The sequence below is a fragment of the Emys orbicularis genome, chromosome 19 (assembly GCF_028017835.1).
Source record: "Emys orbicularis isolate rEmyOrb1 chromosome 19, rEmyOrb1.hap1, whole genome shotgun sequence".
NCBI classification, from domain to species: Eukaryota; Metazoa; Chordata; order Testudines; family Emydidae; genus Emys; species Emys orbicularis.
Window position 1 is genome coordinate 4,981,823 of NC_088701.1, and position 131,162 is coordinate 5,112,984.

Consider the following 131,162-nt stretch of genomic DNA (forward strand, 5'->3'; position numbering starts at 1 on the left):
AATCAAGATGGACGGTAACTTTACAGGGTAAATAAAAAGATTTAAAACACAGAGGATCCCCCTCTGGACTTAGCTTCACAGTTCTAAAAAATGGGAATAAAACTACTTCTTAGACTAGAGAAAATTCACAAGATGAAACAAAAGAGAATCTAACACATTTCCTTGCCTTACTTACATTTTTTTTGATATAAGATGAATCGTTTCAGGTATGTTTTTAGGAGATGTTTTACCTGCCTGGTCTCCCTCTCCGTCCGGAGAGGGAACAACAAAAAGAGCACAAACAAAACCTCCCCCACAGATTGAAAGTATCTTCTTTCCTTATTGGTCCTTTTGGTCAGGTGCCAACCAGGTTATTTGAGCTTCTTAACCCCTTACAGGTAAAGCAAATTAGTAAACCGTCCCAGGAGGGATTTTATGTTACCTATATCTCTATGTCTATGAGAGACCTTGAATAAAATTAATAGATTCTATGGCCAGACCACTGTGATCATGTGGTCCGGCCTCCTGAATAACTCAGGCCAGAGAACTCCACCGAAATGTGTCACTTCCCCCTTCTCTGCCTCAGTTTCCCTTCCCCCACATCTGTCTTATCATTTAGATTGTGCTGGTAGGGGCAGGGCCTGTCCCTCACTCTGTAGCTGTGCCCAATCGGACCCCAGTCTCGGTGGAAGCCTCTTCGGGTAGCACTAATATCAATGATAATCCCTGCACCAGGCTGCTGATGTTCAGTGAATGTCACGTTAACCTTTTGTTCTTGTAGCTGCTGGCTCAGCATGGAGAAGGGGTTCATCTGGAGTTTCCTGGGGCCGGTGTGTGTCATCATCGGGGTACGTATCCATTGCGGCTTGACCCTGCTGCCTACCTCAGCACGGTGATGTCTGGAGCTCTGCCTGGCTTCCCTTGTCTATTGCTAAGCACTGTGGGCCCAATACATCCCCTGGTGTAATGCTACTGACCTCGAAGGACTATATGCCAAGGAGGATTTTGGCCCAGTCGGGGAATGGGATGATAAGACCCACCAGATCATTCCTGTGAAAGCCAGTTTGTGGCATCACGTTGGGACTTCAGATCATGGGGCCAGATCCTCACCGGGTGTAAATCAGTATTGCTCGGTTGATTTCAGTGGAGCAATGCTGATTTGCACTAGCTGGGGATCTGGCCGAATAATCATACCAGACAGCAAGACACTTGCTCTGGACGGTGACAATTTCTGCTTCTGCTCATGTCGAGACCCCCCAGCTGCCCGTCATATCCCTTCCCCGGAACCTGAGGCAAATCAGGATTAGTGACATAAGAACATAAAAACATAAGAACCGCCACACTGGATCAGATCAAAGGTCCATCTAACCCAGTATCCTCTCTTCCGACAGTGGTCAGTGGCAGGTGCCTCAGAGGGTAATCATCAAGTGATCCATTCCTGTCTCCCATTCCCAGCTTCTGGCAAATAGAGGTTAGAGACACCATCCCTGCCCATCCTGGCTAATAGCCCTTGATAGACCTATCCTCCATGAATTTATCTAGTTCTTTTTTGATCTCTGCTATAGTCTTGGCCTTCACAACATCCTCTATCAAGGAGTTCCACAGATTGACTGTGCGTTGTGTGAAAAAGTACTTCCTTTTGTTTGTTTTTAACCTGCTGCCTATTAATTTCACTTGGTGACCCCCTAGTTCTTGTGTTATGAGAAAGAGTAAAAAACACTTCCTTATTTACTTTCTCCACATCAGTCATGATTTTATAGACCTCTATCATATCCCCACTTAATCGTCTCTTTTCCGAGCTGAAAAGTCCCAGTTTTATTAATCTATCCTCATATGGCAGCCGTTCCATCCCCCTAATCATTTTTGTTGCCGTTTTCTGAACCTTTTCCAATTCCAATATATATTTTTTGAAATGGGGCGACCACATCTGCATGCAGTATTCAAGATGTGGGCGCACCATAGATTTATACAGAGGCAATATGATATTTTCTCTCTTATTATCATCCCTTTCTCAATGATTCCCAACATTCTCTTTGCTTTTTTGACTGCCCCTGCACATTGAGTGGATGTTTTCAGAGAACTATCCACAATGACTCCAAGATCTTTCTTGAGTGGTAACAGCCAATTTTGATCCATTGTTTGTGTCCCTCAGCCATGGAGTGGCCTCAATTGTCAGGTACCGCCCAGGGCCCTTCGTCCCCTGATGGACTCAGCGGACCCCCTGCCAGCAGAGAGCAGGGTGGGTTAACGCCGCTTTACTGAGCATGCTGGGCAAGTTACCCCCAGCTTTCCCCCCAGGGTTCCCACAGTAACAGAGCAATGGAGCAGCCCCTTGTTTAGAGAGGCTAAAGCACTAGCTTAGCACCTGGCCACAATTCCATGCTGTGCTGTCGACTCCTTGGGCAAGTCACTTCGCCTCTCAGTTCCCTGGAGAACTTCCCTAAAATAATCAGTCTGGCACCCAAAGGGCTGTTAAAGTCGAGGGAAAACGCCTCCTGAGAATCCCTTGCATGCTTATCTCCTATAAAGGCTCTGCCTCCAATGCAGGGGGTGGATTGGGTGGAAGGCTAGAGTACACTGCACTATGGGTGTTCTCTGAGGCCACAGGAAGCAGTGTTAGAGCAGCCCTGAGGCTGCTCTAACTTGTACCAAGGCATGGAGGAGGAGGAGCATAAATAGCTATAAGTCTCCGCATGGATAACAGCGAATGAGCCCCAATGACTGCATGAGGGGCTCAGGTCCCTTTTATCAGTCAGGATGAGATGCGGCTCTTATTCATTTGCATAACGCCCAGATGCTGAGGTGCTGGGCACATTAGAAATGGAGATAAGGCATAAAGAGAAGAGATCTTTGATAGCGGTGCGGCACCACTGACTGTCTCTGCATCTCCAGGTGTGGGAGGAGTAAAAGAGATGGTTCACCTGTAAACCCAAGTCCTATGTTTTTGACATCTCTGTGTCTACTTTCACCACAAGCAGCAAAACGGTAAGAGAGCCAATGACCCTGCCATCTTCGCTGAACCATCACCAGATGCATCCAGAATTCAGGCTAGATCTGGGCAGGGTTACAGCCCTGGACTGGGAGTCAGGACTCCTGGGTTTTATTCTGGGCTCTGGAAGTGGGGTGGGTCTAGTGGTTAGAGCAAAGGGGGCTGGGAGTCAGGACTCCCCAGTGAAGGGCAGACGTGGTGTTTGGACTGATGTAGTTAAATTAGTACAAAAGCTGAGTGCAGACCAGCCCTCGGGGACCTAGGGGCACTGAGGGAAGCTCCAGTGACTGCACTAGACATGTCGGTGTCTCTCATTCCTTGCAGGGCTGACGTTCTGGCCAGGAGGCAGGAGACGCCATCGCGCCACATGAAAAGGAAGAGGTTATCGCAGAACTTGAATCCACCTTCGTTAAAGTGCTTGTAGGATCCCAACTTCGAAACCAACCTCCCAGCTGGAGTGTGATCCCGGGGTTAAATCAGCGGGCCGGGAAGGGGATTGGGGTGTGAGGATTAGAGCTGGGGGTGCTGGCAGTCAGGACTCCTGGGTTCTTCTATCCCTGGCCGTGGGGTCTAGTGGTTAGAAAACGTTACACTCCCTAAGCATGGGCCAGTAGCACCTATAGCTTAATCCAGCCCTGGTCCGCTGCTGCTTTTCTGAGATTCCCTTTCTCATTATTTATTGTTTTTTTCTTTCCAGTCCTGCAGACCTCTGAAATCTGAGTAGGTTTTGCATGTCTGTGGCATTTCGATACTGTAAAATGAGTTTGATTTTGAATGCATGACTTTGTGGTCTCTTTTAAAATGCCTTCTCGTGTGGTTTTGTTTCTACACCCTAAAATATACAGTCTAAATTGTTTCTTCCTCTAGCAGCTGGAAATGGGGTACAAGCCACCACGTCCCGAATCCCTACAATGCTCAGTTTAAATGCAGTTCCTAGTGCTCCCTGACAGCAAGGGGGCGCTGTCGAGCATGCCCAGTAGTGCTGTCCTATGAATTCAGTGTAGCCTGCACTCTGCTCCATGACTGCTTAATACAAACCAGGATTTGGAGAGACACCTAGTGGTGACATCAGGAAGTACAGTCTGGGAGCTAGAGTGCCTGAGGGAACCAGTGGGTCTGTATCCAGCAGCCTCAATACAGGACCCCCCTTTATAGGCATCCGCGTAGAGTCCTGTCTCTGCTCTGCTCTGCTAGGGAATGAACAGAACAGGGCAATTAGTCAGTGATCCATCCCCTGTCATCCAGTCCCAGCTTCTGGCTGTCGGAGGCTGAGCTGTCTTGGCTAACAGCCAGCGATGGCCCTGTCCTCCAGGAACCCAGTTATACCTTCTCCGGCCTGGGGTGGATTATGGTGCCTGCTACTAGCAAGCTGTTGAACTGGGCAGCAGGGGGCCCTCTAAGCGCTTTGAGATCTACTGATGAAAAGAACTTGTGACGTTATTGATATAATCTGGGACCATATAGATCATTGTTGCAACCAAGGTCCTGTAGTGGCACGCAAATCTTGTATGAAGGGGGTCAAATGGGGTGTCTAAGACAAGGTTATGGTTTACTGGTTATGATTAGGCTGTCTATATGTGTGTATCAATTTTGTAGTTGAAGTTATGAATATTGGCTCTATACTGTCTGTATTTCAAACTTATGCTATGCTGCTGGGTGACATCCCAGACAAGCTGGTGTTAGCTCTGCCTAGCCTGCTTGATGGCCCATTAAGGACCATCAGCTATACAATGGACCCATTGAGAGAAGGCAAATATGCCTTGAGACTCAGCAAAGTATGCAGGGACTGGCCCATGTGACTCCAGGCTCCATTTTGCTGTAATTTTCCACAGTAAGAACAAAGAGGTGTTCTTACACCTGGAAAAGACTATATAAGGCTGATGCCTCATCTCCATCTTGTCTTCAATCCTGCTTCATACCTCTGGAGGAACTTTGCTACAAGCTGAAGCTTTGAACAAAGGACTGAGGACCCATCCCAGCGGGGGATGTATTCCAGAGACTTGATTTGAACCTGCAGTTTATTCTATCGCTGCTGCAAGCCTGAACCAAGAACTTTGCCATTATTGTATGTAACTGATTCCATTTAACCAATTCTAACTCTCATCTCTATCTTTTTCCTTTTATGAATAAACCTTTAGATTTTAGATTCTAAAGGATTGGCAACAGCGTGATTTGTGGGTAAGATCTGATTTGTATATTGACCTGGGTCTGGGGCATGGTCCTTTGGGATCAGGAGAACCTTTTTCTTTTACTGGGGTCTTGGTTTTCATAACCATTTGTCCCCATAACGAGTGGTACTGGTGGTGATACTGGGAAACTGGAGTGTCTAAGGAGATTGCTTGTGAGACTTGCGGTTAGCCAGTGGGGTGAGACCGAAGTCCTCTTAGTCTGGCTGGTTTGGTTTGCCTTAGAGGTGGAAAAACCCCAGCCTTGGGCTGTAACTGCCCCGTTTGAGCAATTTGTCCTGAGTTGGCACTCTCAGTTGGGTTCCGCCAGAACCGCATTGTCACAGAACTGTATAAGTGTGAAGTATTATTAGTTCTGCCTGGGTCCTTTCCCTCTAGCTTAGGGACCCAGCAGTGGTCCTGGTACATTACAGTCCAATGGGCGAGGGGATGTGGGACTGCAGCACGGGCAGACATACAGCAGCGAGCTTTGTCTAGCTAGCTCGAGGAGCAGGTGGCCGCCTGCTGCTTGCCCAGGACTGAGGGTACATGTTTGAGCAGCCACTGCCCATGCTGCTGGGACTTCACTGCTATTAATACTTGAGCTAGCCATGATCTAGCTAGATAAACCTAGCTCAGATCAGGGAGTGATGCGCTGGAATGCAAGTACTGAAAGTATCGCAAGATGCCACGGAAGTGCCGGAACGATGTGCCGGAGGGTTCGGGCGCGACTCGATCCGTCGGCTCAGACATGTTTAGAAGTGCAGCGGTCACACCTTCTGCTTGCAATGTAGATATACCCTTAGCCTCCGGGTGTTTCTTGGTTCTCATGCATGGGCCTGCCGGGTAGCTCTTGGCACCCTGGCTTGTGGCTTCAACGGGGAAGTTTCTTTCACAAGAAGTGTCACCATCCTGTACCAGGGCGATAAGAAGAGGCTGCTGCAAGAAACCAAGGAGGGGAACTGAGGTCTGGCAGGGAGATAAGGCAGCAGAGAGCTGCAGAGATAAAGCAGAGAGATTGGTGCTGAATGCTGTGTTAACCCTTGCAGTGCTGGGTGGATGGGGATTCATAGTATGTGGCCTCTTCTCTCCCCCCCCACAACTCCCCATTGTTCTCCCCGGCAGGGTTCTTGGTCTCCACGGCTGTCCCCTAGCAGCAGAGCACAAGATCCGCTGTGATGCGTTACCTCAGGTCCTCTGAGGGATAGTGTTGCAAACACAGTGCCTAGGTCAGTGCCAGGAACGCTGGCAGTCAGGTGCTAGAGCCCTGTCCGGCTGGCCCTGTTGTGCCCCATGACCTCTACTTCAGACATATCCAGAAGTGAGAGCCATTCCATAGCAGAGGAGGGCTTGTAGGGAGAGACCCTACAGCAGCTAAGTCAGAAGAAATATTGTGTTCCCTCTATTCTGGGGCCATTCAGAACTCTGCCCAGCCCTCCGTGTAAGTTAGAGCAGCATTGAGGCTGTTCTAACTTACTCTGCAACCTATAGCCTCCTGGGGAGCAGGGAAGAGCTGTAGTGCAATGTACTCTGGTCATGCCCCTGATTTGCCCTCCACTCCGGGAGCAGGGGGATGCAGGACCCGTACTCCAGCTAGCGAGGCCCCCTGCCCATGGGATGTTTACAAACGGTGGCCATTTCTGCCAACTTTACAACCTAAAAGGGCTGGCATGAAATCGAGACGGGGCACAGAGTCTGTGTTTCCTTTTCTATAAGCTGTACAGTCAGCCCCAAGCCCCAGAACAACTTCCTACTCCAGCAGGAAAGGCGAAAGTGATAGGCAAAAAGGTCAGAGTTAGTTACCAAAACAAAAGAAAATATAAGCCCACAGTCTGAACTCTTGACCCTATTAGACTGGGCAACATCTAGATTAAGCAGTTTTTCTCACCCCGCTGGATATTGCAGTTCATAGGCCAGTCCCCTCAGTTGGAGTCTTCAGAGTGTCCTTGTTGCTTGCAGCATAGGTGGGTGAAGGAGAAAGGCCCAGCACGTGGCCACTGGGTTCCGTTTTATACCCTCCGTCCCATGTGCTTGGGGAGCACAAGTCCAGGCATGTCTGGGGGGCATTGCTGAGTCTCCAGGCAGGGTTGAGCAGTTCCCCTGGTGTGGCCTCATGCAGGTGAGTCATTGCATTGTAGCTCCCTTGCTGGACAATGGCTGTTGATGGGCTGTTTGACACCCCGCCCGGGTGTTGGTTACTTTCCTTGCTGTTGACTCTGGGCAGCGAATATCTGGCTGATTCCCCAACTTACAGCATGTTTTAGTGACAGCCATACACACAATTCTCATAACTTCATATGCATTAATAATATACATATATGGATAGAGAAATGACTTTCAGCTACAACATCACCGGTTCATTCACCTGCACGTCCACCAATGTTATATATGCCATCATGTGCCAGCAATGCCCCTCTGCTATCTACATTGGCCAAACTGGACAGTCACTACGGAAAAGGATAAATGGACACAAGTCAGATATCAGGAATGGCAATATACAAAAACCTGTAGGAGAACACTTCAACCTCCCTGGCCACACAATAGCAGATGTAAAGGTAACCATCTTACAGCAAAAAAACGTCAGGACCAGACTCCAAAGAGAAACTGCTGAGCTTCAGTTCATTTGCAAATTTGACACCATCAGCTCAGGATTAAACAAAGACTGTGAATGGCTATCCAACTACAGAAGCAGTTTCTCCTCCCTTGGTGTTCACACTTCAACTACTAGCAGAGGACCTCACCCTCCCTGATTGGACTAACCTCGTTATCTCCAGACTGATTCTTCCCAGCATATTTATACCTGCCCCTGGAAATTTCCATTACATGCATCCGACGAAGTGGGCATTCACCCACGAAAGCTTATGCTCCAACACATCTGTTAGTCTTAAAGGTGCCACAGGACTCTCTGTTGCTTTTTACAGATCCAGACTAACACGGCTACCCCTCTGATACTTTCAGCAGATTGTAACCTTTCCCCTAATACCTTACAAGGCATGCTTTCTGGCCTGCACAACATACGGCCCCCGCGTGGGGATGAGGAGGCGAGCGGGGGGGCAGGTGAGCCGGAGGGGGGGCTGAGGAGGCGAGCGGGGGGCAGGTGAGCCAGAGAGGGGGCTGAGACGGCGAGCGGGAGGCAGTTGAGCTGGAGTGGGGGGCTGAGGAGGCAAGCGGGGGCACAGGTGAGCCGGCGGCAGGGGAGGGGGGGCTGAGGAGGCGAGCAGGGGGGCAGGTGAGCCGGAGGGGGGGCTGAGGACGTGAGCAGGGGACAGGTGAGCTGGAGGGGGGGCTGAGGAGGCGAGCGGGGGGGGCAGGTGAGCCGGCGGCAGGGGAGGGGGGCTGAGGAGGCGAGTGGGCGAGAGGGGAGACCTAGAGCCAGAGTGTGGGGGTATTGCCAGGGGGCAGCACTCCAGATCAAAGGGCACCGGGGTCTGGGAGGGACACAGGGGCAGCGGGACACCGGCCTGCAGAGGGCGCTCCAATGGCTGGATGAGCGAATTCCCGAGAAGACCAGCAGGAGGCGCCGCCAGGGTGCGTCCTGCTTGCTTACACGGGTGCTGGGGGTGGTGGTGTTTCAGTGGGGCTGGGCTGCACTGGGGGGGGTGTTTCAGCGGGGCCAGGGGGTTTCTGCCCTCAGCTATTTTCTTTGGAGTAATATGGCCCTCACCGCTTTACGTGTTGTGCAGGCCTGCTTTATATGTAAGATCATTATTATATAAAAATGAGGACTATGGGGGTTACAGGACGTTCCCCCAAGCTATAGAATGTCACATATGGTTCCCAGGAACCATCCATGAGGTTATTTAAAGCCTTCAAATCCCACTATTATTATTAGCCAGTTTCAGTTCCCGAAAGGCAAGGAGCGCAGTTTCCCCTTTTACTTTCCTTCCTGTAGATTGCTGGGAGGTAGGCAAGGGAGCTGGAACAATTTTTATAGTGGGAGGTGGGGTGCTGCTGATGGAAACCATGTATTTGGTAAAAAGAACGAGGAGTACTTGTGGCACCTTAGAGACTAACAAATTTATTTGAGCATAAGTTTTCATGGGCTAAAGCCCACTTCATCAGATGCATGCAGTGGAAAATACAGTAGGAAGATATATATATATAGAGAGAGAACATGAAAAAATGGGTGTTGCCATACCAACTCTAATGAGACTAATTGATTAAGGTGGGCTATTATCAGCAAGAGAATGTAACCTTTTGTAGTGATAATCAGGGTGGCCCATTTCAAATAGTTGACAAGAAGGTGTGAGTAACAGTAGGGGGAAAATTAACATGGGGAAATAGTTTTTAGTTTGTGTAATGACTCATCCACTCCCAGTCTTTATTCAAGCCCAATTTAATGGTGTCCAGTTTGCAAATTAATCCTAGTTCTCCAGTTTCTTGTTGGAGTCTGTTTTTGAAGGTTTTTTTGTTGAATAATTGTGACTTTTTGGTCTGTAATTGAGATTGAAGTGTTCTCCGACTGGTTTTTGAATGTTATAATTCTTGACGTCTGATTTGTGTCCATTTATTCTTTTGCGTAGAAGTTGTCCGGTTTGGCCAATGGAGTGGATGAGTCATTATGAAACATGTATCTGGTGTTTGTTATTACTACTTCAACCTGAGGGGCATGGCAGCACCCCTAGATCCAGCACCACTGGAGGTAGGTTTACCCTCATAACAAACATTAGCTAGATGCTTAGAGGCCATCGTGGGCAGGGGAGGTGTATCTGTCCCAAGAGAGACACAGTTGAGATAAGGAACTGTGATAAAAAGCCCCAGTAAAAACTGTGTCACTCAGCAAACTTCCCCTGAGAAAAATCACAAGAGGACCAAGTAGATGCGGTATTCTTGTCTTGTTGCAGAAGGCAGTGGCCACCATGAAGCAGCTCATCTCCCACCTTCTGGGTAAGTTTGAAAGGAATTGGGTTATTTTCTTCCAACGGGGGCTTGGCAAAAAAGAACCTTAGCTTAAGCTCTCTGGGGCAGGAAACCTCTCTTTGTTCTCTGTTTGAACAGCGCCTAGCACAAGGGTCCATGACCGTCTGCTGCCGTAATAATTGTGTTGGGATCTGTGTAGGGCCCTTCACTGATGGGCATTCAGCCCAGATCTGTGACTCTTGAAATGAACACTCGTTTGATCAATGACCTGGAAGAACACATAAAATCATCACCGATAAAGTTAAAAAACCACAGATTCTAAGGCCAGACAGGACTAGTGTGAGCATCTAGTCTGACGTCCTGTCTACATAGACCAGAGAACTACCCCCAAAATAATTCCTAGGGCCGATCTTTTAGAAACACATCCAATCTTGATTTTAAAATTGTCAGGGATGGGAATTCGACCATGAACCTTGGTAAATTGTTCTAATGCAGTGGCTCCCAAACTTGTTCCGCCGCTTGTGCAGGGAAAGCCCCAGGCGGGCCGGGCTGGTTTGTTTACCTGCCGCGTCCGCAGGTTCAACCGATCGCGGCTCCCAGTGGCTGCGGTTCACTGCTCCAGGCCAATGGGAGATGCTGGAAGCGGCGTGGGCCAGGGGCTTACCTTGCACAAGCGGCGGAACAAGTTTGGGAACCACTGTTCTAATGGTTAATTACCCTCGCTGTCAAAAATGTACGCCTTCTTTCCAGTCTGAATTTGTCTAGTTTCAACTTCCGGCCATTGGATTGTGTTACACCTTTCTCTGCTAGATTATAAAGCCCAATATTAAATATTTGTGTAGATGTTTATAAACAGTAATCAAGTCACCCTTAACTTTCTCTTCCTTAAGCTAAATAGCTCGAGCTCTTTGAATATTTCACCTACACATGTGCCCCAATCCTCTAATTCTCCTGGCTTTTTTTGACCCCTCTCCCATTTATCACCACCCTTCTCGAACTGTGGGCACCGGGACTGGAGACAGAATTCCAGCAGCGGTTCACCAATGCCAGGTACCCAGGTAAAATAACCTCTCTGCTCCTACTCGAGATTCCCCTGTTCATGCATCCCTGGATTGCATTAGCTCTTTCGGCCACAGTGTCACACTGGGAGCTCATGTTCAGCGGTTTGTAGAAGACCCACAGAGTGGGGGAGCAGTAAATAATAAAGAGGACAGGTTACTGATACAGAGCGAGCTGCATCCTTAGGTGAGCTAGATGCAATCAAACAGTCGGTGCCTCAGTATGGCCAAATGTTAAGTCTAGGATGTATTTACAGGTGGGGGACTCTCTCCTGGGAAGCAGTGACTCTGAAGAATACTTGAAGTCATGGTGGATAATGAGCTGAACACGAGCTCCCAGGGGAATCCTATAGTCAACCGGGGCTAACGTGATCCTTCGATGTATAAACAGGGGGATATGGAGTAGGAGCAGAGAGGTTATTTTACCTCTGTATTTGGTCCTTGTGCAACAGCAGCTGGAATCCTGTGTCCAGTCCTGGTGCCCACAGTTCAAGGAGGATGTCGATAAAAGGAAACGGTTCAGAGAAGAACTATGAAAATGGTTAGAGGACTGGAAAATGTCCCGTACAGTGAGAGACCCCAGTAGCTTATCAAAGAGCAGGTTAAGGGGTGACCTGATCACAGTCTAGAAACACCTTCCCGGGGAACAGCAAGTTGATAATAGAGGGCTCTTCAATCTAGCTGACAAAGGCTTAAGACCCAATGGCTGGAAGTTGAACCTAAACAACTTCAGACTGGACAATGTCCATTTTTTTTTAACAGTCAGGGTCTTTAACCATTGTAACAACTTTCCAAGGGTTGTGGTGGATTCTTCATCGCTGGATGTTTTTCTAAACTGGGTTCTAGCTCAGCCACAGCTGTTGGAGTTGAAGCAGGAATTAATTCAGGGAAGCTCTGTGGCCCATGTTATGCAGGAGGTAAGACTAGATCAGGGGTAGGCAATCTATGGCACGGGTGTCGAATGCGGCACACGAGCTGATTTTCAGTGGCACTCACACTGCCGGGGTCCTGGCTACCGGTCCGGGGGCTCTGCATTTTAATTTAATTTTAAATGAAGCTTCTTAAACATTTTAAAAACCTTATTTACTTTACATACAAAATAGTTTAGTTATATATTATAGACTTATAGAAAGAGACCTTCTAAAAACATTAAAATGTATTACCGGCATGCAAAACCTTAAATTAGAGTGAATAAATGAAGACTTGGCACACCACTTTGAAAGGTTGCTGATCCCTGGACTAGATGATCAGTGATCTCTTCTGGCCTCTAAATCTATGAATACGCTGGTGGCTAGGACTGGTGTAGATTTATTATTAGTCATTACTAGCTAATAAGTAAGTCCATGTGCTACCGATCACACTGAATCCTTTGCGATTTATTGTTCCTTGTCGATTATGAATTCATTGTTATGGCTTGTGAATCAATACGTTACTGATGTTCTTACAGCTGCTCCTGGCAGATCAGAGCCCCATTGTACTAGGTGCTGTAAAGCTAAATAGCAAAAGACAATTCCCGCCCCAAAGGGATTATGCTCTTTTTGGCCCCGATTCTGCAAGGAGCCCCCTATGGAGTCTGATTGACTTTAACGGGCGTAGGGATCTCCTCATATGGTGATCATCACAGGATCAGGGCCTTAGCTAGAGAGAAGGAGGGTAAAGAGCAGAGGTGGAGTGGGAGGACAGAATAAGAGGGACACAAGCAGGCTGAGTTGACTGCGTGCTTGGAGAGTCTTGTCCCTGGGGGTACGCACAGGTTTTCCAGGGGGTACATCAACTCATTTAGATATTTGCCTAGTTTTACAACAGGCGAGATAAAAAGCACCAGCGAAGTCAGTACAAACTAAAATTTCATACAGACAATGACTTGTTTATACTGCTCTATGTACTATTCACTAATGTAAGTACAGTCTTTATATTCCAAATGATTTATTTTATAATGATATCATAACAATGAGAAAGTCAGAAATTTTTCAGTAACAGCGTGCTATGACACTTTTGTATTTTTATGTCTGATTTTGTTAGCAAGTAGTTTTTAAGCGTGGTGAACTTGGGGGTATGCAAGACAAATCAGATTCCTGAAAGGGTGCAGTAGTCTGGCAAGTTTGAGAACCGCTGTGTAACTCATGATGCAACTCAGAGAAGCCATATAACAAATGGTGGATTTAGTCAGTAAAACTTCCTTAGGACATGGGACCATCTCGGTCATTGAGTCCAGGCACCTGCTGTTGTACACAGTCCCATCATATAACACAGGCCTGCACAACATACGGCCCGCGGGCCACAGGCGGCCCACGTGGACTCACTGTGCGGCCCGCGGGGGGGTGAGTAGGTGGGCTCCCTGTGCGGCCCGCCGGGGGGTGAGTAGGCAAGCCAACGGCCGGCTGACTGGCTGGCCGGCCGGTTGGCTGGCCGGCGGGTGGGCAGGGTGGTGAAGGGGCCAATGTCAGGCTGGACTCTGGAGAGTGAGGGTGAGCCAATGGCAGGAGGTGGGGGCAGCGGCAGAAGATAAAAGGCCAGGCAAGTGAGCTGGCGGTGGGGGAGGAGGGGTGAGGAGGCGAGCGGGAGGCAGGTGAGCCGGGGGCCGGGGGGGGGGGTGCTGAGGAGGCAAGCGGAGGGGCAGGTGAGCCGGCAGCGGGGGAGGGGGGGCCTGAGGATGCGAGCGGGGGGCATGTGAGCCGGAGGTTGAGCTGAGGAGGCGAGCAGGGGGCAGGTGAGCTGGAGGGGGGGCTGAGGAGGCGAGGGGGGGGTGGGTGAGCTGGCGGCAGGGGAGGGGGGGCTGAGGAGGTGAGCGGGGGGGGTGAGCGGGAGGAGGGGGCTGAGGACGCGAGCTGGGGGGGCAGGTGAGCTGGAGGGGGGGGCTGAGGAGGCGAGGAGGGGGCGGGTGAGCCGGCGGCAGGGGAGGGGGGGCTGAGGAGGTGAGCGGGGGGGGGGTGAGCGGGAGGAGGGGGGCTGAGGACGCGAGCTGGGGGGGCAGGTGAGCCGGAGGGGGGGCTGAGGAGGCGGGCGAGGGGGCAGGTGAGCCGGCGGCGGTGTAGGGGGGGCTGAGGAGGTGAGCGGGGGGTTGAGCCAGAGGAGGGGGCTGAGGACGCGAGCTGGGGGGGCAGGTGAGCCGGCGGCGGGGGAGGGGTGGCTGAGGAGACGAGCGGGGGCGCAGGTGAGCCGATGGCGGGGGAGGGGTGGCTGAGGAGGCGAGCGGGGGGCGCAGGTGAGCCGACGGCGGGGGAGGGGTGGCTGAGGAGGCGAGCGGGGGCGCAGGTGAGCCGACGGCGGGGGAGGGGTGGCTGAGGAGGCGAGCGGGGGCGCAGGTGAGCCGACGGCAGGGGAGGGGTGGCTGAGGAGGCGAGTGGGTGGGGGGACAGTGGTGGGGGGGCAATTGGGAGAGGGAGGTTTTTCTGTTGTTACACGGGCAGCTGAAGAGGCGAGCGGGGGGGGGGGGCAGGTGAGCCGGCGGCGGGGGAGGGGTGGCTGAGGAGGCAAGCGGGCGAGAGGGGAGACCTAGAGCCAGAGTGTGGGGGTATTGCCAGGGGGCAACACTCCAGATCAAAGGGCACCGGGGTCTGGGAGGGACACGGGGCCAGCGGCAGTGGGACACCGGCCTGCAGAGGGCGCTCCAATGGCTGTATGAGCTAATTCCCAAGAAGACCAGCAGGAGGCGCTGCCGGGGGTGCGTCCTGCTTGCTTACACGGGTGCTGGGGGGGGTGTTTCGGCGGGGGTGGGTGGCGCTGTGGGGGCGGTGTTTCAGCAGGGCCGGGGGGGTTCGGCCCTCAGCTATTTTCTTTGGAGTAATATGGCCCTCGCCTTTTTACGAGTTGTGCAGGCCTGATTAACAGAATTATATGAATGGGGTGAATTCCATCTTCAGACTAGTCGGGTTATTTCCCACCACTAGTCCTATTGGAGAACTGTCCCAGATCCTCCTTCCTCTAATGTCCAGCCATCTCGGATCCACAAGGGAAAGTACCTCGTGTAATGGGCTGCAAAGTGCTGGATCCCAAACACAAAGCGGTGAGAGTTGGGAAAAGCCCACTGCCAAGGGTTGTGAGCTCCTCTGCTTCTACTGTGCCTGGCATGACCTGTTGTTCTATTGTAAACTGCTGAATCCGTAGGGGGTAAAATAAGCTGAAAATATTTTTGATCCCAAAAGGTTTGGTCCCTTTGTTTTTAAATCATCACCATGTGCCTCGGCATTTCTTAGTTCCAGCTGAGTGTGGGAGAGGAAGCATCAAGTAGCCATTCTCCAGGGCTGCTGCAGTGCAGAGAACAGAAGTAAACTTCTGAGATTTCCTCCTGCGTTCCCAGCTCCAGAGGGGTTTTTGCTGAGTAGTTCGGCTTCTGATGGTGGCATCCAAAGCACGTTTCTGAGGCTGAGCTGTCAATGAAGGTAGCAGAGGGTCAGTTGATTCACAGCAGTACTGCGGCAGCAGATTACAAAGAAATGGCTTTGAAACCATGTTCTGAGATGATCTGATAAATGTGCAGTGGGGACATTGGGTAATAGGAGAAGTGAGTCACTCTCTTACAGTGTAGGTGTGGGAACGAGACAAACCTGAGTGTCCTCACTCAGTGTTTACACAGACAAAACTCCCTTTGGGTTTAACGACTGAGGCCAGCTCATCAGTCGCTCTAGCTCTGCTAAAGTCAATGGAGCCACACTGGTTTGTAGGCTAAGCACAACTTGATTTTTTTTTTTTTAATTTCAATTAAAATTTTCTTGGTTTGTGGGAAACTATGGAGGGGTCAGGCCATGGGGGAAGTCAGCCAATATTTGTTTAAAGACAGTAAACCTTGAGATTCACAAAGTTAAAGCTCTGTAATTGTTAAAACAGAAATTGTCAATATCAAGTCACAATATATAAAGTAAAGATCATTAAATCAAACCGTAATAAGTTCTCAAGCAGTATTTTTCGTATTTTTCCTATCAGTCAATTTCAATAGTTATTGATGGAAATGTTTTTTCATGGGTTTCGGTGTGTATGGCGAAATTGACGTTTACCAACATCTACCAATAAAAATTGAATCCTTCCAACCCTATTGTTTTACAGGTCCCCATCCTCCCCATGAGGACGGTTTGGCCCACTGAAAATCCCCCAAAATTGTTTTTATTATCTATAGACTATATTCAAGACATGCTTGGGGGTTTCCACTGGTATCAAGGCATTTCTGTGCTAGGCACTGTAGGGACACAGTGCTCGACTTGAACTTACAGTCTAAATAGAAAAGATGGACCAAGGGAAAACCGACAGGGGTAAGGACTTGTCCAAGGTCAAGTGGCAGGTCAGTGACTGAGCCAGGATTAACACCCTGATCTCCCAGCCTACTGCTCTATCCACTAGGCCACACAGCCTCCTACAGGGTAACAGCACTAAAACCCAGTGCAGTAAGAGCATCCTTGGTTGTTTCTCCTCTTTCAGGCTTTTGCTGGCTCGTCTGCTTCAAGGGGACTCAATGTTTCACCAGTGATGGTAAGTTGATGCCAAGAAACAGGGACAAAATACTCCAGATCCGAACCCGGGTGTATCCTTCCAGCCTTGGCTCCCCAGAAATGTGCGTCTTATACTCCTCAGTAGACTCTTGGACAGTATAAGCTCATAGATAGTCTGACTTTCCAACAAAGGGTAATGTTTATGCACCAGCCTTTGTTATCTCAAGTAGAGGTTTCCCAAACACTTCAATGAAACAAAATGGTTTAAATAAAACAATAAAACAGTATTAATGAGAGAGAGAGAGAGAGAGAGAGAGAGAGAGAGAATGATTTTAAGTGGTAAGGCACCAAAGTCAGAACTGGTTACAAAAGAAATAAAAAGATAAAATTTCAAGCTAACTTCTAAACCCGAGCAAGCTAAATAAGATTTGAAGCCAACATCCCTCTCACCACACCAGGCAGTTCTCAGTTCACAGGCTGGATTTCCTTTCATTCTAGGACCACTCCCCTTAGTTCAGTGTTTTTCAAGGATTCATTGATGTTATAAGCAGAGAGAGATAAGGTAGACAGGAGAGGTGGTTACATGCATTTTTGTCCCCCTCTTTACACCCCAATCCTTGTGTGCTGGAAATACACTTGCTGGGTCCTGTGGGTAGGCAGTATTTGAGCACTAAACTGTCTTTCAGCTGATTTGTACATTTCCTGTTGAGAACTCCCCAGTTGGTGAATCTCCGATTAACCAGGAGATTTCTCTTTAGCATGTTTCTGGCATGCGAGTCTGTCCTTGTCTCTGAGGAACTTGCTTATGAGTACTACCCAGGAATTACAACATATTTTAGTAATAATCATACAGCAAAATCTCATAATTTCACATGTAGTGTTTGTTACACACATTTCAACAGGATAATAACATTAATCAGATTATGAGTTTCCAAATGATACCACACGAGGCATACTTTGTACAAAATAGATCATAGCTGTATAAAAGTGGTGAACATGGGGTAGAGGGTGTCACAGCTACCCTTCCTATGTCCTCCTGTTTTCCCTAGCTTCAGGGGAGAGGGATGGAGGCCTTTTCTTGATCCTTTGCCTGATGTGTTGAGAAGAGTAGCCAGCTGCCTGGGTCTTCCCAACTCAGCCACCTGCTCTGTTAGGTCCACACTTTCTCCCTCGCTGCATGATTAACTAGGTTAATGAATGAACATGAACCACACTGAGGAAGTCAAACAAAAGGTGCAAAAGGTTATCTGTTGCTCTCTTTAAATGAATGGTTCCTTCTTCCTTTCACAGCTGACATGTGTCAGTATTCGACTACTTGTCCTTCTTTTGCAACCTGTGAAAACATCACCACGGGCTACCACTGCACCTGCAAACCTGGGTTTATATCTAGTTCTTTGGAGGAACACTTCACTGATCCAACAGTGAAGTGCGTTGGTAAGTGTCGGCTCCGGAGCCCAGCTAAGTGATCGGGAGCTCTGTAATTGAGCGACTGTAATGTAGGTTGCTCTAATGCCATTGGGACCAGCTCTTGCATTTGCCAGAAAGTTATGGATCAGTGTACTCTACTGACTAGCGAGCATGCTACAGGGATTAAGGGTACGTCTACACTTACATCGAGCTAGCATGCTAACAATAGAGGGTAACCAAGCAGGTGCGAGTGGTGGGATGGAACTGGGACTGGCAACCAGTGTGTGGAAGTAGGGCGGGGAGACAGATCTGTCCAGGCAACAGGGTGCAGGGGGAAGCTGGTCTGGGGGAACAACAGTGAGATTGGACTAAGTATCTGGGGAGGGACACTGCAACTGGGACTCTGTGGGACTGGGGAATGTTGGGGGGCTGGCAGTGGGCACAGCTGGAAATGAAGAGGGGAGGAGAGAATCAAATGGAATGAGGAGCCGAGATGCAGGGGAACTGGGACTGGCTGGGAAAGGAGACCGGGACTGCGAGGGGAGGATTGGGTGCAGGGGAACTGGCTGAGAAAGGACACCAGGACTGGGATGAGACACCTGAGGCATTCCGATTAGGACAAGGACAAGAACCAGAGATGGGAAGAGACAGCACTGGGACAGGGACAAATTTGGGACGAGGATGAAGATGAAGGAGCCAAGCTTGGGTCTGAGAATACAGAAGAGTTTGTGCCCACTAGTGGACACTCCTCTCCAGGGCCTGGAATGGGAGCCAAGATTCCAGCTCTTCTGAGTCCCCACCCAGCGCCTGGCCAGGCTTGGTTCCCTTATTTCTGCATGACTCCCTAGGCGTGGATGAGTGTCTCAGCAGGAAATCTTGCCTTTGCCAGGCCACTCACACCATGACCTTTGGAGTTACTTTTATGCTTGCAACGACGGCCATGCATTGAGCTTTGGAGTCAAGATCTTTACTGACAGCAACGTAACCAGAACCCTTCAAAATTATTTCTTGCTGCTGCTGCTGGTAGACATGGATTTTAAGACAAAATGGTGACCCTATCGGGGGATTAGTCTCTTTCTGGACTAAAACTCACTGTAACCTGTCCACAGGATCAGAACCTCCCTTCCCCCAAATCCCATCCTTCAATCTTACTGTGACATTCCCCAGGGTGCAACCTGAACTGCTGTGTCCCCTTAACTCTCTAGCCTTGGGTTCCTTTTAGGCTACTTTACTGTCAGACCAGCCACTCCTGGCCTGCTCATGCACAGATACCAGCCTGCAAAATCACTCCCAGATGTTTACATGAATGCTGTCTCAGCCATCCATGAATAGATACAGGGAAACAGCCATATATCCCCATTCCCAGCCTTGGCTCCCCAGAAATGTGTGTCTTATACTGCTCAGTAGACCCCTGGACAGTATAAACTCATTGATAGTCCAACATTCCAATAAAGCTTAATATTTATGCACCAGCCTTTGTTATCTCAAGTAGAGGTTTCCCAAACACACTGGTGTAGATAAAACAATAAAACGTATTTATTAAAGAGGGAGAGAGAGAGAGAGAGAGAGAGAGAGAGAGATTTTAAGTGGTAAGGCACAAAAGTCAGAGATGGTTACAAATGAAATACAAATATAAAACCTCAAGCTAATTCCTAAACGTTACCAAGCTAAATAAGATTTGAAGCCAACATCCTTCTCACCACTCCAGATGCTACAGGCAGTTCTCAGTTCACAGGCTGGATTTCCTTCCATTCTGGGACCACTCCCCTTAGTTCAGTGTTTTTCAAGGATTCATTGATGTTATAAGCAGAGAGATATAAGGTAGACAGGAGCGGGGATACAGACATTTTTGTCCCGCTTCTTACCCCCCAATCCTTGTGTATTGGAAAAACCCTTGTTGGGTCATGTGGGTAGGCAGTATGTGAGCGCCAGACTGTCTTTCAGCTGATGTGTAAATTTCCTGCTTACGACTCCACAGTTGGTGAATCTCTGATTATCCAGGGGATTTCTCTTTAGCATGTTGCTGGCATGCCAGTGTGTCTTTGTCTCTGAGGAAGTGGTTTATGGGTACTACCGAGAATTACAACACATTTCAGTAACAATCAGACAGGAAAATCTCATAATTTCACATGTACTATTATTACATACATTTCAACAGGATAATAATATTCAGCAGATTATGAGTTTCCAAACGATACCACACAAGGCATACTTCGTACAAAATAGATCATAGCCATATAAAAGTGGTGAACATGGAGTAGCTTCAGGGGAGAGGGATGGAGGCCTTTTCTTGATCCTTTGCCTGATGTCTTGAGAAGAGAGGCCAGCTGCCTTCATCCTCCCACCTCAACCACCTGCTCTGTTAGGTCCACTCTTTCTCCCTTGCTGCATGACTAACAAGGTTAATGAATGAATGTGAACCACACTGAAGAAGTCAAACACAAGTTGCAAAGGGTTATCCATTGCTCTCTTTAAATGACATGGTTCCTTCTTCCTTTCACAGTTGACAGGTGTCAGAATTCGTCTACTTGTCCTGTTTTTGCAACCTGTAAAAACGTTCTTTGGGGCTACCACTGCACCTGCAAACGTGGGTTTGCATCTACTTCTGGGGAGCAAAACTTCACTGATCCAAAAGTGAAATGTGTCGGTGAGTATCAGCTCCAGAGCACTGCTAAACGAGCGGAAGCTCTGTAATGGGGCGAGAGTAATGGTGGTTGCTGTAATGCCATTGGGACCAGCTCTTGCACTTGCCAGAAAAGTTATGTATCAGTGTACTCCACTGACTAGTGAGCATGCTGCAGTGATTAAGGGTACGGCTACGCTTTCATCGAGCCTGAGGAATGTATTTTACCAATATAGGTCTGTATTGTAGAGCTGGCCTGAGACCATGATTTTTAGTGACTAGCAGAGTTATGAATTTAAGTTGCCATGCTCATCTTTTGAAGATGTTTGCTCCTTTGCAATGCACCTTCAAAAGACCAGCATGAAAACTGAAATGGACTTTCTGGTGTGATGAGCAATAATTCTATTGCTGTTGTATTGGCAGTGGATTCCATCCGAAGGACTCACAAGAACTCCTGGGGTGTTAACACAGTTGTTCTGCATATTCAGATATATGAGGCTATTGTGATAATATATAATCTGACCTCCTGTATATCACAGGCTAGAGAATTCCACCCAGCCATTCCTACCTTAAGCTCAAAAACCTGGTTGAATTAGAGCATATGGTTTATAAAGATAACGAGGCCTTTATTGTCCTTTACTTTAAGGCAGGGGCAGGCAAACTTTTTGGCTTGAGGGCCGCACCAGGTTTCCAAAATTGTGTGGAGGGCTGGTTAGGGGAGGCTGTGCCTCCCCAAACAGCCAGGCGTGGCCTGGCCCCCACCCCCTATCTGACCCCCCTGCTTCTCACCCCCTGATGCCCCCCACAGCATTCCTGTCCCATCCACCACTCCCTGTCCCCTGACAGACCTCCAGGACCCCTGCCCCATCCACCCCCTCTGCTCCCTGTCCCCTGACAGCTCCCAGAACCCCTGCCCCTGACTGCCCCCCATCGTGCCATCAAACCTCTCCTCTCATTTCTGACACTCCCACCCCAGGACCCCTGCCCCATCCAACCAGCCCTTCTCCCTGTCCCCTGACCACCCCCAGAACCCCTGCCCCTGACTCCCCCCTGCTGCCCCATTCAACCCCTCCTCTCCCTCCTGACTGCCCCGATCCCTATCCACACCCCCGCACCCCAACCACCACCCCAAACTCCTCTGCCCTCTACTCCTCTTCCCTCTATCCAACCCCGCCTGCTCCCTGCCCCCTTACCGCGCTGCCTGGAGCACCGGGTGAGGCCGAGGCTCTGCGGCTGTGCTGCCCCAGGAGCTCGCAGCCCCGCCTCCCAGAGCATTGTGCCGGCGGCACTGTGAGCTGAGGCTGCAGGGGAGGGGGAACAGCAGGGGAGGGGCCGGGGGCTAGCCTCCCGGGCCAGGAGCTCAGGGGCCGGGCAGGAGGGTCCCGCCTGCTGGATATGGCCTGCGGGCCGTAGTTTGCCCACCTCTGCTCCAAGGTCTCTCCAGGGCAGAGTCAAGGGACTATCAAAGAGTGTAACTGTAATTACCGTAGCATCGCAAACATAACATGGCATATCCATGCTTCCCCATGGCGACTGCACAATGATAGATTCTGTGTTTTCTGGTATAGACATTAATGAATAATTGTTTCCATTTTCTTCTGTTTAGATGTTAATGAATGTTCTCAGGACCCACCAGTCTGTGGCCCTCACAACAAATGCAACAACACCCGAGGGAGTTTCACCTGCCAATGTTCTCCAGGTTATTCTTCTGCCAGTGGGACCTCTTGGAAACCTGGTGACTCCCACACCTTGAACTGCACAGGTACCAGTCACTACAAGCCGCCTTGGGAAACCCAGGGAATATAATCAGGTCCTGATGGCCCCAAAGGCTCACAGCGGTCTGTGAGCCTTCTAGTAGCGCTCGTTGCTGTCTGTGGTTCAGAAGCTGCCCACAAACCAGTGCGTGTGTAGCTAGACCTTGCATGTTTGTGTATGTTTGTAGGAAGTAGCCAACTGCGCCCATGGAATTTCTTCATATTGTTGTTATGGGGAAAGTTGCATCTGGAGTGGTGCCACCTTCTTGGGCCCCATAAACCAATCCCTTTAGTTTTAGCATCAGCTCTTCTGTCGACTGGACTTTGCTGGGTTTCATTTCTGTGCCCGGAAGCGTAATGATGCTTTGATCCCGTCATAAAGAGTTTTGATCCTTATAAGAGAGGCCCCAATGTTGGCTCCCTCCTTCCTTCCCTAGAAAATCTCCTCAGCTGCCAGCCCAGGATTCTGCACGGAGATGATTTCAAAAGCCTGTGCGGCAACAGCACCCAGCACGTATGTGTCGAATGATTCTGAATTGGGTCATCTTTGTGTGCAGGGCAAGAGGGGAAAAGGGAGAGAATGGATGTGGGGGTTGTGTGTGTAGAGTTTGTGTAGTTCACTCAGACAGTGTGCGTGCTGCTTCTGGGTTGGGTAGTATGGATGGACAAAGATGGAGAGGGAGGATGAATGGACTAGAGCTGGTACCTAGAGAAGGGTAGAGGTGGAGAAGATGGGTGGATGGAGAAATAGCCAGAGGTAGATAGAGAGGATGGATAGAAAGATACGTGGGCTAAGAGGGACAGAACAGGTGGATGGACATGGACACCCATCTTCCACCCATGAGTGGGTAGATAGATATGTTACAGCATTAACTCCTTTTTCCATGATTCCCCTACAGGGAAACCAGCAAAGCAACCCATTGTGCACCTTCTTGAATCAGACCTCAAAGAGCCTGGAATCTGCATGTGGCAATGGAAACCAGTCAGTACCGCTGAAGGTCAGAGGCTGTGTGCCTGTATTTGCCAGTCCCTGCCCTCCAAGGCAAAGTCCCTCCTCTTCGTCCCCAGCTGCTGCAACCGGTTTCCAGATACTTCCTTCCAAAGATGAACCTGGGGGGGAGTCTTTAAAAGCAGCTGAAAACAAGGTTTAGTTGCCTCTACTCTAGAAGAGTAGACTGGAGCCAACAGCGAGTGGAATTTCAGCTGCCAGCCAAGAGTGGGTGATGAATGTCTTGGAGAAAGATAATGAGGCAGTATCTTGATGGGAGCTAGTACCTGGGTGGCATGGGAGCCATGTGGAGCAGAGGGCCAGACTATAAGAAGCATGTGGATGGGGAGGGGACCCTAAAAGCCTGCCTAACATCACCCATCCATGTAAGCAGTTGTAGCTGCCCTGGGATGTTCCGTGATGGTGAATGGGGAGGATAAATGGTGGATCCATGGGACCATCTCTCTGTTAACCAGTGGACCACTGTTTGACAGCCCCCGCTGTACCCAGAGTGTCTTCTGTTTAAACCCCAGGAAGTCTCCACCTCTATCGATTTGCTTTTCAATGCCACTGCCCAGCAGACTAATGGGAGCAAGAAGGACGTTGCATTGGTAGCCAAAATGTTTCTGCAGAGCGTAGAATCAGCCGCTTTGGTAGCTGCTCTGACAAGCCCCGGGAACGAGACGCAGACTATCACGGGAGACACGATGAGTAAGAAAAAGGAAAAATCCTTCCTGCTGTTTGGGGCAGGAGCGGTCTCTTGCTACATTTGCCTCTGGTGCCCAGCACAACGGGGCTCTGATCTCGGCTAGTAGCAGGATTGTGGTAGTGCCTATGAGCCGCAGTCATGATGGAGCAGGGCCCCATTGTGTTAGGTGCAAGGCAGAAAGGACATAAAGACAATCTGGGCTCCTAATTCTTCTCTTGGCTCTGCTGGTTTTACCGCAGCCTTGCTCCCTGTCGCCACGGGAGTGGGAGGAGAATCAGGCTCTGTGCTAAATGGAGGGTAGTTTTCAAAGCCACACAGTGAAGAACTTGTCCTTCCACCCCCAGCCATCGCAGCCCTGCGGGTTACGGATAACTGCAGTCGGGCAGGGAAGATGATCGAACTGAACGCTGACAACGAGTTGATGAGCATTGACTGCACGACAGTGGTTGGCGCCAGCGAAGCAGGTACCATCCGGGAGTTGGCTGGACAGGCAACGGAAGGAATCCAACCTCTCAAACCCATTCCACAGCTCCAGCGCTGAGGCCAGATCTTCCAGTGCTGCAGAGGGACCTTAAAGCAGCCCTGACACACTCCCCAGGGGGTCTTGGGTTGCTTTACACCAACCCTCTGTGCAGTGCTTAATCTGTAATGAAAGTGGGGTCGGGACTCAAGTAATTAGGTGCCAGGACTCGAGCAACATTTTTACTTTCATAACGGATGCAGGAAACCTGGAGGTGCCGGGGCTATGAACTGCCAAGCCTAGAGGTATTGGGGCTCTGGCCCTGGCACAAATTAAGTGCTGCCCTTGTGGCTTCCCTTGTGCAGAGGGCACGTCAGGGCTGGAGGATTTGGACAGAGCAGGACGGGGGTGGATTTTCCGGGATTAACGGCAGCAGAGCTGGAGTGCAACATGCTCTGCTGAGTCCTGGTTGGCCGATGGGCCCCTAGGAGGAAGTGTTATTTATTGGCCAGTGCAAGGAGTAAGGAGTCCTGGGGTCTAGTCCCAATTTTGCCACTGACACTCTGCACGAACGTGGGGAAGCCGTTCCATCTCTCCGTACCTGTGTCCTTCTCATCGCTGGTTCGGCTGCGCCCCCCAGCCAAGAGCTCTTCCAGCTCATTGCGGTGTGACACAGGACACAGGCTGTTCTGGTGTCACCTCTTGCATCTTTGCTCCTGCAGGCTCCGGAGTCGTTGCCTTCATATCGTATGCCACTCTCGAGTCCATCCTGAACAATAACTTTATTGACCAGAAAAACCTGACAGGGGATGACAACCTGGTTAGCATTACGCTGAATTCCAAGGTAGTGAGTGGGACCATTGGGAAACCCGGACCCCTCTCCAAACCTTTCTACGTCACCCTGGAGCATAAACAGGTGATTGGCAATCATGTCCCTGCTTGAAATGGAAGGGGTCCCCCTCTTGGCCAGGAGCTTTTCTCAACTGTCCTCTCTCTGTGCTTCTGTTGTCAACACTGCCATCCTCTTTCAGTTGGCCTCACTAACGAGGGTCATCTTCAACTCCTTCTGGTTCCTCCCCTACCCCCAAGATGAGTTCAAATCTTGATGCTGCATCTTCCCCAAAAATCTGGCTTTTCCTCTCTGCCCTCGCCATGGTTCTGGTCACCTTCCACCTTTCTACTGCAGCCTCCTCTCTGGGACCTCCAGTACCCATAATGCCCCCCTTCAGTCCTTCTAAAATGATCTTCCTTGCCCATCAGTACCACAGATGCCCTACAATTTGAATCTTTCCACTGGCTCTTCCTTCTCCACCACATCAAGTTTAAATGAGGAGGCAATTCAACTTAAAATTGAAAATGGCTGAATGCTAAGGGTCCCCCAATACCCACCCTAAAGCCTTCAAAAAGCATTGAAATTCCCAGGTGAACTTGTAAACCTCAATACCTTGTACCAGTGGGGCATTGGCTTGGATGCCTGACTCTGCTCTCGTTTACCCCAGTCCAGATCAATGGACTTATACTGGTGTGAAACCAATATCCATTATTATAGTGCACGTAAAGGCACACTGAGATAAGAGTCTGATTGTACCAGGCACTGCACAAACACATGGGCCCTGTCCCAAAGAAGAGAGACAAAGGGTAGGAGGGTAAACAGAGGCACAGAGACTTCTCAAGAGATTGCACATCAGGTCAATGGCAGAGCTAGGAATACAATCCCAGTCCCCTGAGTCCCAACCCAGTGCTCTGTCTGTCAAGCTCTGGCTCCTCTTTGGTTTAGTTTGGGCTAAACTAGCCCTTGGCTCCATAAAGGAGGAGGCTGACGCTGGTGCTGCAATGTCTGTTTCCAGAGAAAGGAAATGGAAGACAAGATTATCTGTGTTTTCTGGAAGCTCACTGGCACCTGGTCTACTGAGGGCTGCACTCTTCTCCATGCGAACAGCACTCACACCACCTGCACCTGTAATCACCTGTCCAGCTTTGCCATCCTGATGGCTTCACATGCTATCAAGGTATTTCAGCCGTCCGCTTAAGCTCATGGTCCATGTGTAACAAACTAGGGTTGCATTCGCACAGACGCTGCGGCTGTTTGCAAGAACAAACCTGAGCCCTTCGACACCCAAAACGCAGGCGTCCACCACTTACACGAAAGGAGTAATGCCTTTGGCTGTAAATATAGTTAAAATGGCTGGAGCCAGCCAGTAGAAAAGTCATGATCAGGTGCACTTGGTCAGCATGTTAGATGTCAGACAGGTGGCACGAGGCATGAGTCAGCCGGGTATTTGTTCCAATTAGTTTACAGTCATTACGAGATCCAGAGATCATCTCGGGGCTGCAAACTCAACACACGTTTTGCTCCTCTGAGTTACCGAGTGAAAGGGGGGAGGGATAGCTCAGTGGTTTCAGCATTGGCCTGCTAAACCCAGGGTTGTGAGTTTAATCCTTGAGGGGGCCACTTAGGAACTTGTGGCAAAATCAATACTTGGTCCTGCTAGTGAAGGCAGGGGGTTGGACTCGATGACCTTTCAAGGCCCCTTCCAGGTCTAGGAGATAGGATATCTCCATTAATTTATTTATTTTATTTTTATTTAAAGGGGCAGGGAGGAGATGGGTCCTCCATGTTCTCCAACAACGGAGCTAGAGATCTGATTGCCCTGGGAAATTATTCAGTTATTTCAAAGCCCCTGTTTCTCCAGCGTGATTTCCAAACTTTACACTTCCTTTAATTTTTCCTTTTGCAGGAGAGTTACCCACTGACCATCATCACCTACGTGGGACTGACCCTCTCCCTGCTGTGCCTCTTCCTCGCCATCCTCACCTTCCTCCTGTGCCGCTCCATCCGCAACGTCAGCACCTCCCTCCACCTGCAGCTCTGTCTCTGCCTCTTCCTGGCCGACCTGCTCTTCCTCACCGCGGTGGACAGTGTCACCAATAAGGTAGAGAAATCATCCAAAATCCCCCCCCCCCTTATCTATCCTGTCTATTTAGATCGTAAGTTCTTCAAAGCTAGGTCTCCACTGCAGCTGGGGCGGGGGCGGCTCCCAGAGTGGACAGACAGACACATGCTAGCTCCACTTGAGCTAACGCACTCAAAATAGCAGTGCGGCCCCAGCAGCTTGGGCCAGCTGCCTGAGTAAGTATCCAGAGGGTCGGACGGGATTGTACTTGGGTGGCTAGCCTGGGCTGCTGCCTGGGGACGCATGCTCCCAGCTGCAGTGTAGACACGCTTTTACTGGGTGTTTGTACAGCGCTGAGCACGACGGGTCCTTGAACTTGTTTGGGGCCCCTAAGTGATCCTGTAGTGAAATAATGAGGGGGAATGGGGCACATATGGAGCCCTTGACATGGGGGGAAGAGGAAGCAAGTGGGGGGCCCACACAGAGACCTACCAGGGGAGGATGGGGGGGACAGCGAATAAGGGACGATGGCATGTGGAGAGAAGACTGTGGGAGGGGGGTGGGACACAGCCCCTGGCATGGGGGGAAGAGGAATCATAGGGGGACCTCACAGAGACCCTACCAAGGGATGATGTAGGGGAGGACAGTGAATAAGGGACAATGGTATGTGGAGAGATGACAGTGGTGGGGTGGGGGTTGGTGGGATCAAAGCCCCTGGCATGAGTCCAGGCATGTGGGGACTTGCAGGGGGTCCTTGAAGAAGAGAATGGGATGATGGCACAGACAGCTTGTGGAGGGAGAGATGGAGGAATACAAGGAACATGCATGCAATGCATACACACTGCAAGCCGCGACCTGTGTGATGCACTAATAATCAAGGTGGGTTGGTTTTGCCCTTGGGCCCCTTCACATGCCTGGTATCACGATGACCAGAATAAATTCAGTGGTCCGGATTCTGAACTTGCTCACACTGCTTTGACACCACTGGCCTCAATGGAGGTACCCCAGATTTACACCAGCATCAGTAAAATCAGTATCGGACACCAGAGTTTAATTGTCCCTTGGCCTCAGCTCCCCAGCCATAGGAGGGACCCTGGACTGAGCAACTTAGGGTAGCAACTTCACAACCACAAACAGCTGAAGATGCACATTTGGGCCGATGCATCTTTCCCAAGATTAAAAAATGCCCTTTGCCCACATGTGGAATACATATAGCTGTGAATATGAGCTGGCTCAGAGAGTGAGGACAATGCATATGTTTCAGTCTGTGTGTTTCCTTGGTTTACTCCTCACCCTGAGTTCTTGCCAGAAAAAAAAAAATATTCTGACCTAGTATCTGGTGTGAGTGAAACAGCGGTGCCCTCTATTGGATGGGGTCAGAACTGCCTCAACTATTATAGTCGTTTATTTGCATTATAGTAGCCAATGAGACCCAACTGAAATCAGAGCTCCATTGTGCTGGTCACTGCACATAGAGGAAGAGACATTTGCTACCCTGAAGAGCTTATGGTCTAAGCAGATGAGACAATGGGTGGGGGACAGAATTCCATTATCCCCATTTTACAGATGGGGATCTGAGGCACAGGGAGATGAATTGACTTGCCCAAGGTCACATGTGAAGTCGGTGGCAGGGTTGGGAACTGAACTCAGAGCAGCCTGTCTCAATACGTGTCATAAGCCCTATATTGTTAACCACTAATGGAGATTCTCTTTTAGTTTATGAGGTAGGAGCTAGTGCTTTTGGACCAGGAGGATCTGAGTTCTACCCCTCGTGCTGTGATGAAGTTGAATGGCCACAGTATGCAGTGTGTAGTCCCAGATGTCCTAGGGGTTTGTTAAATATTTCATGGATGCCATTTTCTCCCCAGTTTGGAGGGGACACATCAAATAACTAACGTTTCCCCTATCTCAGAGAGCTAGATGTTCAGTGTCCCTGAGCTCTTTGTCTCCTCCAGGTGGCGTGTGCTGTCATTGCTGGCCTCCTACACTTCCTCTTCCTGGCCTGTTTCACCTGGATGTTCCTAGAAGGGCTGCACCTCTTCCTCACCGTCAGGAACCTGAAGGTCGTGAATTACACCAGCGCCGGCCAGTTCAAGAAGAGATTCATGTACCCGTTCGGCTACGGATTCCCAGGCCTGGTGGTGGCTATTTCTGCAGCGGTGAATCACAAAGGCTACGGAACTTCCGAACAGTACGTGCAGAACCCATCCCAGAGGGAGAACAGATATCTCATTGCCCACTCAACTTATTGGCTGAATTACAGAGAGACAATATATTCTACAATCCCCATTGCTTCATATGTTTCACACAACGCACAGTCAACCTGTGGAAGTCCTTGCCAGAGGATGTTGTGAAGGTCACGACTATAACAGGGTTAAAAAAAGAACTAGATAAATTCATGGAGGATAGGTCCATCGATGGCTATTAGCCAGGATGGGCAGGGATGGTGTCCCTAGCGTCTGTTTGCCAGAAGCTGGTAATGGGCCACAGAGGATGGATCACTTGATGATTCCCTGTTCTGTTCATTCCCTCTGGGGCACCTGGCATTGCCCACTGTCGGAAGACAGGATACTGGGCTAGATGGACTTTTGGTCTGACCCAGTATGGCCATTGTTATGTTCTTATAAGACTAGTTTCTGCAATCTACATCCATGAGACTGTCATAAAGGGAAGCAGGCAGCGTTCACCCTGCATCTCCCACCCCACCCAGATATCAACTCTGACAACCAAAAGGAGAGAATTCACTTCATTTTAATGCCAGGGATAATTTGTTACCCTTTTTTCTTCTTGCCTTTTAGCTGCTGGCTCACAATAGAGGGAGGCTTTGTCTGGAGTTTCCTTGGACCGGTCTGCCTTATTATTGTGGTGGGTATATTTAGGATGAATTATGTGTATGCCGCAGGGAAAGGACTTTGATAGTGAGATGAGTCAGACATTGGAACGTTTGCTTAAGGAGTGAGTTGTGGCCTAGCTACCGTGGATTTACTCTCTGGAAAGTGACAAGGTAACAATGTCACCTTCTTTATTTGTATTACAGTAAATTCATAAATAATTAATAAATCACACACAATTTGTTTCCAATGGAGTGGAACGAATTTATACCAAATGCTGGGATTTGTCAGAGTTCAGCACCTCCTTAGCTCCAAAGTTATCCAGAAGAGAAGACGGAAATATCTGGGCTGGGTGTTACAAATGAAACCAGAGCTTCGGCTATGGGAAGTGTGAAACTGGGCAGCCGGAGGAACATGGAGAAGAGGGCAGCTGAAAGAATCCTTCCATGATCCAACAATACGTAGAGAGGGAAAGTTTATGGAACGTAACACAGAGGACAGACAGAGCAGCTCAGAAGAGAGAGGGATGGTGGAGCCTTATCTGTGCCCTAAGTGATGTCTTGTGGTGCAGGAAGGATTCAGATAACAATCGCAGCTGGGGGCTCCCATCTGGGGGTCAAAGTACCATTGTGCTAGGCCCTGTGAATACATGAAGAATTTTAACAAGATTCAAAAAGAGATTGGGCATTTATATGGGTAGCAAGAATAATATCCAGAGTTGTTCTAATCAGGGCTAACAAAAGTTCTGGAAGGGATATTAAACCCCAGGCTTCAGGATTTAAATCAAGCTGTAGCTACCAAAGAGCAAGGAGAACTAATATAGGGGGCAGATTATCCATGCCTCTGAAGCACTTGGTACTGGCCACGGTCAGAGGCAGAATACTGGACTAGATGGACCTGGGGTCTGATCCACTCGAGTTGTTGTGTTGTTTCCACAGATGAATTTAGCATTTTTTATCACAACCCTCTGGCTCCTGAGAGACAAAATCTCCTCCCTCAATACAGATGTCTCCACCCTCAAAAACACAAGGTAGGAAAGCACTAAACCTGCCTGAGAGGTCCAGTTAGTCTTCTGCAGGGGGGGTTGCTACCGGTGCTCTTGGCTCAATTAAACTGAGGAAATACCAGCGTGATACAGACTTGGTATCAGAAAGTCATGGAGAACAGAACACTGAATACCTGGTCCTGCAAGCAGCTGAGAATCTTCAGTGCCTATTGACTTAGGTCAGAGATGAGGGTACGCAGCACCTTTTAGGAGGTGCTGAGCACCTCATGGGATTGGGCCCCTATTTTGTATGCTGGCTTTTATGGAGCACTTTTCACCCACAGATCTCAGAGCGCTTCACGATCTTTAATGCATTGATCCTCCAACACCCCTGTGAGGCGGGACAGGGCTCTTATCCCCATTATACAGATGGGGAATTGAGGCACATAGAGGCTAAATGACTTGCCCAAGGTCACACACAAAATCTGTGGCAGAGCATAGAATTGAACCTGGGTCTCCCAAGTACTAGATTAGGGCACTAACCACTACATCATCCTTCCTCTAAAATCAAGGGAATTTTCAATGTAATTAACAAACTGGGGGAATCCTTGTTCTGCATAACTGAAGTATGGATAATCAAGACTGCCTTGTACAGAGTTTTCTGTTAGATCCTCCTGCATCTTCTCTTTTGGCTAGTGTAAGAACTCTTAGTCCTTTCAGTCAAGCAGAAAGTTATAGATATCAGGAATGGAGAAGATGTGTTAGATCATCCAGTCCCATTTTCCTCATTCAGTGCGGGATTCTCTCCTCCAGGAAGGATGCTTTTTCTAGTGTTTTGTTCAGCCTAGTTTGATGCCTTTTGCTATGCACAGCTGAGACAGCATGAGGAAAACTGCACAGTGATTTCTTGGTATCTAATTGCTAAAGCCGTGTTTTCTGGAAGAGCTGGACATGTGGCCATGGTCGCTGGGATTTGTAACTGACAATGGTGAGAAGAGACCTAATTTGAGGAGAGTGGGCACAGCAATAAAAACACTTGCACTTAGCGAAGACATTCTGTAACTGTCAACGTTTTATTATCACAATGACTAGTTTAAGTAAAGCAATTTAAACTAGTGAGATAGTATAACAGCGTGAGAGCGACCAGCCCCATTACCTGTATATACTACTTTATTTTGGGGGAGATTAAGGATTGAGACAGATTTTGGTTTTTGAGATGCTGATGAAGAATTTTAACGGCTGTTCCAGAGACTAGATGTTTTATAGGCCTTAGTATTTTTTATGCATATGTACACAGAACTTTTTTTTTAAACCAGATTTTAATGTATTTACCTTTAGATTGTTGGGGTGTTCTTATTCTATAGGTAAGTATATTAACTTGGTTAAGGTCATTAACATACGTTAATTGGATTACTGTGGTTACCTGTGGTTAGGCATTTGCTGATGTCCTCCTTTAAAAATACTTTAAAAACTGGTTTTTGTCTTTTTGCAGTTACCCATCAACAGTTTGCAACACACGTGATTATTACAAAAGAAGAAACAAAAAGCCTTTTGCCATTTTGTGACTTATGATAACTGTTAGTTTACTGACTTATGCTAACGTATTGAGCACCTACTTCTACTTAGGCTGTAAGGCTTTGCACTTATGCTAACTGCTAAAGCTATTTTATAGGTGTTGGTCAACAGGTATTTTGTGTTTTTGCTACTCATTCCCTAGCCCTTTATTCTTACTATGTAACTATTATTACTGCACGGTTATATACTCACTGCCTGTGCTACAAAACGGATGTGAGGGGAAACAGAGGAAAATTGACGTGGTCAGTGTTACACCACAGGCCAGTGACAGAGCTAGGAACAGAACATAGGTTTAAGTCAGATGTTACAATGCTGGGTGCTATACAAATATCTATACGTGAATTAATCTTAGGTAAAATCTGTAACTCTGCTGAAACCAAGGAAGTTACAAAAAGGCTGAATCTGCCTGGTATGGCAAAAGGCCACTTTTGCTGTCAGCTGACTTTAGTATCTGGTTCCGTCAGTCTGCATTGTACTCTGACATGCTACAGCAATGGGCACACAACAATCCCTTCAATCATTTAGCGACCTATTCCATATCATGAGTGCGGTATAAGGACTGATGGACCAAATCTTTGATGGCAAGCCATGGTTTCTAGCGAATGTAGTGTTCTCCTTGAAGGGCTTTATTATAGCGGTTTCCAAATCAATCAGAACGGGAGAGAAAGGATGATTCAGTGCTTAGGGTGCTAGTCTGGGATGTGGGAGACCTGGGTTCAACTCCCTGATCCAACACAGCCTTCCTATGTGATGTTGGGCAAGATTCTTAATCTCGCTATGCCTTGGTTCTCCATCTGGAAAATGGGGATAAGGGCACCGTCCTACCTCACAGAGTGGTTCTGAAGGTAAATATCTTCAAGGTTGTAAGATGCTCTGATACTTCACCTGAAGTACCAGGAATAAAAGGGGGGGAGAAATACCTACCTGGAATTAGAGAACAGGTAAATCCTTCACTGGTCCAGCTCATTGAAATGACAACTGCCCCCAGATGTATGGTACTGATGTCTAGAGCCTGCTTGCAGCAAAATCAGGAAATGAACAAGATGCAGAAGGGGTGGCAAACTAGGGCCAGATCCAAACTCAGTGAAGTCAATGGCAGTCTCTCTCTGCGCTTTGGAGCAGGTCCATAGAGAGTGAAGGGGATGGTAGAAGCCATTCTAAGCTGGTTGGCATAGGGCCTGTTAGCAGAATCTCTATCTAGATGCATTACCCACCAGTGGTCCCTAGGGGAATTTTGCATAGTTGCTACTTGGAGGGCGTAAGCCATCCTGCTCAGAGCCCACTGACTTGGTCTCTCTGCATAGGGTTGTAATGGGCTCTCTCCATCTGCTTTACTCCAGGTTACTGACATTTAAAGCCATCGCCCAGCTCTTCATTCTGGGCTGCACATGGAGCCTTGGTCTCCTCCAAGTCGGCCCAGCAGGCACGGTCCTTGCATATTTATTCACCATCGTCAACAGCCTGCAGGGAGCCTTCATCTTCCTGGTGCACTGTCTCCTCAATCAGCAGGTAAAGCCAATGTCCTGTTACCTGTTCAGCTCCATTAATGTCCAGCCAGCAGAGCTTCTTTGTTCACATTTGTCTTGGTTTCACTCTTTTCAAGTCTTCCGTGCCTGTTGCTCCTTCCTCTATTTTCAGATTCAGCCTTTCTCCTCCAATCTCTTTTCTCCTGCAGCTTATATTGTGCTGTTTTCATAGAGTCCCAGATTTTTTTAAGGCCAGGAGGGACCATGTCTATATAACACAAACAGCCCCTGGTGGGTGCGATCGAACCTGGGACCTCAGAAGCTAAATGCATGAGCCTCTACTACATGGGCTAAAAGCCACATGCTCTTAGTTAAGGCTGTAGCAGACTCATTAATCTCTAGCTGAACTAGCTGCCACTAGAGGGGGCAGAGCACCACACCAAGCAGGCAAGGGTTACATCTACACTAGAGACCTTAGAGTGGCACAGCTGTACCTATGCAGTTGCGCTGCTATAAGATCTCTCCTGTAGCCCCTATATGCCGATGGGAGAGAGCTCTCCTGTCGACGGAATTAAACCACCCCCAACAAGCGGCAGTGGTTCATAGGATCATAGAATCATAAAATAACAGGGTTGGAAGGGACCTCAGGAGGTATCTAGTCCAACCCCCTGCTCAAAGCAGGACCAACCCCCAACTAAATCATCCCAGCCAGGCCTTTGTCAAGCCTGACCTTAAAAACTTCTAAGGAAGGAGATTCCACCACCTCCCTAGGTAACCAATTCCAGTGCTTCACCACCCTCCTAGTGAAATAGTGTTTTTCCAAATATCCAACCTAAACCTTCCCCACAGCAACTTGAGACCATTACTCCTTGTTCTGTCATCTGGTACCACTGAGAACAGTCTAGATCCATCCTCTTTGGAACCGCCTTTCAGGTAGTTGAAAGCAGCTATCAAATCCCCCCTCATTCTTCTCTTCTGCAGACTAAATAATCCCAGTTCCCTCAGCCTCTCCTCATAAATCATGTGCTCCAGCCCCCTAATCATTTTTGTTGCCCTCCGCTGGACTCTTTCCAATTTTTCCACATCCTTCTTGTAGTGTGGGGCCCAAAACTGGACACAGTACTCCAGATGAGGCCTCACCAATGCCGAATAGAGGTGAATGATCACGTCCCTCGATCTGCTGGCAATGCGCCTACTTACACAGCGCAAAATGCTGTTAGCCTTCTTGGAAACAAGAGCAAACCGTTGACTCATATCCAGCTTCTCGTCCACTGTAACCCTTAGGTCCTTTTCTGCAGAACTGCTGCCTAGCTGCTTGGTCCCTAGTCTGTAGCGGTGCATGGGATTCTTCCGTCCTAAGTGCAGGACTCTGCACTTGTTCTTGTTGAACCTCATCAGATTTCTTTTGGCCCAATCCTCTAATTTGTCTAGGTCCCTCTGTATCCTATCCCTACCCTCCAGCGTATCTACCACTCCTCCCAGTTTAATGTCATCTGCAAACTTGCTAAAGTCAAGGAAAACACGTCCACTGCTTTCCCCTCATCCACAGATCCAGTTATCTCATCATAGAAGGCAATTAGGTTAGTCAGGCATGACTTGCCCTTGGTGAATCCATGCTGACTGTTCCTAATCACTTTCTTCTCCTCGAAGTGCTTCAAAATTGATTCCTTGAGGACCTGCTCCATGATTTTTCCAGGGACTGAGGTGAGGCTGACTGGCCTTTAGTTCCCCGGATCCTCCTCCTTCCCTTTTTTAAAGATGGGTACTACATTAGCCTTTTTCCAGTCATCCGGGACCACCCCCGATCTCTATGAGTTTTCAAAGATAGTGGCCAATGGCTCTGCAATCATATCCGCCAACTCCTTTAGCACCCTCGGATGTAGTGCCTCCGGCCCCATGGACTTGTGCTTGTCCAGCTTTTCTAAATAGGCCTGAACCACATTTTTCTCCACAGAAGGCTGGTCACCTCCTCCCCATGCTGTGCTGCCCAGTGCAGTAGTCTGGGAACTGACCTTGTTCGTGAAGACAGAGGCAAAAAAAGTATTGAGTACATTAGCTTTTTCCACATCCTCTATCACTAGGTTGCCTCCCCCATTCAGTAAGGGGCCCACACTTTCCCTGACCTTCTTCTTGTTGCTAACATACCTGTAGAAATCCTTCTTGTTACTCTTAACATCCCTTGCTAGCTGCAACTCCAGTTGTGATTTGTCTTTCCTGATTTCACTCCTGCATGCCTGAGCAATATTTATATACTCCTCCCTGGTCATTTGTCCAAGCTTCCACTTCTTGTAAGCTTCTTTTAGTTATGTTGGTGAGAGAAGCTCTCCCACCGACAGAGTGTTGTGCACACTGCCGCTTATACCAGTGAAATTATGTCATTCAGGCGTGTGTTTTTTCTACACCCCTGAGTGACATAAATGTTGCTGACCATAAGTGATAGTGTAGACATGGCCTAACCCAGGGGTCTCAAACACGCGGGCTGCGGGCCGCATGCAGCCCGTGGGGCTCTTGCGTGTGGCCCGCCAAGGTCCCCGCGCCCCCCCCCCCCGCCCGCCTACCTGCGGGATTGCCCCCTGTGGCACTGCGAGCCCCGTGCCACTCTCTGAAGCGGCTGGCAGCACACCCCTTTGGGCCGGGGTGGAGGGGGAAGGAGGCAAAGGGCTCCTGCATTGCCTCCTTCCAGGCACCGCCCCCCGCAGCTCCCATTGGCCAGGAACAGGGAACCACGGCCAATGGGAGCTTCGGGGGAGGTACCTGGAGGAGCGGCAAGAGCAGCACACGCAGGGAACCCTGAGCCCCTACCCTCCCCCAGGGGCTGCAGGGACACGGTTCCAGCTGCTTCCTGGAACGGAGTGGCGCGGGGCCGGGGGTCAGGGCAGGCAGGCAGGGAGCCTGCCCTGGCCCCGGTGCATGCCGCTGCCACCCCGGAGCCGCTCTAGGTAAGCAGCGCCGGGCTGGAGCTCGCACCCTGAACCCCTCCTGCACCCCAACTCTCTGCCCTGAGCCCCCTGCCACATCCCACACCCCTCCTGCACCCCAACCCCCTGCCCTGAGCCCCCTGCCACATCCCACACCCCTCCTGAACCCCAACTCCCTGCCCTGAGCCACATGCTGCACCCTGCACCCGACCCCCTGCCACACCCCTCACCCTCTTGCACCCCACACATCAACTCCCTGCCCTGAGCCCCCTGCCGCACCCTGCACACCTCCTGCACCTCAACTCCCTGCCCTGAGCCCCCGCCACACCCTGTACCCTTTCTGCACCCCCTGGGGGCAGCGTTGGTGTGGGGACTTTGGGGAAGGGGTTGGAATGGGGCAGGGAAGGGGTGGGCAGAGGTGGGGCAGGGGCGGGTCCTAATGGAAGGGGTGGAGTTGGGGCGGGGCCAGAGGCAGCGAGGAGGGGTGTCAGTGATGCGGCCTTGGGTCAATGCACTAGTCCTCATGTGGCCCTCGTGGTCATTTGAGTTTGAGACCCATGGCCTAACCTGTGTAACGAAGGTCATAGAATTTCCCCAGGTTAATCCTGCAGCAAGCCCATTAACATGTCGTTTGGTGGGAGCTCATCAACTTGCATTTCCTAGGCTAAATTTCTGTTCAGACTTTGCAACCTGATGAAGTCAGTGATGTTGCCTGGGTGTGACTGGAGTCAGAATATAGCTCATTGCAACTAAGGGATGGAGGGCCGCTCCTCCCGCTTCCCTTTACGTGTTGGAATTCACAGTGGGGAATATGGTCACAAGAATTTCAGTTCTTTTGCTCTGTTCAGATTTAGGACCGAGTGGTGTAAAACTGTCCGAGCTTCTCATGGGGCATTGGTTACATGAGCCAATGAGCATGTTCCATATTTTTCTAGGTGAGAGAGGAGTACAAGAGATGGATCAGAAGGATTGAAAAAACCAGAACCAAGTCTCAGACTTCCGGGCTATCTATGTCAGCTGTCCCCACGACCACCGGAACTGTAAGTGGTGCTGATCTCTTCTCCAATGCCGGCCTTGGGGACACATCCATCAAACAGGGTCTAGTTTTAGCAGCCTCACTGCTATGTAGTTATCTACTGTATCGAATGGCCAAAATTGTTATAGGCCAACCCAATAATATCTACTTACTCTATATCTATCTCCATCTACTCTAGTGATAATAAACAGATGCCTGCTGTGTCTTCTGTATCTATTGGCTGTATATGAGAGAAGGTTGGCGGGACTGAGGGATCAAAGCTGGTTCTGTGGAAAAACTGGGTTATTTTTAATTTTCCTTCTGTCTGGTTATCTTTAGGCTGCTGGATTTATACTACTGGATTGTGGTTAGTGATTAAGGCATCTTGAGAATAGAATAGGTGCTCTTTTATTTTGTATAAATTAGAATAATTATAACAATAATTCCTAGCTCTTTTACAGCGCTTTTTATTTGTAGATCTCAAAGCTGGTCAGTGTAATTATTCCCATTTTACATAAGGGAAACTGAGGCACATGGAGGCGCGACTCGTTGGTGGTCACCCACCAAACCGGTTGCAGAGAGGGGAATTGAACAAGCCCAGGTCTCGAGTCCCAGGCCAGTGCCCTATTCACGAGGCAACACTGTCTCCCCTTAAATATCTAGATCTATCTACTAATAAATATCTTTCTACTTTTTCCAATGATGCTTTTCTAGTGGGCCTATCATTATAGTATATAGCTTGCTTTGTCCCCCAAGTGACTGGCACCTTACAATAGAATCATAGAATATCAGGGTTGGAAGGGACCTCAGGAGATCATCTACCAGGGGTCTCAAACACGTGGCCTGTGGGGCTATTTCTTGCGGCCCGCCAAGCGGCCCGCGCACGCCCACCCGCCTGGCCTACCTCCAGGCCAGGGGTGGGCAAACTACAGTTGCAGGATTGCCCCCCTCGAGCCCCGCGCTGCTCCCTGAAGCGGCTGGCATCACGTCCCCGCAGCCGGGGAGGGGGGAGAAGCAGAGGGCTCCGTCCGTGTGTTGCCCTGGCTTCCAGGCACTGCCCCCCCACAGCTCCCAATGGCCGGGAACGGGGAACCACAGCCAATGGGAGCTTCGGGGGAGGTACCTGGAGGCGTGGCAAGCAGCGTGCAGAGCCCTGCGTCTCCCTCCCCCAGGGGCCACAGGGACATGGTTCCAGTTACTTCCTGGAGCAGAGCGGAGTGGGGCCGGGGCCAGGGCCGGGGCCGGCAGCCTGCCCTGGTCCCGATGTGCGCCGATGCAACCCCGGAGCCCGAAGCCCTCCTGCACCCCACCCCCTAACCCCCTGCCCTGAGCCCCCTGCTGCACCCCAACCCCCTGCCCTGAGCCTCCTGCTGCACCCCACACCCCAACTCCCTGCCCTGAGCCCCCTGCTGCACCCCACACCCCAATCCCCTGCCCTGAGCCCCCTGCTGCACCCCACACCCCAATCCCCTGCCCTGAGCCCCCTGCTGCATCCCACACCCCTTCTGCACCCTGAGCCCCCTGACTGCACCCCAACCCCCTGCTGCACCTCAACTCCCTTCCCTGAGCCCCCGCCACACCCCTCATGAACCCTCTGGGGGCAGGGAGTGGGCGGAGTTGGGGTGGGGACTTCAGGGAAGGAGTTGGAATGGGGGCAGGGAAGGGGTGGGAAGAGGTGGGGCCTAATGGAAGGGGTGGAGTGGGGGCAGGGCCGGGGGCAGTGAGGAGGGGGTGCCAGTGATGTGGCCCTCGGGCCAATGAACTAGCCCTCATGTGGCCCTCGTGGTCATTTGAGTTTGAGACCCCTGATCTAGTCCAACCCCCTGCTCAAGCAGGACCAATCCCCAACGAAATCATCCCAGCCAGGGCTTTGTCAAGCCTGACCTTAAAAACCTCTAAGGAAGGAGATTCCACCACCTCCCTAGGTCACCCATTCCAGTGCTTCAACACCCACCTAGTGAAAAAGTTTTTTCTAATATCCAACCTAAACCTCCCCCACTGCAACTCGAGACCATTACTCCTTGTTCTGTCATCTGCTACCACTGAGAACAGTCTAGACCCATCCTCTTTGGAACCCCCTTTCAGGTAGTTGAAAGCAGCTATCAAATCCCCCCTCATTCTTCTCTTCTGCAGACTAAATAATCCCAGTTCTTTATAAGTCATGTGCTCCAGCCCCCTAAACATTTTTGATGCCCTCCGCTGGACTCTTTCCAATTTTTCCACATCCTTCTTGTAGTGTCGGGCCCAAAACTGGACACAGTACTCCAGATGAGGCCTCACCAATGCTGAATAGAAGGGAATGATCACGTCCCTTGATCTGCTGGCAATGCTCCTACTTATACAGCTCAAAATGCTGTTAGCCTTCTTGGCAACAAGGGCACACTGTTGTAGTCCAGCTGAGAACAGCATTGGGAGTATTAGCTCCTGGGTGTTTGTTACATCCAGACCTGGGGGAATCTTATGTGCCCACGGTTCCAGTTCTGACCAGCAGAGAAATCATTTTTAATAGCAACCTCCCTCCACATTTCCTTCCCTGGGTTCTCTTGTGAGTTCTGTGGATCTGTCAGCGTGGGGTGGGCAGACACTGGCTTTTGAAACATTGTGACCTAAATTACTGGAACAGGATTGTTTTCTGAGCAAGACGTGGACTGAAGCTTCATTTGTGCTGTCAGAGTTACCCCCACTCTGATCTCTGGGGTACAGATGTGGGGACCCACATGAAAGACTCCCTAAGCTTATATTCTACCAGCTTAGGTTAAAACTTCCCCAAGGCACAAATTCCTTTCCTTGTCCTTGGATGGTATTGCTGCCACCACCAAATGATTTACACAAAATATTCAGGGAAGGGACACTTGGAATCCCTATCCCCCCAAAATATCCCCCCCAAGCCTCTTCACCCCCTTTCCTGGGGAGGCTTGAGAATAAAGAATCAACCAGTTGCCTTAGCAATGTGAGCACAGACCAGACCCTTTGTCTTCAGGACACTGAAATCAATCAGGTTCTTAAAAGAAGAACTTTATTTAAAAGAAAAAAAGTAAAAGAATCACACCTGCAAAATCAGGATAGGAGGTAACTTTACTGGGTAATAAAAAGATTTAAAACACTGAGGAGTCACCTCTGGGCTCAGATTCATAGTTACAAAAACAGGAATAAAACTCCCTCTGTAGCATAGGAAAATTCATACAAGCCACAACAAAAGATAACCTAACGCATTTCCTTGCCCTACTCACAGTTTCTGTGGTTGTAGATGGATTATTCAGGAATATTTTCAGGAGATGTTGTACCTGCTTGGCTTCTCCCTTTGTCTGGAGAGGGAACAACAAAAGAGGACAAAAGAACAAATCCCCCCCCCCCCAGATATGAAAGTATTTTGTTTCCTCATTGGTCCTTCTGGTCAGGTGCCAACTAGGTTATTTGAACTGCTTAATCCCTTACAGGTAAGGCAATCCAGTACAACTGCCAAGGAGGGATTTTATGCCACTGCATACATAAAGGTTGCTACCCTTCCCCCGATTCATGACAAGTGCAGATGGTCTGCCCCCCAGTGTGGAGACAACATTGCAAGGAATTTCTAGTGGTTCCTTCACCCCAGAGGGAAAGAATCCAGGAACTTTGTCTACTGCCTTCCAGAGAGAGTCCCCCTTTTCAACATTAAACACTCAGGTGGCCTTGGCCATGACATCACATTTTTGCTTTCTTTCCAGGAATGGGAAAAGTCCTCCTGAAAAAGTGGAGACTACTACTGCATGTGGGGGAAAATAAAGCCCAGCTTCATTCCCAGCACCAGAAGTCCCCTTTTTTACAAAGAAGAGGAAGCTTATCTCCAATATCCTCTGATAGCTGCTACTCTATGGCTTATCCTTGTATGGGGTAGGGGAAGGCTGTGTTTCACGTGTTTAATTATTTTACTACCTTTGACTTCACCCAAGTGGTTGCAGTCTCCACACCAAAGTCTTGAATGAGGGCCTGATTCTGCTCCAGTTGAAGTCAACTGGAGTTTTCCCATTGACTTCAGTGGGAGTGGGATTGGGAGCAGAGCACCAAAGAATTGGCAAATCTATCCTGTTAATAAAAGGTGGAAAAATGATTTCATTTTGCTGTCCTTCCCCCAAACCCTAAGGCTTGGCATTTCCCAGCCTGGGAGAACTTGGGCCAGCTTCTCATCTCAGTTTCGACTGACAGAAATCCAGAATTACTGAAGTAAATGGAGTTACTCCAGATTCACACCAGGATAGCTGCAAACAGAATCTGTCCCTTCTCCTTCTTTCTTTCTATTGTGCTTGATGTGCAATCGAAAACTGTGAGGTTGGCGTACCTGTACCTGTGCAGCATTAATAGCGAGGCGAGACCCTCAACCAATATGGAACTGCTCAGCATCTGCCTAGGATTTAGCCAGTGTTGTAACGAGGCCATGCCTTTTCTCAAATTACTGCCAGCTGGATGGAGACTTGTGCAGATGAACTCTGCGAGGATGCAAAATACAGAAACAAACCTGCGTTAGAGAGTCAAAATCCATCTCCATTTCAGTGTAAAAGCTCACCCGTGCTCCCTGCATGTGACAGCTCCTTATAAACATCCGATCTTATTAGAGCTGAGTGGAGAATGTACAGCCAGTCATTTGCTCTTTACATTTTGCCTCTGTTTCTGTTTGTGAAAAATTATATTTGTATTACTTGTTAAGCTTTGGAAAAGTGCAGGAGGAGTCAGAGGTGAAATGAGGTGGTTGCTGTGGGGAATATTGAAGGGCTGTGACTTACACCCCATAATGCTTTATAAAAATATGCTTATGTGTCTCAATATGACATAACTGGAATATGTTTTATACTAGATATGCCATGTAACATATCTCTGCTAAGGTTATGAGCTACGAAATATATTCATCCTATTTGTATGCATGTATCATTTTTATATCTGAAGTTATGAGCATTGGCTCTATGCTTGTATTTAAAGTGTTTGCTGTAGGAAGCAAATAAGGCAGATTTGGTTAACATAGTGCGAAGGGGTCATTCAAGTAATTGGGAGTATTTAACTAGCAATGGACTTCAGGAGATGCCAATCCATCTCTGAGCTTTCCTTGGAATGGTCAAACTAACATGTAAACAATGGCGTCGGCCTGCAAAAAGCTGAATCATTCGTAGTCATGTGACTTGCCCAGGTGGCTACAGACTCCATTTTGTTGCTGTGATTTTGCACAGGAGAACAAAGGGGTTTCCGCCCGCAAGAGAAAGAATATAAAAGGCCCTGGAAACTCCTCCATTTTGTCTTCAGCTGGCTCAAAAGATAGCCTCTCCACCCCAAAGAGATGCCTGAAAGAAACTGAAACAAAGGAAAGTAACTACAAGGGTGTGAGTGATTGCTGGACCCAGACTAGGAAGGAGTCTAGTCTATTAAAGAAGCTTATTGGAACATCTCTGAGGGTGAGATTTACCTGCATTTTGTTTCCTATTGTATTAGGCTTAGATTTGTGTGTTTTTGTTTTATTTTGCTTGGTAATTTACTTTGTTCTGTCTGTTATTACTTGGAACCACTTAAATCCTACTTTTTATACTTAATAAAATCACTTTTTGCTTATTAATTGACCCAGAGTTAGTAATTAATTCCCCAGGGAGCAAACAGCTGTGCATATCTCTCTATCAATGTTATAGAGGGGAAACAATTTATGAGTTTACCCTGTATAAGCTTTATACAGAGTAAAACAGATTTATTTGGGGTTTGGATCCCATTGGGAACTATGTTTCTGGGTGCTAGAAACACCTGTTTTCAGTTAAATCTACAGCTTGTGGGGTACATGGTTCAGACCTGGGTCTATGTTTGCAGCAGGCTAGCATGTCTAGCTCAACAAGACAGGGTACTGAAGTCCCAAACTGTCAGGAAAAATGGGCTCAGAGGTAGTATTAGCACATCAGGTGGCAGTCCTAAGGTGGTCTCTCTGACCCAACCCATCAGAGGGGTATAAAGGGGTGTTGCAGGTGAAGGATACTATGGAGGAACTGTTTGTGTGGGTAAAGTTCCATGGGGGGGGGAATATGTTGTGTTGTAGGGGTGGTGTGGGGTGTGGGGGGATAATTGGGCCTACAAATGTACCCTTATTGTCAGCTCAGTGTGAAAAGTGAGGGAAAGGTCATAAAGTCTCACAATATCCTGTGACAACAAAGTTTAAAACAGGGTGACAGACTGAATTAGTCCAAACAAAAAGACCTCCTATTGTAACTCCAGGATTGTGCCTTGTTTACCAAGAATGATCTTAACTGAGCGTTAGCGAACAGGGGCTGCTAACAGGGAGTTTCGCAAGGGAGTTTGGAAGGGGAGTGGGAAGGGGCGAGGGTCCCTTGCCGGTTCTATCTGTTTTCCCTTTATTCCCCTTAAAGCCTAAAACTTCTTGCTTAAACAACCCTTTCAGCGGACAGGGGGCTGCAGACGGGAGTTTGACAGAGGGAGGCTTACGATGGTTAGGAAGACCCGCAACACCTGTGCCAGCACTGCTTCTGTCTCCTCCACCTGCGCCTGTAGCCAGACAGAGCGCCTGAGCATGGATGCTTCTACCCAGATCCTGGTGTGGTTTTGCAGAGACTGTAACTTGCAATTTCCACTTACTGATATCCAGGCTGGGGGGACCATCCAATGTGAAAGGTGCCTACTGGTGGAATCTCTCAGGCAGCAGGTGGGAGAGCTACAGGAGGAGGTGGCTAGGTTGAGGAGCATCCGAATCCACGAACAATTCCTGGACAGTGTCCATGTGGAGACAGCTGAGGTAGCTGTCCCAGTACACAGGACTGATACACCACTGGTGGAGGAGGAGATGGCTCAGGGTGGACACTGGCAGCTGGTTACTTCTGGCAGCTGGTTACTTCTGGCAGCAGGCAGTGCTCCACCCCTGCTCCGAACCCTCCCGCCGTGGTAATAGGTAACCGTTATGCTCTTCTTGATACAGGAAAGAAGGAATCACCCCCTACAGTAAAGGAGGAGAAGCCTCGTACCCCTAAGGCTGGGAGGTCTGCTGCCACCACTGCGAATAGGAAACGTAGGGTAGTGGTGGTCGGAGACTCTTTTCTGAGGGGGATGGAGGCGCCCATCTGTCGCCCTGACATTTCATCTCGGGAGGTATGCTGCCTGCCGGGAGCCCGTATCCGAGACATTACGGAGGCATTGTCGAGGATTATCCAGCCCTCTGACTACTACCCCATGCTTCTCATCCATGTGGGCACAAATGATACTGCGCGGTGTGACACTGAGCGGATCAAGAGTGACTACAGGGCTCTGGGAGTACGGGTGAAGGAGTTTGCAGTGCAGGTGGTATTCTCTTCAATTCTTCCTGTCAAAGGTAGGGGCCCAGGCAGAGACAGATGCATCATTGAGGTGAATGCCTGGCTGCAAAGATGGTGTCGCCAGGAGGGCTTTGGCTTCCTAGACCACGGGATGCTATTTGAGGAAGGACTGCTAGGCAGAGATGGCGTTCACCTTTTGAGGAGGGGAAAGACCCTATTTGGACACAGACTGGCTAACCTAGTGAGGAGGGCTTTAAACTAGGTTCGACGGGGACAGGTGAGCAAAGCCCGCAGGTAAGTGGGGAACATGGAGACCTGGGAGATGGGTCGGAAACGAGAGGGAGTGTGGGCTATATTGGCAGAGAGAAAGGAGGGTCAGGACAAAACTGGGAGGAAAGATCAGACCAGTATCTTAGATGCCTATATACAAATGCGAGAAGTATGGGTAATAAGCAGGAAGAACTGGAAGTGCTAATAAATAAATACAACTATGACATTGTTGGCATCACCGAAACTTGGTGGGATAATACACATGATTGGAATGTTGGTGTGGATGGATACAGCTTGCTCAGGAAGGATAGACAGGGGAAAAAGGGAGGAGGTGTTGCCTTATATATTAAAAATGTACACACTTGGACTGAGGTAGAGATGGACATAGGAGATGGAAGTGTTGAGAGTCTCTGGGTTAGGCTAAAAGGGGTAAAAAACAAGGGTGATGTCATGCTAGGAGTCTACTACAGGCCACCTAACCAGGTGGATGAGGCTTTTTTTAAACAGCTAACAAAATCATCCAAAGCCCAAGATTTAGTGGTGATGGGGGACTTCAACTATCCAGATATATGTTGGGAAAATAACACAGCGGGGCACAGACTATCCAACAAATTCTTGGACTGCATTGCAGACAACTTTTTATTTCAGAAGGTTGAAAAAGCTACTGGGGGGAAGCTGTTCTAGACTTGATTTTAACAAATAGGGAGGAACTCGTTGAGAATTGGAAAGTAGAAGGCAGCTTGGGTGAAAGTGATCATGAAATCATAGAGTTTGCAATTCTAAGGAAGGGTAGAAGGGAGAACAGCAAAATAGAGACAATGGATTTCAGGAAGGCGGATTTTGGTAAGCTCAGAGAGCTGATAGGTAAGGTCCCATGGGAATCAAGACTGAGGGGAAAAACAACTGAGGAGAGTTGGCAGTTTTTCAAAGGGACACTATTAAGGGCCCAAAAGCAAGCTATTCCGCTGGTTAGGAAAGATAGAAAATGTGGCAAAAGACCACCTTGGCTTAACCACGAGATCTTGCATGATCTAAAAAATAAAAAGGAGTCATATAAAAAATGGAAACTAGGACAGATTACAAAGGATGAATATAGGCAAACAACACAGGAATGCAGGGGCAAGATTAGAAAGGCAAAGGCACAAAATGAGCTCAAAATAGCTACGGGAATAAAGGGGAACAAGAAGACTTTTTATCAATACATTAGAAGCAAGAGGAAGACCAAAGACAGGGTAGGCCCACTGCTTAGTGAAGAGGGAGAAACAGTAACAGGAAACTTGGAAATGGCAGAGATGCTTAATGACTTCTTTGTTTCGGTCTTCACCGAGAAGTCTGAAGGAATGCCTAACATAGTGAATGCTAATGGGAAGGGGGTAGGTTTAGCAGATAAAATAAAAAAAGAACAAGTTAAAAATCACTTAGAAAAGTTAGATGCCTGCAAGTCACCAGGGCCTGATGAAATGCCTCCTAGAATACTCAAGGAGCTAATAGAGGAGGTATCTGAGCCTCTAGCTATTATCTTTGGAAAATCATGGGAGACGGGAGAGATTCCAGAAGACTGGAAAAGGGCAAATATAGTGCCCATCTATAAAAAGGGAAATAAAAACAACCCAGGAAACTACAGACCAGTTAGTTTAACTTCTGTACCAGGGAAGATAATAGAGCAAGTAATTAAGGAAATCATCTGCAAACACTTGGAAGGTGGTAAGGTGATAGGGAATAGCCAGCATGGATTTGTAAAGAACAAATCATGACAGACCAATCTGATAGCTTTCTTTGATAGGATAACGAGTCTTGTAGATAAGGGAGAAGCGGTGGATGTGGTATAGCTAGACTTTAGTAAGGCATTTTATACGGTCTTGCGTGATATTCTTATAAATAAACTAGGCAAATACAACTTAGATGGGGCTACTATAAGGTGGGTGCATAACTGGCTGGATAACCATACTCAGAGAGTTGTTATTAATGGTTCCCAATCCTGCTGGAAAGGTATAACAAGTGGGGTTCCGCAGGGGTCTGTTTTGGGACCGGCTCTGTTCAATATCCTCATCAACGACTTAATAGTTGGCATAGAAAGTACGCTTAAGTTTGCGGATGATACCAAACTGGGAGGGATTGCAACTGCTTTGGAGGACAGGGTCATAATTCAAAATGATCTGGACAAATTGGAGAAATGGTCTGAGTTAAACAGGATGAAGTTTGGGTTGTAGCCCACGAAAGCTTATGCTCTAATAAATTTGTTAGTCTCTAAGGTGCCACAAATACTCCTGTTCTTTTTGCGGATACAGACTAACACGGCTGCTACTCTGAAACTTGGTAAACTAGGTGCAAGAAAACAATATGCATTTTAATATGATAAACTCAAAGAGGTCAATCTCTTTAGCTTAACAAAGAGAGGATTAAAGGGTGACTCAATCGCAGTCTATAAAGTACCTAAATAGAGAACAAATATTTAATAAGTGGGCTCTTTAGTCTAGCAAAAAAAAGTATAACACAATCCAATGGCTGAAAGCTGAGGCTAGACCAATTCAGACTGGAAATAAGGCATACATTTTTAATGGTGAGAGTAATTAATCATTGAAACAATTTACCAAGGGTTCTGGTGGATTCTCCATCACTGACCATTTTTAAATTAAGACAGGATGTTTTTCTGAAAGATCTGACCTAGTGCCAACAGAAATCAATTCAGGGCAATTCTCTGGCCTGTGTTATCCAGGAGGTCAGACTAGACGATGACAATGGACCCTTCTGGCCTTGGAATCCATTGGGCCTGTCACTGCACCTCTAGCTGGAGGGAGGGGAGGGAAGTTTGATGGAGATACAGTGTGTGAAGCTGCATGGGGCCTGAGCGCCAGCTGGGGCACGAGGTGGGAGGAGCTGTGAGATAAATCCTGCCTTTTGAGCCAAGGAAAAATTAGCTTCTTGATTGACTGGTAGGTGGAGCAAGGAGGTGGAGTGTCAGGAGGGTTAGCCAATGGGATTGGTAAGAATGAAGTGCCTTCCCCTCCTCCTTCACTCTATTGAGCCCTGCCCACTAATTATAGGAAGGATCATGACTGGAAGATAGTGAGACGGAGATGGGCAGGGGTCACAGCCTATGGGGTGTTGAGTAGGGGAAGGTGTGTTGCTGATGTGCTGTGGAAGGTGGGCCTTGCATCTTCACCCTGGGGGAATTGGAAGCCCGGGAGCGACTGGCTCCCCGGGCCCATCTTTTTAAAAATGAAGTGGGTGAGCCCCACACAAACAAAGAGGAAGCCGAAGGGAACTTGTCATAAATATAAAGGGAAGGGTAACAACTTTTATGTATGCAGTAACATAAAATCCCTCCTGGCCAGAGGTACAGAATCACTTTACCTGTAAGGGGTTAAGAAGCTCAAATAACCTGGTTGGCACCTGACCAAAAGGACCAATAAGGAAAGGAGATACTTTCAAAGCTGGGGGAGTAGGTTTTGGTTGTGCTCTTTGTTTGTTCCCTTTCTGGATGGAGAGAGAGACCAGGCAGGTAAAACATCTCCTGAAAACATACCTGAAATGATCCATCTAAGTTTACAAAATTTGTAAGTAACGGCAAGGAAATGCGTTAGATTAGTTTTTGTTTTAGCTTGTGAATTTTCCCTATGCTAAGAGGGAGTTTTATTCCTGTTATTTGTAACTGGGAAGCAGAGTCAGAGGGAGATCCTCTGTGTTTTAACTCTTTTTATTTACCCTGTAAAGTTACCTTCCATCCTGATTTTGCAGGTGTGATTCTCTTACTTTTTTATAAATAAAATTCTTCTTTTAAGAATCTGGTTGATTTTCAGTGTCCTAAAAACCAGGGGGTTTGGTTTGTGTTCACATTGTAACCAATTGGTTAGTATATTATTCTCAAGCCTCCCCAGAAAAGGGGATGAAGGAGCTTGGGGGAATAGGGACTCCAAGTGACCCTTTTACTGAATTTTTGTCTAAATCACTTGGTGGTGGCAGCAATACCGTCCAAGGACAAGGAAAGGATTTGTGCCTTGGGGAAGTTTTTAACTTAATCTGGTAGAAGTTAGTTTAGGGGGTCTTTCATGCATGTCCCCATATCTGTACCCCAGAGTTCAGAGTGGGGAGGGAACCTTGACAGAAGTTGTGTAGTGGCAGGAGCTATAAACCCTGCCTCCTTCCAGGGCATCCAATAGACTCACTGAAAAGACGTGATTGACAGCCAGAGTCACCTATGCAGTGTAGGGTGGTGGTGGAGTGGCAGGCGGATGGTCAATGGCAGTGACAGGCATGAGCTACCCTTTACAGCTCTACACCCCTCCCCCCCAGGCATGGAACTTTGAAGTGAATCCACCTTGGCAAGCTGTGGGGAAACCCTGATTGGCAGAGAGCAGGTGGTGCCCCTGTGATGTGTGGAGGGGAAGCAGTGCCGGGGGGGGGGGGGGCAGGGCCACAGGCCTGAGGGGTCTCTATTCTGCAGCGTGTAGAATCGGTGGCCTTGGCAGCTGCTCTGAAAAGCCCTGGGAACAAGCCCCAGACTGTCACAGCCCAGACGATGAGTAAGAAAAAGGAAAAACCTCCGCACAGCTCTGATTGCCACCCTAGCTGCTCTCTGAGAGGAAGGGTGGCCTCGGGGCTAAGGCACTGGGTTAAAGCATAAGAGAGCCGGGTGCCGTTCCTGCCTCTGCCACAGGTTCTCTGAGTGACCTTGGCAAATCGCTTGGTGCTTATGTTTCCCTGTCTGTAAAATGGGGATATGAACCCTTCCTGCTGTTTGGGGCAGGAGCGGTCTCTTGCTGCATTTGCCTATGGTGCCCAGCACAACGGGGCTCTGATCTCGGCTAGTAGCAGGATTGTGGTAGTGCCTATGAGCCGCAGTCATGATGGAGCAGGGCCCCATTGTGTTAGGTGCAAGCACAAAGGACATAAAGACAATCCGGGCTCCTAATTCTTCTCTCGGTTCTGCTGGTTACGGATAACTGGGTTGGATAACAGATAACTAGGTGGGTAGAGAAGATGATCAGACTGAATGCTCAAAGAGAGTCGATGAGCATTGACTGCACGACAGTGGTTGGCGCCAGGGAACCAGGTACCATCCGGGAGTTGGCTGGACAGGCAACGGAAGGAATCCAACCTCTCAAACCCATTCCACAGCTCCAGCGCTGAGGCCAGATCTTCCAGGGCTGCAGAGAAACCTTAAAGCAGCCCTGACAGACTCCCCAGGGGGTCTTGGGTTGCTTTACACCGACCCTCTGTGCAGTGCTTAATCTGTAATGAAAGTGGGGTCGGGACTCAAGCAATTAGGTGCCAGGACTCAAGCAACGTTTTTACTTTCATAACGGACGCAGCAAGCCCGGAGGTGCCGGGGCTCTGAACGGCCGGGCCCGGAGGTGCAGGGACTCAGCCCTGGCACAAATTAAGTGCTGCCCTTGTGGCTTCCCTTGTGCAGAGGGCACGTCAGGGCTGGAGGGTTCGGACAGAGCAGGACGGGGGTGGATTTTCCGGGATTAGCGGCAGCGGAGCTGGAGTGCAACATGCTCTGCTGAGTCCTGGCTGGCTGATGGACCCCTAGAGGAAGTGTTATTCGTTGGCCAGTGCAGGGACTAAGGAGTCCTGGGGTCTAGTCCCAATTTTGCCACTGACACGGTGTGTGAACGCGGGGAAGCCGTTCCATCTCTCCGTACCTGTGTCCTTCTCATCGCTGGTTCAGCTGGGGGTGTCATAGGGCTCCTGTTGCCTGATCCACACAGGATCTGAATCCGTCCCAGCCGCTCTTAGCGAGGTTTGGGTCTTTAGCGCAGGCTGTAGCAGCTTGTGTGTCTCCCTTTCGAAGTCTCTGGGTCAGCTGCTCTCACGCTTGTAGATGGAGCGTGGCTATCTGGAGGCATTCGCCATTTCGGCTCGGATCCCCCTGACTCAGCCGCCCTCCAGAGGGCTGTCATCATAGGATCTCTCCCTCTTCCTTTCTCCAGGCTACTGACATTTGAAGGCATCGCCCAAGTCTTCATTCTGGGCTGCACGTGGATTTTCGGTCTCCTTCAAGTTGGCCCAGCCGCCACAGTCATCTTCATCTTCCTCAATCGCCAGGTACCGCCCAGGGCCCTTCGTCCCCTGATGGACTCGGCAGACCCCCCCGGCCAGCGGAGAGGAGGGAGGGCTAACGATGCTTTAGAGAGCACCAGAAAATTAAATTCTGTGCACAATATTTTAAAATTCTGCAAAATTCCACAAATTTTATCAATAAATAAATGTGGAGGGTGCAGCATGGCAGGGGGGAGCACAGGCCACTGGATGCATGGAGGTGGGAGATCACCCTGCAGCCGTCCCACTCCCCTCCCCTTCCCTCCTAGGATAGGGACTTGGCCAGGGCCGGCTCCAGGCACCAGCCCACCAAGCATGTGCTTGGGGCGGCGCCTGGAGGGGGGTGGCGCGGCGGGGCGCTCCGGCCCGAGAGCGGGGCCGCGACTGGGCTCGCCGCCCTCCCCGCGGCGCTCCGGCCGCCGGGGAGAGCGGAGCCGCAGCGGGCTCACCGCCCTCCCCCCGGCGCTCCGGCCGGTCAGGGAGAGCGGAGGGCCCCGGCCGGGCTCGCCGCCCTCCCCCCGGCGCTCCAGCCGGTCGGGGATTGCTGGCCCGTGGCCGGGCTCTGGACTTGGCAGTGAGATACCTCTGGGTGCAGGTCAAAAGGCCACAGGGAAGCGTTTTCCATGATGGCTGGGATGTCACCATGACCCCAAATCCATTTGAATGACAAAAAAGAAATAGCTGATACCAATGGCTGAGTCCAGCCCCCATCCAGGCCCTTGCCTGACACTGCTTTGGGCCATCAACTCCCAAATGGCCTTTCATTCTCCCTAAAGTAGAGCATTTCCCTCTAATCCTGACAAGTAAAGAGGTGCTTGGGAGGTGCAGTTTAATAAGAAAAGGAATTATAGTCAGGCACCAGGCTTTTTTCTGCCCCGATTTATACACCTGGTTGCCACACAGGGCTCAGTGGGGATTGTACTGGGTATAACTCAGCACGCAGTTTCAACAGTGCTTCAAGAGTGGGGCTGGAGCCATAAGCAGCCCAGTCTCATGTGAACAGTGGCTCTTGTTTTGGATGATTTAAGGCTGTTTTCAAAGGTCTTTCCCACAGGGGAGGAAGAAGGTGCTGCGTTCTTGAAAGGACCATTCAAATCCCACTCAACTCTGCACTGTTTAGAACTCTCCCTGGTTCAAAATGCTGCCAGCTTGAGAGACAGCCCTGGAGATACTTGGATCCACAAGAAAAAAAAATCACGTCCCTGTCCCCTAAATAAAAGTTTCCAGCTACTCCGGCCTTGTCAAGTGTGAGTCCATCTTCCTCCCCAGCTAAGAGGTCGCTCGCTCCCTTCTGTTCTGCAGCCCTGATTGCCGCTTTTCTGCTCCAGGTACGTCCCCCTCCTCCCATTGGTTTAGGGTCAGTTTCCTCCTGTAGACACTGGAATATTGTAAATGGGCAGGAAAAGCAAACGCCCCCTGCTTTTATTTTCCTTTAACTTTCCCTCCTGCTCCGCCTGGTTGTGTGTGTGCCTCTCCCTCCTCCCAGCCCACGTCTGCTGCTGATCCCTGCTGGGGAAGGGAGGAGAGGAAAAGGTGATTGTCCAAAGGGGATCCTGTGGGTCTGGGCTTAAACTTCAGAGAAGAGGGAGGCGGCGTGAAGAGGCGACTAGGAGAGAGATTGCAGGGAGTGGGACATGGCATGTGGGCGGGAGAGGGGCAGGTACAGTGTGGGGATGCTCAGAACAGCTGCTCCCCCCCAGGGCCACCAGTCTGCTCCCCAGGAAGCCCTAGCGCGTTCCCTGCTTCCTTACTGAGCCAGACAAAGAAACCCCACCTGCTCCTTTCCCTTCCCAGCCCTGCTCCCCCCAGCAACCCCCAGCCCGGTTCCTCCTCCCCCCCCACTCCCTGAAGTCCCATGCCTGGCTTTACCCCCAGAGCTTGGCTCCCACTCCCTTCCCAATCCCAGCCTCTGGGTATCTTCCCCCCTCACTCTGTTCCCAGCCTTGCCTGGCCCCCCACTGCCTGGCCTGGCTCCTTCTGCTCACTCACATGCAAACTTTCATTCCTGGCCCCATGATGCCAAGCTAGCTCAGATCAGGGGGTGATGCAGCGCTCGAGCTGCGCTGGAATGCAAGTACTGGAAGTATCACAAGATGCCAGGGAAGTGCCGGAGCGTTCCAGTACGACTCGACCGTCGGCTCAGACATGTCTAGAAGTGCAGCGGTCACACCTCCTGGTTGCAATGTACGTACACCCTTAGCCCCCACGAGAGGCCCCCGGGTGTTTCTTGGTTCTGGGCCGTGGGCCTGCAGGGCAGCTCTTGGCACCCCGGCTTGTGGTTTCAAAGGGGAAGTTTCTTTCACAAGAAGTGTCACCATCCTGTACCAGGGCGATAAGAAGAGGCTGCTGCAAGAAACCAAGGAGGGGAACTGAGCTCTGGCAGGGAGATAAGGCAGCAGAAAGCTGCAGGGATAAAGCAGAGAGATTGGTGCTGCATGCTGTGTTAACCCTCACAGTGCTGGGTGGATGGGGATTCATAGTGTGTGACCTCTTCTCTTCCCCCACACAACTCCCCATTGTTCTCCCCGCCAGGGTTCATGGTCTCCACAGCTGTCCCCTAGCAGCAGAGCACGAGATCCGCTGTGATGCGTTACCTCAGGTCCTCTGAGGCGTAGTGCTGCGACCACAGTGCCTAGGGCAGTGCCAGGAACGCTGTCAGTCAGGTGCTAGAGCCCTGTCCGGCTGGCCCAGTTGGGCCCCATGACCTCTACTTCAGACATATCCAGAAGTGAGAGTCATTCCTTAGCAGAGGAGGCCTTGTAGGGAGAGACCCTGCAGCAGTTAAGTTAGAAGAAATGTTGTGTTCCCTCTATTCTGGGGCTATTCAGGGCTCTGCCCAGCCCTTGGTGTAAGTTAGAGCAGCCTCAAGTCTATTCTAAGTTACTCTGCAACCTATAGCCTCCTGGGGAGCAGGGAAGAGATGTAGTGCAGAGGACTCTGGTCATGCCCCTGATTTGCCCTCTACTCTGGGAGCAGGGGGATGCGGGGCCTCTATGCCAGCTAGCGAGGCCCCCTGCCCATGGGACGTTTACAAAGGGTGGCCATTTCTGCCCACTTTATGCTGCTAGAGTGGCCTAAAGGGGTGGCATGAAATCGAGATGGGGCACAGTCTGTGTTTCCCTTTCTATAAGCTGTACAGTCAGCCCCGAGCCCCAGAACAACTTCCTACTCCAGCAGGAAAGGCAAAAATGATAGGCAAAAAGGTCAGAGTTAGTTACCAAAACAAAATATAAGCCCACAGTCTGAACTCTTAACTCTATTAGACTAGGCAACATCTAGATTAAGCAGTTTTTCTCACCCCACTGGATATTGCAGTTCACAGTACACAGATAGGTGGATGAAGGAGAAAGGCCCAGCACGTGGCCACTGGGTTCCGTTTTATACCCTCCGTCCCATGTGCTTGGGGAGCACAAGTCCAGACATGTCTAGGGTGCATTGCTGAGTAGGGTTGCCATATTTAAGGTTTTAAAAAAGAGGACACTCCACGGGGCCCTGGCCCCGCCCCTTCCCCGCCCCTTCCACAAAGTCCCCGCCCTAACTCCGCCCCTTCCCCCGCCCCAACTCCGCCCCCTCCCCTGAGCGCCCCGCATTCCCCCTCCTCCCTCCGAGCCACGCGAAACAGCTGCCCGAGCGCTACCGGCTTCACGGTTTGCCGGGCAGCCCCCAGGCCTCCAGACCCTGCGCCCCCGGCCGGGCGCTTCCCAAGCGCAGCCGGAGCCCGGGAGAGGAAGCACCCGGCCGGGCGCACAGGATCTGGAGGTCTGGGGGCTGCCCGGCAAACCGTGAAGCCGGTAGCGCTCGGGCAGCTCGGCTCTTCAGCTGCACAGAGCTGAGGTGTCTGGGGGAGCAGCAGCCAGCACCGCCGCAGCGGGGAATCTGCCTGCAGCTCGCAGCCTGCCGGAGCCGCTCAGGTAAGCAGGGGACTGGGGCAGGGATGCCGGCATTTTCCCAGACATGTTTGCCTTTTTGGCAATTCCCCCCAGACGGGGATTTGAGGACCAAAAAGCCATACATGTCTGGGAAAATCCGGACGTATGGTAACCCTATTGCTGAGTCTCCAGGCAAGGTTGAGCAGTTCCCCTGGTGTGGCCTCATGCAGGTGAGTCATTGCATTGTAGCTCCCTTGCTGGACAATGGCTGTTCATAGAATCATAGAAGATTAGGGTTGGAAGAGACCTCAGGAGGTCATCTAGTCAAACCCCCAGATCAAAGCAGGACCAACACCAACTTTGGCTGTTGATGGGCTGTTTGACACCCCGCCTGGGTGTTGGTTACTTTCCTTGCTGTTGACTCTGGGGAGCTAATATCTGGCTGATTTTTTAACTTACAGCATGTTTTAGTGACAACCATACAACACAATTCTCATAACTTCATGTGCAGTAATGCTATACATATATGGATAGAGAAATGACTTTCAGCAGACCATAACCTTTACCCTCATATCTCACAAGGCCTGCTTTATATATAAGATCACGATTATATAAAAATGAGGACTATGGGGGTTACAGGATGCTCCCCCAAGCTGTAGAATGTCACATGTGGTTCCCAGGAACCATCCATGAGGTTATTTAAAGCAGTCACATGCCACTATTATTATTAGCCAGTTTCAGTTCCCGAAAGGCAAGGAGCACAGTTTCCCCTGCTACTTTCTTTCCTGTAGATTGCAGGGAGATAGTCAAGGGAGCTGGAACAATTTTTATAGTGGGAGTGGGGTGCTGCTGATGGAAACCTGGAATTTGGTGTTTGTTATTAGTGCTTCAACCTGTGGGGCATGGCAGCACCCCTAGTTCCAGCACCACTGGAGGTAGGTTTACCCTCATAAGAAACGTTAGCTAGATGCTTAGAGGCCATCGTGGGCAGGGGAGGTATATCTGTCCGAAGAGAGACACAGCTGAGATAAGGCACTGTGATAAAAAGCCCCAGTAAAAATTGTCATTCAGCAAACTTCCTCTGAGAAAGATCACAAGAGGATAAAGTAGGTACGGTTTTGTTGCCTTGTTGCAGAAGGCAGTGGCCACCATGAAGCAGCTCATCTCCCACCTTCTGGGTAAGTTTGAAAGGAATTGGATTAATTTCTTGGGGGGTTGGCCAAAAAAACAAACCTTAGCTTAAGCTCCCTGGGGCAGGAAACCTCTCTTTGTTCTCTGTTTGTACAGCTCCTAGCACAAGGGTCCATGACCGGCTGCTGCCGTAATAATTGTGTTGGGATCTGTGTAGGGCCCTTCACTGATGGGCATTCAGCCGAGATCTGTGCCTCTTGAAATGAACACTCATTTGATCAGTGACCTGGAAGAAAACATAAAATCATCACTGATAAAGTTAATTAACCACCAATTCCAAGACCAGACAGGACTAGTGTGAGCATCTAGTCTGACCTCCTGGCTACATAGACCAGAGAACTACCCCCAAAATAATTTCTAGAGCAGATCTTTTAGAAACACATCCAATCTTGATTTTAAAATCGTCAGGGATGGGAAATCGACCATGACCCTTGGTAAATTGTTCTAATGGTTAATTACCCTCACTGTCAAAATGTACGTCTTCTTTCCAGGCTGAATTTGTTTAGTTTCAACTTCCGGCCATTGGATTGTGTTACACCTTTCTCTGCTAGATTAAAAAGCCCAATATTAAATATTTGTGCAGATGTTTATAAACGGTAATCAAGTCACCCTTAACTTTCTCTTCGTTAAGCTAAATAGATCGAGCTCTTTGAATATTTCACCTACATATGTGCCCCAATCCTCTAATTCTCCTGGCTTTTTTTGACCCCTCTCCCATTTATCACCACCCTTCTCGAACTGTGGGCACCGGGACTGGACACAGAATTCTAGGAGCAGTTCACCACAAGTACCCAGGTAAAATAACCTCTCTGCTCCTACTCGAGATTCCCCTGTTCATGCATCCCTGAATTGCATTAGCTCTTTCAGCCACAGTGTCACACTGGGAGCTCATGTTCAGCAGTTTGTAGAAGACCCACAGAGTGGGGGAGCAGTAAATAATGAAGAGGACAGATTACTGATACAGAGCGAGCTGGATCGTTAGGTGAGCTAGATTCAGTCAAACACTCTGTGCCTCAGTATGGCCAAATGTTAAGTCTAGGATGTATTTACAGGTGGGGGACTCTCTCCTGGGAAGCAGTGACTCTGAAGAAGACTTGAAGTCATGGTGGATAATGAGCTGAACACGAGCTCCCAGGGGAATCCTATAAGTCAACCAGGGCTGACGTGATCCTTCTTGTATAAACAGGGGGATATGGAGTAGGAGCAGAAAGGTTATTTTACCTCTGTATTTGGTCCTTGTGCAACAGCAGCTGGAATCCTGTGTCCAGTCCTGGTGCCCACAGTTCAAGGAGGATGTCGATAAAAGGAAACGGTTCAGAGAAGAGCTGTGAGAAAGGTTAGAGGACTGGAAAACGTCCCGTACAGTGAGAGACCCCAGTAGCTTATCAAAGAGCAGGTTAAGGGGTGACCTGATCACAGTCTAGAAACACCTTCCTGGGGAACAGCAAGTTGATAATAGAGGGCTCTTCAATCTAGCTGACAAAGGCTTAAGAAAACCCAATGGCTGGAAGTTGAAGACAAATGTCCAGGTTTTTTTTTTAACAGTCAGGGTCTTTAACCATTGGAACAACTTGCCAAGGATTGTAGTGGATTCTCCATCACTGGATGTTTTTCTAAACTGGGTTTTAGCTCAGCCCCAGCTGTTGGAGTTGAAGCAGGAATTAATTCAGGGAAGCTCTCTGGCCCGTGTTATGCAGGAGGTAAGACTAGATGATCAGTGATCTCTTCTGGCCTCTAAATCTGTGAATATGCTGGTGGCTAGGACTGGTGTACATTTATTATTTGTCATTATTGGCTAATAAGCGAGTCCATGTGCTACCTATCATACTGAATCCTTTGCTATTTATTGTTCCGTGTCGATTATGAATTCTTCGTTATGGCTTGTGAATCAATACGTTACTGATGTTCTTACAGCTGCTCCTGGCAGATCAGAGCCCCATTGTACTAGGTGCTGTAAAGCTAAATAGCAAAAGACAATTCCCGCCCCAAAGGGATTATGCTCTTTTTGGCCCCGATTCTGTAAGGAGCCCCCTACGGAGTCCGTTTGACTTTAACGGGCGTAGGGATCTCCTCATATGGTGATCATCGCAGGATCGGGGCCTTAGCTAGAGAGAAGGAGGGTAAAGAGAAGCGGTGGGGCGGGAGGACAGGATAAGAGGAACACAAACAGGCTGAGCTGTGTGCATGCTTGGAGAGTCTTGTCCCTGTGGGTACACACAGGTTTCCCAGGGGTACATCAACTCATTTAGATATTTGCCTAGTTTTACAACAGGCAACATACAAAGCACTAGCGAAGTCAGTACAAACTAAAATTTCCTACGGACAATGACTTGTTTATACTGCTCTATGTACTATTCACTAATGTAAGTACAGTATTTATATTCCAATTGATTTATTTTATAATGATATCATAACAATGAGAAAGTCAGCAATTTTTCAGTAACAGCGTGCTATGACACTTTTGTATTTTTATGTCTGATTTTGTTAGCAAGTCGTTTTTAAGCGAGGTGAACTTGGGGGTATGCAAGACAAATCAGAGGCCTGAAAGGGTGCAGTTGTCTGGCAAGTTTGAGAACCGCTGTGTAACTCATGATGCAACTCAGAGAAGCCATATAACAAATGGAGCATTTAGTCAGTAAAACTTCCTTAGGACATGGGACCATCTGGGTCATTGAGTCCAGGCACCTGCTGTTGTACACAGTCCCATCATAGAACAGAATTATATGAATGGGGTGAATTCCATCTTCAGACTAGTTGGGTTATTTCCCACCACTAGTCCTATTGGAAAACTGTTCCAGATCCTCCTTCCTCTAACGTCCAGCCATCTCGGATCCACAAGGGAAAGTACCTCATGTAATGGGCTGCAAAGTGCTGGATCCCAAACACAAAGCGGTGCGAGTTGGGAAAAGCCCACTGCCAAGGGTTGTGAGCTCCTCTGCTTCTACTGTGCCTGGCATGACCTGTTGTTCTATTGTAAACTGCTGAATCCGTTGGGGGTAAAATAAGCTGAAGATATTTTTGATCCCAAAAGGTTTGGTCCCTTTATTTTTAAATCATCACCATGTGCCTCGGCATTTCTTAGTTCCAGCTGAGTGTGGGAGAGGAAGCATCAAGTAGCCATTCTCTGGAGATGCTACAGTGCAGAGAACAGAAGTAAACTTCCGAGAATTCCTCCTGCGTTCCCAGCTCCAGAGGGGTTTTTGCTGAGCAGCTGGGTTTCTGATGGTGGCATCCAAAGCACGTTTCTGAGGCTCAGCTGTCAATGAAGGTAGCAGAGGGTCAGTTGATTCACAGCAGTACTGCGGCAGCAGGTTACAAGGAAGTGGCTTTCAAACTGTGTTCTGAGATGATCTGATAAATGTGCAGTGGGGACGTTGGGTAATAGGAGAAGTGAGTCACTCTCTTACAGTGTAGGTGTGGGAACGAGACAAACCTTGAATGTCCTCACTCAGTGTTTACGCAGACAAAACTCCCTTTGGGTTTTAACGACTGAGGCCAGCTCATCAGTCGCTCTAGCTCTGCTAAAGTCAATGGAGCCACACGGGTTTGTAGGCTGAGCACAACTTGATTTTTTTTTCCCAATTAAAATTTTCTTGGTTGTGGGAAACTATGGAGGGGTCAGGCCACGGGGGAAGTCAGACAATATTTGTTTAATGACAGTAGACCTTGTAATTGTTAAAATACATATTGTCAATATCAAGTCACAATATATAAAGTAAATATCTTTAAATCAAACCGTAATAGGTTCTGAAGCAGCAATTTTCTCATTTTTCCTATCGGTCAATTTCAATTGTTATTGGTGGAAATATTTTTTCATGGGTTTCCCTGTGTATGGCAAAATTGATGATTACCAACATCTAACAATAAAAATTGAATCCTTCCAACCCTATTGTTTTACAGGTCCCCATCCTCCCAAAGAGGAGGGTTTGGCCCTCTGAAAAGCCCCCAAAATTGCTTTTATTATCTATAGACTACATTCCAGATGTGCTTGGGGGTCTCCACCGGTATCAGGGCCTTTCTGTGCTAGGCGCTGTATGGACACAATGCTCACCTTACAGTTTAAATAGAAAAGAAGGACCCAGGGGAAACTGAGAGGGGTAAGGACTTGTCCAAGGTCAACTGGCAGGTCAGTTACTGAGCCAGGAATAACACCTTGATCTCCCAGCCTACTGCTCTATCCACTAGGCCACACAGCCTCCTACAGGGTAACAGCACTAAAACCCAGAGCAGTAAGAGCATCCTTGGCTGTTTCTCCTCTTTCAGGCTTTTGCTGGCTCGTCTGCTTCAAGGGGACTCAATGTTTCACCAGCGATGGTAAGTTGATGCCTAGAAACATGGATAAAATACTCCAGATCCGAACCCTGGTGCGTTCTTCCAGCTTGGTGTGACGGGTTAGATCACAGAAACCCCCCGGGAGCTGCCACCTGATGTGCCAAGACTACCTCTGCCCCTGCTTTCCCTGCCAGCTCGGGACCCCAGGACCCTGGCTTGCTGAGCCAGACACGCCAGTCTGCTCCAACACAGACCCAGGGTCTGAATTACTTGCCCCAAAGCTGCAGACTTAACTGAAAGCAGCTTACAGAAGAGTTCTTGTCTTTAACACTCAGATGCCCAGCTCCCAGTAGCGTCCAAACCCAAATAAATCCATTTTACCCTGTATAAAGCTTATACAGGGTAAACTCATAATTTTTTCACCCTCTAGAACACCGAGGGTACGTCTATACTTACCTCCAGGTTCGGCGGTAAGCAATCGATCTTCTGGGATCGATTTATCGCGTCTTGTCTAGACGCGATAAATCGATCCCGGAAGTGCTCGCCGTCGACGCCGGTACTCCTGCTCCACGAGAGGAGTGCGCGGAGTCGACGGGGGAGCCTGCCTGCCGCGTGTGGACCTGCGGTAAGTACCTTGTAGTTCGAACTAAGGTACTTCGACTTCAACGTAGCTGAAGTTGCGTATCTTAGTTCGAACTGGGGGGTTACTGTGGACCAGCCCTGATAGAGAGATATGGATAGCTGTTTGCCCCGCCCCCCCCCAGATATTAATACATACTCTTGGTTAATTAATAAGTAAAAAGTAATTTTATTAAATATAGAAAGTAGGATTTAAGTGGTTCCAAGTAGTAACTGACAGAACAAAGTGAATTACCAAGTAAAATAAAATAAAACATGCAAGGTAGTACAGGGCCGGCTTTAGCAAGAGCGGGGCCCGATTCCTGGGGGCGGAGCTTGCTGCAAGCCCCGCCCCCAGGAATTGAGCCGCGCTCCGGCCGGGGTTGCCGGGCTTGGGTCCGACCCGGAGCCGCACCGCGGGGGCCGGGCCGGAGCCGGGCCGCGCCGGAGCCGCGCCGCGGGAGCCGCGCCGGGGCCGGGCCGGACCCGAGCCGCGCCGCGGGAGCCGCGCCGGGGCCGGGCCGGGCCGCGGGAGCCGCGCCGCGGGGGCCGGGCCGAGCCAGAGCAGGGCCGCGCCACGGGGGCCGGGCCGAGCTGGAGCAGGGCCGCGGGGACCGGGCCGGGCTGGGCCGGAGCCGACCCGAGCCACGCCGCGGGGGCTGGGCCGGGCCGGGCCCGACCCGAGCCGGGCCGCGCTGAGGGGGCCGGGCCGGACCCGACCCGGGCCTGCGTGCTGGGCGGGAACGGGCGGCGCCTCCCCGGAGCCCTTCTTGCGCCCCCACCACCCCAGCTTACCTTGTGCTGCTGCCGGCCCGCCCCTGCTCCTTTTCAGACTTCCCGCGAATCAGAGATTCATGGTATCTTGAATGTCTCCAGGAAGACTTCTTATGTGGACTGGAGCATTCCAAGATGCATTGTTCCTTAAGTGCTTCTTCATAGGGCACTTAACTTTACAAATTTCTTTCTCCAGGAACTGACCAAATGCTCTACTAAGGTTATTTAGAAATCAAGCCAGTACATGGCCAATATTCATAACTTCAAATATAAAAATGATACCTGCATACCAATACGATTAATAGATTCAGTAGATCATAAGCTTTACACAGATATGTTACATGACATATGTAGCATAGAACATATTCCAGTTATGTCATATATATTCATAAGCATATTTCCATAAAGCCTTATGCGGGGGTGCTGTCACACTTGGATCCCCAGAAATGTGTGTCTTATACTGCTCAGTAGACCCTGGACAGTATAAGCTCATAGAGAGTCCGACTGTCCAACAAAGGGTAATATTTATGCACCAGCCTTTGTTATCTCAACAAGTTATCTCCCAAACATTTCGATGAAATAAAATGGTTTAAATAAAACAATAAAACATGTTTATTAATGAGAGAGAGAGAGAGAGAAAGAGATTTTAAATGGTAAGGCTCAAAAGTCAGAATTGGTTACAAATGAAATAAATAGATAAAACCTCAAGCTAATTTCTAAACTTGACCAAGCTAAATAAGATTTGAAGCCAACATGCTTCACACCACACCAGATGCTGCAGGCAGATCTCAGTACAGAGGCTGGATTTCCTTTCATTCTGGGACCACTCTCCTTAGTTCAGTGTTTTTCAAGGATTCATTGATGTTATAAGCAGAGAGAGATAAGGTAGACAAGGGAGGGGATTACAGGCATTATTGTCCCCCTCTTTACATCCCAATCCTTGGGTGCTGGAAATACCCTTGCTGGGTCCTGTGGGGAGGCAGTATGTGAGCACCAAACTGTCTTTCAGCTGATTTGTACATTTCCTGTTGAGATCTCCCCAGTTGGTGAATCTCCGATTAATCAGGGGATGACTCTTTAGCCTGTTGCTGGCATGCCAGTGTGTTCTTGTGTCTGAGGAACTGGCTTATGAGTACTACCCAGTAGTTACAAAATATTTTAGTAATAATCCTACAGCAAAATCTCATAATTTCACATGCAGTGTTTGTTACACACATTTCAAAAAGTAATAATATTTATCAGATTATGAGTTTCCAAACGATACCTCACAGGGAATACTTTGCACAAAATAGACCATAGGCATATAAAAGTGGTGACTCTGGGCTACAGGGTGTCACAGCTACCCTTCCCACGTCCTCCTGTTTCCCTGGCTTCAGGGGAGAGGGATGGAGGCCTTTCCTTGATCCTTTCCCTGATGTCTTGAGAAGAGTGGCCAGCTGCCTTGGTTCCCCCATCTCAGCCACCTGCTCTGGTAGGTCCACGCTTTCTCCCTTGCTGCATTGTTAACAAGGTTAATAAATGAAAGTGAACCACATAGAAGAAGTCAAACAAAAGGTGCAAAGGGTTATCCATTGCTCTGTTTCAATGACATAGTTCCTTCTTGCTTTCACAGTCGACAGATGTCAGGATTCGACTACTTGTCCTGCGCTTGCAAAATGTAAAAATGTTCCTGGGGGCTACCACTGCACCTGCAAACGTGGGTTTGCATCTAGTTCTGGGGAGCAAAACTTCACTGATCCAACAGTGAAGTGCATCCGTGAGTATTAGCTCTGGAGCCCAGCTAAGTGAGCGGGAACTCTGTAATGGGGCGAGAGTAATGGTGGTTGCTGTAATGCCATTGGGACCAGCTCTTGCACTTGCCAGAAAAGTTATGTATCAGTGTACTCCACTGACTGGTGAGCATGCTGCAGCGATTAAGGGTACGTCTGCACTTCCATCAAGCTAGCATGCTAACAATAGAGTGTAGCCAAGCAGGTGCAAGAGGTAGGATGGAACTGGGCCTGGAAACTAATGTGTGAAAGTAGGGCAGGGAGACGGATCTGTCCAGGCAACAGGATGCAGGGGGAAGATAGGACTGGCCGGATAAAGAGACTGGGTTAAGGAGCAGGACTGGGGGAACAACAGAGAGATTGGACTATCTGGGAGGGACACTGGGACTCAGTGGGACTGGGGAATGTTGGGGGGCAGGGAGGCAGTGGGCACAGTGGGAAATTAAGAGGGGAAGAGAGAGACAAGTGGAATGAGGAGCTGGGATGCAGGGGAACTGGGACTGGCTGGGAAAAGAGACCAGGACTGGGAGGGGAGGATTTGGTGCAGTGGGAGACTGGAACTGGCTGGGAAAGGAGACCAGGACTGGAATGAGACACCTGAGGCGTTCTGATTGGGAAGGGGACAAGAGCCAGGAATGGGAAGAAACTGCACTGGGACAGAGACAAGTTCTGTGTGGGGAGGATAAGGCTGAAGGAGCCAAGTTTGGGTATGAGGACGCAGAAGAGTCTGTGCCCACTAGTGGACACTCCCCTCCAGAGTCTGGAATGGGAGCGAAGATTCCAGCGATTCTGAGTCCCCAGCCAGCCTTTGTTATCTCAAGTAGAGGTTTCTTAAACTCACTGGTTTAGATAAAACAATAAAACACATTTATTAATGACAGATGTAAGGTACAAAAGTTAGAATTAGTTACAAAAGAAATAAAAAGATAAAACTTCAAGCTAATTCCTAAACATTACCAAGCTAAATAAGATTTGAAGCCAACATCCCTCTCACCACACCAGATGCTGCAGTCAGTTCTCAGTTCACAGGCTGGATTTCCTTTCATTCTGGGACCACTCCCCTTAGTTCAGTGTTTTTCAAGGATTCATTGATGTTATAAGAAGAGAGAGACTGGTGAGATGGGTAAAGGCATTTTTGTCCCCCTTCTTACACCCCAATCCTTGTGTGCTGGAAATACCCTTGCTGGGTCCTGTGGGTAGGCAGTATGTGAGCACCAAACTGTCTTTCAGCTGATTTGTACATTTCCTGTTGAGAACTCCCCAGTTGGTGAATCTCCCATTAAACAGGGGATGATTGTTTAACACGTGGCTGGCATGCCAGTGTGTTCTTGTCTCTGAGGAAATTGTTTATGAGGACTACGCAGGAATTACAACATATTTCAGTAATAATCCTACAGCAAAATCTCATAATTTCACATGCAGTGTTCATTACACACATTTCAAGAGGATAATAATAGTCATCAGATTATGAGTTTCCAAATGATACCTCACAGGGAATACTTTGTACAAAATAGATCATAGGCATATAAAAGTGGTGAATATGGGGTACAGGGTGTCACAGCTACCCTTCCTACGTCCTCCTGTTTTCCTGGCTTCAGGGGAGAGGGATGGAGGGCTTTTCTTGATCCTTTCCCTGATGTCTCAAGAACAGTGGTGTCACGGGTTGAATCACAGAACCCCCCTTGGAAGCTGACACCTGATGTGCTCAGACTACTTCTGCTCCTGCTTTCCTACCCTGTCAGCTTAGGACTTCAGTGCCCTGCTTGGTTTGAGCCAGACTCTCGAGCCTGCTCAAACCCAGACCCAGGTCTGAATCACGTCCCCTAACAGCTGTAGGCTTACCTGAAAGCAGCTTACAGAAGTGTTCCTGTCTTTAACACTTAGGCCTGGTCTACACTAACCCCCAAATTTGAACTAAGGTACGCAACTTCAGCTACGTGAATAACGTAGCTGAAGTCGACATACCTTAGTTCGAACTTACCGCGGTTCAGACGCGGTCCACACACGGCAGGCAGGCTCCCCGTCGACTCCGCGGTACTCCTCTCGCCGAGCTGGAGTACCGCAGTCGACGGCGAGCACTTCCGGGATCGATTTATCGCGTCCAGACCAGACGCGATAAATCGAACCCGGAACTTCGATTGCCAGCTGTCGAACTACCGCGGTAGTGTAGACCTGGCCTCAGATGCTCAACTCCCAATGGGGTATAAACCAAATAAATCCGTTTTACCCTGTATAAAGCTCATACAGGGTAAACTCATAGACTGTTCGCCCTCTATAACACTGATAGAGAGATATGCACAGCTGTTTGCCCCCCCAGGTATTAACACATACTCTGAGTTAATTAATAAGTAAAATGTGATTTTATTAAATACAGAAATTAGGATTCAAATGTTTCCAAGTAGTAACAGACAGAACAAAGTAAGTCATCAAGCAAAATAAAATAAAATGCGCAAATTGATGTCTAATCAAACTGAATACAGATAATCTCACCCTTAGAGATGCTTCAATAAGTTTTTTCCTCAGGCTGGACACCTTCCAGGCCTGGGCACAATTCTTTCCCCTGGTACAGCTCTTGTTCCAGCTCAGGTGGTAGCTAGGGGATTCTTCATGATGGCTGCCCCTTTTGTTCTGTTCCACCCACTTATATATCTTTTGCATAAGGCGGGAATCCTTTGTCCCTCTGGGTTCCCACCCCCCACTTCCCAATGGAAAAGCACTAGGTTAAAGATGGAGTCCAGTTCAGGTGACATGATCACATGTCGCTGTAAGACCCCAAGCCTTCATTCCTCCCAGCCTGACTCACAGGAAGGCTGCCTGCAAACAGAGCCATCCACAGTCAATTGTCCTGGTTGATGGGAGCCATCAAGATTCCAAACCACCATTAATGGCCCACACTTTGCATAATTACAATAGGCCTCAGAGTTATATTTCATATTTCTAGCTTCAGATACAAGAGTGATACATTCATACAAATAGGATGATCACACTCAGTAGATTATAAGCTTTGTAATGATACCTTACAAGAGACCTTTTGCATGAAGCATATTCCAGTTACATTATATTCACTCATTAGCATATTTTTATAAAATCATATATCGTGAAAACTCACAAGTGCCCAGCTGCCTTGGTCCTCCCACCTCAGCCACCTGCTTTGTTAGGCCCACACTTTCTCCCTCGCTGCATGATTAACTAGGTTAATGAATTAACCTAAACCATACTGAAGAAGTCAAACAAAAGGTGCAAAGGGTTATCCGCTGCTCTCTTTCAATGACATGGTTCCTTCTTTCTTTCACAGCTGACAGGTGTCGGAATTTGTCTACTTGTCCTGCTTCTGCAACCTGTAAAAACGTCCCCGGAGGCTACCACTGCACCTGCAATCACGGGTTTGCATCTAGTTCTGGGGAGGAACACTTCACTGATCCAACAGTGAAATGCATCGGTGAGTATTGGCTCCGGAGCCCAGCTAAGTGAGCGGGAGCTCTGTAATGGGGCGAGAGCAATGGGTGTTGCTGTAATGCCATTGGGACCAGCTCTTGCACTTGCCAGTAAAGTTATGGATCAGTGTACTCTACTGACTGGTGAGCATGCTGCAGTGATTAAGGGCACGTCTACACTTCCATCGAGCTAGCATGCTAACAATAGAGGGAAGTGCCAAGCAGGTGTGAGTGGTGGGATGGAACTGGGCCTGGAAACCAGTGTGTGGAAGTAGGGTGGGGAGACAGATCTGTCCAGGCAACAGGGTGCAGGGGGAAGATGGGACTGGCCAGATAAAGAGACTGGGTCAAGGAGCTGGTCTGGGGGAACAACAATGCGATTGGACTAAGTATCTGGGGAGGGACACTGGAACTGGGACTCAGTGGAACTGGAAAATGTTGGGGGGCTGGCAGTGGGCACAGCTAGAAACTAAGAGGGGAGGAGAGAGACAAATGGAATGAGGAGCCGAGATGCAGGGGAACTGGGACTGGCTGGGAAAGGAGACGAGGACTGGGATGAGACACCTGCGGCGTTCCGATTGGGAGTGGGACAAGAGCCAGGGATGGGAAGAGACAGCACTGGGGCAGGGACAAGTTGTGAGTGTGTGGAGATAAGGCTGAAAGAGCCAAGTTTGGGTATGAGGATGCAGAAGAGTCAGTGCCCATTAGTGGACACTCCCCTCCAGAATCTGGAATGGGAGCCAAGATTCCAGCTCTTCTGAGTCCCCACCCACCATCTGGCCAGGTTTGGTTCCGTCAGTTCTGCATGACTCCCTAGGCATGGATGAGTGTCTCAGCAGGAAATCTTGCCCTTGCCAGGCCACTCACACCATGGCCTTTGGAGTTACTTTTATGCTTGCAGCGATGGCCATGCATTGAACTCAGGAGTCAAGATCTTTACTGACAGCAACGTAACTAGAACCCTTCAAAATTATTTCTTGCTGCTGGTGGTGGTGGACATGGATTTTAAGACAAAATGGTGACCCTAGCGGGGGATTAGTCTGTTTCTGGACTAAAACTCACTGAAGCCTGTCCACTGGATCGAAACCTCCCTACCTCCAACTCCCATCCTTCACTCCTACTGTGAAATTCCCCACGGTACAACCTGAACTGCTGTGTCCTCTTAACCCCCCAACCTAGGTTTCCTTTTACACTGCTTTACTGTCAGACCAGCCACTCCTGGCCTGCTCATGCACAGATACCAGCCTGCAAAATCACACCCAGATGTTTACATGAATGCTGTCCCAGCCATCCATGGATAGATACACTGCGACACCTACATTTCCCCACCCCCAGCCTTGGCTCCCCAGAAATGTGCGTCTTATACTGCTCAGTAGACCACTGGTATTATAAGATCATAGATAGTCCGACATTCCAACAAAGGGTAATGTTTATGCACCAGGCTTTGTTATCTCAAGTAGGGGTTTCCCAAACACACTGGTTTAGATAAAAGAATAAAACACATTTATTAATGAGAGATGTAAGGTACAAAAGTTAGAATTGGATGAAAAAAAATAAAAAGATAAAACCTCGAGCTAATTTCTAAACATTACCAAGCTAAATAAGATTTGAAGCCAACATCCCTCTCACCACACCAGATGCTGCAGTCAGTTCTCAGTTCACAGGCTGGATTTCCTTTCATTCTGGGACCACTCCCCTTAGTTCAGTGTTTTTCAAGGATTCACTGATATTATAAAGAGAGAGAGATAAGGTAGACAGGAGAGGTGGGTACAGGCATTTTTGTCCCCCTTTTTACAACCCAATGCTTGTGTGCTGGAAATACCCTTGCTGGGTCCTGTGGGGAGGCAGAATGTGAGCACCAAACTGTCTTTCAGCTGATTTGTACATTTCCTGTTGAGAACTTCCCCGTTGGTGAATCTCTCATTAACCAGGGGATGTCTCTTTAGCATGTTGCTGGCAAGCCAGTGTGTTCTTGTCTCTGAGGAACTGGCTTATGAGGACTACCGAGGAATTACAACATATTTCAGTAATAATCCTACAGCACAATCTCATAATTTCACATGCAGTGTTTGTTACACACATTTCAACAGGATAAAAATATTAATCAGATTATGAGTTTCCAAATGATACCTCACAGGGCATAGTTTGTACAAAAGGGATCATAGCCATATAGAAGTGGTGAATATGGGCTACGGGGTGTCACAGCTACCCTTCCCATGTCCTCCTGTTTCCCTGGCTTCAGGGGAGAGGGATGGAGGCCTTTTCTTGATCCTTTCCCTGATGTTTCGAGAAGAGTGGCCAGCTGCCTTGGTTCCCCCATCTCAGCCACCTGCTCTGTTAGGCCCACACTTTCTCCCTTCCTGCATGATTAACAAGGTTAATAAATGAATGTGAACCACATTGAAGAAGTCAAACAAAAGGTGCAAAGGGTTATCCGTTGCTCTCTTTCAATGACATGGTTCCTTCTTGCTTTCACAGTCGACAGATGTCAGGATTCGTCTACTTGTCCTGCTTTTGCAAAATGTGAAAATATTCCTGGGGGCTACCACTGCACCTGCAAACGTGGGTTTGCATCTAGTTCTGGGGAGCAAAACTTCACTGATCCAACAGTGAAGTGCGTTGGTGAGTATCAGCTCCGGAGCCCAGCTAAGTGAGTGGGAACTCTGTAATGGGGCGAGAGTAATGGAGGTTGTTGTAATGCCATTGGGACCAGCTCTTGCACTTGCCAGAAATTTATGTATCAGTGCACTCTACTGACCGGTGAGCATGCTGCAGTGATTAAGGGTATGGCTACACTTCCATCGAGCTAGCATGCTAACAATAGAGATTAGCCAAGCAGGTGCGAGTGGTGGGATGTAACTGGGACTGGAAACCAGTGTGTGTTGAAGTAGGCTGGGAGACAGATCTGTCCAGGCAACAGGATGCAGTGAGAAGATGGGACTGGCCGGATAAAGAGACTGGATCAAGGGGACAGCCTGGGGGAACAGCAGTGAGATTGGACTAAGTATCTGGGGAGGGACATTGGGACTGGGACTCAGTGGGACTGGGGATTTTTGGGGGGCAGGGTGGCAGTGGGCACAGCTGGAAACTAAGAGGGGAGGAGAGAGACAAATGGAATGAGGAGCCGGGATGCAGGGGAACTGGCACTGGCTGGGAAAAGAGACTGGTCCTGGAATGAGACACCTGAGGCGTTCTGATTGGGAAGGGGACAAGAGCCAGGGATGGGAAGAAACTGCACTGGGACAGAGACAAGTTCTGTGTGGGGGGGATAAGGCTGAAGGAGCCAAGTTTGGGTATGAGGACGCAGACGAGTCTGTGCCCACTAGTGGACACTCCCTTCCAGAGCCTGGAATGGGAGCCAAGATTCCAGCTCTTCTGAGTCCCCACCCAGCGCCTGGCCAGGCTTGGTTCCGTCAGTTCTGCATGACTCCCTAGGCGTGGATGAGTGTCTCAGCAGGAAATCTTGACCTTTCCAGACCAGTCACACCATGACCTTTGGAGTTACTTTATGCTTGCAACGATGGCCATGCATTGAGCTCTGGAGTCAAGATCTTTACCGACAGCAACGTAACTAGAACCCTTCAAAATTATTTCTTGCTCCTGCTGGTGGTGGATTTTAAGACAAAATGGCGACCCTAGCCGGGGATTAGTCTGTTTCTGGACTAAAACTCACTGTAGCCTGTCCACAGGATCAGAACCTCCTGACCCCCAACTCCCATCCTTCAATCTTACTGTGAAATTCCCCAGGGTGTAAACTGAACTTCTGTGTCCCTTTAACCTCCCAACCTGGGGTTCCTTTTATGCTCCTTTTCTGTCAGACCAGCCACTCCTGGCCTGCTCATGCACAGATACCAGCCTGCAAAATCACTCCCAGATGTTTACATGAATGCTGTCCCAGCCATCCATGGATAGATACACTGCGACACCTACATTTCCCCACCCCCAGCCTTGGCTCCCCAGAAATGTGCATCTGATACTGCTCAGTAGAGCCTTGACATTATAAGATCATAGATAGTCCGACATTCCAACATTGGGTAATGTTTATGCCCCAGCCTTTGTTATCTCAAGTAGAGGTGTCCCAAACACACTGGTTTAGATAAAACAATAAAACACATTTATTAATGAGAGATGAAAGGTACAAAAGTCAGAATTGGTTACTAAAGAAATAAAAAGATAAAACCTCAAGCTAATTCCAAAACATTACCAAGCTTAATAGGATTTGAAGCCAACATCCTTCTCACCACACCAGGCAGTTGTCAGTTTATAGGCTGGATTTCCTTTTATTCTGGGACCACTCCCCTTAATTCACTGTTTTTCAAGGATTCATTGATGTTAAAAGCAGAGAGAGATAAGGTAGACAGGAGAGGTGGGTACAGGCATTTTTGTCTCCCTTCTTACACCCCAATCCTTGGGTGCTGGAAATACCCTTGCTGGGTCCTGTGGGGAGGCAGTATGTGAGCACCAAACTGTCTTTCAGCTGATTTGTACATTTCCTTTTTAGAACTTCTCAGTTGGCGAGTCTCTGGTTAACCAGGGGATGATTGTTTAACACGTGGCTGGCATGCCAGTGTGTTCTTGTCTCTGAGGAACTGGCTTATGATTACTACACAGGAATCACAAAATATTTCAGTAATAATCATACTGCAAAAATCTCATAATTTCACATGTAGTGTTTGTTAAACACATTTCAGAAGATAATAATATTCATCAGATTACGAGTTTCCAAATGATACCTCATAGGGCATACTTTGTACAAAAGAGATCATAGGCATATCAAAGTGGTGAATATGGGCTACAGGGTGTCACAGCTACCCTTCCCATGTCCTCCTGTTTTCCTGAATTCAGCGGAGAGGGATGGAGGCCTTTTCTTGATCCTTTGCCTGATGTTTCGAGAAGAGTGGCCAGCTGCCTTTGTTCCCCCACCTCAGCTACTTGCTCTGTTAGGCCCACACTTTCTCCCTTCCTGCATGATTAACAAAGTTAATGAATGAATGTGAACCACATTGAAGAAGTCAAACAAAAGGTGCAAAGGGTTATCCGCTGCTCTCTTTCAATGACATGGTTCCTTCTTGCTTTCACAGTCGACAGATGTCAGGCTTCGTCTACTTGTCCTGCTTTTGCAACCTGTGAAAATGTATCTGGGGGCTACCACTGCACCTGCAATCATGGGTTTGCATCTACTTCTGGGGAGCAACACTTCACTGATCCAATAGTGAAATGTGTCGGTGAGTATCAGCTCCAGAGCACTGGTTTAGATAAAACAATAAAACACGTTTATTAATCAGAGAGTGAGAGATTTTTAGTGGTAAGGCACAAAAGGTAGAATTGGTTACAAAAGAAATAAAAAGATAAAAGCTCAAGCTAATTCCTAAACATTACCGAGCTAAATAAGATTTGAAGGCAACATCCTTCTCACCACACCAGATGCTTCAGGCAGTTCTCAGTTCACAGGCTGGATTTCTTTCATTCATTCAACGACTCCCCTTAGTTCAGTGTTTTTCAAGGATTCATTGATGTTAAAAGCAGAGAGAGATAAGGTAGACAGGAGAGGTGGGTACAGGCATTTTTGTCCCCCTTCTTACACCCCAATCCTTGTGTGCTGGAAATACCCTTGCTGGGTCCTGTGGGGAGGCAGTATGTGAGCACCAAACTGTCTTTCAGCTGATTTGTACATTTCCTGTTTAGAACTTCTCAGCTGGTGAGTCTCTGGTTAACCAGGGGATGACTCTTTAGCATGTTGCTGGCATGCTAGTGTGTTCCTGTCTCTGAGGAACTTGCTTATGAGGGCTACCGAGGAATTACAACATATTTCGGTAATAATCCTACAGCAAAATCTCATAATTTCACATGCAGTGTTTGTTATACACATTTCAGAAGATAATAATATTCATCAGATTATGAGTTTCCCAATGATACCTCACAGGGCATACTTCCCTACCTCCAACTCCCATCCTTCGGTCTTACTGTGAAATTCCCCAGGGTGCAACCTGAACTGCTGTGTCCCCTTAACCTCCTAACCTGGTTTTCCTTTTACGCTGCTTTATATGCTTTAGATGTTTACATGAATGCTGTCCCAGCCATCCATGGATAGATACACTGCGACACCTACATTTCCCCACTCCCAGCCTTGGCTCCCCAGAAATGTGCGTCTTATACTGGTCAATAAATCCTTGCATTATAAGATCATAGATAGTCCGACATTCCAACAATGGGTAATGTTTATGCCCCAGCCTTTGTTATCTCAAGTAGAGGTTTCCCAAACACACTGGTTTAGATAAAACAATAAAACACGTTTATTAATGAGAGATGAAAGGTACAAAAGTCAGAATTGGTTACAAAAGAAATAAAAAGATAAAACCTCGAGCTAATTCCAAAACATTACCAAGCTTAATAAGATTTGAAGCCAACATCCTTCTCACCACACCAGACGCTGCAGGCAGTTCTCAGTTCACAGGCAGGATTTCCTTTCATTCTTGAACCACTCCCCTTAGTTCAGTGTTTTTCAAAGATTCACTGATGTAATAAGCAGAGGGAGATAAGGTAGACAGGAGAGGTGGGTACAGGCATGTTTGTCCCCCTTCTTATACCCCAATTCTTGTGTGCTGGAAATACCGTTGCTGGGTCCTGTGAGTAGGCAGTATGTGAGCGCCAAACTGTCTTTCAGCTGATTTGTACATTTCCTGTTGAGATCTCCCCAGTTGGTGAATCTCCCATTAATCAGGGGATGACTCTTTAGCATGTTGCTGGCATACCAGTGTGTTCTTGTCTCTGAGGAACTGGCTTATGAAGACTACCGAGGAATTACAACATATTTCAGTAATAATCATACAGCACAATCTCATAATTTCACATGCAGTGTTTGTTACACACATTTCAGAAGATAATAATATTCATCACATTATGAGTTTCAAAATGCTACCTCATAGGGCATAGTTTGTACAAAATAGATCATAGCCATATAGAAGTGGTGAATATGGGCTACAGGGTGTCACAGCTACCCTTCCCATGTCCTCCTGTTTCCCTGGATTCACAGGAGAGGGATGGAGGCCTTTTCTTGATCCTTTCCCTGATGTCTCGAGAAGAGAGGCCAGCTGCCTTGGTCCTCCCACCTCGCCCACCTGCTCTGTTAGGTCCACATTTTCTCCCTCGCTGCATTGTTAACAAGGTTAACGAATGAAAGTGAACCACATTGAAGAAGTCAAAGAAAATGTGCAAAGTGTTATCGATTGCTCTCTTTCAATGACATGGTTCCTTCTTCCTTTCACAGTTGACAGGTGTCAGAATTCGTCTACTTGTCCTGCTTTTGCAACCTGTGAAAATGTTTCTGGGGCCTACCACTGCACCTGCAATCACGGGTTTGCATCTAGTTCTGGGGAGGAACACTTCACTGATCCAACAGTGAAATGCATCGGTGAGTATCGGCTCTGGAGCCCAACTAAGTGAGAGGGAACTCTGTAATGTGTTGAGTGTAATGTAGGTTGCTCTAATGCCATTGGACCAGCTCTTGCACTTGCCAGAAAAGTTATGGAGCAGTGTACTCTACTGACTGGTGAGCATGCTGCAGTGATTAAGGGTACGTCTACACTTCCATCGAGCTAGCATGCTAACAATAGAGGGTAACCAAGCAGGTGGCAGTGGTCGGATGGAACTTGGCCTGGAAATGTGTGTGTGGAAGTAGGGTGGGGAGACAGATCTCTCCAGGCAACAGGGGGAAGATGGGACTGGCCAGATAAAGAGACTGGGTCAAGGAGCTGGTCTGGGGGAACAACAGTGAGATTGGATTAAGTACCTTGGAGGGACACTGGGACTGGGACTCAGTGGGCCTGGGGAATGTTGGCGGCTGGGCGTGGGCACAGCTGAAAACTAAGAGGGGAGGAGAGAGACAAATGGAATGAGGAACTGGGATGCAGGGGAACTGGGACTGGCTGGGAAAGGAGATCAGGACTGGGAGGGGAGGATTTGGTGCAGGGGTAGACTGGGACTGGCTGGGAAAGGAGACTGGGACTGGAATGAGACACGTGAGGTGTTCTGATTGGGAGTGGGACAAGAGCCAGGGATTGGAAGAAACTGCTCTGGGACACGGACAAGTTGTGAGTGTGTGGGGATAAGGCTGAAGGAGGTCAAGCTTGGGTATGAGCATACAGATGAGTCTGTGCCCACTAGTGGACACTCCCTTCCAGAGCCTGGAATGGGAGCCAAGATTCCAGCTCTTCTGAGTCCCCACCCAGCGCCTGGCCAGGCTTGGTTCCGTCAGTTCTGCATGACTCCCTAGGCGTGGAGGAGTGTCTCAGCAGGAAATCTTGCCCTTGCCAGGCCACTCACACCATGACTTTTGGGATCCTTAAACCAATCCCTTTAGCTTTAGCATCAGCTCTGCTGTCGACTGGACTTTGCCGGGTCTCATTTCTCTGCCCAGAAGCATAATGATGTTTTGATCCCATCACAAAGAGATATGATCTTTATAAGAGAGGCCCCAATGTTGGCTCCCTCCTTCCTTCCCTAGAAAATCTCTTCCGCTGCCAGCCCAGGATTCTGCAAGGAGATGATTTCAAAAGCCAGTGCGGCAACATGATGCAGCACGTATGTGTCGAGTGATTCTCAATTGGGTCATCTTCGTGTGCAGGGCAAGAGGGAAAAAGGGAGAGAATGGATTTGAGGGGTGTGTGTGTGTGTAAAGTTTGTGTAGTGCATTCAGACAGCATGTGTGCTGCTTCTGGGTTGGGTATTATGGATGAACAGAGATGGAGTGGGAGGATGGATGGACTAGAGCTGGTACCTAGAGAAGGGTGGAAATGGAGAAGATGGGTGGATAGAGAAATAGCCAGAGCTAGATAGAGAGGATGGATTGAAAGATACAGTGGGTTAAGAGGGAAAGAACAGGTGGATGGACATGGATAGGTATGTTATAGCATTAACTTCTGTTTCCAAGATTCCCCTACAGGGAAACCAGAAAAGCAATAGATTTTGCACCATCCTGAATCAGACCTCAAAGACCCTGGAATCTGCATGTGGCAATGGAAACCAGTCAGTACCGCCGAAGGTCAGAGGCTGTGTACCTGTATTTGCCAGTCCATGCCCTCCAAGGCAAAGTCCCTCCTCTTCGTCCCCAGCTGCTGCAACCAATCTCCAGATACTTCCTTCCAAAGATGAACCTGGGGGGGAGTCTTTAAAAGCAGCTGAAAACAAGGCTTAGTTGCCTCTACTCTAGAAGAGTAGACTGGCGCCAACAGCGAGTTTAATTTCAGCTGCCAGCCAAGAGTGGGTGATGAATGTCTTGGGGCAAAGGGAACGAGGCAGTATCTTGATGGGATCTGGTAACTGGGGAGTAAGGGAACCATGTGGAGTGGAGGGCTAGACTATAAGAAGCACGTGGAGGGGTAGGGAACCCTAAAAGCCTGCCGAAAATCACCCATCCGTGTAAGCAGTTGTAGCTGTCCTGGGATGTTCCATGATGGTGAATGGGGAGGATAAGTGGTGGATCCATGGGACCATCTCTCTGTTAACCAGTGGACCACTGTTTGACAGCCCCTGATTTACCCAGGGTGTCTTCTGTTTAAACCCCAGGAAGTCTTCACTTCTCTCGATTCGCTTTTCAATGCCGCTGCCCAGCAGTCTACTTGGAACAAGGAGGAGGTCGCATGGGCAACCACAGCCTTTGTGCAGCGTGCAGAACTGGCTGCCTTGGAAGCTGCTTGGAACGGTTCTGAGAACGAGCCACAGACTATCACAGCCGAGACGATGAGTAAGAAAAAGGAAAAACCTCCGCACAGCTCTGAGCGCCACCCTAGCTGCTCTCGGTGATGAAGGGTGACCTCGGGGCTAGGGTGCTGGGCTAAAGCGTAAGAGAGTTGAGTGCCATTCCTGCCTGCTTACTCTCTTGGTGCTCATGTTTTCCATGTAAATGGGGACATGACCCCTTTCTGCAGTTTGGGGCAGGAGTGGTTTATTGCTGCATTTACCTCTGGTGCCCAGCACAACGGGGCTCTGATCTCGGCTAGTAGCGGGATTGTGGCAGTGCCTATGAGCCGCAGTCATGATGGAGCAGGGCCCCATTGTGTTAGGTGCAAGGCACAAAGGACATAAAGACAATCCGGGCTCCTAATTCTTCTCTCGGCTCTGCTGGTTTTACCGCAGCCTTGCTCCCTGTCGCCACGGGAGTGGGAGGAGAATCAGGCTCTGTGCTAAATGGAAGGTAGTTTTCAAAGCCGCGCAGTGAAGAACTTGTCCTTCCGCCCCCAGCCATCACAGCCCTGCGGGTTACGGATAACTGCAGTCGGGCAGGGAAGATGATCGAACTGAACGCTGAAAACGAGTTGATGAGCATTGACTGTATGACAGTGGTTGGCGCCAGCGAAGCAGGTACCATCCGGGAGTTGTCTGGACAGGCAACGGAAGGAATCCAACCTCTCAAACCCATTCCACAGCTCCAGCTCTGAGGCCAGATCTTCCAGTGCTGCAGAGGGACCTTAAAGCAGCCCTGACAGACTCCCCAGGGGGTCTTGGGTTGCTTTACACCGACCCTCTGTGCAGTGCTTAATCTGTAATGAAAGCGGGGTCGGGACTCAAGTAATTAGGTGCCAGGACTCGAGCAACATTTTTACTTTCATAACGGATGCAGGAAACCCAGAGGTGCCGGGCTAAGCTGCCAAGCCTAGAGGTATTGGGGCTCTGGCCCTGGCACAAATTAAGCGCTGCCCTTGTGGCTTCCCTTGTGCAGAGGGCACGTCAGGGCTGGAGGGTTTGGACAGAGCAGGGCGGGGGTGGATTTTCCGGGATTAGCGGCAGCAGAGCTGGAGTGCAACATGCCCTGCTGAGTCCTGGTTGGCCGATGGGCCCCTAGGAGGAAGTGTTATTTGTTGGCCAGTGCAGGGAGTAAGGAGTCCTGGGGTCTAGTCCCAATTTTGCCACTGACACTCTGCACGAACGTGGGGAAGCCGTTCCATCTCTCCGTACCTGTGTCCTTCTCATCGCTGGTTCGGCTGCGCCCCCCAGCCAAGAGCTCTTCCAGCTCATTGCGGTGTGACACAGGACACAGGCTGTTCTGGTGTCACCTCTTGCATCTTTGCTCCTGCAGGCTCCGGAGTCGTTGCCTTCATATCGTATGCCACTCTCGAGTCCATCCTGAACAATAACTTTATCGACCAGCAAAACCTGACAGGGGATGACAACCTGGTTAGCATTACGCTGAATTCCAAGGTAGTGAGTGGGACCATTGGGAAACCCGGACCCCTCTCCAAACCTTTCTACTTCACCCTGGAGCATAAACAGGTGATTGGCAATCATGTCCCTGCTTGAAATGGAAGAGGGACCCCTCTTGGCCAGGAGCTTTTCCCAACTGTCCTCTCTCTGTGCTTCTGTTGTCAACACTGCCGTCCTCTTCCAGTTGGCCTCACTAACGAAGGTCATCTTCAACTCCTTCTGCCTCCCTCTCTACCCCCAAGATGAGTCCAAATCTTGATGCTGCATCTTCCCCAAAAATCTGGCTTTTCCTCTCTGCCCTCACCATGGTTCTGGTCACCTTCCACCTTTCTACTGCAGCCTCCTCTCTGGGACCTCCAGTACCCATAATGCCCCCCTTCAGTCCTTCTAAAATGATCTTCCTTGCCCATCAGTACCACAGATGCCCTACAATTTGAATCTTTCCACTGGCTCTTCCTTCTCCACCACATCAAGTTTAAATGAGGAGGCAATTCAACTTAAAATTGAAAATGGCTGAATGCTAAGGGTCCAGCAATACCCACCCTAAAGCCTTCAAAAAGCATTGAAATTCCCAGGTGAACTTCTAAACCGCAATTACCAGTGGGGCGTCAGCTTGGATGGTTGACTCTGTTCTCATTTATCCCAATCCAGATCAATGGACTTATATTGGTGTGAAACCGATATCCATTATTATAGTGCACGTAAAGGCACACTGAGATCAGAGTCTGATTGTACCAAGCACTGCACAAACACATGGGCCCCATCCCAAAGAAGAGAGACAAAGGGTAGGAGGGGAAACAGAGGCACAGAGACTTCTCAAGAGATTGCACATCAGGTCAATGGCAGAGCTAGGAATACAATCCCAGTCCCCTGAGTCCCAACCCAGTGCTCTGTCTGTCAAGCTCTGGCTCCTCTTTGGTTTAGTTTGGGCTAAACTAGCCCTTGGCTCCATAAAGGAGGAGGCTGACACTGGTGTTGCAATGTCTGTTTCCAGAGAAAGGAAATGGAAGACAAGATTATCTGTGTTTTCTGGAACCTCACTGGCACCTGGTCTACTGAGGGCTGCACTCTTCTCCATGCGAACAGCACTCACACCACCTGCACCTGTAATCACCTGTCCAGCTTTGCCATCCTGATGGCTTCACATGCTATCAAGGTATTCAGCCGTCCGCTTAAGCTCATGGTCCATGTGTAACAAACTAGGGTTGCATTCGCACAGACGCTGCGGCTGTTTGCACGAACAAACCTGAGCCCTTCGACACCCAAAACGCAGGCGTCCACCACTTACGCAAAAGGAGTAATGCCTTTGGCTGTAAATATAGTTAGAATGGCTGGAGCCAGCCAGTAGGAAAGTCATGATCAGGTGCACTTGGTCAGCATGTTAGATGTCAGACAGGTGGCACGGGGCATGAGTCAGCCGGGTATTTGTTCCAATTAGTTTACAGTCATTACGAGATCCAGAGATCATCTCGGGGCTGCAAACTCAACACACGTGTTGCTCCTCTGAGTTACCAAAGGAAAGGGGGGAGGGATAGCTCAGTGGTTTGAGCATTGGCCTGCTAAACCCAGGGTTGTGAGTTTAATCCTTGAGGGGGCCACTTAGGGAGCTGCGGCAAAATCAGTACTTGGTCCTGCTAGTGAAGGCAGGGGGTTGGACTCGATGACCTTTCAAGGCCCCTTCCAGTTCTAGGAGATAGGATATCTCCATTTATTTATTTATTTATTTTATTTTTATTTAAAGGGGCAGGAAGGAGATGGGTCCTCCATGTTCTCCAACAACGGAGCTAGAGATCTGATTGCCCTGGGAAATTATTCGGTTATTTCAAAGCCCCTGTTTCTCCAGCGTGATTTCCAAACTTTAGACTTCCTTTAATTTTTCCTTTTGCAGGAGAGTTACGCACTGACCATCATCACCTACGTGGGACTGACCCTCTCCCTGCTGTGCCTCTTCCTCGCCATCCTCACCTTCCTCCTGTGCCGCTCCATCCGCAACGTCAGCACCTCCCTCCACCTGCAGCTCTGTCTCTGCCTCTTCCTGGCCGACCTGCTCTTCCTCACCGCAGTGGACAGTGTCACCAATAAGGTAGAGAAATCATCCAAAATCCACCCCCCTTATCTATCCTGTCTATTTAGATCGTAAGTTCTTCAAAGCTAGGTCTCCACTGCAGCTGGGGCGGGGGGCGGCTCCCAGAGTGGACAGACAGACACATGCTAGCTCCACTTGAGCTAACGCACTCAAAATAGCAGTGCGGCCCCAGCAGCTTGGGCCAGCTGCCTGAGTAAGTATCCAGAGGGTCGGACGGGATTGTACTTGGGTGGCTAGCCTGGGCTGCTGCCTGGGGACGCATGCTCCCAGCTGCAGTGTAGACACACTTTTACTGGGTGTTTGTACAGCGCTGAGCACGACGGGTCCTTGAACTTGTTTGGGACCCCTAAGTGCTCCTGTAATGAAATAATGAGGGGGAATGGGGCACATATGGAGCCCTTGACATGGGGGGAAGAGGAAGCAAGTGGGGGGCCCACACAGAGACCTACCAGGGGAGGATGGGGGGGACAGCGAATAAGGGACAATGGCATGTGGAGAGAAGACATTGGGAGGGGGGAGGGACACAGCCCTGGTATGGGGGGGAAGAGGAAGCATGGGGGACCACACAGAGACCCTACCAAGGGATGATGAATGCAGGACAATGGTATGTTCCCGCCAACCCCCACCCCACCACTGTCATCTCTCCTGGCATGAGTCCAGGCATGTGGGGACTTGCAGGGAGTCCTTGAGGAAGAGGAGAATGGGAGGACGGCACAGAGAGCTTGTGGGGGGAGGGATGGATGGAGGAATACGAGGAACATGCATGCAATGCATTCAGACTGCAAGCTACGACCTGTGTGATGCACTAATAATCAAGATGGGTTGGTTTTGCCCTTGGGCCCCTTCGCATGCCTGGTATCACAATGCCCAGAATAAATTCAGTGGTCCGGATTCTGAACTTGCTCACACTGCTTTGACACCACTGGCCTCAATGGAGGTACACCAGATTTACACCAGCGTCAGTAAAATCAGAATCAGGCTCCAGAGTTTAATTATCATAGAATCATAGAATATTAGGGTTGAAAGGGACCTCAGGAGGTCATCTAGTCCAACCCCCTGCTCAAAGCAGGACCAATCCCCAACTAAATCATCCCAGCCAGAGCTTTGTCAAGTCTGACCTTAAAAACCTCTAAGGAAGGAGATTCCACCACCTCCCTAGGTAACCCATTCCAGTGCTTCACCACTCTCCTAGTGAAAAAGTTTTTCCTAATATCCAACCTAAACCTCCCCCACTGCAACTTAAGACCATTACTCCTTGTTCTGTCATCTGGACCACTGAGAACAGTCTAGATCCATCCTCTTTGGAATCCCCCTTTCACGTAGTTGAAAGCAGCTATCAAATCCCCCCTCATTCTTCTCTTCTGCAGACTAAACAATCCCAGTTCCCTCAGCCTCTCCTCATAAGTCATGTGCTCCAGCCCCCTAATCATTTTTGTTGCCCTCCGCTGGCAATTTTTCCACATCCTTCTTGTAGTGTGGGGCCCAAAACTGGACACAGTACTCCAGATGAGGCCTCACCAATGTCGAATAGAGGGGAACGATCACGTCCCTCAATCTGCTGGCAATGTCCCTACTTATACAGCCCAAAAGGCCGTTAGCCTTCTTGGCAACAAGGGCACACTGTTGACTCATATCCAGCTTCTCGTCCACTGTAACCCCTAGGTCCTTTTCTGCAGAACTGCTTCCTAGCCATTCGGTCCCTAGTCTGTAACAGTGAATGGGATTCTTCCGTCCTAAGTGCAGGACTCTGCACTTGTCCTTGTTGAACCTCATCAGGTTTCTTTTGGCCCAATCCTCTAATTTGTTTAGGTCCCTCTGTATCCGATACCTACCCTCTAGTGTATCTACCACGCCTCCTAGTTTAGTGTCATCGGCAAACTTGCTGAGAGTGCAGTCCACGCCATCCTCCAGATCATTAATGAAGATATTGAACAAAACCGGCCCCAGGACCGACTCTTGGGGCACTCCGCTTGAAACCCTTGGCCTCAGCTCCCCAGCCATAGGAGGGACCCTGGACTGAGCAACTTAGGGTAGCAACTTCACAACCACAAACAGCTGAAAATGTGCATTTGCGCCGATGCAGCTTTCCCAAGGTTAAAAAATGCCCTTTGCCCACATGTGGAATACATATAGCTGTCAATATGAGCTGGCTCAGAGAGTGAGGACAGTGCATATGTTTCAGTCTGTGTGTTTCCTTGGTTTACTCCTCGCCCTGAGTTCTTGCCAGAAAAAATAATAATATTGTGACCTAGTATCTGGTGTGAGTGAAACAGCGCTGCCCTCTATTGGATGGGGTCAGAACTGCCTCAACTATTATAGTCGTTTATTTGTATTATAGTAGCCAACGAGACCCAACTGAAATCAGAGCTCCATTGTGCTGGGCACTGCACATAGAGGAAGAGACATTTGCTACTCTGAAGAGCTTATGGTCTAAGCAGATGAGACAATGGGTGGGGGACAGAATTCCATTATCCCCATTTTACAGATGGGGATCTGAGGCACAGGGAGATGAACTGACTTGCCCAAGGTCACATGTGAAGTAGGTGGCAGGGTTGGGAACTGAACTCAGAGCAGCCTGTCTCACTATGTGTCAGAAGCCCTATATTGTTAACCACTAATGGAGATTCTCTTTTAGTTTATGAGGTAGGAGCTAGTGCTTTTGGACCAGGAGGATTTGAGTTCTACCCCTTGTGCTGTGTTGAAGTTGAATGGCCACAGTATGCAGTGTATAGTCCTAGATGGGCTACGGGTTTGTTAAATATTTCATGGATGCCATTTTCTCCCCAGTTTGGAGGGGACACATCAAATAACTAACGCTTCCCCTATCTCGGAGAGCTAGATGTTCAGAGTCCCTGAGCTCTTTGTCTCCTCCAGGTGGCGTGTGCTGTCATTGCTGGCCTCCTACACTACCTCTTCTTGGCCTGTTTCACCTGGATGTTCCTAGAAGGGCTGCACCTCTTCCTCACCGTCAGGAACCTGAAGGTCGTGAATTACACCAGCGCCGGCCGGTTCAAGAAGAGATTCATGTACCCGTTCGGCTACGGATTCCCAGCCCTGGTGGTGGCTATTTCTGCAGCGGTGAATCACAAAGGCTACGGAACTTCCGAACAGTACGTGCAGAGCCCATCCCAGAGGGAGAACAGATATCTCATTGCCCACTCAACTCATTGGCTGAATTACAGAGAAACAATATATTCTACAATCCCCGTTTCTTCACATGTTTCACACAACGCACAGTCAACCTGTGGAACTCCTTTCCAGAGGATGTTGTGAAGGCCAAGACTATAACAGGGTTCAAAAAAGAACTAGATAAATTCATGGAGGATAGGTCCATTGATGGCTATTAGCCAGGAGAGGCTAGGGACACCATCCCTGCCCATGTTTGCCAGAAGTTGGCAATGGGCCATAGAGGATGGATCAATTGTTGATTCCCTGTTCTGTTCATTCCCTCTGGGACACCTGGCATTTGTCACTGTCGGAAGACAGGATACTGGGCTAGATGGACCTTTGGTCTGACCCAGTATGGCCATTGTTATATTCTTAAAAGACTAATTTCTGCAATCTACATCCATGAGACTGTCATAAAGGGAAGCAGACAGCGTTCACCCTGCATCTCCCACCCCACCCAGATATCAACTCTGACAACCAAAAGGAGAGAATTCACTTCATTTTAATGCCAGGGATAATTTGTTACCCTTTTTTCTTCTTGCCTTTTAGCTGCTGGCTCACAATAGAGGGAGGCTTTGTCTGGAGTTTCCTTGGACCGGTCTGCCTTATTATTGTGGTGGGTATATTCCTTTTCTTCTCCTCTCTTCAACGGATAATGGGAAAGGATGAATTATGTGTATGCCGCAGGGAAAGGACTTTGATAGTGAGATGAGTCAGACATTGGGACGTTTGCTTAAGGAGTGAGTTGTGGCCTAGCTACCGTGGATTTACTCTCTGGAAAGTGACAAGGTAACAATGTCACCTTCTTTATTTGTATTACAGTAAATTCATAAATAATTAATAAATCACACACAATTTGTTTCCAATGGAGTGGAACGAATTTATACCAAATGCTGGGATTTGTCAGAGTTCAGCACCTCCTTAGCTCCAAAGTTATCCAGAAGAGAAGACGGAAATATCTGGGCTAGGTGTTACAAATGAAACCAGAGCTTTCGGCTATGGGAAGTGTGAAACTGGGCAGCCGGAGGAACATGGACAAGAGGGCAGCTGAAAGAATCCTTCCATGATCCAACAATACGTAGAGAGGGAAAGTTTATGGAACGTAACACAGAGGACAGACAGAGCAGCTCAGAAGAGAGAGGGATGGTGGAGCCTTATCTGTGCCCTAAGTGATGTCTTGTGGTGCAGGAAGGATTCAGATAACAATCGCAGCTGGGGGCTCCCATCTGGGGGTCAAAGTACCATTGTGCTAGACACTGAGAATACATGAAGAATTTTAGCAAGATTCAAAAAGAGATTGGGCATTTATATGGGTAGCAAGAATAATATCCAGAGTTGTTCTAATCAGGGCTAACAAAAGTTCTGGAAGGGATATTAAACCCCAGGCTTCAGGATTTAAATCAAGCTGTAGCTACCAAAGAGCAAGGAGAACTAATATAGGGGGCAGATTATCCATGCCTCTGAAGCACTTGGTACTGGCCACGGTCAGAGGCAGAATACTGGACTAGATGGACCTGGGGTCTGATCCACTCGAGTTGTGTTGTTTCCACAGATGAATTTAGCATTTTTTATCACAACCCTCTGGCTCCTGAGAGACAAAATCTCCTCCCTCAATACAGATGTCTCCACCCTCAAAAACACAAGGTAGGAAAGCACTAAACCTGCCCGAGAGGTCCAGTTAGTCTTCTGCAGGGGGGGTTGCTACAGGTGCTCTTGGCTCAATTAAACTGAGGAAATACCAGCGTGATACAGACTTGGTATCAGAAAGTCATGGAGAACAGAACACTGAATACCTGGTCCTGCAAGCAGCTGAGAATCTTCAGTGCCTATTGACTTAGGTCAGAGATGAGGGTACGCAGCACCTTTTAGGAGGTGCTGAGCACCTCATGGGATTGGGCCCCTATTTTGTATGCTGGCTTTTATGTAGCACTTTTCACCCACAGATCTCAGAGCGCTTCACGATCTTTAATGCATTGATTCTCCCAACACCCCTGTGAGGCGGGACAGGGCTCTTATCCCCATTATACAGATGGGGAATTGAGGCACATAGAGGCTAAATGACTTGCCCAAGGTCACACACAAAATCTGTGGCAGAGCATAGAACTGAACCTGGGTCTCCCAAGTACTAGATTAGGGCACTAACCACTACATCATCCTTCCTCTAAAATCAAGGGAATTTTCAATGTAATTAACAAACTGGGGGAATCCTTGTTCTGCATAACTGAAGTATGGATAATCAAGACTGCCTTGTACAGAGTTTTCTGTTAGATGCTCCTGCATCTTCTCTTTTGGCTAGTGTAAGAACTCTTAGCCCTTTCAGTCAAGCAGAAAGTTATAGATATCAGGAATGGAGAAGATGTGTTAGATCATCCAGTCCCATTTTCCTCATTCAGTGTAGGATTCTCTCCTCCAGGAAGGACACTAGTTTGATGCCTTTTGCTATGCACAACTGACACAGCATGAAGAAAACTGCACAGTGATTTCTTGGTATTGTGACAAAGTTCCTCCTCTACCTTGGTGGGTCCTGCGCTTATTGGCGGATTTGCTTGCCTCACAGATTCACCCTGTGGGTTGGGAAACAGCCCAGAGACCTTCCCTTCTGGTAGAAGCCACAGTCCAGGTCATTTCCTCCTCTGTCTGATCAGGAGTTGGGAGGTTTGGGGGGAACCCAGGCCCACCCTCTACTCCGGGTTCCAGCCGAGGGCCCTGTGGACTGCAGCTGTCTAGAGTGCCTCCTGGCAGGGCCGGCTTTAAGCCGATTCAGCCGATTCGGCTGAATTGGGCCTCGCGCTGCGAGGGCCCCGCGCTGCAGCTCTCCACCCCGCCCTCAGCTCACTTCCCCCTCCTCCCCTCAACGCTCCGCCCCCTCCCCTGCTTCCCGCGAATCAGAGATTTGCGGGAAGTCTGAAAAGGAGCAGGGGCGGGCAGGCAGCACCAGGTAAGCTGGCGTGGTGGGGGCGCGAGAAGGGCTCCGGGGAGGCGCGGCCCGTTCCCGCAGGCCCCAGCGGCTCTGGCCCGGCGTGGCTCAGGTCCGGCCCCCGCGGCGCGGCGCGGCGTGGCTCGGGTCCGGCCCGGCCCCCGCGGCGTGGCTCGGGTCCGGCGCGGCTCCGGCCCAGCGCGGCCCCCGCGGCGCGGCCCGGCTCCAGCCCGGCCTGGTCCCCGCGGCGCAGCTCCAGCCCGGCCCCCACGGCGCGGCTCCGGCCCGGCCCCCGCGGCTCGGGTCGGCTCCAGCCCGGCCCCCGCGGCTCGGGTCCGGCCCGGCACAGCTCCGGGTCGGACCCAAGCCCGGCAACCCCGGCCAGAGCGCGGCTCAATTCCTGGGGGCGGGGCTTGCTGCAAGCCCCGCCCCCAGGAATCGGGCCCCGCGCTTGCTAAAGCCGGCCCTGCCTCCTGGTACAGCGGCACGACAGCCACAACTCCGTGGGCTACTTCCCCATGGCCTCCTCCCAACACCTTCTTTATCCTCACCACAGGACCTTTTTCCTGGTGTCTGATAATGCTTGTACTCCTCAATCCTCCAGCAATATGCCCTCTCACTCTCAGCGCCTAGTGCCTCTTGCTCCCAGCTCCTCGCATGCATGCTACAAACTGAAGTGAGGTCCTTTTTAACTCAGGTGTCCTGATTAGCCAGCCTGTCCTAATTGATTCTAGCAGTTTCTTCTTAATTGGCTCCAGGTGTCCTAATTAGCCTGCCTGCCTTAATTGGTTCCAACAAGTTCCTGCTTGTTCTGGAACTGCCCCTGTTTCCTTACCCAGGGAAAAGGGATCTACTTAATCTGGGACTAATATATCTGCCTTCGAACACTCTCCTGTATCCATCCGGCCTGACCCTGTCACAGTACTTAATTGCTAAATCTGTGTTTTCTGGAAGAGCTGGACATGTGGCCATGGTCGCTGGGATTTGTAACTGACAATGGTGAGAAAAGACCTAATTTGAGGAGGGTGGGCACAGCAATAAAAACACTTGCACTTAGCGAAGACCTTCTGTAACTGTCAACGTTTTATCATCACAATGACTAGTTTAAGTAAAGCAATTTAAATCAGTGAGATAGTATAACAGTGTGAGAGCGACCAGCCCCATTACTTGTCTATACTACTTAATTTTGGGGGAGAGCCTAAGGCTTTGTCTTCACTACCCGCCGATCCGGCGGGTAGCAATCGGTTTTTCGGGGATCGACTTACCGCGTCTAGTGAAGACACGGTAAAATCGATCCCTGATCGCTCTGCCGTCGACTCCGGAAATCCACCTCGGCAGGAGGCGGCAGCGGAGTCGGCGGCAGCGCGGCAGCGGTCGACTTTCCCGCGTCCTCACCGCTAGGTAAGCCGACCTAAAATACGCAACTTCAGCTACGGTATTCACGTAGCTGAAGTTGCGTATCTTAGGTCGGACCCCCGCTGCAGTGTAGACCTAGCCTTAAGGATTGAGACAGATTTTGGTTTGTCTTTCGCATGCCGATGAAGAATTTTAACAGCTGTTCCTGAGACTAGATGTTTTATAGGCCTCAAGGTCGGCTCCAGGCACCAGCGCCCCAAGCGCGTGCCTGGGGCGGCAAGCCATGGGGGGCGGCCTGCCGGTCACTCTGAGGGCGGCAGTCAGGCAGCCTTTGGCGGCATGCCTGCGGGAGGTCCGCCGGTCCCGCGGCTTCAGCGGCAATTCGGCGGTGGGTACGCCGAAGGCGCGGGACCGGCGGACCTCGCGTAGGCATGCCGCCGAATCCGCGTTACCAGCGGACCACCCACAGGCGTGCCGCCAAAGGCTGCCTGACTGCTGTGCTTGGGGCGGCAAAAAACATAGAGCCGCCCCGATAGGCCTTTGTATTTTTTATGCATATATATGAATAGCTTTTTTTTCAAACCATATTTTAAGGTTTTTTACCTTAATATTGTTGGGGTGTTCTTATTCTATAGGTTAGTATATTAACTTGGCTAAACTCATTAACATACGTTAATTGGATTACTGTGGTTACCTGCGGTTAGGCATTTGCTGATGTCCTCCTTTAAAAATACTTTAAGCTGGTTTTTGTCTTTTTGCAGTTACCCATCAACAGTTTGCAACACACGTGATTATTACAAAACAAGAAACAAAAAGCCTTTTGTCATTTTGTGACTTATGATAACTGTTAGTTTACTGACTTATGCTAACGTATTGAGCACCTACTTCTACTTAGGCTGTAAGGCCTTGCACTTATGCTAACTGCTTAAGCTATTTTATAGGTGTCGGTCAACAGGTATTTTGTGGTTTTGCTACTCATTCCCTAGCCCTTTGCCCTTTATTCTTACTATGTAACTATTATTACTGCACGGTTATATACTCACTGCCTGCGCTACAAAACGGATGTGAGGGGAAACAGAGGAAAATTGACGTGGTCAGTGTTACACCACAGGCCAGTGACAGAGCTAGGAACAGAACATAGGTTTAAGTCAGATGTTACAATGCTGGGTGCTATACAAATACCTATACGTGAATTAATCTTAGGTAAAATCTGTAACTCTGCTGAAACCAAGGAAGTTACAAAAAGGCTGAATCTGCCTGGTGTGGCAAAAGGCCGCTTTTGCTGTCAGCTGACTTTAGTATCTGGTTCCGTCAGTCTGCATTGTACTCTGACATGCTACAGCAATGGGCACACAACAATCCCTTCAATCATTTAGCGACCTATTCCATATCATGAGTGCGGTATAAGGACTAATGAACCAAATCTTTAATGGCAAGCCATGGTTTCTAGCGAATGTAGTGTTCTCCTTGAAGGGCTTTATTATAGCGGTTTCCAAATCAATCAGAACGGGAGAGAAAGGATGATTCAGTGCTTAGGGTGCTAGTCTGGGATGTGAGCGACCTGGGTTCAACTCCCTGATCCGACACAGCCTTCCTATGTGATGTTGGGCAAGTTACTTAATCTCGCTATGCCTTGGTTCTCCATCTGGAAAATGGGGATAAGGGCACCGTCCTACCTCACAGAGTGGTTCTGAAGGTAAATATCTTCAAGGTTGTAAGATGCTCTGATACTTCACCTGAAGTACCAGGAATAAAAAGGGGGGAGAAATACCTACCTGGAATTAGAGAACAGGTAAATCCTTCACTGGCCCAGCTCATTGAAATGACAACTGCCCCCAGATGTATGGTACTGATGTCCAGAGCCTGCTTGCAGCAAAATCAGGAAATGAACAAGATGCAGAAGGGGTGGCAAACTACGGCCTGATCCAAACTCAGTGAAGTCAATGGCAGTCTGTCTCTGCGCTTCGGAGCAAGCCCATAGGGAGTGAAGGGGATGGTAGAAGCCATTCTAAGCTGGTTGGCATAGGGCCTGTTAGCAGAATCTCTATCTGGAAGCATTACCCACCAGTGGTTCCTAGGGGAATTTTGCATAGTTGCTACTTGGAGGGCGTAAGCCATCCTGCTCAGAGCCCACTGACTTGGTCTCTCTGCATAGGGTTGTAATGGACTCTCTCCATCTGCTTTACTCCAGGTTACTGACATTTAAAGCCATCGCCCAGCTCTTCATTCTGGGCTGCACATGGAGCCTTGGTCTCCTCCAAGTCGGCCCAGCAGGCACGGTCCTTGCATATTTATTCACCATCGTCAACAGCCTGCAGGGAGCCTTCATCTTCCTGGTGCACTGTCTCCTCAATCAGCAGGTAAAGCCAATGTCCTGTTACCTGTTCAGCTCCATTAATGTCCAGCCAGCAGAGCTTCTTTGTTCACATTTGTCTTGGTTTCACTCTTTTCAAGTCTTCCGTGCCTGTTGCTCCTTCCTCTATTTTCAGATTCAGCCTTTCTCCTCCAATCTCTTTTCTCCTGCAGCTTATATTGTGCTGTTTTCATAGAGTCCCAGATTTTTTTAAGGCCAGGAGGGACCATGTCTATATAACACAAACAGCCCCTGGTGGGTGCGATCGAACCTGGGACCTCGGGAGCTAAATGCATGAGCCTCTACTACATGGGCTAAAAGCCACATGCTCTTAGTTAAGGCTGTAGCAGATTCATTAATCTCTAGCTGAACTAGCTGCCACTAGAGGGGGCAGAGCACCACACCAAGCAGGCAAGGGTTACATCTACACTAGAGACCTTAGAGTGGCACAGCTGTACCTATGCAGTTGCGCTGCTATAAGATCTCTCCTGTAGCCCCTATATGCGGATGGGAGAGAGCTCTCCTGTCGACGGAATTAAATCACCCCCAACAAGCGGCAGTAGTTCATAAGATCATAGAATCATAGAATATTAGGGTTGAAAGGGACCTCGGGAGGTCATCTAGTCCAACCCCCTGCTCAAAGCAGGACCAGTCCCCAACTAAATCATCCCAGCCAGGCCTTTGTCAAGCCTGACCTTAAAAACCTCTAAGGAAGGAGATTCCACCACCTCCCTAGGTAACCCATTCCAGTGCTTCACCAGCCTCCTAGTGAAAAAGTTTTTTCCTCTTATCCAACCTAAACCTTCCCCACTGCAACTTGAGACCATTACTCCTTGTTCTGTCATCTGGTACCACTGAGAACAGTCTAGATCCATCCTCTTTGGAATCCCCCTTCAGGTAGTTGAAAGCAGCTATCAAATCCCCCCTCATTCTTCTCTTCTGCCGACTAAATAATCTCATGTGCTCCAGCCCCCTAATCACTTTTGTGGCCCTCCGCTGGACTCTTTCCAATTTTTCCACATCCTTCTTGTAGTGTGGGGCCCAAAACTGGACACAGTACTCCAGATGAGGCCTCACCAATGCCAAATAGAGTGGAATGATCACATCCCTCGATCTGCTGGCAATGCGCCTACTTACTCAACCCAAAATGCTGTTAGCCTTCTTGGCAACAAGGGCAAACTGTTGACTCATATCCAGCTTCTCGTCCACTGTAACCCCTAGGTCCTTTTCTGCAGAACTGCTGCCTAACCGGTCGGTCCCTAGTCTGTAGCAGTGCATGGGATTCTTCCGTCCTAAGTGCAGGACTCTGCACTTGTTCTTGTTGAATCTCATCAGATTTCTTTTGGCCCAATCCTCTAATTTGTCTAGGTCCCTCTGTATCCTATCCCTACCCTCCAGTATATCTACCACTCCTCCCAATTTAATGTCATCTGCAAACTTGCTAAAGTCAAGGAAAATGTGTCCACTGCTTTCCCCTCATCCACAGATCCAGTTATCTCATCATAGAAGGCAATTAGGTTAGTCAGGCTTGACTTGCCCTTGGTGAATCCATGATGACTGTTCCTGATCACTTTCTTCTCCTCCAAGTGCTTCAAAATTGATTCCTTGAGGACCTGCTCCGTGATTTTTCCAGGGTCTGAGGTGAGGCTGACTGGCCAGTAGTTCCCCAGATCCTCCTCCTTCCCTTTTTTAAAGATGGGTACTATATTAGCCTTTTTCCAGTCATCTGGGACCACCCCCGATCTCTGAGTTTTCAAAGATAGTGGCCAATGGCTCTGCAATCACATCCGCCAACTCCTTGAGCACCCTTGGACGCAGTGCATCCGTCCCCATGGACTTTTGCTCGTCCAGTTTTTCAAAATAGTCCTGAACCACTTCTTTCTCCACAGAGGGCTGGTCACCTCCTCCCCATGCTGTGCTGCCCAGTGCAGTAGTCTGGGAACTGACCTTGTTCGTGAAGACAGAGGCAAAAAATGCACTGAGTACATTAGCTTTTTCCACATCCTCTGTCACTAGGTTGCCTCCCCCATTCAGTAAGGGGCCCACACTTTCCCTGACCTTCTTCTTGTTGCTAACATACCTGTAGAAACCCTTCTTGTTACTCTTAACATCCCTTGCTAGCTGCAACTCCAGTTGTGATTTGTCTTTCCTGATTTCACTCCTGCATGCCTGAGCAATATTTATATACTCCTCCCTGGTCATTTGTCCAAGCTTCCACTTCTTGTGAGCTTCTTTTAGTTATGTTGGTGAGAGAAGCTCTCCCGCCGACAGAGTGTTGTGCACACTGCCATTTATACCAGTGAAATTATGTCACTCAGGCCTGTGTTTTTCCACACCCCTGAGTGACATAAATGTTGTTGACCATAAGTGGTGGTGTAGACATGGCCTAACCTGTGTAACGAAGGTCATAGAATTTCCCCAGGTTAATCCTGCAGCAAGTCCATTAACATGTAGTTTGGTGGGAGCTGTATCAACTTGCATTTCCTAGGCTAAATTTCGATTCAGACTTTGCAACCTGATGAAGTCAGTGATGTTGCCTGGGTGTGACTGAAGTCAGAATGTGGCTCATTGCAACTAGGGGATGGAGGGCCACTCATCCCCCTTCACTTTACGTGTTAGAATTTGCAGCAGGGAAGATGGTCACAAAAATTTCAGTTCTTTTGCTCTCTTCAGGTTTAGGACCGAGTGGTGTAAAACTGTCCGAGCTTCTCATGGGGCATTGGTTACGTGAGCCAATGAGCGTGTTCCCTATTTTTCTAGGTGAGAGAGGAGTACAAGAGATGGATCAGAAGGACTGAAAAAAACAGAACCAAGTCTCAGACTTCCGGGCTATCTATGTCAGCTATCCCCATGACCACTGGAACTGTAAGTGGTGCTGATCTCTTCTCCAATACCGGCCTTGGGGACACATCCATCAAACAGGGTCTAGTTTTAGCAGCCTCACTGCTATGTAGTTATCTACTGTATCGAATAGCCAAAATTGTTATAGGCCAACCCAATAATATCTACTTACTCTATATCTATCTCCATCTACTCTAGTGATAATAAACAGATGCCTGCTGTGTCTTCTGTATCTATTGGCTGTATATGAGAGAGGGTTGGCGGGACTGAGGGATCAAAGCTGGTTCTGTGGAAAAACTGGGTTATTTTTAGTTTTCCTTCTGTCTGGTTATCTTTAGGCTGCTGGGTTTATACTACTGGATTGTTGTTAGTGATTGTTTAAGGCACCTTGAGAATAGAATAGGTGCTCTTTTATTTTGTATAAATCAGAATAATTATAACAATAATTCCCAGCTCTCTTATAGTGCTTTTTATCTGTAGATCTCAAAGCTGGTCAGTGTAATTATTCCCATTTTACATAAGGGAAACTGAGGCACATGGAGGCGCGACTCATCGGTGGTCACCCACCAAACCGGTTGCAGAGAGGGGAATTGAACAAGCCCAGGTATCGAGTCCCAGGCCAGTGCCCTATTCACTAGGCAAGACTGTCTCCCCTTAAATATCTAGATCTATCTACTAATAAATATCTTTCTACTTTTTCCAATGATGCTTTTCTAGTGGGCCTGTCATTATAGTATATAGCTTGCTTTGTCCACCAAGTGACTGGTGCCTTGTTGTAGTCCAGCTGAGAACAGCATTGGGAGTGTTAGCTACTGGGTATTTCTCACATCCAGACCTGGGGGAATCCCATATGCCCATGGTTACTGTTCTGACCAGCAGAGAAATCATTTTAAATAGCAACCTCCCTCCATATTTCCTTCCTTGGGTTCTCTTTTGAGCTCTGTGGATCTCTCAGCATGGGGTGGGCAGACACTGGCTTTCGAAACATCGTAACCTAAATTACTGGATCAGGATTGGTTTCAGAGTGGTAGCCGTGTTAGTCTGTATCCGCAAAAACTATGAGGTGTACTTGTGGCACCTTAGAGACTAACACATTTATTTGGACATAAGATCAGGATTGTTTTCTGAGCAAGACTGGGACTGAATCTTCATTAGTGCAGATGGACTGGCCCCAGTGAGGAGACAGCACTGCAAGGAATTTCTCCTGGTTCCTTCACCCCAGAGGGAAAGAATCCAGGAACTTTGTCTACTGCCTTTGAGAGAGAGTCCCCCTTTTCAACATTAAACACTCAGGTTGCCTTGACCGTGTCATCACATCTTTGCTTTCTTTCCAGGCATGGGAAAAGTCCTCCTGAAAAAGTGGAGACTACTACTGCATGTGGGGGAAAATAAAGCCCAGCTCCATTCCCAGCACCAGAAGTCCCCTTTTTTACAAAGAAGAGGAAGCTGCTTATCTCCAATATCCTCTGATAGCTGCTACTCTATGGCTTATCCTTGTATGGGGTAGGGGAAGGCTGTGTTTCACATGTTTAACTATTTTAGCACTTTGACTTCATCCAAGTGGTTGCAGTCTCCACTCTGAAGTCTTGAATGAGGGCCTGATTCTGCTCCAGTTGAAGTCAACTGGAGTTTTCCCATTGACTTCAGTGGGAGTGGGATTGGGAGCAGAGCGCCAAAGAATTGGCAAATCTATCCAGTTAATAAAAGGTGGAAAAAGATTTCATTTTGCTGTCCTTCCCCCAAACCCTAAGGCTTGGCATTTCCCAGCCTGGGAGAACTTGGGCCAGCTTCTCATCTTAGTTTCGACTGATACAAATCCAGAATTAGTCAGTGGAGTTACTCCGGATTCACACCAAGATAGCTGCAAGCAGAATCTGGTTTCTTGTGCTTCTTTCTTTCTATTGTGCTTGATTTGCAGTCGAAAACTGTGAGGTTGGCGTACCTGTTCCTGTTCAGCATTAATAGCCAGGCAAGACCCTCGATCAATATGGAACTGCTCAGCATCTGCCTAGGATTTAGCCAGTGTTGTAATGAGGCCATGTCTTTTCTCAAATTACTGCCAGCTGGATGGACATTTGTGCAGACGAACTCTGCGAGGATGCAAAATACAGAAACAAGCCTGCGTTAGAGAGTCAAAATCCAGGCTTGCCTATTAATTGACCCAGAGTTAGTGATTAATTCCTTGGGGAGAAAACAGCTGTGCATATCTCTCTATCAGTGTTATAGAGGGCGAACAATTTATGAGTTTACCCTGTATAAGCTTTATACAGAGTAAAATGGATTTATTTGAGGTTTGGATCCAATTGGGAACTGGGTGTCTGGGTGCTAGAGACAGGAGCACTTCTTAAGCTGTTTTCAGTTAAGTCTGCAGCTTGTGGGGGACATGGTTCAGACCTGGGTCTGTGTTTGTAGCAGGCTAGCATGTCTGGCTCAACAAGACAGGGTACTGAAGTCCCAAGCTTCCAGGGAAAATGGGCTCAGAGGTAGTCTCAGCACATCAGGTGGCAGTCCCAAGGGAGTCTCTGTGACCCAGCCCGTCACAGGGGTATAAAGGGGTGTAGCAGATGCGGGATACTGTGGAGGAACTGTTTGTGTGGGTAGGGTTCCATGGGGAGGGGGAAATATGTGATGTTGTAGGAGGGGGTGGTGTGGTGAAAATTGGGCCTACAAATGTACTTTTATTGTGCGTTCAGCGTGAAAAGAGAGGGAAAGTTCATAAAGTCTCACAATATCCTGTGACAACAGAGTTGAGAAAGGGTGACAGACTGAATTGGTCCAAACAAAACGACCTCCTATTGTAACTCCAGGTGCCTTGTTTACCAAGAATGATCTTAACAGAGTGTGAGACAGGAAATTAATGAACTAAAACTGGTGTGTTGGAAATTAAGCCTACATGGTGGCCAAAGGAATGAGGGGATGGGCTGTTCCACCCATCGTCCCCTTTTGAGGCCCTTAAAGAAAGAGTTTGGGGAGAAAAAATTGGCTCCTGAAGCTAGCCTCACTATCGTTGCTGTTGCCCACACTGTCATCTGGGACCCCAGGCCTTCTTCGTCCTAATCCTGAGATTCCTGACCAGACCGGGTCAGAGAGAGGGACCTGGACGATGTCGCCACTTCCACCAGCTGAATCCCTGACACCAGCTGAGATGTGAAACTCTCACTTCCACCCCTCCGTGTTTCCTTTTCCTTGGCCTTATTTCTTCTCTTTCTTGTATCTCTCTCTCTTCTTTTGCCTTCTGGCTGAAAGGTGTCTGGTTTAGCTGGCCAAGCTTGTATATTTTGCAACATGCTGTAAACCTGTGACCAGAAAGAGGCAGCTAAATGCAATGCCCTAAACAGCCTGATGGCACTACAAGTTTGCCAGGTCTTGGAGTGGCTGATCAGACCATGCGCTGTGCCTGTTTTTCCAGCAGTGACATTGTGAGTGAGAGCCAACCCCAGAGACAGAAGCGGCATTTTCCATCTTCGCTGTTCTTTTCTCTCCCTTTTTGTGTGTGTTTGTCTCTTTAGGAAACAGGATTGGACTTAAACAACAGCTCCAGCCCATCTCAACGAAGGCCTTGTCTACACTATGCACTAAATCGGCACTGTTGCGATTGATGCAGTGGCATTGATTTAGCGGGTCTGGTGAAGATGCGATAAGTCAAAGTGAGAGAGCTCTACCATCAACTTAATTAATCCACCTCAATGAGAGGTGGAAGCCATGTCAATGGGAGATGCTTTCCCTTCGACACAGCGTGGTGAAGACACCACATTAAGTCGACTTCAGTGATGTAACTGACATAGCTTAAGTAGCGTAACTTACATTGACTTGTAGCGTTAATGCAGGCTGGGCCTTCTTCTCTTTTCTCCCAAAAGAACCATCTTTGATACCAGCTAAGAGACTGTCAAACAAGGACTTAAGAACTCTCTCCAAGGAAAGGGAACAAGGGAATACTGTTCAAATGCAAACTTTATTGAATACTTTTCATTTCAGACGCTTTAAATGTTTTTCCTTTTTCCTGTATCTCTAATAAAATGTTAAGAAGGATTTTTAATGGTGTGTTTGCCATTGGTACTAAGCAGGCTGAAGTCTCTGCATATCAAACCTGGTTTAAAACTGTTTCATGTTGGACAGTGACTGGGTTACGTTTACAGCTTTGGCCTATATAGTCCATGTAAATTAATACAATTCAGGGGGAATGGTGTAGAGTGTGAGGGAAATTCCATGGGAGTATTAAGGGGGTGCTATGTGGGAATTGTAGTGGGAGCAGGGGTGGGTTGCAGTAGAGGAAAGCTGTGGAGGATTAGATGTTTCCTGTCTGTCACTATGCTCTATTGATTCAAAGACCAAAAGGGAATATTAACATTTAGATGAACTGTGAATGTGGTAATATCATTGTCTTCATTCCTGTTTGAAGTATATAATAAACTCCCTGTAAGTGGCGGGAGATGGACAGTTGCCTTATGCTAATCCATGTAGCTAATTACCAGTGATGCTTAGGAAATAGGAGGTAACTTCTAAAGCCACAATGCTTCCCCTATTTTTCACCTGCTATCAAGAGGCTGCTAGAGAACTATAAAAAGGACTCTTGAGCCCTGATCCTATTATCTCAGATCTGCTTAAGCTTCATCAAGGGAGGTTTGAGTTGCAAGACTGAGGTCCCCAGCTCCAGACTGGGTCACGCGGGTATTGGACATTGGACTATAATTTATGGAACTAATTCTGAAAGAACTTTTTGCAGCTCTGAAGCTCACTATCTCTACTGTGAACTGACCTAAGAACTCAATTTATACTTGTATGTATAATGATCTTTTAACCAATAATCTCTCTTTTATTTTTCAATAAATCTTAGTATAGTTAATAAGAATTGGCTGTAAGCGTGTATTTGGGTAAGATCTGAGATATTCATTGACCTGGGGGGTAATGTGTCCAATTCTTTGGGATTGGTAGGACTTTTTATATGATGAACAAGATTTTCAGGAATCCTCATCATATTTGACTTGGCTGTCTGGGTGGGAGCCCAAGGCTGGGTTGCTTTAAGGGAACAGTGTATTGGCTTCTGGGTAACCAGTAAGGTATTGTAGAAGCTGTTTTATTGCTGGCTTGGTGAATCTAAGTATTAGAAATAACCACCAGTTTGGGGGATCATCTGCCCCATTCTTTGCAGTTTGCCCTGACAGAGCAATCTCAGTGTGCCCTCCCCCCACCCCCCCGGCACTCTGGTCACAGGCACCATGAGGCTTGTAGGGTGGGGAGTGGAGGTATGGGGGGGTCATGAGGTTTGTGTGGTGGGGAGGGGGGTATTGTGGCAGTGAGTACCATGGGAGGCAGTTGTAGCAATGGGGTGTTGCTGGAGATGGCTGTCTTGTGGGGGTGTGGTAAGAGAGAGTGGGGGTTATTGTGGGATGGGTGTACCATGGGTGTAGTTCTGGGGTGTCATGGAGGAGGGGGAGTGCAGGATCATGTCCCTCATATAGGTCATCAGAGATTTCTACTGAGCCTTGTGCATAGGGGAGTCTAACGGGGAGCCTATGGCTCCCCTGCCACTACAGAACCAATCCACTCACACACACTGTAGGCCAGTGGTTCTCAAACTAGGGCTACCCCTTGTTCAGGGAAGCGGTGGTCAGTACGTCCCTCGGCCCGCGCTGCTTCCCGCAGCCCCATTGGCCTGGAGCAGTGAACCGCAGCCACTGGGAGTTGCGATCGGCCGAACCTGCGGACACAGCAGGTAAACAAACCGGCCCGGTCCACCAGGGGCTTTCCCTGAACAAGCGGCGGCCCTAGTTTGAGGAACCACTTCTGGAGGCATTCCACTAGTGCCCAAGGAGGATGTTTAAACAGAAGCTACTAAAATTAGGCATTTCTAAATAAGCAGGTCTAGATAACTTGCATACAAGAGTTTTAAAAGAGCTGGCCGAGGAGCTCACTGGACTGTTAATGTTGATTTTTTTCAAAAAATCTTGGACATTGGGGAACTTCCAGAAGACTGGAAAAAAGCTAAAGTTGTGCCAATTTTTAAAAAGGGTAAACGGGATAACCTGGGTAATTATAGGCCTATCAGCTTGCCATCAGTCTGGGGCAAGATAATGGAGTTGCTTATATGGGATTCAATTAATAATGAATTAAGAGGGCAATGTAATTAATAAAAATCAATATGGATGGATGGAAAATAGATCCTGTCAAACTAACTTGGTATCTTTTTTTTGTGAGATTACAAGGTAATAGTGCTGATGTAATGTACTTAGATGTCTATGAGGCATTTGACTTGTTGCCACATGAGATTTTAATTTAAAAAAACGTAGAATGATATAAAATGAACATGGCACACATTAAATAGATTAAAATCTGGCTAACTGACCAGTCTGAAAATATAACTGTAAATAGGGAATTGTCACCCATTTCCAGTGGGGGCCTGCAGGGATCAGTTCATGGCCTGACGCTATTAACATTTGTATCAATAACCTGTAAGAAAGCATAAAGTCATCACTTGAAAAGCTTGTAGCTGCCACAAAAGTTTGGGGAATGGCAAATAACAAAGTGGAGATGTTGTTGACACAGAGTGATCTGGATGGCTTGGTAAACTGGGTGCAAGAAAACAATATGCATTTTAATATGGCTAAATGTATTCATCTGGGAGCAAAGAACATAGGCCATACTTACAGCATGGGAGACTCTATCTTGGGAAGCTGTGACATTTGGAGGTCATGGGGATAATCAGCCAAAAATGAACTCTGTGTGATGCTGTGGCCAAAAGAGCTAATGTGATCCTGGGATGCACAAACAGGAGAACCTCATGTAGGAACAGAGAGGTTATTTTACCTGTGAATTTGGCACTGATGTGACTGCTGCTGGAATCCTATGTCCAGTTCTGGTTCCCACACGTTAAGAAGGATGTTGATAAATGGGAGAGGGTTCAGAGAAGAGCCATAAGAATGATTAAAGGCTTAGAAAACATGCCTTATACTGATAAACTGAAAGAGCTCAATCTATTTAGCGTAACAAAGAGACAATTCAAGGGTGACTCAATCACAGTCTATAAAGTACCTACATAAAGATCAAATATTTAATAAGTGGGCTCTTTATTCTAGTAAAAAGGTATAAAACAATCCAATGGCTGAAAGCTGAGGCTAGACAAATTCAGACTGGAAATAAGGCATAGATTTTTAATGGTGAGAGTAATTAACCATTGAAACAATTTACCGAGGGTTCTAGTGGATTCTTCATCACTGACAATTTTTAAATTAAGACAGCATGTTTTTCTGAAAGATCTGCCCTAGTGCCAACAGAAATCAATTCAGGGCAATTCTCCTGCCTGTGTTATTCAGGAGGTCAGACTAGATGATGACAATGGACGCTTCTGGCCTTGGGATCTATTTGGCCTGTCACTGCACCTCTAGCTGGGGAGGGGAGGGGAAGTTTGATCGAGATACAGTGTGTGAAGCTGCATGGGGCCTGAGTGCCAGCTGGGGCACCAGGTGGGGAGGTGGGAGGAACTGCAAGATGAATCTGGATTTTTGAGTCAAGGACAAATTAGCTTCTTGATAAACCTTGATTGACTGGTACGTGGAACGGCAGGAAGATTAGCCAATGGGATTTATAAGAATGAGGTGCTTTCCCCACTCCTTCACTTTATTGAGCCCTGGCCACTAATCATAGGAAGGATTATGACTGGAAAAGAGTGGGACGGAGATGGGCAGGGGTTGCAGCCTACGGGGTGTCGGGTATGGGAAGGCATGTTGCTGAGGTGATGGGGGACGTGGGCCTTGCATCCTCACCCTGGGGGAATTGGAAGCCCGGAGGTACTGGCTCCCAGGGCCCATCTCTTTTAAAATGAAGTGGGGGCCAGGTGGGCATGTCCCACATGGACAAAGAGGAAGCTGAAGGGAAGTTGTGTAGCGGCAGGAGCTATAAACCCTGCCTCTTTCCAGGGCATCTTTACAGCTCCCCTCCCGCCCCCCCCCCCCCCCCCCCCCCCCCAGGCATGGAACTTTGAAGTGAATCCACCTTGGCAAGCTGTGCGGAGACCCTGATTAGCAGAGAGCAGGAGACAAACAAATGGTCTCAGCCTATGGGGCGTTGAGTAGAGGGACAGCTTGAAGCACCATGCTGAGCTGAGCGGGTATAGTGGCTCTGGTGCCACTGTGATGTGTTGGGGGGAGTCCATGTTCCTGGAAGCAGTGCTGGGGGGGAAGGAGGGCAGGGCCACAGGCCTGAGGGGGCAGAAACAGTGCTAAGGGGGGTGTAGGAACGGAGCTAGAGGGGAAGCATACGGTTCTGAGTGTGGTGGTGGGGAAGCCATCCTGAGGGGGGTCTCACAGTCCCGAATGAGGGGGGAGCCATGCTGAGGGGCACACAGTCCTGAGGGGAGGGAAGCAGTACTGAGGGGGCACATGGTCCCGATTAGGGGGGGAGCTATGCTGAGGGGTCATGCGGTCTCAAGGGGGGGGAGCAGTGCTGAGGGGGCACGCAGTCCCGAGTGCTGGGGGGGGGGGGGGAGCAGTGATGTGGTGTCAGGTGGTCCTGAGTTGGGGGAGAGCAGTGCTGAGGGGACACAAGGTCCTAAGTGGGGAAGGGAGCAGTGCTGAGGGGTCAGGCGGCCCTGAGTCGGGATGTGGGGGACAATGCTGAGAGGTCAGGCGGTTCTGAGTTGAGGGGGGAGCAGTGCTGAGGGGACACATGGTCCCAAATGGGGGGGCAGTGCTGAGGGGTCAGGCAGTGCTGAGGGGAAGCGCATTGGGGGGTGGGATACAGTCTGGACAGGAGCACTACGGGTGGTGGGGGAGACACTGTCCTGCGTGGGGCTGAGCAGTAAGAAGCCTGCAGTGCTGGGTGAGGTGAGACATGCTGGGTGGGAAACTGGCAGTCCTGGGAGGAGGTGAGACATGCTGGGTGGGAAACTGGCAGTCCTGGGAGGAGGTGAACAATGCTGGGTGGGAAACTGGCAGTCCTGGGAGGAGGTGAACAATGCTGGGTGGGAAACTGACAGTCCTGGGAGGAGGTGAACAATGCTGGGTGGGGAAGGAGCTCACCATCCCTGGAGGGATTCCCAAAGCTGGGGGAGGGTGGGTAATGGGGGAGAGAAGATGTTGCACCCTGAACCTCAAGTCTTCAGTCTGCTACAAACCATGATCTTACACCTCCATTTCCAAAAGCATGGCGGGGGAGGCACAATGGAGTAGCTGGCAGGCAGATGTCCTCTCAATTGTTCTTCATTATCTCAGTTTTCATTTTAAAAACAGGTAAGTTTCTAGCGCTCATGTTTGTGAAGAAAAGCTTGAAAACGTGACCCTAGTTTAATGACTGCAGAGACTTCTGGCTGCATCTGCAGACAGCCTGGAACAATAGCCCTGAGAGGGGAGAATTGCCTTAAGTGTAGCTGATGCAGCAGTATCTGCCAGTAGTTCTGAGGGGAGGAACTGCTCCATTCATTTCAACACATGCTAACTCCAGGTACCATACTTTCAACGGCGATATTGTTAACTATTTCACGGCTTCTCAGAGCAGTGGAAGAAAAGAGCGGTTAGGCTCACATCACAAATATCTATAAAAGCTACTCTAAATGACCTCCCATTTGGGGGAAGCTTTTAACAGCACATGGCAAAAGGGGTATGAATGATTTCAATATCTAGAAATGGGAGGTAGGGGTCTACTTTCAAAAGTGGGGAAATGCTGCCTCATACATAGCAGTGAACCAGCCACATGTATTTCCAAATCATTTTTGTTATTTGACCATCTCTATAGTCATGTAATCAAAGATGTAGTAATGCAAATGAAGGAGTAACCTTCATTTTTAATTTTTCCTGACTTTTGAACACTTAACTGTATACTCTTAACACTCTCTTACATCATTTATGGAAAAAATGTCATAGGACTTTTTTTTTTTTTTTTTTAAAGAAAAGACATTTCATAATCTGAAAAGACATGCCAAGGCACCTCCAAAATGCCCTGTTTCATGCCAGGTAAAATGGTAGTGTCAAAATAAAGCTTTTAATCAGTGATAACCCCAGAGTCATGACCTGCACCGCCACTATACATTGATGCAGTATTTTGCAATTTACACTCTTCAGAAACTGTCCAGACTAATCGATCCAATTATTTTGGCCATTGCTAGGTAAACAAACATTGTACTGGAAACCTGCTGATACCTGCTTTCTTCATTAACCCTTTTTTGGTATTGTAATGGGGGATCATTGAACATTGGTCTTTGATGCACCGTTTACCCTTAAATAGAATTAGCTATGGAAGGAAGAAAACATATTTGCATCTTGTTGGTCAATATTATTAGCCTCTAGTATACCAGTAACTGGATATCCTTTCTGCCCTATCACTCAGTAGTTCAGCATTCTTCTTGGTATGACAGAAATTAAAACGTTAGGATGAACTGAGGAACTATTTCAGCTGCAAATAAAATACAAGCCTTATGACTATTTAGTGAAGCTAGCTTGAAAAAAATTGGACAGAACAGTTTTCCACTGGAAAATGCAGTTTCACCAAAATCTAAATGTTTATGGGAAGTGTTGATTTTGGCAACATTTTTGAGAGAAAATCTCAATGATTTTTTTTTTAACTTTCTCGTTTCAATAATGTCAAAACATTTTGTTTCAAATAGGTAAACTGTTTTGTTACAACTTTATGGTTTAATTTTCTTTCATTTGGATTTATTATATTATATTTTATATTAGATTATAATTTAAATGTAATATATTTGTTATTTTTAAATACTATTTTATATTATCATGCTTTGACATTATCAAAACATTTCAATTATTTCAGATAAAATTTTTCAGAATTCACATTCCATGAGAAATGTGAAATTTGGACTTTTTGTTCCAATTTAGAATTAAAACAGATTTCAAAATCTTGGGGTTTCCTGTGGGATGGAAATCCCATATCTGATCAGCTCTAGTATATAGTCAGATTCCCCACTGCCATCTTTGAATGTTCACAATTCCTGGCTATTATCAGAGTGTATAAAATAAAAAAATCTATCAAACAAATGCTCTTATGTCATTAGGGAGACAAGGTGGGTGAGGTAATATCTTTTCTTGGACCAACTTCTGTTGGTGAGAGAGACAAGCTTTCGAGCCACAAAGAGAATCATAGAACTGGAAGGGACCTCCAGAGGTCAGGTCCAGTCCCCTGCACTCAGGCAGGACTAAGTATTATCTAGACCTTCCTGACAGGTGTTTGTCCAACCTGGTCTTAAAAATCCCCAATGATGGAGATTCTACAGCCTCCCTAGCCAATTTATTCCACTGCTTAACCACTCTGACAGTTAAGAAGTTTTTCCTAATGTCCAACCTAAACTGCCCTTGCTGCAATTTAAGCCCATTGCTTCTTGTCCTAGCCTCAGAGGTTAAGAAGAACAATTTTTCTCCCACCTCCTTGTAACAATCTTTTATGTACTTGAAAACTATTATCATGTCCCCTCTCCATCTTCTCTTCTCCCGACTAAACAAATCCAATTTTTTTCAATCTTCCCTCATAGGTCATGTTTTCTAGACCTTTAATCATTTTTTGTTGATCTTCTCTGGACTTTCTCCAGTTTGTCCACATCTTTCCTGAAAGGTGGCCCCCGCCCCCGCCCCAAGAAGGAAAGGGACCACAGGTTGAAGCTGCTGCTAATGGAAGCAGCTCTGTGCCCGCTGTCGGAGTCAAGCCCCATGGACACGGCATCGGGCTCCACAGCATTTGTGTGCAGTGCACCAGCTTCGATCTGGGACATGGCACTGAGGAAGGACTCTGGGGTCAGAGACCCTTGGCACTGGCACTCCCCGGTACTGTAGAGCAATTTGCAGGAGCAATCGTGGCACTGATCACAGTCTCCTGTGCCAAGAAAGATGCACAGGAAGACAGACGGGGGGCGCTCCCCCTCTTGAGCAGCAGAGCGTGAGCTGCCTAAGGGAGTGTGTCCTGTGCTGGGCCACCCATCCCTGCCTACACAAGAGCTATCACTGTCGACTCCAGGCCAGCAGCAGGGCCCATCGAGTCCACCGCCACTGGAGGAGGGCCAGGTGGAGGACTTACCAGAGACCTTTGAGGTGGCCAGGGATCTCATAGCCCTGATGGGTTCACACTTTCCTGAGCAGCGTGAGAGGGCACTAGCCCCGAAGCCTCCGGCACCACAGAGACCACTGGTGCAATCCAGGGGGAAGCCAGCGATGATGCGGCACTGCTCTCCATCTCTCTAGCACTGATCCCCGGCACCGACGGGCATGGCGCCATCTTGGTCACCATGCTCAGAATCCAAGTCTGAGGTGGACCCCTATGTGTTCCGAAGGAGCCGGCATCGGGGTCGGCGGCACTCCCAGACTGCGACTATGGTGCAGACTTTCCCCCCGGTGCTGTGGCCAGTGCAATGGCAGGGCCAGTGGCCATTTTGGACCCTGTGGGCATACCATCAGTCCCAGTGGTCTGTCTCCGGGCTCTCCTTCTCGGTTGCATCTAAGGGAAGGGCTGTGTCCAGCACTAGGGACCCCTCACGGGCATTGGCCATGGCTACCGCTGCTTGCACTACCTCTGGTACCATATCCAGCACCACATCCGGCACCGCCACCACAACCGACACTGGCATTGCTGCTGACACAGCCATCACCACTGGCACCACGTCCGGCACTGGAACTGCAGCCAGTGTCACAGAAGGTACCGCAGCTGGCACCAAGTTGGGGGTGGAGTCGCACCATTTTGATGAGTCGGATGGGCGGGAGGTACCCTCGCTGGCTTGGGCCTCGTCATCTTCACCAGACGAGGCGGTGGCAGGAACCTCCTCGGGTCCCCCCACCTGGAACTCCTGAGGTGGGTGGCTCAGAATCTGGGCATCCAGATGGAGGAGGTCACCGAGGTGTCGGACATCTCGAAGAACAACAGTTACGAGAAGGTAGGCAACTGTTTTTTTGCACAGATGACTTCCCAGTGTTCTCTCCAGACTTAAATAATAGGTCAGGACCAATCACCGGTCCCTGCCAGTCATTTGTACCATGGGTAGCACTTCCTGCCATGATTGGTCTCCCAGGTGCGGTAACCATGGTTATGCCAAGGTGGCATGGAAGCGCCTCCTGCCTGGAGCCCTACAGACCTGGATTCAAATCCCATGAATCCTCACAGCAAACACTTTATAGATTTTTAAAACCAAAAGGACCCATTATGATCATCTAGTGTGACCCGAATAAAACAGGCCATAGAACTTCACCCAGTGATTCCTGCATTGAGCTCACGGAATGTTGGGAATTGTTAGGAAAGGGATAGGTAATAAGACAGAAAATATCATATTGTCTCTATATAAATCCATGGTACACCCACATTTTGAATACTGTGTGCAGATCTGGTCACCCCATCTGAAACAAGACATATTGGAATTGGAAAAGGTACAGAAAAGGGCAACAAGAATGTTTAGGGGGATGAAACAGCTTCCATATAAAGAGTGATTAATAAGATTGGGTCTTTTCAGCTTGGAAAAAAGAGACTAAAGGGGGATATGATAGAGGTCTGTAAAATCATGACTGATGTGGAGAAAGTAAATAAGGAAGTGTTTTTTACTCCTTCTCATAACACAAGAACTAGGGGCCACCAAATGAAATTAATAGGCAGCAGGTTTAAAACAAACAAAAGGAAGTATTTCTTCGCACAACACACAGTCAACCTGTGGAACTCATTGCCAGGAGATGTTGTGAAGGCCAAGACTATAACAGGGTTCAAAAAAGAACTAAATAAATTCATGGAGGGTAGGTCCATCGATGGCTATTAGCCAGGATGGGCAGGAATGCAAAGCCATCCTCTGAAGTGTCCCTAGCCTCTGTTTGTCAGAAGCTGGGAATGGGCAACAGAGGATGGATCACTTGATGATTACCTGTTCTGTTCAAGTATGTGGTATATAAGCATGTGGTGCAAGGAATCCAGTGCTGGAAGAGTTAGGAGAGAGGCCAGATTTTCTTCTCCTCCCCCCACAGAGGAACTCAGGTTTCAAACTTCACTGTGATGCCATGTTCTATGCCCTCTGAAGACCTTGCCAGAAGAGGGAAGTCAAGAACTAGCATTTGTAACCTTTAAAACTATAAAGCCATATTCATACATCATAAAAGAGGGTTTTTTTATTTAGTGTGGGGGTGTTTTATGGCAAAATTTCTTGCAAGAAATGTGAGGAATGTAAATACAGCTGTGGGACTGGAATTGTTTCAGTTTCCCACCCAGAAGCAGCAAATGGCAACTGTAGGTAGGGCAAACTGGATAGCTCAAGGAGTTGTTAACGGAACATGATGTCTTTCATCTCTAGATACCTTATTCTAATCAAGCTCAGACATATAATGACTGAAAAATATTACCATTTCATGGTTTTTGGTGGTCTAAGTGAAACAAGGTCTCCATCCAGCAAGAGTATCATACAATACACCTCCTACAATTGCCCCTCCTTGTTGTCAGGCAGAGAGACCAAGGACTGCATGAGCCAGGGAAACTGCACTCACCACTCTAACCTTTACAGGGGGTTCCATCCAGGTCAAAGAGAGGCATAGTGGCAGCAGAGGGTGGTGGGGAGTGGGGGCTGAGTTGAGGAAAGTTGTCCTGCCAGTGTATCTATTCTGTAGATAAATAGAGAACTTCAGCCTCCAGACTCATCTGTCTCGTATATTTCAACAGAACAGAGTTCACACAATCAAACTAAGACAAACTAAAATAAAGTTATGTGATTAATGAAATGAATAAATAGGATCTCAGCCTAATCCAGGGGTATGATGATTTCTGCCTTGTCTTTCTTTGAACGTCCTAGAGTTTTCAGGGTAGCATCAGCAAAGCTGGGGAATACTTCTCCACAAGGTACAGCTCTCTGGCAAGACTCTACACTGTGGCTATAACATCCTATGCTTTAGCCCTGTTGGGGAAACTGGATGATGAGAAGGTGCTCGTGGCAGCGTCAAAAGGTAAAGTAACGGAAAGACGTGGCCATGTTGGGAGGGAATTCAGAAGTGAACAATGAGCATGATAAAGGGATGCAGAGAGAGATACAACAATGTGGGCTACAGTGTAATGGCCCAGTCCTTCAAACACTTACTGTCAAGGACAGTGCTTACTCTGCTAAGTAGTCCCATTGAAGTCAGTGTTACTACATTAGTATCATTTATGCCTGGAAGTATTCCCCAATGATAACTACATTAAGATGGAGTTAAAGGTTGAGAGTACATATCAGTACAATACATTACAGAAAAGTTATAAATATCCCAAAATTAAGCAGGACAGTCAGACTTAAGGTTAAACTTAAAAAAAAAAAATCCAAATGCATTGAGATATGGAAATGCATTGTTCGAGTACACAAGAAAACGTTAGCTCTGCCCTTGTAGTGATGCCATAAGGGGGAAAATTCTCTTTAAAAATCAGTTTAATCTAAACTGGAACCACAAACACTATATTGTCTTAATCATAATTATATGACACCAATATATGTAACTTTAATTCTGAATTTCCTGAGTATCTGATGCTGGTTTTGGGGCTGGCGGCCGCTTCCAGGAGCCGCGTGGAGCCAGAGTAGGTAGGGAACCTGTCTTAGCCTGCCAGTGCCGACCGCAGCTGCCAGGGCCCATTTCGACCAGGCGAAAAGAATCAGTCCACACTTACTGGAAAAAAAAAATTCCTTCCAACTGATGTTCAGAAGAGTGCTACAAGACACATACATAACCTCATGAGTAGAGGGTGGAGAGGATACCCTCCCACATATGACCAGCAAATAAATAAATAAATAATAATAAAATCTCAAAGAGGCAAAGGTTCACAGATGTGCAAACCTATAACCCTTTGTTATGCTTTAAACCATCTCAGCACATACCAGGTTTATGAACATTAAAAAGTTAACGGCAAAGGAACACTGAAGCTGTGATGGAGTAGGGAGTGGAGCGGATTGACTGGGCAGTGTTGCGGAGGGAGTTTTGCTGGGACTGTCTGCATTGGTGATGGGATACCGGGGTGTGACTTCACTTGAGGGACGATACCTGAGCATGTAACCTGAATCCAGGAGGGGGGTTGGGGCCAGATGACACCTTTTGCCCGGGAATCTGGACAAAGGCTGGAGGAGGAGCCAGGGGGAGGCTGGGTGAGTCTGCTGGGGAGAGTTTCAGTTTGGAGCTGGCTGGGGAAATAGAGGGAGCCCCAGGGCTGGGGTCTAAGCTCCCTGCCCCCCAAGATGGACCTGACTGAGGGGGTCCTGTTGTCTGTACCTACAAGCTCTGTGTTGGACTGTGTTCCTGTCATCTAATAAACCTTCTGTTTTACTGGCTGGCTGAGAGTCCCGGGGAATCGCAGGAAGTGGGGGGTGCAGGGCCCTGACTCCCCCACACTCCGTGACAGAAGGAATGTGTGCCAGTATACCCTCACTTAACTAAAGGCTCAGTCACACCTGAACAGCTAAAAATTAACCTTGCCCTTTAGGCTAACTGAGTCATGTCACTGGCTCCATCTCTGTTGTTACATAACAGATAACAAAACTCCAGTGGAGCATGGTGCTGGCACATAGGCTCTCAGGTACGTTGTGTGATTTTTCAGAATCTCTTTTGGGAATAGTATCAGAGGGGTAGCCGTGTTAGTCTGGATCTGTAAAAAGCGACAGAGTCCTGAGGCACCTTATAGACTAACAGACGTATTGGAGCATAAGCTTTCGTGGGTGAATACTCACCTCTTCAGATGCATCTGACAAAGTAAGTATTCACCCACGAAAGCTTATGCTCCAATACGTCTGTTAGTCTATAAGGTGCCACAGGACTCTTTGTCGCTTTTTGGGAATAGTCATGTATGTGAAATAGCTGGTATTTATGATTATGCTATTTCTATTCATGTATCATCTTGGTATCTGAAGTTATGAACATTAGCTATGTTTACTACGTTTGCTCCTGTGGTAACGCCCACAAGGTATTTAGCCAGCACATGAAGGGACAAGTCAAGTTGAATGGCCCATTAAGGAACACTTAGCTCACAATGGTCCCTGGAAAATGCCTGTCTACACTTAATGGACTTTTCCTGTGAACATTCTAGCTAGAATATGGGTGGGGGTGATGGACATGCAACTTGCCCATATGACTCCAAACACCATCTTTCACAGTGAGAACAGATTTCCCTTTACTTGGCAGAATGCGGGGCCTTGGGCTGGGGGCGGGTAGGGAGGAGTCACATGGAGAGTCACGTGGGGTAGTCACGTCCCCCCCCCCCGCGTCCCTCCCAAGAGTGCAGTACCAGCAAGAAATGATTTCTGCTTGCACCACTGCATGCGGGGAGCCCCGGAGAGGCAGCACCAGACCTGCCAGCCAGCAATAGTAGCAAACTGAGCTCCTCCACTGCTGACCCCTCGCCCACCCCTGGCTTGGTGCTGTGCTGCCTCTGAGACACCAGCGGGGGGACAAAAATTTACCAAACGTGTTGGGAGCACAGGAGTGTGTGTGTGTGTGTCTGGGTGCTTTGTCTCTCTCTGACCCCCCCCATTGTGATGCTCCTAGTTAAATGAGTTAGATGCAGCCCTGGAACTCCTAACACGCTGCCAATGCATCTTTTTGATGTCACAGTCAGATCAAGGACCAATGTGAAACTCCTAATCCAAGTGTGGTGGGGCAGAGTCCCACCCCGGTCAGGAAAGTGTTAAAGAGCTACTCAGCACAATCAGCCCTAACCCAGCACACCTGTGAGGGCTTATCAACCCTGAGTCCGCACCAGGAGGATCCCTGTTCAGTGTAGGGTAATAGTCTGAAGGGACCAGGACTGCAAATCAGAGCCCCTGAGCCCCTGGAAGAAGGGTTTGACCAGGGAAACAGCGTGAGAGCCTCAGCTGCCCATGCCTTCTCCTCTCAGCAAGGAGAACAGCTAGTACTTCTCTCTCCTTTTTTAAAAAACTCTTTGGCTTCTTGAGGGCCTCAGACTCTGCTTTTTGTGGGCTGCAGAAGCATATTGACTTTTTGGCTTGGACTCCTTTGATACACCCCTCCCCCCACACCCCTGGAAGGGGGCAGAAGCCCTGAACAACACAGCTAGAGGGCTGTGCCCTGGGCTCTAGCCAGGATCAGTGCCCATCCTCTCCTCAAAGGGGTGCTAGAAGTCTAACCTATTACACGGAAACATGGAGGATTCTCTTAACACATGACTTATGAGGAGAGGCTGAGGGAACTGGGATTGTTTAGTCTCCAGAAGAGAAGAATGAGGGGGGATTTGATAGCTGCTTTCAACTACCTGAGGGGGGGTTCCAAAGAGGATGGAGCTCGGCTGTTCTCAGTGGTTGCAGATGACAGAACAAGGAGCAATGGTCTCAAGTTGCAGTGGGGGAGGTCTAGGTTAGATATTAGGAAAAACTTTTTCACTAGGAGGGTGGTGAAGCACTGGAATGCGTTACCTAGGGAGGTGGTGGAGTCTCCTTCTTTGGAGGTTTTTAAGGCCCGGCTTAACAAAGCCCTGGCTGGGATGATTTAGTTGGGAATTGGTCCTGCTTTGAGCAGGGGGTTGGACTAGATGACCTCCTGAGGTCCCTTCCAACCCTGATATTCTATGATTCTATGTAAGCAATGGAATCAATGCCCTTTATCCTTCTGTTGTTCTAAGTCTCTTTGACTCCCAGTGACTTGATCACACACTGAACTCTCTGCAGAAAAGTGCTGCAAACTTTTAAGTAGTGTCATTTTTTTTTTTTAGTGTATAGAACCAGGCTCATTAAAACTGAAGAATCAAGCAGTTATGACAACTACATGATGGAAATTTTGGAAGTTATTAAAGCAGGTAAGAGCTTCTTTGGGTTGAAAAAAATCAACCTGATTCCAAAATTATGAGCATTCTGTTTAAATGACCATTGGTATAAAGGCCAGTGTAAGATATGTTAGCTTAAGGGTCCAGTTGATACGATAAAGATCATACAGTCTCTTGCTTCAGGGCATTACTGCTCACCATAACAAAACTGCCCCCCATACAGCACTGCACAATTGGCCTGTTGAATTATGGTATGTTTCCACTTTCCTCTGAAGTATCCACAGGTTTGGAAGGATTAGTTCTTCTTCGAGTAGTGTCCCTATGGTAGGTGTAGGTGCGCCCCTGCGCCTCTAATCAGAGATTTTTGGTAGCACGTAGAGTGACCCGATGTCCTGATTTTATAGGGACAGTCCTGATATTTGGTGCTTTTGCTTATATAGGCACCTATTACCTCCCACTTCCTGTCCCGATTTTTCACATTTGCTATCTGGTCACCGTAGGTAGTAGTGTCCGTTGAGTCCGCGCATGTGCCCTCCCTCCCTCGTGGTCTGCCTCGAGGATATTTAGCACTGCATGGGCGAACCCCCCTCAGTTCCTTCTCTACTGTCTTTGGCCTCAGATGGGATGAGCAGTCGTCCCTTCCTTATCTGTCATTAGCATAAGTAGTGTTTGTTTTGCTACCTTTGTGCTCCTTAAAAATAGTTAGGCTAGTGTTTCTTTATTTTATTTTATTCCTTTGGGTTAAAAAAAAAGAGAGAGAAAGGAAAAGAACTTCAGTTTCCTGTCCCGTCTGGGGGCATTGCTCCTCCCCCCCCCCCCCCAAGGCATCCAGTAGACTCATAATTATTTTTTTCAGTTAAAAAAAGAAAGTAAAGAAGACGTTCTTCTGCATTGCTCACTGCTAGAGGATGACAAGCCCCTGCCCAGGGTCAGGCCTGGCTCTCTCTGCTCCAAGAGGTGCCTCTCTGCCAGGAGTCAGTTCCTGTAATGGCCAGACACTCTCCCTGTGACTAGGTGAGCCTCACGGAAGTGCTTTACCTGCCACAACGAAAATGGCCTTGTGACAGATTTCAGTTTCCAATCTATCTGAGGCATGAGGTGACCAAGCTGAGGCCACAGGATCGTTTTGGGAGGGGATGATAAACACACCAAGGGTTTAAATTTTAAAGCTTTATTAATAAAATAATAGCGGAGAGTGATGGGTGCTCCCCACGTCACTCAGAGGAAGGAAGAAAGCATTAATGCCGCAAGCCCTAATCCACTTTCATACTCTCACACGCTCTACCCATGGCTGGCCAAGCCTGGGTGTAACGTAAGAAGAAGAGGGGGTAGGGTGGATGGGAGTTCTGTCCTGGGTCCGCTGTAATCTCCAACTTGCTTTGGCTCTTGGGAGGGTTTTTAAGTCCTGGGTTCTTTTGGGGGTGTTTTCATTCAGGGCCCTCTGTTCCTGGTGCTCTTTGTACCAGTCCAAACTGGCTTTCTGCGACCTTCTCACACACCTGCTTCAGGGATGCACAGCTCTCCTTCGCCCCCCCACCCCCACCCCGTAGTCTCACCTGTGTTTTCCATCTCTGCAGCCCTGGTTCAGTGTACTTTTTCTTTTCTCATGGCTGTCTGTGGCTGAGTGAGAGATAAACGCCGCTGCAGATTTCCGTGACCTGGGACTGGGGCCAGTGTAGCGTCTTATCATCGGACTGAGCTAGCTAACTACAGTGTTGAGTTAACCCGTTCTCTGCTCTCTTCCTTTTTCCCCCTCTTGGCCTCTTGCTACCTGTAAAGAAATCTTCCATTCCACATTCACATCTTTGACCTTCCCTTCCCTCCCCCCAAAATGCCTGGCAATGCTTACAACCACAATAGCAACATACAATGCTGATCTGCCTTCCCATGGGACCCCCTGAGGGAGGGAGTCCTTGGGCCTGTGACAGCCTCACAGGAGCTGGGAGCTGAAGTTAAAACTCCTCCCCATGGAGAAAACACTTCAGTCTGTAGGGGACTCCGGTGCTGACCCTGGATCATCCCCGGAGCCTTCACTTCAAAAGGGGTTGAGTCGTGAAGAAGCACAGCAGACTGCCCCCGGAAAGGCTTGTAAAAAGGGCTCTGAGCAACTGGCCAGCCAAAGGGGTTCCCCAGTGCGGCCATCTCAGCACCGGTCCAAATACATGGGTTCTGAGTAGCTGGCCAGCCAGTTGGGCTCCCCAGAGCAGCCACCGCGGTAGGACGACACTAGAAACTCTGAAGCACATCACCCAGAAGTGGCCCCCTGCTATGAGCTCTGCTCTGCAGCACGTCCCCATGGAGAAGCCAGGGGCTTCTGCAGTAGGGCTCTGAGGCAATGGTACCGCCCCCTAAGAAGAGGGGACAATTACTGTACCATCTCTAAAAGAGCATCAAAGAGAAACCCTTTGGTACCAGGTGCAACAAAACTCCCATCTAGGAAGTGTTCTGCACCTTCCCAGCCATCGATACTGACAACATACTACAGACACTCCTCTGTGGTACCACTTGAGCCCAGGGTAACACATGTGCTGTGGTACTCTTGTAACCCTTTTGCCTGTCAGAGTTGGTAGCAACAAGGGCCGGGTTCAGTATCTAGGGGTTCCATTTCAATAACATAACGCAAAACCGGCTCAAGCCCCCACCCAGTGACCTGGGTCAATTACACCCCACCCCCCTGGGCGCCTCTAAGAGGCAATACTTCCCCTCTCGCAAGCACAGAGTCTAAGTGTAGCAAAAGCCTTTTAATAAAGGAGGGAAACAATGCGGCATTATGTTGGGGAAACACCACAAACAGGATCATAACACAAACCATGAGCAAAAGACCCACCCCCAAGTAAGTTTGACAGTGTCCTTTTCCCCTCAGGGTCTTAAGTCCAGCAACCCAACAGTCACCCCATCCACAGTTTCTGACGTTGGTCAGTGCAGCCCCAGAGTGGTTCTTGAGCAGGGCCGGCTCTAGGCACCAGCAAAACAAGCTGGTGCTTGGGGCAGCACATTTTTAGGGGCGGCATGGCCGGCGCCAGAATGCTGCCCCTAAAAATGTGCCCCGGCCGCCCTAGCTCACCTCCACTGCCGCTCGCGCGCCGCTACTCGCCCTCCCTCCCAGGCTCTCAAACCTGGGAGGGAGGGGGAGATCCCGAGCGGCCGCGGCGTGCAAAACAGCCGTTTCGCGCGCCGCTGCCACTCGGAGTCTCCCCCTCCCTCCCAGGCTCTCAAACCTGGGAGGGAGGGGGAGATCCCGAGCGGCCGCGGCGCGGGCGCTGCTTCTCCCCCTCCCTCCTAGGCTTGAGAGCCTGGGGGGAGGAGGCAGGGAAGGGGCGGAGTTGAGGCGGGGCCGGGGGGGGGGGTAATTAAAAAACGGGGGGGGGGGGAGGCGGCCAAAATTGTTTTTGCCTTGGGCGGCAAAAATCCTAGAGCCAGCCCTGTTCTTGAGTCCAGCAACCCAAAAGTCACTCCTCCCACAGTTTCTGTCCTTGGTCAGTGCAGCCCCCCGAGTTCAGAAATTCCTCTGCAGAGTCTACCTCCCAGCCTGGGTGGAAATGGGGGGAGGTATGGGGGGCATCTTACATGCTCTGCTGCTCAGGTTGACAGCTGATTGCCACGCCTCTCCGTGGGGTTCTGCTGCAGTCTTCACCGCCGGCTGTGCCTCTCTGCCAGCTGCTCCACTATCCACTCCTCTCTGCTAGCTGCTCACCAACTTGTCTTCAGCCCCCCCACTACTTAACACAGCTCTCAGTGATCTCAGCTCTTAGTAACTTCAGCTCTTTACTGATTTTAGCTTGTAGTAGGGGAGCCTCAGTGCTGGTGCACCATTAGCCCGAAGTAGATCTAATGCTTAGACCTAGGTATCAGTGATTTCAGCTCTGCAGCATGTAACAAGATTCCTAGTGGAGTCAAAATTAGCTCTTGCCTAGCGAGTGCTACTTAGTTGAGGGCAAGTCCCTCCGTCATAAAATGTCAAGTATAGTTCTAGTGTCCTTGATTCACATAACCAGGATAGTATGAGAGGGGTAGCCGTGTTAGTCTGGATCTGTAAAAAGCAACAAAGAGTCCTGTGGCATCTTAAAAACTAACAGATGTATTGGAGCATAAGCTTTCGTGGGTGAATACCCACTTCGTCAGACGCATGTAATGGAAATTTCCAGCGGCAGGTATAAATATATCAGTACCAATATTCTTGCCTGCATATTTATACCTGCCGCTGGAAATTTCCATTACATGCATCTGACGAAGTGGGTATTCATCCACGAAAGCTTATGCTCCAATACATCTGTTAGTCTTTAAGGTGCCACAGGACTCTTTGTTGCTCATAACCAGGATAACAACCCTTTATTACTCTTGCCCTGATAACAAAGAGACTGGGGATCCCACAGCAGCCAAAGTGACCATTTGGGCAAGCAGTCCCATCATGCTAGGCAGGGTGGGTGTGCCCATGGAAACGAGATCAGCCCCTGAAGTCCTTTTCCACAGCTCACCACCAGATGTCAGGGGAGAGCTCATTCTGACTCTGCTTACACTCTGGAGACCTGTGGCCTCAGTACCCAGAGAAAGACAATTACCGTACCATCTCTAAAATAGAGACACCAACAAACTTTCTGTACTGGACACAAGAAAACTCTCATTTAGGGAGTGCTCTACCCAACTATCGGTACTGACAACGTACCTCGGACACTTCTCCGTGGTACCAAATGAACCCATGGGACTGCATGAGCTCTGGTACCCTGGAGACCTGATGGTTGGGGAAGAACCGCAATCCCCATTACTTGGTACCAGGACCCCAATATCAAGCACATCCCGGCACCCAGAATCGGTCTTGGCACTGGGCTGTATACTGCCAATACCCCAGTCAGCACCACCCTTACCCACTGATGAGTCTGACACTGGCCAGGAGGAGATCATTTCCCTGGCCCCTCATCGTGGCCCACCATCACACTACAAGGGTCCTCCCCAATTCCATCAAGCCAACCTACAATCACGGTACGGGCCCCCTGAGGTAAGCCCACCGCCCATGCCCACCTTCCTCCCTCTCCCCCGCAAGGCCACATTGTAATTCTTGGGCGACGTACACACACATCTCGTGACTGTCCCCAGTGTCTCTCAGGGAGAGTCCACCAGATGGTTTGCTACAGCCTGGCTGTCCAGAGCACCTGAGCCGGGGCAGGAGGAAGCTTTTTCAGAACAGGAAAAAGAACCCAAAGAAGAAGCCACCCCTCCAGCACCCTTCTCCTCATCTCTCCCAGATGAGGCTGTGCTGCCCACCCCTCATCACTAGGGGAAGATTTTAAGAACTTTCTGGATCTTAACAAGGGGGTGGCAGAAAAGCTGTAGATTCCCCTGTAGGAGGTGGGAGATACACATCACAAGTTGGTGGAAATTCTGCACACCACCTTGTCATTTAGAATTGCCCTCCCAATTAATGAGGCGATTCTAGATCCTACCAAAGTCATCTGGCAGACACCAGCCTCCATCGCACCAACCAGCAACAGAGTGTAAAAAAACAAAAACCACAACAACAACAAAATCCCTACATCTCTACCCAAAGAGGCAGACTTTGTTTTCAACATCCACAACCCAACTCCATCACAGAGGATGTGGTTAAGGCATGAAGCTAGCAACCTAATGCCAAGTCAACTCCACATGATCAGGCTTGGCAAGATGATGTATTCATTGATGTTACTGTTTATAGTCATGAATTACCAAACTGTCATGGCCAAATACAATTTTATTAATTATGGGAAACCCAGTTTGTTTCCGGAACATTACTGGAGACACAAAAAGAACAGATTCAGACCATTCTCAGAGATGATCAGTTAATAGCCAGACTGGTCCTAGAGACAGCACTAGATGTAGCTGTTACAGATGCCTGCCCAGTCTCCATGACCGTGGTACTGAGGTGGGTTGTGGGGTTTCTTTTTGGCTACACCTCTCTAGATTGCCCAAAGAGCTACAGACTTCCAGTTTGAAGGGCCAAACTCTTTGCGGAGAAGACAGATTTTCTCTCCACATTCTGAAGGCTTCTCAGACCACGTTACACTCTTTAGGAATCTACACTGTGGGACAGAAGAGAAGATATACCTCTCAACCACACCACAGGTCACAATCTTCTCAATACCCACCATCTCAGTGCTGTTATGAGCCACAGTGTAAGAGGACCAGGGCTCAAAAGTGGGAACAGTCTGCAGCCCAGTCTTTGACCTCTCAAACTGCCTCTTATAAGCACTTTTGATGAGCTGGTTGAGGGCCTGCGCAATGATACCTTACAACATCAGCTGCCATCTATATACCTGTCACGCCACTCAGAAGTCACCTTGCCCTACTTCACAGCAGTTAAGACCAGCTCTAGAGCAAGGAGATTGATTTCTAGCCCTGAACCTACAAGGTGCCTATTTCCGTATCTCAATACAACCATCATACAGGAGACTTCCTACTGCTTACCATTTTGGCAGGATCATTATCAGTAAAGACTGCTCCACACAGGGTATTCTGCAAGGTTCTCTTCACTGTAGCAGCATATTAACCCTGGTACAGTGACTGGACTTTATCATCACCAACCTTGATGCAGTACAAGCAAGATCATTCCTCTCGCTACCCACATTCACCACCCTGGGACACATGTCTCCCTAATATGCTGGGGAGCTCACCTACACAGCCACAAGGTTCAGGACAAATGGCTTTCCACAGAAATGACCTTCCATATCACTCTTTTGGGGCTAAGGGCTGTCAGGAATGCCTGTGCACACTTTCTGCTTTTCATCAAAAACAACTCACAAAAGTCATGATGGATTTAATATGACCTGTATGGTTTGTATAAATCGCCAGGGGGCTGCCAGATTTCCCTCCCTTTACAAGACAGCACTCAAACTTTGGAATTTATGCACCCATCACAATGTGCTCATCTGAGCTGTCTATCTACCAGGATACAGAATGTGGCAGACGACAGTCTCAGTTGGAATTTTGTCATGACAATGAGTGTGTACTGAACTCAGAGGTGCTTCAAGATATATCTGCCCTTTGGGGAACCCTGGCTATGGATCTCTTCACTACTTAACGGAACAAGAAAGGTCCTTGTTACTGCTCCAGGGCCGACCTGGGGAAACATTCATTGGCAGTTGCCCTGATCTTCCCATGGGACAGGGCCCACTTGTATATCTTTTCCCAGTTTCCTATTCTATCCAAGATTCTGTTGAAAATTCAACGAGACAAAGCGAGAGTTATTCTGATTGCCCCTCTTGACCATGACAAGTCTGGCTCCCTTACCTGACACAGATGGCAATAGGCCCTCCTGTTTCTCTTCAGCCCATTCCTCACCCGCTCTCTCAAAACAATGGACTGACCCTTCACCCCAACCCGCGGGTCCTCCACCTCCAGGCTTAGCTCCTTCTTAGGGTATGTCTACACTACGAGAGTAGTTCGATTTTAGTTAAATCGAATATGTGGAATCGATATTACAAAGTCGAATGTGTGTGTCCACACTAAGGACAGTAATTCGACTTTGTGAGTCCACACTAACGGGGCAAGCGTCGACATTGGAAGCGGTGCACTGTGGGCAGCTATCCCACAGTTCCCGCAGTTCCCGCTGCCCATTGGAATTCTGTGTCGAGCCGCCATTGCCTTCTGGGTAAAAAAATGTGTCGAGGGTGGTTTTGGGTAACTGTCGTCATCCAACCGTCACTCCCGCCCTCCCTCCCTGAAAGCGCCGGCGGGAAATCAGTTCGCGCACTTTTCTGGTCAGTGACAGCGCGGACGCCACAGCACTGCGAGCATGGATCCCGCTGTGACCATCGCTGCAGTTGTGGCCGTTGTCAACGCATCGCAGCTCATCATCGACCTTTCACTGAAGCAGATAGAGAGAAATCAGGCGAGGAGGCTACGGCACCGGGGTGAGGACCTGAACTCCGAGAGTAGCACACGCCTGTCTGAAACCACGACACCCAGTGCCGAGGACATCACGGTGGCAATGGGTCTTGTGGATACTGTGGAACGGCGATTCTGGGCCCGTGAAACAAGCACGGACTGGTGGGACCGCATAGTGCTTCAGGTCTGGGATGAATCCCAGTGGCTGCGAAACTTTCGCATGCGGAAGGGGACTTTCCTCGAACTTTGTGAGTTGCTGTCCCCTGCCCTGAAGCGCAAGGACACCCGGATGCGAGCAGCCCTGACTGTCCAGAAGCGAGTGGCCATAGCCCTCTGGAAGCTTGCAACGCCGGACAGCTACCGGTCAGTCGCGAACCAGTTTGGCGTGGGCAAGTCTACCGTGGGGGTTGTTGTCATGCAAGTAGCCAAGGCAATCGTGAAGGTACTGCTGTCAAAGGTAGTGACCCTGGGAAACGCGCAGGCCATCATAGATGGCTTCGCCGCGATGGGATTCCCAAACTGCGGTGGGGCTATAGATGGGACTCACATCCCTATCCTGGGACCGGACCACCAGGCCAGCCAGTACATCAACCGAAAGGGCTACTTTTCAATGGTGCTGCAAGCACTGGTGGACCATAAGGGACGTTTTACTAACATCAACGTTGGATGGCCGGGCAAGGTTCATGACGCTCGCGTGTTCAGGAACTCTGGTCTGTTTAGAAGGCTGCAGGAAGGTATTTACTTCCCGGACCACAAAATAACTCTTGGGGATGTGGAGATGCCTACAGTGATCCTCGGGGACCCAGCATACCCGCTAATGCCCTGGCTCATGAAGCCCTATACTGGCGCCCTGGACACAGAAAAAGAACTGTTCAACTACCGGCTCAGCAAGTGCAGAATGGTGGTGGAGTGTGCTTTTGGCCGTCTCAAGGGGAGATGGAGAAGCTTACTGACTCGCTGTGATCTCAGCGAAACCAATATCCCCATTGTTATTGCAGCTTGCTGTGTGCTCCACAATCTCTGTGAGAGCAAGGGGGAGACCTTTATGGTGGGGTGGGAGGTTGAGGCAATCGCCTGGCTGCTGATTACTCCCAGCCAGACAGCCGGGAGATTAGAAGAGCCCAGCGGGACGCACTGTGCATCCGGGAGGCTTTGAAAGACAGTTTCCAGACTGAGCAGGGTCACCAGTGAATTTTAAGTTTGTGGACTCAGAACCTGAACTTGCCACCGTTTCTTTACCCAGTTACCGTTGACTATCCTCTCCAGTTACATACCCCCTTCACCCCCTTCCCAAAAAATAAAATCTGTTCTGTTTTGTTAATGAACACCGTTGTCTTTATTACTGTTTTCGCGGGAATGTTTTAAACCTGGGACGCAGACTGTGGCGGGGTGCGGGTTTAGTGTTGTGATGCAAATGATGCTTCTAAACTCCAGGAATGACGGGTTCCGCAGTGGTGGACTGGTTGTTTCAACAGAGCCTGCCAGCCCTCCTGGGCGGGACAGCGTGTATGTGTCGGCTATGTGACTGTCTGGCAGGGGGAGGAGGGTTACAGCTCCCCTGCTGCGGGGCTCTGTGATGCATTAGATCTGTAACTGCCCTCCCCCGCCACAAAGTCACAGAGCAACCCCCCCACCCCCCCAGAACATGAAAACCACCTCCCAGATTGAACAGGGTCACTAGTCACTGCACTGGGTATGTGTCCTGATCCTGGACCTGACCCCGCCTCTGTACCCTGGTAAAGGTGACTGTCCTGTCCAATTACCATGCCCCTTCCCCTTGTTCAGACAGACTCTCCTCCTAAATAAAATCATGGAAACAGTAATTAACAGAAACGAATATTTTATTATGAACCAGACATGAAACGTGGGGGTTGAAACTTGCACGGGGGCTTCTGTGAGGTGTGTAGGAAAGGACTTTTAAAATTTTGGGGAATGAGAGCCTTCTAGTGCTAGAGCAGTCTGCAGGGGTTGACTGAAAGTTTTAACGGCCCTTGCCGCCCCTCCTTCTTTGTACTTTGGGTGAGGGGGGTGTGGGACTTGGTGGCGGGGGAGGGCGGTTAGAGATAGACTGCAGCGGGGCTCTGTCCTCCTGCCTCCGGTCTTGCAGAACATCCACAAGGCGCCGGAGCGTGTCCGTTTGCTCCCTCAGAAGTCCAAGCAGCTTTTCAGTAGCCTGCTGGTCCTCCTGACGCCACCTCTCCTCCCGTTCCATGACTGCTCGGTGCATTTGGGACAAGTTCTCCCTCCACTGTGTCTGCTGGGCTGCCTGGGCTCGGGAGCAGCTCATTAGTTCTGAGAACATGTCCTCCCGCGTCTTCTTCTTCCTCCTCCTAATCTGCGCTAGCCTCTGGGACTGTGCTGACAGGCTGGGTTGGGAGACAGTCGCAGATGTGTCTGTGTGAATGGGAAAAATGGAGTGAATTCCTGAGACAGATAAATGAAGTTGTGTACAAAGAACCTAGTCTTTCTCTGTGAACAAGACCATGCACTGCACCTCTCACATGCGCACTCAGGACAAGGTCGAATTTTCGGCCATCGCCTTCAGTGCCTGGGGTCCTGCAGTGGTCTTGCAGTTATCTGAGAAGCGTGGCAGGACACCTGAACTTCTGTAGCGTGCAATCATGGTAAGCCGTAGACTTCTGGCTGCTTAAAACTGTACTAGTAGCACTGGCCTCCTTTCACATTGAAAGCAATGCCAGTCTCTGCTGCCAGCAATCAGGACAGCATGAACTATGCCCCTGTCCCACCCCCTCGCGGCTGTTCCAGGGAAAGATCCCTGTATGCTGCCCCTCTCCCTCCACCGCGTGGCTGTAAAGCAGTCCCAATACTAACATTCCCCTCCCTAATTCAAAGCAGGGCGTAATGAGCGACATCACCCTGCTGAGGATCTCGGAGTCCCAGAGGGAAAGGATGTTTCGAGAAAGCCTTCAGAAACCAGGGCCGTTTGCCGCTATGCTCTGCAGGGCAATGATACCAGAGTATCTGATGGTGTCGTGGCGCGGTAACGTGTCCTACCACGGAGGGCCCACTAAGATCGCCCTACCCAGGAACCTGATGAACAGGCTGGAAATGTACCTTCATGAGACCTACGAGGAGTTCTCCTATGAGGATTTCGCCTCCATCCCCGGCCATATTGACCGGATTTTCGCGTAGGTGCACTGGGACTAAAGAGTGGAGCGTCTTGGGCAGCATAATCATGACTTACCGGACATTGTAAAAAAAATTTTAAATACTTGGGACTAAATTGTGAAGAGCCTAAGGCAGACAAATCATGAAAAACCCTTTGTTACTATTGTAAATATTCCAGTTTTTTTGCAGATAATTGTTTACATGTTTAAGCACTTTAATAAACAGCCATTGTTAATATTATAAATATTTCAGTTCTTGTAAAAATAAATGTTTAGATATTTAAAGCACTTACTGCTTGATCCTTCCCCTGATTCTGTCTCCGGGGTAAGGGATGGGGACGGTTGGTAGGGGATCTCGGTAAGGGTGATGAAGAGATCCTGGCTGTCGGGGAAATCAGCGGTGCCAGCGCTGTCGACTGCCTCGTCCTCCTCATCTCCTTCTTCATCTTCCCCGTCCGCTAACATGTCCGACGAGGAACCTGCCGCGGACAATATCCCATCCTCAGAGTCCACGGTCAGTGGTGGGGTAGTGGTGGCGGACGCACCTAGGATGGAATGCAGTGCCTCGTAGAAACGGGATGTGTGGGGATGGGATCCGGAGCGTCCGTTTGCCTCTTTGGTTTTTTGGTAGCCTTGTCTCAGCTCCTTGATTTTCACGCGGCACTGCGTTGCATCCCGGCTGTATCCTCTCTCTGCCATGGCTTTAGAGATCTTCTCATAGATCTTTGCATTCCGTCTTTTGGAGCGCAGCTCTGAAAGCACGGACTCATCGCCCCACACAGCGATGAGATCCAAGACTTCCCGATCAGTCCATGCTGGGGCCCTCCTTCTATTAGATTGCACGGCCATCTCTGCTGGAGAGCTCTGCATCGTTGCCAGTGCTGCTGAGCTCGCCACGCTGTCCAAACAGAAAATGAGATTCAAACTGCCCAGACAGGAAAAGGAATTCAAATTTTCCCGGGGCTTTTCCTGTGTGGCTGATCAGAGCATCCGAGCTCGGACTGCTGTCCAGAGCATCAACAGAGTGGTGCACTGTGGGATAGCTCCCGGAGCTATTACCGTCGATTTCCATCCACACCTAGCCTAATTCGATATGGCCATTTCGAATTCAGCGCTACTCCTCTCGTTTTGGAGGAGTACAGAAGTCGAATTTAAGAGAGCTCTATGTCGAACTAAATAGCTTCGTGGTGTGGACGGGTGCAGGGTTAATTCGATGTAACGGCGCTAAATTCGACATAAAAGCCTAGTGTAGACCAGGCCTTAGTTCCAAGGCTTAGAGGAAGAATGCTCTGATAAGCTGAAAGATGTGTTGCAACACAACCAAAAGTTGACCACTCGACGTACTTACCTACAAAATGGAAACGACTCCAGGTTTGTGTCATTCCAAACACACAGACCCAACTTCATCTTTCATATCTCTGATTTTGCACTACATTTTAAACTCTGACTCAGCTCCCTTAAGGTACATCTTGCGTGAAAACAGCCTCCCACTCCGTGTTTGCTCACCCACTAATGCGTAGATTCTTTAAGGGCATTGGGAATCTCTTCCCACATGTGACACCACCCGCTCCAGCCCCTGGGACTTTAACCTAGTTCTCAGGGCTTTGACTAGACCTCCCTCTGAGTCCAGGGCAACTTGTTCTCTCTTACACCTGTCCATGAAGACAGCATTTCTAATTGCCATCACCTCAGCTAGGCACATAGGAGAAATAGCGGCCCTGATGGCACACCCACCATTCACGGCCTTTTTTTATTAAAGACAAAGTAACTCTAAGGCCATATCCCAAGTTTCTCCCTACTTTCTCTTCACTTTCCGTATGAATCAACAGATCCATCTCCTGTTTTTTCCCCAAACCAGATTGTGATAATTGGGAGACAATTGTGCATATGCTAGATATTAGAAGGACATTAGCATTCTACTTGGACAGGACGAAGGACTTCAGGAAATCCCCTAAACTCTTCCTTTCGTCCACAGAAAGATCCAAAAGCTCTGTGATATCTGCTCGAAGATTATCCAAATGGGTTTCTAGTTGCATTAATCACTTATTAAGGGTGCAACTTGTTTCTGTTCAGAGTCCTTACACATGCCACAAGGTCAGTTTCTACCTCAATCACATTCCGTAGGGATACCCCAATCTCAGCAATCTATAGAGCAACGACTTGGGCCTCTGCCCATACTTTCGCAGAACATTATGCGATCACTGAAGATTTGGCTGCTGACACCATCTTCGACTCCACAGTACTCTCTGTAGTAAAAGACTCCACTCCGAAGTCCCAGCCTCCAGTGGTGGGTACTGCTTGGGAGTCACTTACTGTGGAGCACCCATAGGGACACTACTCGAAGAAGAAGAGGAAGTTACTCACCTTGTGCAGTAACGATGGTTCTTCGAGATGTGTGTCCCTATGGGTGCTCCACAACTCGCCTTCCTCCCTACTTTGGAGTTTTCTATAGGGCTCTGCAGTAGAGAAGGAAGTGAGGGGGGTTCGCCCGTGCAGTGCTAAATAGCCTCGAGGTAGACCACGAGGGAGGGAGGGCACATGCGCGGGCTCAACAGACACTGCTACCAAAAATCTCCGATTAGAGGCACAGGGGTGCACATACACCTACCATAGAGCACCCATTGGGACACACATCTTGAAGAACCATCGTTCCTGCACAAGGTAACTTCCTCATTTTTATCAGTAAATGTCACACTGATTTCACCATACACACACAAACCAATGAACAAATATTTCTGTCGACAATAATCAAAATTTACAGATAGGCAAAGTAAGAAAAATGTTGCATGAGAACTTCTTAGAGTTTGATTTAAGGATATCTACTTTGTAAATTATAATGTGTGATGCTGACAATTTGTTTTTTAACTGTTATAATGCTTTAACTTTTTTTGAATCTCAACATCTACTCTAATTAAATAATTATTGTCTGATACCTCCCCCATTATCTGACCTGCCCATAATTTCCTATAACTGTGAACATTTAAATGGATAAAAATAGAAAAATGCTTACAAATAAAAAATATTATCTGTCAAAATAACTAAAAAAAAAAAAAAAAGAATTCTGCCAAGTGTAATTTGCCAGCTCTGATGTTGCCCCAAGCTGGTATGGATGAGGATGATCCGATGTTCCTAAAAATTGACTTCTATCAACCATGATAAAGGCAAAGTGAACAGGGGGCAAAGTAAGCTCTGGTGCCACTTCCGTGATTATCATGACTGGGAGGCGCGTTAATCTGAGTGTTTGAATTATAGTGATTGGCTTCAATAAGAGGTTCACTTGCTTATTCTAGGATTAAATTTGGCCCTAGGACTCTGTATTGAAGCTGCAGGAGAACATCTGGGATTCCCCTTTTTCCTATTCCTGTTATCTCTTTTCCCTGCACTCGGTATCCCCCTCTCCAACTTCTGAAGTGCGGCATCTTTTTCTTTTTTCCCCAGGAACTGATGAAAATCCAGAAGGAAAAACACGTGTGTTGATCAGCTATGCAAAATGTCGTGAGGTTCTGAAACTGGAGTTTAATGACTATTTAATCTGGGGCCTCAGAAGTAATCTGTGGGCCTTGAGAGCCAAGTAAGTAGCCCCTTGACCTGGGCCTTGAATCTCTGCATGTTGATGGGGAGAATGCTGTGGCAGGAAGTTGTAGTTTGTGAATCATTTCACCTTAACCAGCACAAACAATAGTTAAAGGTCACTGTTTTCAGTTCGCTTCAAGGGTTATTGGCCCAGAGTCATTTCTGAATTGCATTGGCCTGAATTTGGATAAATAACTTCACTTGAACAGGTGGAAATATATTTCTTTTGGGGGGAAATATATAAATAAGCTTAGAATGGGAAGGTGCCACCAGTTCAGTGGGACAGCCTTGGCTGATCATGTGGAAACCAAGGTTGTATTTAGGTGTCTGATTAGAACTGACCAGTCAGTGAGTGAGAGGAGAATAGGGGCAGGTCAGGATATCTGAGCAATGGTCCATCCTAATCTGACCAGTTGAATGTGGATCATTGCTTGCTGGGACTTGTAGTCTCCATGGGCCATGTCCCTGAATTAAAGATGATACCGGATGCAATCTGTTCTGATTCTGTACAAGTCAGGTGTGGCCTTTGGGATCCTACAAAGAGAGCAAGCCTGGCCATCCTTGAAGAACTCAACAGACGGCCGGCAGATCAGTGAGTAGTGCGTGAAGCCCGGAATCAAAGGCACAAATCTTCTCCTTGTCCCTTCCAGTATCTCCTATGTCATTGGCAAAGACACTTGGATTGAGAAGTGGCCAAGTGAGCACAAAAGCCAGGAGGCAGATTTCAAGAACCTGTGCATAGAATATCTGGAGTTCTCCCAAGCCATCACGATATTCGGCTGCCCACAGTCAACGTAGAAATGGCCATCACAGTGGCCTGAGCGGGATAGTTTGAGCTGAGCTGGAGCATAATGCTCAGGCCAAGACACATTCACTGCGCGTCGTGATACTGCAGACACTCTGCAATAGCCCCTGCCCTGCTTGGGGCTTCTTTCTTTGCTTTCTTATTGTTTTTCTATATGTATTCTGTTACCCAAAAAACCTACATAAACGCAGAGTTAAGGTTGCTTGGTGATACGTCGTCCCCTTGCAGAACGCTGAGTTGAGCAAAACTCAAATTTCGGAAAACCAGGAAAACCAGGTTGCATGGGCAACGTTAACTCTGCACTTCCTGGTTTTCAAAGTTTGAGTTTTGCTCACAACAATGTTCTGCACGCGGACAACATGCTACCAAGCAACCTTAACTCTGCGCTAACAGGCTTTTGCTGTTGAATTTCCTGGTTTTTGGAACAAGAAAAGATGTGTTGTTGTTAGAAGTTAGTAGTCATTTGGGCAATTACACATACAATTAGCATATTGAGCCAGCCATTCCTATCTCCTACCTACCACGCACATCAGCTGTGTCCCACCAGCCCTGCTCTGGCACACCTCCCCAGTCATGCCCCTGACCCATTCAATGCACTCCTCTGCCAACCGGGCCCCTCCCCCCTACTATGCCTAGGCCTCCTCACTGCAAGCAGGGAAAGCATCTCCCTAAACTCTTCACTTCCTGGTATACAAATGCTCCTATTACCATTACTTGCCCTCTCCTATAACCTGAATCACATCCTGTGTCTGGAACAAAGGGCAGCTATATTACAGTGGAATAGTATTGGGGTGCAGGAAGATTTGGGTATAAGTTGGTTGGGATGTGGTGGCAGAGCTGAGGGTGCAGGGAAGATGGGGTCCACTAGACCACTGGCAGAGCTGGGGCTGCATGGTGGTTGGGGTGCCGGTGGGTTGGAATGGTTTGGCAGAGGTGGGGGTGCCATGCCTCCCTCACCTGAGCCCCCAAACTCTTTCACTACATTTACCATCCATCCGTTATTTATCCACCTCCCCAGAATCTTCCTTGCTCCAGCCCCAAACCCCTCTAGCTCTATTCCTTCCCCTCCCTAATATCCCTCCCATCTCAAGAAGCATTCACAGGTCTGATTTTTTCCCCTCCAAATAGTTTGATTATATTTCCACCAAAATAAATCTGGCACCTATGAGTCACAAATTGTAGCACCTCCAACCACTCTGTTCCAAACTCCTTTTGTCTTAGGTTGGGGGTTATCCTTAGATATGGTAATTGCAGGCTAAGTTCACCACCATCAAGGGGTCTAAGGGCAAGTGTACACTACAAAGTTAAGTCCACTTAAGTTACACCTACAGCCACCACAATCATTAAATCAGTTTTGCGTGTCCACACTAATTCCTTCTGTCGGCATTGAATGTTCTCACCAGGAGCGCTTGCATTGATTTAACTGTCTGTGTGGGGCATTGTGGGGCACTGCCAGCCATGAGCCCCGGGCTCAGCCGGAACAGTCTGATGTAAGCAATGCAGTGTCTATACTGTGGTTTGAGCACTGGCCTGCTAAACCCAGAGTTGTGAGTTCAATCCTTGAGGGGGCTACTTAGGGATCTGGGGCAAAATCAGTACTTGGTCCTGCTAGTGAAGGCAGGGGGCTGGACTCGATGACCTTTCAAGGTCCCTTCCAGTTCTAGGAGATAGGATATCTTTATTAATTTATTTAATTTATATCAACCTAAGTGCTATGCTTGTTGTGGAGATGGAGTTATTAAGTCAGTGTAGTGGGTGACTTAAATTGGCAGGAGCAAAATTGTAGTGTAGACATTCACAGCATTAGGTCGACGTAAGCTGCCTTACATTGACCTAACTCTGTAGTGTAGACCAAGCCTGAGATTCATCCAGTTGTTAATACTTCTCAGATTAAAAGCAGAAGGCTAAAGAAGGAAGCCATTTTTTTGGAGGGGACCTATAACTCAGGAACTCCTTGGCCAAATGACCCCAAATTTGGATCCCTAACTCTACCGTATGCCACCATGAGGCACACCAGATTTCAAAGCAATCCAATTAACTATGCAGATTTTAGAGCTCTTATAAGAGTCAAGGATTAAAGCATATAAAAAACTGGCATGGAAACTGTCCAGCTGTTTTTTTGTATTGGTGCACATACAGTGTAAAAATGTACATTTTCTTAAATACTGTTCTCAGTTTGGGTCCCCCAAAGATTTAGTGAATACAACACACTACCTTGGGTAAAACTCAACAGATTGAGACCATTTTTACCTGCATCCCATCAATAGTTTGATCTCTAGCTCTCTGTAAAAAAAACCCGACCCACCTAGAAACCTTTTTTTAAAAATAGCTATTTTTTCCAGGCTTATATCTCTGGAATCCCTGGCTCGAATGACTCCAAATTTGCATCACTAATCCTACCCTGCATCCTCCTGAGGCATACCAAATTTAAAGAAATCCAACAAACGTCAATTTTAGAGCACTTAGGTCAATCTTTAAACAGATAGTTTGTCGCAACAGATGATTTTGTCATTCAGTACAAAAAAAAGTCTGGCAATGTGCACTGCACTTCTTAAAAGGACACAAGTTTAATTGATTATAATCCAAACTAGTCAACAGATTTACTTGTAAACCCTCAGAAAATCCATTCTGTGCTCAGTTACAATTTCTGCACGTTTGAGGAAAATATGCTATGTTCTTTCTACATAACAATAAAGCAGAATCCCTGTTTTTAAGGGCAAAACTCAACTTGACCCTAGCTACAGAATCACATAATTATTATTCCACAAATGAATGAAAGGATATGGCTTAAGGGATGCAACTTGCATTGAGTGATAGAAAGTGAAGGAGGAATATATGTAAGCTTGGAAGGATTCGATGTTTATCACTCAATGTTGGTAAATGTCAATTTCACAGTACACAAACAAACCGACAAAAAAAATTTCATTGCTAATAATCAGAATTTACAGATAGATAAAGTAAGAAAATACTGCTTGAGCATATATTAGAGTTTGATTTAAGGATATCTACTTTGTATATTCTGATATGTGACATTGACAATTTGTGTTTTTAACAGTGATAATGTTTTAACTTTTTGAATGTCTACATCTACGGTCATAAAATAAATATTGTCTGACCTGCCCATAATTTTCTACAACTGTGAAAATTTACATTGATAATTTTTTTTTAAATACTTAAATAAACATTGATACTATTTATCTTTCAAAATAGTATATATAAAAACAACCTAATTCTGCCAAGCCTAAATATATGGTATGAGTGAAGTGACTGCATCCCCTTAAGGGGTCTTGTCAACACTATCATATTTTTGAGGAGTGGATTTGAAGTATAAGAATTAGTCTATAGAAGCCATAATTTCTGAGAGTTAAGTAGACACTACTGATGCACAGGTAACTACATTGAAATCAGTTGTTACGTGGGTTTAAAACGGATGCAAGTAAAGAATTGGGCCTCATAGCTCTGAGAGTCATGAACTTTCCTCATTTGTTTAAAGTGGGTGTTGATTCTGAAGCCCAATGGTGGCCATTTACATGTCAACACAGTTACATTTCAACTATTGATAATTTTAGCTGAAGTGTGTAGCTGCTCTGCG

General features: G+C 48.5%; 2 protein-coding genes across 2 annotated transcripts; both read left to right on the forward strand.

The window, feature by feature from the left end:
- Positions 1–9,938: 9,938 nt before the first annotated feature.
- LOC135891612 (adhesion G protein-coupled receptor E3-like) lies at positions 9,939–41,824 on the forward strand. Its single transcript, XM_065419222.1, has 18 exons — positions 9,939–10,020; positions 16,464–16,514; positions 17,765–17,908; positions 20,385–20,528; positions 22,111–22,266; positions 22,696–22,772; positions 23,158–23,256; positions 23,780–23,957; positions 24,300–24,419; positions 25,138–25,331; positions 26,263–26,424; positions 27,154–27,348; positions 29,265–29,500; positions 30,108–30,174; positions 31,079–31,170; positions 34,041–34,209; positions 38,020–38,124; positions 41,804–41,824. The coding sequence occupies exons 1-18, from the start codon at positions 9,993–9,995 to the stop codon at positions 41,822–41,824; spliced, it is 2,238 nt and encodes a 745-aa protein (XP_065275294.1). The 5' UTR covers positions 9,939–9,992.
- A 14,861-nt stretch (positions 41,825–56,685) lies between these two features.
- LOC135891943 (adhesion G protein-coupled receptor E3-like) lies at positions 56,686–106,305 on the forward strand. The gene is made up of 18 exons (XM_065419629.1): positions 56,686–56,726; positions 61,003–61,053; positions 70,085–70,228; positions 72,688–72,831; positions 74,874–75,017; positions 76,110–76,186; positions 76,548–76,646; positions 77,171–77,348; positions 77,846–77,965; positions 78,681–78,874; positions 79,800–79,961; positions 80,694–80,888; positions 83,766–84,001; positions 84,609–84,675; positions 85,612–85,703; positions 90,524–90,692; positions 93,446–93,608; positions 105,755–106,305. The coding sequence occupies exons 1-18, from the start codon at positions 56,699–56,701 to the stop codon at positions 106,303–106,305; spliced, it is 2,814 nt and encodes a 937-aa protein (XP_065275701.1). The 5' UTR covers positions 56,686–56,698.
- The last annotated feature ends 24,857 nt before the right edge of the window (positions 106,306–131,162 follow it).

What these genes read in the sequence shown, in the direction of transcription:
- LOC135891612 (XM_065419222.1), top strand. Translation starts at nt 9,993, where the DNA reads ATGAAGCAGCTCATCTCCCACCTTCTGG. An exon ending in GGTTGGCGCCAGCGAAGCAG is followed by an intron (nt 24,420 to 25,137) that starts GTACCATCCGGG and finishes TTGCTCCTGCAG; the next exon opens with GCTCCGGAGTCGTTGCCTTC. An exon ending in TGGCTTCACATGCTATCAAG is followed by an intron (nt 26,425 to 27,153) that starts GTATTTCAGCCG and finishes TTCCTTTTGCAG; the next exon opens with GAGAGTTACCCACTGACCAT.
- LOC135891943 (XM_065419629.1), top strand. Translation starts at nt 56,699, where the DNA reads ATGAAGCAGCTCATCTCCCACCTTCTGG. An exon ending in TGGACAGTGTCACCAATAAG is followed by an intron (nt 80,889 to 83,765) that starts GTAGAGAAATCA and finishes TGTCTCCTCCAG; the next exon opens with GTGGCGTGTGCTGTCATTGC. An exon ending in GGCTACGGAACTTCCGAACA is followed by an intron (nt 84,002 to 84,608) that starts GTACGTGCAGAG and finishes CTTGCCTTTTAG; the next exon opens with CTGCTGGCTCACAATAGAGG.